Source organism: Typopeltis vanoorti, chromosome 7 (assembly GCF_054136105.1).
Source record: "Typopeltis vanoorti isolate ZY-2024b chromosome 7, IOZ_Tvanoo_1.0, whole genome shotgun sequence".
Taxonomy (NCBI): domain Eukaryota; kingdom Metazoa; phylum Arthropoda; class Arachnida; order Uropygi; family Thelyphonidae; genus Typopeltis; species Typopeltis vanoorti.
Window position 1 is genome coordinate 120620215 of NC_143555.1, and position 144179 is coordinate 120764393.

The 144179-nt window shown below is 34.6% G+C and overlaps 1 protein-coding gene across 3 annotated transcripts; it reads right to left on the minus strand.

Annotated features, from left to right (window-relative positions):
• Positions 1-4842: 4842 nt before the first annotated feature.
• Positions 4843-82286, minus strand: ssp6 (PDZ domain-containing short spindle 6). 3 transcript variants are annotated; one of them, XM_090396094.1, is made up of 6 exons: positions 81854-82286; positions 39269-39388; positions 24608-24710; positions 17957-18117; positions 11037-11103; positions 4843-6034 (listed from the first exon to the last, which is right to left on the minus strand). In XM_090396094.1, the coding sequence occupies exons 1-6, from the start codon at positions 81989-81991 to the stop codon at positions 5481-5483; spliced, it is 1143 nt and encodes a 380-aa protein (XP_090252220.1). In that variant the 5' UTR covers positions 81992-82286; the 3' UTR covers positions 4843-5480. The 3 variants fall into 3 exon arrangements, with proteins under 3 accessions (XP_090252220.1, XP_090252221.1, XP_090252222.1); XM_090396095.1 differs by lacking the exon at positions 81854-82286 and adding an exon at positions 80837-80905; XM_090396096.1 differs by lacking the exon at positions 81854-82286 and adding an exon at positions 65110-65159.
• Between the last annotated feature and the right edge of the window lie 61893 nt (positions 82287-144179).

Consider the following 144179-nt stretch of genomic DNA (forward strand, 5'->3'; position numbering starts at 1 on the left):
ACATGTTCAGCAATACAAGACCATAGTATTTACACAAATCTATTCATTCCAGAAATAGGAATGGACTAGAGACACCTTGACTTATGAGATCATTAAGGAATTTTTCAGATTCTTTTAAAATAAAAGATTAATATTATAATGACTTCATGGAACTGACACTATAGATAAAAAAAAAAGCAACAAAATTCCACAACAAACTGCAATTTATAACTACTTTAACAAATTAGTAAATAAATCAAATCTGCAAAAAATTAACAAAATTGTACAAAGTGTAAAACCAAGGCAATAACATTAACAAAATATGAAATTATGCAAATAGCAAAAGTAAAAACTTGTTCACACTGGCAAAGTATTTTTACGTCTTGCATGAAAACATTTTTCCATCACAATAAATTTATTATTTTAAATTATATCCGCCCCCCCCCCCTTCAACTACTGTGAAGTCTCAATAGAATGAGGCTGCAAGAAATACCAAAAAATTTTACTCTAACAAGTTCTCAACATAAATGAATAAAATACATGTTCGTTCTATGGAGGTGGGATTAAGTACTACAATTTATCACAAGCAAAATTATTAATTTGAATGAAATGCATTACAGACAGAAACTAGTTAGAATGCAAAATCATGCAGTTCATGTTAATCATTTAATAAAATAAAACCAGATAGGAACCTATTTCTTGATTTTAACCTCACATCAGTTACAAATAAGTCTATTCCTTCCCAACAAAATTTATCATTTTAACTATATAATCTTTTAGCTTTACATTACTTTATTACAAATTGCTGCCTTAGATACTTAATGGCACATCCCTTTACTAAAGAGACTGAGTTTTTATATCCCTTGTTTACTACGGCTTCCCATCACTAGATGCCCACAATGCTAAGGAATGTTGAAAGTACTGCAAGTGTGTGTGTAGCAAAAGAATACATACAATCATGCACACTGCTTCAGTGGCAGAATGAGTCATTTGAATTACACATCTTGCACTCCCGATCACCTTAAGTCAGTTGAATTACAACTTATCTTGTGTAAGTTTAATAGAATATCAAAAGTTTTGCATTTATTTTATAATCATTCTAACAGTTTACTGATCAATGAATAACTGATCATTTGTAGTACAAACTACAAGTGTTTTCTTTTCTTTTTTTATGGTAATAGTGATAATTACAATATAGCAGTTAATCCTATACCTGAGCTCACTATACTGAGATATCACTACATTTCCTGGAAGGTAAAATAAAAGGCCTAGACATTTCAAAATTATCATATTTATCTTCATCACAGTGAAACTTGTTTATGTCAGAACTTATTCAGCTGTATCAAGGCTAAAAAGGTATCCAAAGAGCCATCAAATTACATAACTAGATCTCACTAGCAAATACAGCAAACAATAACTTTAAACACTTTTTAGCTCTTTTTTTTTCTTCCCTAGCTCCAAAAATTTTAATCTAGCACCTAGCTCCAAATCTAGCTCCTTCAGAACTAGTTACAACTCTTTTTAGTTGTTTTTATAACTTACTGTTAAAGAAATTGTTTTAAAAGTTTTCCAGATGTTTGCATTCGATAAGGAATTATATTGTATGTTTGGTACGAGTATCGTACATGTTTCAAATGCATGATAACGTCAGGCAGTCACGTGGCCCAACAGTCTGTCATTTTAAAGTTAATAGCACCACTACAAGTTAGTCTTTGCATAGTGTGCTGGTTGGTAGTTATGATAGGAGTGGAAAGTTTTCAAAGACTGATCGTAATTCGTTGCTGTAAAGAATTGTATACCCTTCTTCAAAAATGAGCAAAGAGAAAAATAAAGCTTACAAGCAAAAATTTAGGAGGGAGTGGTTGCAAATGGGAATGTTTAGTAAATGGTTGTGTGAAGTTCCTGGTGACACTACAAAAGGCCACTGTAAGTTTTGCAGATGTGATATAGCTGCTAAATATTGTCAACTTGTAAAGCATAGCGAAACTAAGAAACATCTTGCTGGAGTTCGATATAAGGCTGTTCCTATTACAAATATGCTTGTGAAAAAGTCTGATGAGACCGCGAACTTTGAAGGTAGGTTAGCATTATTTCTTTGTTGTCACTATCAATCAACAGTTGCGATCATCTAGTAGATCTCTGCAAAAATATCATCCCAGACAGTCAAATTATGCCAAAGGTAAAAATGCACCGAACTAAGTGCTCTGCAATTGTAAAGAATATTCTAAGTGGCAATTTTGAAGAAGATATAATTGCAGACATTGGAGATGAAAATTTCAGCTTGCTAATAGATGAATCAAATGATATCACAGTGAATAAGATTTTAGGAATGGCCATCATTTATTATAGCAGGAAATTCAACAAAATTATGCATACATTTCTGAGCATGGTGGTTCTAGAAAAGTGTGACGCTAGTGGTATTGTGGCTGCATTGAAAAAAGAGCTCTTGACCAAGAAACTGGACATTAAAAATCTCATTGCAATCAGTACAGACAATGGCAGTGTTATGATTGGTGTCAATAATGGCATTTATGAACAACTGAAGGCATATATTCCCTCCTTAATTTTAATTAGATGTGTATGCCATTCATTACAACTGGCAATGTCTCACATTTGTGCAGAATCTCTCCCAAGAAAATTAGAATTTTTAGTTGCCGAAACGTATAAGTGGTTTTCACATTATTCTTCAAGACAAGCAGCATACAAAGAGTTGTATCAAACTATCAACGAAGATGATGCTCCTCTGAAAATTGTAAGCAGTTGTGCAACAAGGTGGCTCTCCACTGAACCTGCAATAGACAGAATTCTTAGCCAGTGGTTGGAATTAAAAACTCACTTCGAAGTCGTGAGTGTGACTGAGAAATGTTACAAAGCTCAAATTTTGTGGGAGATGTACAAAGATGAAAGGCATCTATTGTATCTTTTATTTTTGCATCCTGTTCTAGTTCAAGTTCAGCAAGTTAACAAAATTTTCGCATCTAACAGTGCAGATAAGATGAGATTATTTGAAGATCTTTCTCTTTTGATTCGCTATATTGCTAGTATGGTAGTGCTACCATCATCCACAGTCGACCTTCTAGTCAGAGATTGAGGACTATTTGGATCCAGGCCCAAATCTTGGTTATAGATTTGGAATAAAAATTTCAGAGTTGATGATACAAAAGAAAATAACGCAAAATGATGAGCGAAATCTTAGAAGTAGAGCAAGACAGTTTCTTCTTGGTCTCTTCAAACAGCTTAAGCAAAGGATGCCTGAAAACTTGAATATTTTAAGAATGATGTCTTCTTTTTCTGTTTGACAATATCCTAAAACATATAAAAGAACCTGCTACTCCCATCTTAGAAATAATGCTGAAAACAAAAAAAAGATGTTGCTTCTTCTGAATACCAGTACAGTACTATCCACTTAAATAAATGGAGAAATATAAAAAACACTGAGCTATTCTGGACTGAAGTATGAGAATATAAAGATGCATCTGGAATGAATCCATTTAAAGAAATTGCTCAGTGTGCAATAAATTTATTAATACTGTCAAATTCTAATGCGGAAATTGAACGAATTTTTAGTTCCATGAATGTAGTTAAAACTAAATTAAGAAACAAGATGGAATTGCCAATGCTGACAGCTATTTTGTCAGTCAAGTATGGCCTCAGGATTAACAACAATTGCTGTACAGACTATCATTTACCAGCATCTACACTGAGTAATATTGGAACGATAGCCACATATAATAAAGCTGAAAATCTAAGTGAAAATGTGGGTAAATTAAGTGCAGAAGACCACAAGGAAGATGTATTTAGCTACTTATATGCAAGTATATCACTTCAACTTGAATACAGTAAGTAACTTAAAGTATCAGCTACTACTTTTAGAATTTTAGCTTCAAATTTTTATATTTAACTCTTTTTTTTTTTTTTTTTTTTAAAGATTTAGCCGTTTTTCGTAATTTTCATTTGGCAACACTACTGCGTATGCTTGCCAACTACAAAACACTTAGGATTATTAATAAAAGCAAGGATTAGTACTTATTTGCTAGTGGAGTTTGCAACAAAATTTGTACATTCAATTCAATGGTTTACAAGAAATATATGTTTTAAAAAAAATGTTGATCCTTGAACCTGCAAGAATGCAAATCACCTGTGAGGCAAAACAAGGCACCAGGTCAAGTCAAGAAGAGAAAAAATTGAATAATTTAGAATCCTGCCAAAACAAGAATAAGGATTTTTTTTTTTTTCTAGTAGGCACAGTTAAACTATTCCAAAAAAAAAAAAAAAAAAAAAAAAAAAAGCTTTAAAAATGTCCGCAGAGATTTAGTTAGATATTCACACAAAAATATACGGTAAACAAATATTCTTTTTTTTATTTTGTTCTTTTTATATTCCAAATAACTACCATGTACATTAGAAAATCTTGCATGTGAAATGCAAACTTTTTTTTTTAAAGTGAGATATTGTTTAAACAAGTTTCACTATGTATATGTTTATATACACATCATTGTAATATTCTTCATTTTATATATAGATACCAAGTGAATAAGAAAAAGAGATTGTTATTGGATAAGATTATTAATATTTCTTTGAAAAATAAAGTTTTATGAAAATGGAACTTTTCATGCATGACATAAAAATTACAAAGTGCAAACGTGATTCTCCCCATCAAAGGTAAATTGTTTCTTTACGTGCTATACGAGACAAAATTAACTTAACATTTAGCATTCTTCTCTAAACTCTCAACAATTTCTATATCTATACATCTTTCTTCCCACCCCCCTCCCAACACATAATTTTTGTGCAAATAAATTATTACATTTTGATTAGTGATAAATATGTACTTTCACTTAAAATATGATACAATTCGGGCCATATAAATTGTGATCTCTTATTTGAACAACGCATTTTAAATGCCATAAAGACATCGGTTAATACCATTCTCTGAAAAGAATTATCCTAAAAATAATTAGAAATAAATAAAACTTTATGAACAATAAATATTCTAAATCAATGTACAGAAATAATCTAAATGTTAATAAATATTTCACACTTCTTAGAAGCAAAAGGAATTAACTATGCTACAAAAATGTCACATGTTATAAAGAAAAAGAAAGTTAATTGCACATTAATTAACATAGTTAACATACAAAAACAATCATTTAGAAAAGGTAGGCTGAATGGAAACAGCAGTTCAAATTTGATGCTAAAATGCAAAACTTCAGAAGGAAGAAAAATCTAGGTTCAACGTAACAGTCTGCTGTTCCAAACTTTAAAAAGATCTAGTTCAAAGCTGAAAGGCTACCTCTTGGCAATCTTAAAAACCAGTCAGTCAGTTAGTTCAAAAAGTTAATTGAGAAGGCTGTAGCTGTTGCTTTGGAAAACCAATTTCATAGAGAAAATATTGTTAATTGTTCTACAAAAGTCACTTGTTTCTATTAACTAATTACTAATGTAGTTAACAGAATTAGTAATATTCAAGAAAAATGCATTCAGGAACTTCCAAATAAAAACTACAATCGTGTGACTTCATCTTTATCTTCATTATCTTGTGCTGCATCTTCTATCTCTACTTCAGCATTTTCCGTCTTTCTTGTCATTACCGGAGACTGAATACGTGAACCCTGACTAGAAGATTCTGAGAAATCTGTGCTCTCTGAAAGACCTGTACTTGACTGAGACTCTAAACAATCCCAAGATCCCTTTGGTGTGCCTAACGTGCCACCTGGCATTGTGGGCCAAGGTCTTCGAATGGCTGCAGCAGCTTTAGGAAGTGTGGCAAACTGCTTGTGTGTGACTAAAGGTGAAGAATGAGGGGTTGTACCTTTAATACCAGGGTCCGAATGGATGGAACAGGTCATGAGGCTACCTTTGTCCCATGTTGCATTAAGGCATCCAGGCTGAAAGCTCAGGCAGCTAATAGTATCCTCAAAAGCACCTTCTGGAAGTGCTGACGTGTCAGAGCCAGTACAGCTATGTAAGCTGCAAGGGCTTGGAGGCACTACTGAATGTAGTCTGGCTACCATACAGGGACTTGAAGGAATTCGTGCTCCTCTTTCCTTCCAACCTAAAAAAAACCCAAGAATAAAAAACCATTTTCAACAAGTTGGTAAATTGAAGTTATGTTCTGGCATGCAAATTAGACAACTCTATGTTAATAATTTCTTTTTACATTTTTCTTAACACTTAAAAAAAAAAAAAAAAAAAAAAAGAAGCAAATATGAATGGATTCCTTAAAACTGAAGAAAAGAGGACCTTCTTTCATTCTCTTTCTCCCTGTCCTCTACACACATAAGCAATCTTTCATGCATTTGGAAGATTCATTCTTTTTGATACTAAAGGGAAAACCATAAATCTGGATGGCCTGAAAAGACAGTAATTTTCCAATATTGAGGGATTTGGTTTATAATGCTTCTAATATTTTTAAATGACGGCTTCACACATGTAAGAGAAAATTACATATAATTTATTATATATTTCACTCAACATGAGCTTCTTTCAGGAAGCAGGCAGAAATGGTAACAATATTTAAATTCTGAATACAAGTCATACAGCATGCATATAATATCATGTATCTCAGTCACAGCTGTACAGTGGAGGAAACACTATTAGAGTTCAGAGATGTGGGAATATGTGTATAATTAATTCATTTAAAAAAATTATAAACAATTAACAGATTACTTCCCAAAACTTAAATAGGCATACAGTCTGTCTGATTAAGATTACGACAGTGGTATAGAACTTCACACGATTCAAAAAATAGATGATCAAATTTGAACCTACTATAGTATAGTATCTTGGTATGGTTCCAATGAACTCTGTCTAGAGTCAGTGGCATGAGAAGCAAGGCCTGAACCTTCAGATTCCAGAAATATTATATAATCTTTTATTTTTACGGCTATTTTGCCTGCTTTCATTTAGGAGTGCCCCTTTTTTAATGTCATTGGCTTTTTACTCAAGAATTCTTAGGTCATTACAGATGTATTTTAGAGACAAATATATGTAGAATAATAGAGGAAGAAAATTCACACATACCTTTTTTGGATGTTGTTGGTTGTCTCTTTTCTGCAATGTACATACTTCTGCTGTTAAAAGTGAAGAGGGGTCCGGAAAAGTCTGCTTTTGAGAAGTTTCCTCCCATGAGCCGATGACGACACATGATCAAAATGGCTTGCGCCCCGTTAACCCTCTCCCGGGCTCCTTTTTCCCATAAATCTTCCCCCTTCCTCAAAAAAACAATTTCTATTTTCAGTCCCTTCTTCCATCTCTTCCCACCCTCCAAAAAAAGCGCCCTTAAAAAAATAACGTATATATATATTATATAAAAAAACCCGGATTTTTTGAAATGAATTCTCCCACATTGCCTCACCCCCCCCCTTTTTAACAGCTTAATAGCAGAAGTAAGCACATCGCAGAAAGAAGACAACCAACAACATCCAAAAAAAAAAAGGGATGTGCGAATTTTCTTCCTCTATTATTCTACATATATTTGTCTCTAAAATACAGCTGTAATGACCTAAGAATTCTTGAGTAAAAAGCCAATGACATTAAAAAAGGGACACCCCTAAACAAAAGCAGGCAAAATAGCCGTAAAAATAATACCTTTACATAATCTTGATGTTCTTTGATTCTAACAATAGCAGAACAGGGTATTTGAATGCATCAGGCAAAGATAGAAGTAATAATGTTCTTTTAGAAAAACTTGTGCTATAGTTATATTACTTATTTACATGAAAACACAAGGTATAGGTATGCTATTTTTGATTAGAAGAATTTGATTAGAATGAACTAGTCTACTGGCAGGCTCTTCCAGTCTCATTCAACCATAGAATGAAGTGTGAATGAGCGAAGCCACTTCTATGACTGACATTCATATTTGCATTATAAGTGAATAATTTTGGAGTATTATTCAGATATTTAAGGCCAGATATTTTGGTCTGAAACATACAAAACATTTTCAATGGGTGACATTCTACCTTGTAATCAACTGTCACTGCCACTGAAAATGGTCTAAGTTTCAGACCGAAATATCTGGCCTTCTAATCAAATAAATAGTATCACCTATGCCTTGTGTTTTCATGTAAATAAGTAATAGAAGTGATAATGTATCTTTGTTAGGCAGTAAGAAAGATGCCAACTTCCGGCTGGTTTGAAGTGGTATACAAATTATATCTGCAAAGTGTCCTTGTTCAGATGTTCCTTTATCCTTTTAACATCAGAGTGTAATATGAAAGAGGGATAATATATATTTTCTGTATCAAGGTCTGCTGTATCCATTAAGTGATAGAGTAAATTTTATTTTATTTAATTCTTCTAATAGAAGAGGCTCAGAAGAATAAACTGTGCATGCTCAATGTACACGACTACCTATTTTTTGTGAAGGATGATGTGTGTGGATATATCTGTGTGTAAAGGATGGCATCCTGTAAACAGAAAATTCAATACTACCAGCAGAGTTATGATGTATTAAAGTACCCAAAAAGGGGGAGACTGTTGTTAGATTTATGTTCAATACAGAACTTGATGTGAGCATATAAGGAGTTAATTTCATCTGGAAATTGAAGTATAATGCTTCTATTTACACAACCTAAGAACGATGCTGGTTTTGTTCTAAAGGGGAAAAATTTAAATAAAAGTGAAAAAAATAGATTAAAAAAAAATAAATAAAAGCAGAAAATTCCACACGAAGCAAGCATCATGTAGTGAACTTTTCACCGTTTTCTCGTGTGAACTAGTCTACTGGCAGGCTCTTCCAGTCTCATTCAACCATAGAATGAATCTGAAGTGTGAATGAGCGAAGCCACTTCTATGACTGTGATTCATATTTGCATTATAAGTGAATAATACTCTAAGTTTGGAGTAAACCTTACTGCATAAAGTGAAAGATTAAGATGAATAGAAGTGGCAGAAGTTTAAGTAAACAATTATGTAAAAAGAAGACATGCAAGTCCATAAGTTTGGAGGTATAAATGGAAGTTATAAAAAAAAGAATGGATGCTGAATTTCATTATTTTATTTATGTACATTAGTAACATACGTTTTCTATTTAATTTATTGATTTTTGTAGGATTAGAACATATCATTGGCTCCCATTATATAAGTATCTCTTATGCCTGTACTTCCAGGAACTTAACTCCTATAAACAGCTGTTCAACAACCAGACAACATAACTAACTTTTAAGGAAATTACAGGAGTAAAATTGATCACATCAATAAGGCAGAATTGTATTCAAGATATCAAAAGAACTTGATATTATTAATACTCAAGACTTTGCAGTTATATTGGTATTGTCATTTAAACAGAATGAGAGATGAAAGATAGCATTAACTAGATGGACTGTGCACTGGAGTGCTTTAGAACAGTGCTTCCCAAACTTATGGATGTCAAGGCCCCCTTTGGAAAAATGAAAATATTTAACGGCCCCATCAAAAATAAAAAAAAAATCGTAATAGAGACATATATTATAATATTTATTGTATTTATATTCAAGATTTTGTTTGTAATCTTTTTATCAATACCTTTGAAATGAAACTTATATGAATAAGCATATGTTTGTGTGTGATTTTTTCCATTAAAATCTAAGAACAAAAAAATCAGCTAATGCCTTTTTGTTCCGGTATAGGGAGTAGGCGAGGCAGTTCTTTTTTTTTTTTTTTTTTAGTCCTATCTAACTTTTGGAGACTGAGTGGGCAGTTCAATCTCCACTGGTAGCCAATCAGAGATAGCTGGCCCAAGGCTATCACTAATTAATCGGCACACAGTGAAGAAGACAGCTAGTATGTGCTGCCATCTGGTGGTCCTTAACCCTAACACCATATATTTAATGTCTGAAAATAGTGTGGGCCCAACGGCAGATTTTCTTGAGTTTCCGGGACAAAAAACCCGAGTTTCCAGGAGAACCGGTCAAGAAAAGGCTTAGAAAAATTCCTCTAGTCGGCGACTAGATTCGAACACCTTTCGTCGTGCGGTCAAGTGCTGTAGAGTGCAAACGCCACTTCTACCGAGCTACACAGGCTAATAACTAATAAAAATTAAATATGTTTCTTTTAAGATTAAAAAAAAATCTACTTAGTCTTAAAACATTTTAAATTTGTTTTCATTATTTCACAGCCCCCAAGGGGGCTGCAGCCCACAGTTTGGGAAGCGCTATTTTAGAAGACAGAAAAAATAAGAGCTGATTAAATCAGAGAGTTGACAAATAATTGGCCAGTTTGATTAGTAGAATGAAATAGAGACTGTGTTGAACTATCATAATAACTGGTACATCTGCAGTGGATATGCACCAAAAAATAATGCAATTATATATAACACACACATGGCCTAATTGCAGCTCTTTGCTTCTCGTATGCAGCTTCCTATCAACAGTCAATAGTATGAAGTTAATTCCTTTTAATATAAAACAAATCCATTTTCATTACATGAAACTGCAGTAAAACTTGATGACACTGTCTGCAATTTTTTTTTCTTTTTTTTTACTGCACGTGGCACCATGGTCTGTCGTGATCTATACAGTTCACTATTTCCACCAAAATTGCTGTCGGTTGGGTTATTTTACCTATGCATCATTTTGTGTGATTATGATTAACACTTTGAGTCCCAGTAGGTCTAGGACTCAAAGTGTTAATCAATTAATTTAATGCTTTATCTACTATCTCACTTCCTATTTTTAATTGCTTTTGTTTATCTTTTTAATATTATGGTGTTATTTTAGTTACTAATTCAAATTCTTTGTTATTTAATTTCAATAATTAATTCACTATTTAATTTAAAAAAAAATATCACACATAGTCAAACTGCAGTTTGCGATAATCCCCCCCCCCAAAAAAAAACTGACCGCTGAGTCTGAGATTCTTGTGTGTGGCCCATAGTGACACGAAGTTTGGCCACCTCAATATATAATAAATTATTGCCTGTCAATTGCCAGTTTTTTAATTAACTCAGAATTTGCAGAATAAAATTATCAATACTGGCCATCACAAAGTAAAGCTAAAGTGGAAGTATAATTAACTCAGTGTGAGAGGAATAGAAATTTTATTATGTTTAAACTCACAACAAAAACAATACTTACTCTGGATCAGTTTTCGTTCTTTTTCACAAAGCTGTTCAAATTCATATTTCTTTTCTTGTAATAATCTCTACATAATATGAAACATTAAACATTACTTTACTTTTAAATAAATAAATAAATTTATCAATTTAATAAACTATTCATTCAAAATTCTCTTGCACATAAAACTTTTCTGGTAGCCATTGGAACAATACGCTTCAACAAATAATTAACAACAGATATAAAACATTCATTCTTGTAATCTTACTTGCATTTAGTATTTTTATAACACCCCCCCCTCCCTATCTGGTTCTAAATCTTGATTATATCACAGGAAGTTGCTAACATCTCCCTACTTTGTGGAAGGAAAATGCTGCTATCTCTATATGAGACTGGCAACATTTTCTTCCCAAAGTAGAGTTGGTAAACTAATCAGAAGAACATGTGCAATTAGCAGATACATACTTTGCAGACAGGATTAACCAGCCTATAACAGCATTAGTTAGAATTCTATGAAGCCAAGTTGCTTGGCAGTCACAGGCCACTGAACTTAATATGCTGAGGAAGATGGGATTATTACCTACATATCAACAATTTTCTTTCAAAGTAATGTCATTTGTCAGGTCTCTTATATCCATTCAAATTTCAGTCTTCCCTAAGTCTTTTTTCACTGTTAATGCCATCTGATTACTCCCCCGATCTTCCTCAGAATTCTCATGTCTGTGATTTCTAGTTTTTGATCAACTGTTTTATTTCTAACCCAGCGCTCAGATCTATAAGTTAAAAAAAAAATTGTTTCAAATTGTCCTGTATAATGCAAGTATTGGTGCAATTGTAAGTTATTTATTTACATATAATTTGCCATTATCAATAAAATTTTACCATTTAAATGTTTCTTTGCTCTATAGATTATCTGTCAAGAATGCAATTATTGTTTTCCACAATCTTGCCATTTTTCATAGGTTTTGTCTTTTTTATTGTTGATTTCCATACTAAACTGTTATAGCACTTATTCAATTTAGTTAAAGAGCCTCGAAGGCATACAGCATTTATTAAGAGCATGAGACATCATAAGCATGAAATCAAGAGCTGAGGTTAATCTTTCCAGTTTTCATATTAGATTCAATGCTACTCTTATTTTTCAGTTTTCTAAAGCACTACAAACAGCATTCAACCCACTCAAATTTCAGTCTTCTCCTGTCTTTTTTTTCCCTGTTGATGCCATTTATTCACACCTCTCCACCTCTAAAACATTAACATGATAGGTAAAACTGAAATGTAGTGCACAATACAAAATAAAAAAAAAAAATATATGAGAATGTACAAGCAAATGTTTTTTTCTGGTTACAGTAACTTTAGATATGTAAACTTGTATCAGTAGTTTTAACTTCTAAACATATGGAAGCATTAAAAAACTAAATTAACTATGTAGTAATTTGCCTTTAATATTAAGATAAAGTGTTCAAAGAATGTCCGTGCAGTTAGCCTAGTGGCTTTGCAATTTGCAACCATATACCTAGAGAAGAAGTGTCGTAGGTTCGATTCCCGTCGACGATGTGAGGAGCTTAAGGATCTTCCTCAGCCATAGTCAAGTTAGCCGGTCTTGGGCATGGACAGCAGGATTTTTTCCACCAGTTTATCTGGGGGTTTTCATCCCACAAGCAGGCAAACCGGACCCGTGAACACACAGGCTACAGTCATAAAAAATACGGCAAGGAAGGCAATGGGAAACCACCTTGCATCATTATCTCCCTAGTAATCAGCTACAATCCTCTCTAAGAGAGGACGCCAGAGGATCAGATCAGTTCAAAGAATAATATATGAAACTGAAAATATAGAAGACTAACTGGATAAAATTTTTCAATATATACAGTGGAAAGCTTATACTTTGAGGTAATAAACCTCAAAGTATAAATGTGTTGAATAAAAAACTAGCATAAAAAAAAAATTAATGAGCGAACCCAGGTTATGTGAATAATGAATTAAAAGTAAAGTGTAGGAATGGCAGTAAAAATTACAATATAAAGGATATAAAAGGTAAAGCCTAAGAGATGCAAGATGGTATAAAATCAAGATTTCAAAATGAATGAAAAACTAAAATATACTAAAATATAAACAAATGCAAAATTTAAAAGTATTAATACAGAAGTGGATGGGTGGTGTAGGACTGCTGTTACTTTACAGGGTGAAGACCATTTTAGGTATGGCTGTCTTCAGAAATGTGGGAAAAAGTTTAGTGGCACTTCATATAGTATGAAGTAAGAAACTAAAAAACAAACTTCTCTCAAACAATTCCTCCAAAATTTTAAAATAACTCAAAAATCTTACAAAAAATTTCTATATTTACTTCAACTTCACTGAATAAACACCTCAATGATGTGCATATCATCATTTAGGTGTTCCATTTGTGCATATCAGGAGATCACCCAAATTTCATCTCTAATGAAACATCCTTTCCTCAGCCATTCACAACCTGGTATCCTTTGACACTACAATTCCACATGGGAAGATCTCCAAGACTTACTCCTCTTTCCATGGTCAGACTACTGTTTTTTTCAATCTCCAGATACTTGTGACCTTGTTACAGAAATTATACTTAATAGAATGAAGGCCTTCATTCCCCACTCTGTTCAAAATTAACTAGACTCTCTTTTTGACTCTGAAAGGGCTACATGTAGAAATCTTTCCACTTGTGCCTTCTGGTGCCTCACAAATGCTGCTGGACACAACTTTTATCTATCTGTGCTCCATTTCTTTCTCTCACCTAGATTGCACTATTCATATATCAACAAAAAAAGATAAAGCTGGCTACTTGGTACTATTCTTCTCATTCAACTCCTGCATAGATGACCAAGGTAAATCACCTCCTTCATTACCTGAAACACTGCACTGTATAACTGTTGTGGCATTCTGCCAGAAAGAGACGAAAAGAACCTTGAACAAAAAGGCTTCTAAATATACACTTCGTATCCATACTATTTCTATAATATTCAATTATTATATTGACTTCAATGGACACTTTGCATTCATGTAATTATGGACATATATACATGCCAAGGCCGGTAAGGTGGTTAATGACCTACTGCTCACCTCAATGCTCTCTAATGTGACAGAAAAGGTTAACAACTTCCTCAACATCTGGAATACTGTCAACTAATCAATGATTGCCAATATGGATTCTACCAATCAAGATCTACACAAATCTCCTCACCCACCCCTGGACACATGCCACATTGATCAAAATCCACCTACAGTTTTGCTCAGAACAAGCACTCCACCAATCCTACTCATATGGTATATACCTTGTAGTGCTCAAGCATTAACATCTGCAATAAGCATCCTAAACACTGATCTCTCAGCCCCATCTTTCAATGGGGAGGTGATAACCAACACTGAAGTACTTTGAAATGGTACTTCCAAAACATTTTTTTTTTTTTTTCTTGTGAGAAAAAAGGCCTTAATTCACTTCACCCATCTTTGTTAATGCTCAACTTGATGGCCAAGACGATGTCTTTTTGGACTGATTCTTACTCCTGACCTTTACTGGCATAATCACATCACTTCTGCAGCATCATAAGCATTTAAACTCAGCATCTTTTTTGCTCAAGAATTTCACCTGTCCAACTATTTACTCTGTAGTAATCTCAAATCTTCCCAACCTTGGAATACTACTGTCACATTTGCTAAGGGCAATGCACCAAAAAGTCTCTCTTTACCAGCCTGGTGTGAGGCCACTTCCCCGCTTATTGGAAGTGGCTTGAAAAAGTTCCATGTTTGGTCTCCAGAGAAGAGTTTCTGGACTAAGCAAAAAAAAAAATAAATAAATAAATAAAATAAAATAAAATAAAAAAAATAGAAAAAATCCTTAGCCTACCCAGTACGAAATGTACTATAGGTTTGCAAATAACTTTTCGTGGGTTCAGGATCAACATAAAAAAAAATTCTTGAAATGCTGACTTAGTGAACCTGCTACTCCCTTTTATCTTTCATTCCTCAGTTTTTCAGAACAACCTGGAAAAATGATATGGGTTCAATTTTGTCTCACAGAAAGGAATAACATGGAAGAAAGAGGGCAATAACTGCAAAGGAGGATGCATGTTTGATGAAAACAATTCTGATCTCCAAAATGAAAAATTTTTTGCAAAAGGATCTGGCTGATAATAGAACAAAAGTACACAATTCAACAATTTGGAGCAAAATACATTTACCAGCAAGAATATTTTTGTATTATTCTACACAGAAGGTCAAGATGGTTATTGAAGAAAACAGTGTTAAATGCTGATTTTCAAACAGTATTAAATGGCCAGGAAGTTCTACAGATCTAAATTCAATAGATTATTCTGATCTATAAACAGATGTTAGAAAGTTCTGAAGTTACTAACAGGAACACTATGATTTTTTTCTTTTCACAAATTCACGAACTGCTTCTTTTAAACTTCCTGTGTCCAAATATAACTTCTTATTTTGGCTTGATTCTTGTTTATCTTGTTCTCAAACTTCACTTTTTCTCTGATGATATTTTTACATTCAAGTCTACAGTTCATCACTTAAAGCTCCTTGACTCCGATTCTTTTTAACAATTGACAATTTTCCTTCAAATTAATCTGTTATCGGTCAAGACCCCCATGTTTTCATATCTAATATTTTGGTCTTCTAAGGCATTTCTTACTGTATTAATCCACCTAGATCTTGGTCTTCCTCCGAGTCTTTTTCCTGTCATCCTGGTAAAAACATTTGCTTTGCTAACCTATTCTCCCATTCTGTTTAAGTGATCATACCACCTGAGATTAGCTCTGCACACACATTCCTGAATGCTGACAAAATGTCAGTTTCCTACCTAAAATCCTCATTTAGTATGATTCTGCCAGTGATGCCATCTGTTCACTCCCTAATCTTTCTCAGAACTCTCATATCTGTGGTTGATAGTCTTTGATCAAATGCTTTATTTCTAACCCAGCTCTCAAATCCATAAGTCAAAATTGGTTTGAACACTGTCTTCTATATAGTTAGTTTAGTGTTTCACTAATTTCTCTTTTATTCCATATAAATTTATTCAGTTGACTTTCTGTAATGCCAGGTTTGTGCACACACAAACACGTACATACAAACATACATAAAGAAATTATATATATACATTTCTCCCCCTTTCTTTCCCCCCATGTTACGATGGAATTGAGAACTATGTAGTATGAAACTATTCATGATAGGAAAGTATTCTACACTTATTAAGAAGTAAACATGATAGACTGTGTACAGCAAGATCCTGCCTCACGACAGTTCATTTTACAATGATCTGCTCATATGATGATTTTCATTTTAGCAACATGGTATTGATGTGAATAACTGATGTGCAGTTTTCATGGACTCAGAGACTCAATTTGTTTATGACATCATCATTCATTGCATCTCTCAGTATTTTGGTGTGGATTATATACGGCTTATTACTGTTAATAAATGGCACATAAAAATCAAAGTAAGGATGCTGTTGCTTCCAATCAAAATAAGATGACTTTTAAATTTATTACATTAGATATGAAGATTTAAAGTATAATAACAATGGCGTATTCAAACTGAGATAGGTCACAGGCTAAATTTACTTCATACTGTTGTTACAGTGTTAAAGCCAAAATTTTGCTTCTCAAACAAACAAAATTTAAGTTTGCAAAAAATTATTCTAAATTTATTTGCATTAGTTATGGACATATGGCTGCTTAAAAATGTTATTAAATCATTACATGCATCTATTAGTGGTGGTGGAGAAGCCAGTGATTCACTACACAAAGGTGGTCTGGACTCTAATGTGTCATATGACCAGGGTATGCCAATACTTTTTTTTTTTTTGTTCGAGTACATTTTCTGTGTTTAATTTTTAGTCAGGTATTACATCAGCAATTGATTGTGTGAATAGTCCACACGAACAAGTGTTTGAAGAAAAGGTAAGAAAAAATATCAGACACCAAGATATAAAGTATGCTGATAACAGGAGTCTTTTTGAAGATAATAGTAACAATTAATCAATTCAGGATCTGACAAATACCAGACCAATTTAGAAAACAATTGTTGTTAGGAAACTAGTAATGAAACATTGTGTTGGACCATCATAATATATGAGTTTTCTCTCAGATATTATGTCTAGATATTTGAAAATAAAATGTTAGAAAACAAAAGCTGCTAGAAACAGTAATGATGAATAAGACCCCCCCCCCCCCAAAAAAAAGATCAGGAATTCTAAAGAAACATTTGTTTTCCATTTTTTCCCCTTCTAGTTTCAATTTTAGAAAAACACCTATTATATATTTGTAAAAATTCTTACATGACTCAAGATATTATTTTTAAATTGGAATAGCAAACTTAAAGCACAGTTAGTTATTCAAATATACATCTTATTAGTTTTGATTTGTAGGTTAGTTGCAACACACACTTACAAATCAAAACTTGTCAAATGAGGTTTGTACTCTGATAAATTATGCTTAAGTGATGGATAGTTGCTTACTCCAATCAATTTGTTTTTCTCCACAGTGCACTGTAACGGATGGTCAGATAGTTACAGAAGTATAATTTAATTTTGAGAAACTATTATTGAAATACTTAAGTTATACTGAACATTTACTGTTTCTTTAGAAAATTAGGCCAACTTTGCATACTTTGCTCTGTCCTTTTTTTTTTTTTTTTTTTATAAAGAAGCCATTCTAACCATTTAAATAAATTTCAGTTTTAAAACCTTTTATAAAACTTTTTATAAAGAAGCCATTCTAACCATTTAAATAAATTTCAGTTTTAAAACCTGAATTAAAACTAGTCCTACAACAGAATGCATATTTTGTTTTTGAATCTAGAATGACAGATGAACAACAGGAGAGCGAGAGAGAAAGATCTAGCAAAAGGACAAGTAAATGCAATAGTGATAACAAGAATAAGAAATAAATTTAATTATTTCTTACTTTTAACTGTAAATATTTCATGTGTAGCTCTACTTTGTGGACACAGTCTTCAAAGAGGACAACCATACGCATAGTCTTTTCACAGCTTTGGATGAAATTAACTAGAGTTTTGTGGTCAACTTTTTCCATATCATGGCCATTGATTGACAGAATTACATCACCTGTTAAAAGAGAGATTTGCTTGTAAATGAAATATTTGCTGAAGTCATATGGTTTAAATAGATAATCAAAACAAGAATGCTCCTTTAACTGTATGATATTAAGATTTCAATAATTTGTATAGATATATTCTGCTCTGATTTAATAAGTAACCCCCCCTTAAAAAAAAAAAGATGAATTTGCTAATTAAATATTCATACCTATGGTGGTCACCAAGGTACTAAAACAAAACACATTACAGAGCAAAATAAAACGGTGTATAATCAAATCTGATTTTGAAGTATGAATATTACAATTTTATTATTTTAAAATAAAATAACAAATAGACACGAAAAAAATATTTTTTTATGGTCATTGATTTAGGAATGTTTTCAAGTCTATTAGGCTTGTGTAAAGACATAAATTAAAAAAAATACAAAAATATATATAAAATTAATAAAAATTGAAAAAATCCCAGTCCACCTAGCATTCTACTATAATTTCACAACCTTTTGTGGGGTGGGAGTAAAAAAAAAAAAGGATATCATAAATTTGGTTTATAAATCTTTTATAATCTACTGATTGTCAAAAGGCAAGATTAACATTTTGTATAACACTGATTTATGTACAGTATAATGCTAATCCTGTGAGTTTACTGTACAAGGATGCATTCATATAGGCTTTAAGCTTCTCACAGTCAACTATCAACCTGGCCTTCTTGTGGCAAGATCTGTTTTCATCAAAGTAGCTCTGGAGAAATGAGCAAATATTCTTACTACAAAGACCTATTAGGTAGTGAACAATCATCATTGCCCAATAAAACAGTATTGTGCTTGATGGAGGTCTGAGAGTAATTAATGCATGTTTGGTCTTCAGAACAGGGAATCAATTCCATTCCATCTTCAATCTCCCCACTTTTCATGCAGCGAGGGATGTCTGTCAAGGGCATTCATGTGTAGAGGCTTAAGTGCTATGAGGACATCATGTTGGAGGCTTAATGGATTTTTTACAACACTCAAAAAGGATTAAAATAGAATTTAATACTTCCTATATTTCGTCCTAGTCACTAGGACATCTACGGGGATTACAAAAACAACTAATGTAACATGCACACAAATATCATACAATACTAAGCCCAACCACGTGGGTGACACTAAAGTCCTATCTAGGTGGAGCGCCCTCTAAGGGCAGTAGTAGATGGCCTGGAATGTAAGGTGGGACTTCTGGTGATGAGTGTTTCCCAAATCTTTGGAAGCTTAATGCAACCGTATTTATTAAGATTTGGTTGGTTTCTGAGAGCTGCTGCTGCTTCTAAGAAAAGTCTCTCTTTCTTGAATTTGCTGTGGTGGAGCATGGTGGTTTTCTTCCATGATACCCTGTCGGTGGTGTCCAAAACATGGTCAGAAAAGCCTGAATGACCATAGTTGTGTTTACAGATGTAAGACTTGTGTTCCTCCAGGTGGATGGATGCTGATCTGCCTGTCTGTCCAAAGTACGCCAGCTTACAGGAACAGGGTACTTTGTAAACTCCAGGCAGAGAGAGCTGATCTTTCGTAGAATGGATAAGGGTAGCAAGTTTGCAGTGGGGCTTATATGCTGTGTGTAGGTTGTACTTTTTTAGAATCTTGGCTATTTTTTCGGATGTGCCACAGATGTAGGGTATGGTGATGGCATTTTAAAAATCTTGTTGACGAGAAGGACTGGGAATGGGGGAGGAACTGATTATTTTTTTGATACTGTGATCGCTGTAGCCACTGGAGAGGAAAGTGCTGTGTATGTGGCGAGGGTGGTTCCACTGGAACAAAGATTGTGGGCTCTCTTGGTAAGAGTTTTAATAATGCCATATTGTTGAGAGGGGTGGTGGGGGGAGAGTTTGTGAATGTATATGCCTGTGTGTGTGTGGGTTTTCTGTATACAGTGAAGGCAAGTGTATCATTAGGCAGGTGTGTGACTAAGGTGTCTAGGAAGAGTAAACAATCGTTCTTTTCCTTTTCCATAGTAAACTGGATTCTTGGATGTAGGCTATTGAGATGACTGAGGAAGGAGTCTAATGTGTCTGGGCCATGAGGCCAAATAGAGAACACATCATCTACATATCTTAGCCAGATAGAAGGTTCGAGTGGGACTGAGTCTATGGCTCGTTTTTCGAAATCTTCCATATGGAAATTGGCAAGGGGGGGGGGAACACATGGCGGTTCCCTCCATATGCTTGTAGATTTTGTTCTTCCAAGAGAAATACCCAGAGGTAATGGCAAAAAAAAAAAAAGAGATCTGAGATGTCAGAAGGAAAAACGTTTTCTAAGAGAGATAAGGTGTCAGTTAAGGGCATATTGGTAAACAAAGAGGAGATATCAAAGCTTACCAATATGTCAAGCTTCCACATCCTTCATAATCTCCTGATCTTGCATCTTCAGATTACCACTTATTTTGAAGTTTACATTTCATTAATGAAAAACAATACAATACATTAGAGACACTGAAACTGAGCCTATGCAAATTCTTTTACCTCCAAACTTGAATTCTATAGAAATGGCATTATGAAGCTTTTACAACGTTGGAAGAATATTATTGATTCAAATGGACAATATATACTTGATTAAATTAGCAAGTGATTTATCTTTTATATCCTTTCAAAACTTAATGCTAAAAACGATTACTTTTGGGATGACCTGATATAAATAGCCTAGTCGTGAAGATACTTCATGTGCAAAGTTGGGTAAAAGGGATTAAAACAATAATATAATTTGTCAAGTATAATTTATCACTCATAGGGCTGACTTATACTTTTAGCCTTTCCTGGCATTTCCAAAATCTAGTTATTACAAAGTAAGCCAAATGGGTCAGTACTGCCATTCTTCAAAATTTTTCAAAAATGACACTCAAATGACTGTAGTGTCCCTGTAATCAGAATGAAAAACTGAATTTTGTAAACCTACAAAAGGAAGGGAAATGCTGTTGCCTGCTGTTAACCACTGAACATCTTAGAAGACAAAAATGTGAGACTGATCATGCTGGTCTAACACATCAAGCAAGATCATTTTAGAAGAAAATTGTGACAGGAAACCAGTATCCTCTGTATATATAGTTCAGTAACACAGTATATCTAGGAAAGAAATTTAAAAAAAAAAAGCGACAATTTTAAGAATAATAATATTAATAATATAATAATAATATTATAATAATAGTTTAACTCAGTGAAAATATGAACTAAAATAAGTAAAAACGTATGCATTTTATATTTTAAATGTTTCACAAAAATCTAATCAATAAAAAAAATATGGTATCTTTACCATGTCATCATCAAATTTCTGACATGTACCCTCAAGGGGTGTAGAAGATATTATGATAGTACTACATGAAAAACTTACATCATTACTAACTTCATGTCAACAATTTTTCTCCAAATCAATCTGTTATCTGTCAAGACTCCAACATTATCAGATGATCTTATATTTCTGTCTTCTAAGGCACTTTTTTTATTGTATCACTCTGCCTATATCTTGGTCTTCCTCTGCGTCTTTTTCCTGCAAAACCTGGATGATAACAATGCCAAGTTCTTTCTTAATGTCTTCATTTTTAATATGATATTGCCATTGATGCAATTGATATTGCCATTGATGCAATTTGTTCACACCCCTAATCTTTCTCAAAACTCTCATATCTGTGGTCTCTAGTCTCTGGTCAAGTGTTTTATTTCTAACCCAGCTCTCAGATCCATAAGTTAAAATTGGTTTGAACACTGTCTTGTATACACCTAATTTAGTGTTTTGACTAATTTCTCTTATTCTACATAAATTTATTCAGTTGACTTCCTACTATACTGGCTTTGTTGATTCTGTTGTCTATTTCCATATTTAATTACCATCTTCACCAAAAATTGTGCCTAAGTAGTTGAAATGTTTTACTTGTTCTATATTCTTCATTCACGATGCAGTTGATATTTTCAATGTTTCATTGTCTTTGTTTTGCTATTGCTGACTTTCATACCAAATTTCTTAAACAGTTATTCAATTTAGTCAGGGAATCTTGTATTGCATTTATTTAAAATTATAATACCATCCGCATAAAGCAAATAGCTGAGATTGACATTTCCAATTTTGATATCAGCTTTAATACCATTTTCCTTCATAATGTGAATCTATATAGATAATGAATAACAGAGGGGATCCTTCTCTGACACCAGATTTAACATCAAACCATCTTCCTGTACGTTCTTCAATTCTAAATGATGACTTACAACTCAAATAAAGAGTTAGTATTGCTTGATATAATGCTCCATTATGTCAATGGAGCTTGATGTAATGCTACATACAACTGTAGCACTTTGAACAGCTTCCTCTTGTCACCCTGTCATATGCCTTTTCCAGATCTACAAAACTTAAATAACAGATTTTTGTTATATTCCTATATTTTCTCAAACAATTTGTCTTAAAGTGAAAATCTGATCTTGAACCCAGCTTGTTGTTCTTCAAGCTTCCTTTGCACAATCCTTCTCAACTGTTTCTCAAGTATACTTACATAAATCTTACCAGGAACACTTAGTAGGGAAATAATTCTCACATTCAGTTTTATTTCCCTTTTTATGTATGGGTACTATGTGAGTTCTATTTCAATCAACTGGAATTCGTCTCTATGTATAGGCCTTCTGAACTATGCACTGCAGCCACTGCAAGACTTTTATACCACCATACTTGAACATTTCTGGTCGAATATCATCTACTCACACTGCCTTTCCACATTTCAGGATTATGATAACTTTTTCTACTTCAAGTATGGATGTGTATTCCTGATTGGATCCCTGGTCAGTGTTTTTTACCACTGTGCTGTCACTGCTTGTTTCATTTAGCAATTTTTCAAAGTAATTACTCTATACATCAAGGATATCTTTATCTCCAGTTTTCATGTCACCTTTATGATCTCTAATTCCTTCTACAGTACTCTTTCCTCCATTTCTGAGTTTTTTGAACGGCCTCCAGAATATTTTGCTAACTTCCTGACATTTATTTTCTATGTTCTTACCAAAGTCTTCCCATGACTTTTGTTTAGCTAGTTTTACACAGTGTTTAGCTTTCTTACATTTGTCCCTGTATTCTCTAAGAGCACAAACTGACTTATTTGCCAGGAACTTTCAATATGCTTTCTTCTTTTCCTTCACTGCTTTTTTAATTTCCTGTGTCCACCATGAAGCTCTGATTTTTGTATCCTTGTAAACAACCTCAACCACATGTCTTCCTGGCTGAATCAATCAATGTTTTCTTCAGGGCTTGCCACTGAATCTTCAAGGTTTGGTTCCTGTTCTCAAACTCTTTCATTTTTTTTTCTTTTCATTCTCAAGAGTAAATGGTAATCATTTCCCATTTCAAATCCTCTGTACACTGTAGAGTCCTGTACCAGTAAAAAAAACATCATATCAACAATAACATAGTCAATGAGACTTTTCTTATTTCTTGCATCTTCTCTCCATGTGAATTTTTGTGCATTTTTATGTTGAAACATTGTGTTAGTAATAAGTAGTCCATGTCCTGAGCAGAAATCAAACAGGTATTTGCCATTATTATTAGGTTTGCTTTTTTCTCCAAATATATCTGTATGTCTGACAATCATTTCCTACTCTGCTATTTAGATCACCAACAAGGACCAACTTTTCCTTTTTCATTGTGTCTTGCATTCTCTAAAGCCTCAAAAAATTCCTGTACCTGTACCTTAGTAGAAATTATCTGTGGGTTCACAAATAAGTCTCACTGACCAGTTTCCCATTCTGATATTTGCCCACATCACTCTGCTTGATAATGCCTGCCATTGAAGAAAATTAGCTTTGTATTTAGTGTTCAATACTATAGCTTGTCCTTTTCCCTGAATATAACATTTTGTATTTATTGCTCAGAAAGATCTTACCAGTTTTTTTTTTTTTTTTTTTGTTTGTTTGTTTCAGTCACTCCTATTATGTCGATCTGGTACTTATCCAATTCTTCTGCTAGTTACATCTGCCATTCAGGCTTCTTATGTTGATAGTACCGATCTTGAACTCTCGTGATATTGAGATCAGGATATTTGATATCGATATCGTGATATTGAGTTTCAGGATTTGTTCCAGTACCTGCTGTTCATCCTGGTTCCCTGGCAAAAACAACGGGGCCTTGTTTAACCGGACGATGCCCCAGCTGGCATGAAATTCTATCATGTTGTACCATCATTTTAAATTGTGGTTTAAGCCAATAAGAATACAGTTTAGTTGGCTAAATCCAAAATTGCCAGCCAATTCTTGTTTGTTCAGTAACCAGGTAGATACCTAACAGGGTGCACCACGAGAAGGTGAGGATTGGACATAAGGTCGGTTCTTTGCATTCCTTTAAAGGCTATCTACTTTAAATGTTATTTCAATTTTTTTTTTTTTTTTTTGATTAAGAGAGCACAATGCCTCATGAGAATTAGAGTGCATATTTATTTGAATATATCTGAGCAAGAAGATGGGAGAGTAAGAAACAATATAAACATAATACAATACAATCTCACCTGGTCTCATTCCTGCACGAAAAGCAGGCCCATCATATTCTACATAATCAACATAAGTAATTAGTTCAATCTCTCCATCTCTCTTGTGATGAATGCCATATGTCTGAAAATATTTAAAAATATGTCAACATTTTTAAAATTACAAACAGATAATAATGTTTAACATTAATCTAATATTTATATAATTTTTCCTCTGTGTATGTGTAGTGACACCAGATAATCATACCTACCAATTTAATATTGGTAGGTATGATTAACTGGTGAATGCAGCAAAACTACTGAACTAAAATCATGCTATGGTGATTTTTTTTTCTTTCCAGAATAGTTTATTTTCAATTCTATGAAAATTATTTATATATGTTTTTTCTGGTATTTTTGAGAGTGACTACAGTTCAAAATGAAAACATTATAAAATACATTTTTAACTGCACACAAAAAATTATTACACAACCATCATCATCAAATTCTTGACATATACCATCAGGGATATGTCAAGAATTTGATGATGATGGTTGTGTAATAATAGTATTCAGGATATTATAACAGTACTACATCAGAAAAAGTTACATCATTACTAACTTTCTATTGACAATTACTTCCAAAATAATGCAGTAAAATAACGTTAATTAAATGTCTGTCTGGGCCTTTGTAAAAATTTAATTATTTATCTTATCTACTTTAATTTGTATTTGAATATACTTTACTTGGCATATACTTTGTTGAACTTCTCTTAAGTTAAGACTATCAACTGCTTTGACATAAACTTCTCAAAGTTAATCCTACCGTGACCAGTTTCTGTCCCTCTGCCCTTGCTATTAAACAAATTTAGTGTTGTAAACTTATTTTAGGTATGCAGTTCCCTACTCTGATACAAATCAATTAGAAAATTAATTTTATTTTCGACTGCATCATCTAATTGAATAAATATTGTTTGAAAGTTAGGGTTAGAAAAAAATGGGAATTAATCACTAATTATACCCAAATTCTCTATTTGCAAGTCATGACTATTCGTATTTTAATGTGCCTGCAGGTTCGCTATTTTTTTGAAGATAGTGCATTAGCCAAAGAATAGGCCAGGTAGTTACAAAACAAAACATTTATTTTAAACTAGACAAGAGGTACAAAACACATGAGATATTGTGAAATTATCTCACTCAACCATTTTACAAACAGGGAATACAATTTATATAACCAAACTCACAATGCACACAATTACTGGGTTAACTCGTTAGACATAAACCATGCATATACTCACTCACTGATAAACAAGTTAACAAAATCCTTTCCTTAAAGACTGACTTGACAATTGCCAAACTACATACAATTTCTTAATAGCACTGTTCCCTATATTACAACTAAGAACACATTTGTTATTAGAATAAACAAGTCACCAAATAATCTTCTCACAAAACTTAGTGACTTAGTTACCGCCCATTTACAAACAATTTCTTGTAACCACATTCACAATTCTAGGATACACTTTCTTACCAATTACAAAAACTGTGCCTACTTACATTTCTACCATGAATAAAGAGTCCAAACAAATTACAGCATACTTCATCAGGTTCTTAGCGTCTTCTTTCTGGTTAACTTTCTTGCCGCTTGGACATCACAGGTGGTCTCTTGTAGAACTTTCCTCCAGCAGAAATTTCGATAGGGAATCTGCTGTAGTTACTGTGAGTCTTGCTCGTAACTGCTTCTCTCTCTATATCGGAAACTTACGGACCAGACGACACTGGTCACCGATTATCTCAAGTCTTAGACTACCTGTAGACTAAGACTTGAGAGCCATTGACGAGGGAAACTGCCTGCTGTAATCTGGAGACAAAGATTTTTTGGCACCCTCTAATGAATGCAGGAGTTTCTTTTAGGATAACAGTCTCCCAAATTTTTGGAAAAGCAATGCAACCATATTTGTTAAGGTTGGGAGAATTCTTCAAAGCCATTGCTGACTCAACAAATAATCTTTTCGATCTGTAATGACTCCTAAATAGCACATTTGTTTTCTTCCATCTAATCCTGTGCGAAGGATTGTCCAAAGCATGGTCTATCAGTCCTGACTTGCCATAGAAATAGTAGCGAATGTATTTTTCATGTTCTTCCAGGCAGATGTTAACTGATCTTCCTGTATGCCCATAAAAGGTCAAGTCACAGTCACAAGGAACTTCATACACTCCTGGGTGTGCTAAAGGGTGAAGTTTATCCTTAGGCAAGCGGATCAGAGTTGCTAGTTTGACATGATGTTTGAAAGTGGTGCGAAGGCCATGTTTCATCAATACTTTGGCTATCTTTTCTGATGTACCTCTGACATAGGGAATAGAAATGGTCATGTTGTGTTCTTGTGTATTAGGGGAGGGGAGTAATGAGACTATGCAGTATTTTATTTATTTTGTAGAGATTATAGCCATTGGTCAATAATCTCTACAAAATAGATAAATAGGTATGGCACAAATATTTGAGTTCTGTGGTCATTAGAGCTGATTGTTAGAACAAATGGCTCTGTGTGTAAGTGTTTTTAAAATGCCATGCTGTTAGACTGGACGATGATGTGATTGTTTATGTAGGTATCTTCTTGTGTGTGTGGTCTTTCTGTAAATGGAAAAAGATAGTGATCCATCTGCAAGGCGAGTGACTAATGTGTCAAGAAATGGTAAACAGTTATTCGATTCTTTTTCTACTGTGAAGTGGATTTTGGGGGTGTTGGCTGTTTAGGTAGGTGACAAATGCATCTAAAGTATCTTGTCCATGGGGCTAGATTGAAAACACATCATCTACATAGTGTAACCACACTAGTGGCTTGTATGCAGCTGTGGTAAGTACTTTGTTTTCAAAGTGTTCTATGTAAAAATTTGCTAAGGGGGGGGACCCATAGCAATACCATTAATCTGTTTGTAGATTTTTCCTCCTCACATGTAAAGTAACCTGCATTCGTAGTAAATTTAAATAATTCAAAAACATCTGCGGGAAATTTAGACTTGATTAAATTAAGAGTGTCTATAGGTGGTACATTGGTAAATAAAGAGGTGACATCAAAACTAACCATTATGTTTAAATTTTTTAGGGTAAGATTTTTAACTAGTGTTTTGAAATGAACTGAATTTTTTACAAAAGTAGAGGAGTTGCCAGTAAGGGGAGCAAGAGACTTGGCTAAATGCTGGGCCAGTTTATATGTGGGACTATCTATGCTATCGACTATTGGTTATTGGTGTAGGGGATATTAGTTTTGTGGATTTTTGATAATCCATAAATACGGGGTGGTTTAACATGAATTGGTTTTATTTTCTTGATGATTTCTTTGGGCCATGACGTCACTTTTTTCAGTAATTTTCGGACTTTTTTCCTTTGAGACATAGTGGGGTCTCGATGTATAATCTGATATGTGGAACCGTCACATAGGAGATCTTGCATTTTTTTGTTATAATCTTCTTGATTCATGATAACTGTTGCATTTCCTTTATCGGCTTTTGTAATAATAATATTTTTATTCTTATATAACTTTTTTAAGGCAGTTATTTGATTACATGGCATATTGCATTTTGGAGGTTTAGCCTTGTTTAGAATACTTGCTATATCTAGATAGATGTTATTGGCCATTGTCGGTGGAAGATCGTGGATGCCCTGTTATATTTTCATCATAATTTATAATTTAGGAATTTATTTGGGCATGACAGCAAAATTATGCCCTAGACTGAAACTGTTCTTGGCTTCTTCAGCGAGTGTTTCAAATGATAGGTTTACGACCACGTAATCCCGTTGAAGTTGTGGTCGGGACTTGGTATTTTGGCGCTGTTGTAGGAGTTCATATTTCTTCAGGTGTCTGCTTTTTACTTTTATAAATTCTTTTTTTGTTGCAACTTTGGAGATGTTGGATGCCCCGTTATACTTTCATCATAATTTCTAATTTAGGAATTTGTTTGGGAAACGCTGCTATATAGCATTATACATGTCTGTGTAATTTTTACACTTGGATAAAGGATTAAACCTCAATAAAGGTTGAAACCGGTCTGGGTAGTGAACCTTCCAATAATGAATAGCATTATACATGTCCACAAGGAGATGTGCTTTACATTATGGGATACTAAAGAAAGTGATGAGAACTCGGTCCACCTTTGCCACAAGTCGCCCTAGTCCTGAAGATACTTCAGGTGCAAACTTTGTTTGCTTACACTTGGATAAAGGATTAAACTAAATATATAATTTATAGTCTAACCAAGTGAAAAAAACTTCCAACAGTCTTCAAAATTATTCTACCATAACCAGTCTTCCTTTTATTTGCAACATACTGAAAAAAACACTCTGGAATTAATCTCGACTTGCTCAGCCAATTTCCACTTATATTCTGATTCTGCCTTCCTTATCATTAGTCACTCTTCTGGCCTCAACATACACTGCTCATCACCTTGCTGATCACCCCTCTCTTTATATTTCTTCCACAAACTTCTTTTCTCTTTTTGTAGCTTTTCAATGATAATACTCATCCATTTAATTCTTACCTAATCAATTCCCCTAACTATGAGTATATAGTCTACTATAACTTCTTTCAAACCCCCCCCCCCCCACTGACAATTTTCATGCATCACTAACATCCTCCTCTGTAGCTTCTCATTCTATCACACAACTTCAAGCAGTCTGCAGTCTCTAGGTGTGTCATAATTACCAGCTCCGTAACATATACTCCTTAAATGAAAATTTCATGTTTAGCCACCTCCCCTATCAAAAACCCATGACTGCTCTCACAAATTGGAGGCAATGTGACCAACATGCTCATAGACAAATCCTTTGATGCAATTGCAAGATCAAGTACTCTCAATCCCCATAGTACCTTCCATCACATTATGCCTCAGGCAATTATTCCATTCCTTCCATTCATGTAACCTTTCCTTCTTCCAATCTACATCCCCCTAGTTGATTACTTGCTCTCCACACGATGGGCTCATCTGCTAATATATACCATCCATATTATCTTTTACATTCCCTAGTCTTATAGCATCAACTAACTATCACTCACACACAAAAGCAGTACTGGAATAAAATGTGTTAAAACTTGTAATTCCAAGGAAAGATAATTAAAAAATCAGTACATTTTTTAAATTGTTTTGAAATGTATGTATGTAAAAAGAGGATTGCAGGATAATATGATAGTATCACATGATTAAGTTTACATTATTCTTCTTCGTTTCTCTTCCATCATCTATGTGGATGATGAGGCCAAATGAACTCTTTCCACTTCTGTCTGTCCCGTGAGAGTACAAAGAATTCTGTCCAGTTTGGTGTTGCTTGTTGTCATTTAGTTTTCAGGTCCTCTTTTATTTTGTCTATCCATTTAATTCTTGACCGTCCTTTGGATCTTTTACCTTCCATCGTTGTATTCAAGGCTTTAGGTGGTAGTCTTTTTGTTCCCATTCTGGTCACATGGCCAAACCATCGCAGTCTTCTTTCTTGGAGTTTGTCTATTATTGTTATTTCTTGTTTTAGTCGTTTCCTTATGTCTTCGTTTCTTAGTCGATCCAGCAGAGATACTGCAAGTAATCTTCTTAGTCAACCCATTTCAGTAACTAATAATTTTTTCTCTTCAACCTTTTTGATATTCCAGCATTCACTTCCATAGAGGAGTATTGGGAGGACCATTGTTTCATAGATTCTTACTTTTGTTACTTATGTGTTATATTATTATTAGCACTTCCTATCAACAATTTTCTTCCAAATTAACCAGTTTAATTGTGAGGACTCCAAGATATAGTACATTATGAGGCACTACTAATTTTCTCAATCCACTTTGTGATCTCTAGGTCTTTTCATGCTATTCTGGTGAACATATCCTTTTACATTTTAAGTGTTAATATGATTCTTCACTGATGAAAACTAGTCACTCCCCTAATTTTTTTCAAACTCTCATATCTGTGTCTTCTGTCTTTGATCAGCTGTTTTGTTTCTGTCTTATATAATGAGTTTTGGCTAATTTCTCTCATATTCCATATGGATCTATATTTAAACTTCCTACCATACCATATGAAACCATCCATAGCCACACCAGGTTTGTTTATTGTATAATTCATTTTTAAGTTTAATTTGCCATCTTCATTAAAAATTGTGTCTAAATAGTTGAAATGTTTTATAGTGAGAATGTATTAGGAATGCTGTTGATATTTTCCATATTCCCATCTTTTTCTATAGTTTCTTATTGTCTTATTATATATTTTCTATATATAATAAGACAATATTAGTCTATTTATTGCTGAATTTCAAACTGAACTTGTAGTAGTTATTCAATTAAGTTAAAAGGACACAAAGGCTTGTACTAGATTTATTTCCCATCAAGTTTAATGCCCCTATCTGTCATAATGATTCATATAGATGATAAATATAGGGGAGCTGGCACACCCTCGTCTTGTATCTGATTTACATTGAATGATTTTCTTCCCTCCTTCAGTTCTAACTGCACTTACAACATAAGTATATGTTGTTTTGTATAATAATCCATTTATACTACATAGCTGCAGCGTTTTGAACAGATTTTCTCATGACACCTTGGCACGTCTTTTCCAGATCTGCAAAACTCCAATACAGATCCTTTATATTCTCATAATTTCTTGACTATTTGGTCTTGAAATAAAAATTCCATCGCAACAACTCCTATATGGCCTGAACCTGGCTAATTCTTTGCAAGCCTCTTTCTCAAGTATGCTTGCATAAATCTTACCCTGAACACTTGGCAGGGAAATTCCTCTATGATTTTCACATTCAGTTTTATTTCCCTTTTATACAGATGAGTACCATAAGTGCTCAACTTTCACTGGAAGTTTGACTTTCTAACCAAGCCTTTGTGAATTATTCAGCGTAGCCACTTATAAAAAATTTTTATACCTCCATATTCAGGGTGTGAAAAATTTTGTGCTGGCTCACCAGTCAGGCAAACATCTTACTCCTCACATGTTAGCCTGGCTGTACTCTAGCATGATCACCTGAATAGATCATAGTCACAGTTTATTCCTGAATCTGGAATAAACATAAGCTTTTGTTAATGTTATGGTTACTTTTAACCCTGTAAAACTATCAGTGTTGAACCAAATAGTTAACAACTCATTTATTAATGTGTTTATCAGTCTGTAAAGAAAACATTGCATTCATTTTTTTTTTTTTTTTTTTTTTTTTTTATAAGTGATACAAGCCCATTTTTTATTTATGGATAATACCATTTTTCACTATGCTTTCATTCCTAACACTTATAATACATCTTGACACTTTTATGGGGGGGGGCAAACAATTTCTTCTATGCCATTATAAACAAATGTTGAAAAAGACTCTCCATAAAATAAAATCCTTAGCGCTACACTTTTTTTATTTTATGTGGTTACCACCCACAAAATGTTATTACTAAACATATAGTACATTTGTACTATGGGTAGGAAAAGAATCCCCCCCCATTTTTGTCAATTTTATATATACAGTCATACCCTGAAGTTACGTGGTAGGTGGGACCTACAAAAAGCGTGCAGGTCGAATTCGCGTAACTCGGGGTATAATTTTGCATGTAATTTATATATACAAACATACAAAATATTAGTTAATTGGGACCAAAGGTTTACAAAAATTCAATTTTTTTTTAAGAAATATAATCATAATTGTAGTTTTTGGTACATAAAAAAAAAGAAAGTTATTTCTATGTCGATCGTTTCATTCGTCTGACAGCATAATGTCTTTTTCTTGTGATGCAAAATTTCTTCATAGCAAGCCAATGATTTTTTTTTTATTCCTTGCCTTGTGGCTACAATTCGTTCCCCATTAGAATCTATGTCCTCCAAAATCTGTAAACCTTTCTTTTATGATTGTTCTTACTGTGGATTCGTGTAGACCGAACTTCTTTGCTAGCTCACAAATTTTCATTCCGCCTTCAAAATCCTTAATAATGTTGAGTTTTGTTTCCAAAGTCAATGTTTTTTTTTTTCTTGCTAGCTATATCAGAATCAGACTTGCTTCTTTTGGGCATCATTATTATTTTTTATCTGATAAAATTTGCATCAAGAACATAACATTAAACAATCGCACGGTTTGCAGACTATAAAAATTGTGTATGAATGAAGAACGCGCGAAACACGTCAGTGCTTGTTCACAGCATGTGCGACACTGACGAATGCAGCCGGCACCCGGAAACATACGACTAGTGGTGAAGCAGGACGGGAACACGTACATATAAGAAACCACGTAACTCCGGATTTGCGTAAGTCGGGGTATGACTATGTGTATATATATATATATATATATATATATATATATATATATATATATATATATATATTTGTAATTTTTACATGGTCTGGAAACCTTGTTCTAAAGACCAATCAGCCACTTCAGGCTTCCAATAAGTGGGATGGTAGTCTCACACTGAGTGATGAAATACATCTTCCACATAAAGACGATCACAAACACCCATGCTATAGTGGAATTCTAACCCACGACCTCCTGTTGGTCAGGGCCGGATTAAGACCCATAGAGGCCCTAAGCACTTAAAAGATTTTGGTGACCCATATATATGTAATTCAAAATATAAACAATAATAAACCATACAATAAATTTTTATTTTTCAAAATGAAACAAAACTTATAGTAAGATGGAAAATAATGTTTATTTTTGTATACTTCAAGTTTATTTAGATTTGAAAAGTTTTCCCCTACTTTTCTTAATTGCAGTCTTTGATCAGATCCTCAAAATTAATCTTACATAACACATCTGCTTCTATACTCAGTAGAGATAAGGCATTTGACCTGCCTTGTTGCATAGTTCTTCTGATGGGATTTTTAATATACTTCAACTGAGAAAATGTATGCTCAGCTGAGCAATTTGTGACCATTAATGTTAAAAATATACAAAAGACAATGTCTACATTTGGAAAGGCACACTCGATATTGTCTTCTACAATTATTTTATAAAGTTCAGCATAACTGAATCTTGTTTTTACATTTTTTGTTGCACTGAACTTATGGTGCACATGAGTGAAACTGCTGAAGCTCAACTGAGAAATTAGTGTTCAAGTCCTCTGGGTAAGAATCAATCAGCTTCTGACAACACTGAGAAGACCCTTCAATTTCAGTAGAAGATGAAGTCACTGAAGTAGCATTATGTGGCACATCACTTCGACAAGAAAATCTCTCTGATATTTCTTTGTATCTCTCTCTCCTCTTCTTAGTTTCAAGTTTGTCAACAATTGTGTAAAAGGTGGCAATACGAAATTTATCTCTGGTATTCACATATACTTCTGGAGCATCTCCGTCATTGGGTACCTTCTTTCTGATGTGTTTGTGAGTTTGAGCTGCCTTGTAATCAACATCTGGTAGCACTTCCTTTGTAGCTGCTTCATATCTTTCAAATTCATTTTGTGAAGTGCACAATTGATCAGCTAATGATCCATATAGATCTGCACGTTTTTAAGTTGATATCCTCATTCTGTAGAACTTGGCTTACTCTATGAAAATTTGCAAAATCTCATCCCAAAAATTTAACAAAAACGAATTCTAGCTCTTGCATCTTATTTGCAATATTATTTGCTTCTCTTCTAGTGTCCCCCTTTTGTGACTGGTCTTCTGCTATACAGTCTAATGCTTCTAAAATTTGAAAGAAAGATTTCAAAATTGCTGCTGTTGCCAAAGCATGTGCCTGCCATCTGGTATCAGAGAGGGATTTTAAGACATTTTCATTTCCATTACAACCTTTAAGAATTGTCCACTGGCTGGTTGAGGCTGGAAAAAAGGTATAGAGAAACCACACTGTAGAGAAGAAATTAACCGCCTCTTGACAGCAGTCAACAGCACTTCAGCCTATAATAAATTTAGTTTAATCCTTTATCCAAGTGTGTGCAAACAAAGTTTGCACCTGAAAGTATCTTCAGGACTAGGGTAAAGTGGTACAACACCGGGAAACTCCTTGCAAAGGTGGAGCAAGATACCAACACTCCTATCTCAGTATCTCCATTAAAGCAAAACACATCTCCTTGCAGATATGTATAATGTTATGCATTAAGGGAAGGGCCACTACCCAGACTAGTTTCAACCTTTATTGGGGTCTCTTCTGTGGGAGCCAGGCCCAAGTGAAGATACCAAGGCAGAAGCATTAGCAAGGTCATCTCCTCCTATAGGAGCTGCCAAACGGTGTCCCACCTTTTTATTAAATTACTCTCGATTTAGAGAAAGATGCTGAAAGCTTATTTTTCACTTGGTCAGACTATAATAAATTTAGTTTAATCCTTTATCCAAGTGTGTGCAAACAAAGTTTGCGCCTGAAAGTATCTTCAGGACTGGGGTAAAGTGGTACAAGACCAGGCAACTCCTTGTAAAGGTGGAGCAAGCTACCACTTTACCCCAGTCCTGAAGATACTTTCAGGCGCAAACTTTGTTTGCACACACTTGGATAGGGGATTAAACTAAATTTATTATAGTCTGACCAAGTGAAAAATAAAGCAGGCACATATATAGCAAACTTGTTTGTTTCTAAACTTTTTTGCTGCATCCCCTTATAATGCCCAGACATGTTAGCAGCATTGTCATAAGACTGATCCCTACATTTTGAAAAGCTTAGCTGACAAACTTTACGTAAGTACTACAACACCTGATTTGCCATTTTCTCACCAGTATGGCTTTTCATTTCCAGAAAAGTTAAAAAGCGTTCGATAGGCTGCCCATCTTTTAAGTACCTAAGTATAACACTTAACTGGTCGATATGTGACATATCTGGTGTTGAATAAACTGACATACTAAAATAACCAGAAGATTTTACTTCATCAACAATAAGCACGTGGACCTGTTGAGATATCAGTTGAATGAGTTCCTCATAGGTGGCTTTGGACAGATAAGAAGGATTTCCTTTGCCACAATTTCCATATTTCGCAATGTGACCTGCTAAAAATGGATCAAACTGACTTATGAGCTCAAACAGCCCTAAAAAGTTCCCATTTTGCAATGATCCAAATCTTTCTTCTGTTCCTCGAAAAACCAAGCCACGTTCAGCTAACATACGAATAACAGCTACGACACGCCTCAGGACATGTTCCCAGTAATCACACTCTTCCTGAATTTGTTTTTCCAACTGTTGTCCCACCCCTACACCTTTGTCTGTGAGTTAAGTATGTTAGCATAGAGTCTCGGTGAGTAGTGCTTTTTTCATGTTGATCAATTACAATAGTATTTCGCCAGTCACTGAACCCTTCTCTTGTAACATAATGTGAGAAATTTTAGGAGCCAACAGTTTACAAACACAATAAACTGATCCTGTTGATGGTGAATACAATAACCACTCTCTCTTGTATTCCTCACCATTGGCTTTTGTCCCAACAAAAAGCCCATGTGGCGTTGACAGTCACTGGGTCCACAAGCAGTCCAATAAGCCACGTCATCAGCAGAGAAATCAAGCCACAACCCCGGATCTTTTGCTATATTTACTTCATCTTTTGCAGACTGAATCATTTCAGCACCATCACCATGGCCCACTAAACTTTCATTTTCAGCAATTATTTCAACCTCAGAATGTTTTGTAAAGCAACTTGCATCAACATTTGCAGTAGAGATATCAAGAGAATTTACAGACAAAGTGAGGTCAGTAGTGAGACGTGCTAGATGAACCTGCTTGTGACACCTTGATGATTCCAACATCATCATATTTTGATTTTGAAGTGATCAAAGTGGTATTTGGGTCCACTTCTGATGACGGAGATTGGCTCTGATCAGGAATTAATATATAATGTTGTGGAACTTGTGTGAAGAAATCAGTCAGCTTTGCAGTCTTGGAATCTAATTCCAAAGTCTCCTCTTGTTTCTTTTTTGATAGTTTTTGCTTTTGTGCACCACTTAAATGAACATGTTTCATCTTGGTTCTTGGGATTTGTTAAATACAGAAATATAAAGATTATTTTGTTGAATATTAGGTGGCAATCAACACAGTTACACATATCACAGGCAAAATCATACGAACAATTTAATTTTCGGCTTACAGCTGAATCCTGTGCTTTTGTGCTTTAATTAACTCGTATTTTACCGCCTTTTACCAAAGGCACGTTTCTGAGACAACCACGTGATTTGTTTTATATTTGCTTCTGGAGCCTTTTATAAGACATAATTTATTAAAACAAGACCTAAAACAGACAGGAAAATAAAAAATAAAATGGTTACATTAATTATAAAAAATTACCTCATTTGACATAATGGTAGTGCCAGAAAGCATTGTGAAGCGATAATACGGTGTAAACGAACCGTCATGCACATGGTTAGAGTTTTATTAGGCCTTCTACACGTCATTATTTATTAAAACAAAGTAGGTAACAAGAAAAGATAAAAACAATGAAAAACTAATTAAAAGTTAATTTAAATTAAAGCAGAAATTCTGTGGTGCCCCCTTTCCATGATGCTCTAAGCACATGCTTATTTTGCTTAATGGTTAATCCAGCCTTGCTGTTGGTTGGAGAGCAGGTAAGCTAATCACTTAGCCAACCAGGTACCAGTCTGGTTAGTCAAGTACATAACTACATTAGTGTGTTTATCAATTCTGATTGGCTATGAAACATTGTTGGATGGACAGGGCCAGCAATGTTATATGATATGAAGGCAACTCAGAAAACTGAAAAACATTTAGGGAAAAATACATACTTCTCAACTTTCGAAGTTTTAATATCCATTATTAGTGGGTCAAATTCTCTATGTTCCATCCCTGGGTCAGAAATAAGTTAAATTACTACTGCCTGCTGCATATCTATTTTAGGTTGCCATACTGCAATTAACTGGTTACCCTGCAGTGTGACTGAGCTCTCTAAATAGAATGATGCATTCATATCATAATCCTCTCATTGGTCATATTCCATTATAAAACTGGATTTTAAGCAATTATTACTGATTTATGACAAAATCAATGATAATCAACAAAGCAGTTATTTGTAATGATAGCATTCCCCAATATAAGTAAGGTGAACATACATACAAACAACTATTTATAACATAAAACAGAATCAGCATTATGTAAATACAAAAAGAAAACAGAAATTTCGGTTTTAATTCTTCCTAAAAATTCTCACTCATCATGGATTAGAAGACGATAGCATTTTTCAATGCACTGTCTATTTCAGTATTTTTGCTCCAGCTGCCTTTCCACCCCTTTCTGACAGCTTTTTCAAATGATTTATATATACTCCTGATTGAATGTTCGACCAATGTTCTGTCACTGCTTATCTCATTTAATAGTTTTTCAAATGTAAATTACTTCAGACACTCAGAATATCTATCAGTTTTTATGTCACCTGTATCATTTCTGATTCCTTTTAAAGTACTCTTTCCTCTTTCTGTTCCCCCTCCACTGCCATTTAGAACATATTGCCACCTTTGTGATATTTACCTCCTTATATTCTTACCAAATTCACGAGTTTTCAACCATGAATCTCTTTTAGTCATGCACTTAAGGATCTTGAGTTAGAAAGGAATGAACAAACTTGGAGATCTCATAACAGAAAATGAGTCAGTGATCAGGAAAAAAAAAGCCAGAAAAGGAGTAATAATGTATACATATTCTTCTTTGGCGCTACAGCCCCATTTAGGGACCTTGACCTCCCATTTTTGGGTTTCATAACTCACTACGAGGTGGGGTCGTTATCCCCCACACTCGATCATGTGTAATTGTCTGTGAAGCATTGTGTTCGTAAGATCAGTTTCCCTGCTTTGTGGGAGGAAAAACCCCAGATAAACTGGGGAGAAAAACCCTGCAGTCCACGCCCAAGACTGGCTAACTTGGCTATGTCTGAGAAAGATCCTTACGCTCTTCACGTCAGTGACAGGAATAAAACGCAGGACACTCCTTTCCCAGGCATATGGCTGTGGAGAGCATAACCACTCGGCTAACTGCGTGGACGATGTATACATATATACCTGAAAATGCACTTATTCAAACTTAATGACTTATTCCAACATGCAGGTAAAACATGATCAATATTTTTTCACCTACAGTAACTAAGGCCAAGAATAATGTAACAAAGAAAGCAAAATTTAATAAAAGCATTAAATTTCAAGCAAGTAAAATAGTTAACTATGCTCTGAGGGTGCTGTCAAAGGTGGCCAGGTTTTTTTTTTTTTTTTTTTTTACATCCAATTTTGTTAAAATTAAGTATTTTGCAGAACATAAACAGAATCCCAAAATAACCTTTCACTTTGAAGTGGAGGATAACAGACAGTTGTGAGAGATTTGTATCCTATCTGCACAAGAAGTATTAGTACAGGAATATCTACAGAGTGATGACAGAATTTGAATACAGTATCAAACCTTTGTTTTTCTTAGATATATTAGTTTAACAAGTAATCTATTATATGGTATTTTGGTTTTCTCCAACTTACTTGGCCTTATGTATGTACCACATGGCATGAAAAGAACAGTAGGTAGGTAGGTAGATAGTATATATAGACTCAGGATTATTTCTTTGAAAATAATTTTCACATAAATACAGGTGTGACCATGCTGAAAAAAGCATTTGAAAAATATGAGTCCATATAATCTATATTATAATGTGGAAATCCAGCATCTGTGGAGTCACTGTGTAACTGCCTACATATAAAATCAGCCCTTGTTAAGCTATATTTTCAGATACAAGATAACTGGAAATTCAATTATTTATATGCAAGAGAAAGTTAGAAATCTTACTTGTAGAGTAAAACCAAAAGAACTATTCCTTCGTTCAACTATAATGGTTCGACGTCTACGATCTTCATCAGGTCTCGTCACTATCACTCTATCGTTTTTCACTCGCTCTAAAATCTGATGCTGAAAAATATTTAAAAGACAGAAGGGAAATAATGTAAATCCAAACTATTCCAAAGAATTCCACAATAATTAAAAGTAGTACCAATTAGAATAGGTTTGTTTTGTTTTAAATATTCTTAAGGGCTCTTAAAGGCTTAAGTTAAATAGCTAATAAAAAAAAATGAGACAAATCAAATGACCCATACTATAAGCTAATGTTATAAATATTTAATATAAAATTGAGATTAATACAATATACACAACACATGGTCTGAAGAAAATGAAAAATGTTATAAATATTTAATATAAAATTGAAACTAATACAATATACACAACACATGGTCTGAAGAAAATGAAAAATGTTATAAATATTTAATATAAAATTGAAACTAATACAATATACACAACACATGGTCTGAAGAAAATGAAAAATTTGAGTGATTTAAAAATAAAAAGTTACTAGACATGTTAAAAAGTAACGTCATCTAACAAGTATGGAGATATCACAACAAAGAAAAAACTAGAATTACAAAATGTTTTAATATCATCTTAAAAATCAATATTTAAGAAATAAGAATCAATAAAGCTCTTATAATAGTTGCTTCAAAATGTTTGCCTTCTATTCGGATACACATTTCAGTACATCTTAATAATATTTATATCGTTTTCTCTCCATTACTGGTTTAGTCAGTTTGAATGCAATCTGAAGCATCTATGAAGAATTCTCCAATGTACAATGTAGTGTAACCCAGCTATTAACCTTCTGCATGTATACTAATGCTTTTGTGATCACTTATGTAACAAACTAGTTTTAGGACACATAAAAATTAACATGATTTTATTTCTAATTCTCCTTACAAAGCTGTTCATAAAGGTGTAAATATAAATAGAAATAAACACTAAATCGCCCAACTGAGGAAAAATTCCTTTTCTCTTCTAACAATTCATTTGCTGGCCTGGTTGGCAGAAAGGTTAGCATACTCTAATCCTACCATGGACATGAATGTTTAGTAAATGCTTTTAGGTGCGAGATGAATTTTATCACCCTACATATTTGAAATGCCTGAGCAGGATTTCTGTATTATTTAACTTTCAAAACACCTATGGTACTAATGTATTATAGGCTAACACCCTTTTGTAGTTGGGATTAACATTTTTTTATTTTTTAAGCAAATAAAAATATTTTATGAAATTTGTATTTTTCTATATATAGTTAAATTTTATAGTCTGCTGAAATGAATTACATAGATGGAGAAGTCAGAACCATACGGTAACTTTCTTTTGTTTAAGTGATAGAGTGGTGATGATATTCATTGGGATTAATTTTCAAAATTTACCACTTGAAGGAAAAAAAAAAAGCTTTATTATGTTAAGTAAGATGAACTATTGCACTAGCTACAAATTTCTATGCTCACAAGTTATGACACTTCTACTAGTGAAAGATTATAATAATAATAAATTAAATGAAATTCAATAACATATTTCACAAAGAAACTTGTTTATAGAAAATGAAAAATTATAGTTTACTTAAAACAGATAGGAAATACTATTTGTTTCAATTACCAGCAATTGAAACAAATTCATATTTCAAGTTTGCACTGAATTGCTGTAATCTATTTGCCGTTTACTCCCCCACCTCCAAATTGTAATGAACATACTATTTCATTATAACAAGTTATGATAAAAAAAAAATGACAAATAATACAAGGTGAGAAATTCACTGGATAAAGGAGATGCATATACAGTGGTGTACTTGGATTCCTCAAAAGGTCTTTGATAGGCTGCCAAATGACAAGTTGGTAGCTAAATTGAAACAGATGGATTAGATAACAGACTAGTGAGTTAGATAGCTGATTAGCTGTCAGATAGCAAAAAGGAAATGGAGTTCATACATCTTCTACGAGATAATTACTTGAAACAGTGGTGCGAGAGTGTTGGACCTGATTATTGGTTCAGAGGTTATATGCATAAGTAAGGTGTCCTCGTTACCTCCAATTGGTGAAAACGGTCATGTGGTATTGACTTGGGAGGTTGCAAAATCTGTGGATTTTTCTGTTAAGAAGGGGTATATATGGAACTACAGGTTAGGCAATTATAATAAGCTTCGGAGTGAGCTTGCAGCCATCCCATGGCAGAACATATTGCAGGGGGAAAGATGTTAGCAGTGCATGGGATAAAATCAGCGGGTATCTGAGGAAAGCAATATCAGATCGTGTCCCCATGGTCAGAAAGTCAAACAAGGCAGGTGTTAGATGGATGAGCAGTAGTATCAAGCTTGATCTGCAAAAAAAGAAAATGTTATGGAGAATTTACAAGGAGAAAGGCGATCAGTACACCGATGAGCAGTACAAGGCTCAAGCTAGGAAGGTTACCAGCATAGTAAGAAAAGCTAAATCAGATTATGAGAAGACCTTAGCCAAAGAGATCAAGGGTAATCCCAAAGAGTTCTTCTGCTATGTAGCAAGTAAAAGGAAGAATGGCTTCGGAAGGATAACTTTAGTGGGTGCTGATGGCATTGAGGTGACAAAATCAGATGTAGTAGTCGAGTTACTGAGTGATCACTTTTCAAAAGTCTATCACCCAATATCTCTGTACCTGTAGCAATAACTAATGTGAGAATTGAAGCTAAGAAATCAGAGGTATTTAATACATTGCAAAATTTAAATGCAAACACTGCTGTAGGCTTAGATGGAATATCAGCTCGGGTGTTGCGTGAATGTGCAAATGAATTGTCAATCCCCCTTACTTGGATATTTAATTTAAGTTTGAACTCTGGTATGGTCCACAGGGAGTGGAAGTTAGGCAAAGTGGTTCCTTTGCATAAGGGTGGCTCTAAAACTGTGATAGTTAATTACAGACCAATCACCATCTCAGGAGTAGTGGTAAAAGTATTGGAAAAGTTGGTTAAAGACAAAATTCAAGAAAGGGGGATCAGGATATGATACTCTATAGAGGCCAACATGGTTTTGTTAAAAGGTAGATCCTGCCTTAGCAATCTATTAACTTTTCATAATAGAATGACATCTGAGTTGGACAAAGGAACTGGCTACACAGTGGTACTTCTGGATTTTGCTAAGGCTTTTGACAGGATACCCCATGGAACACTGTTACACAAATTGGAACAGATGGGAATGGATACTAAATTGGCGAGATGGATAGGAGAATGGCTCAGGGAGAGATACCAGAAGGTGGTGTATGGAGGAGCCGAGTCCAGGATGAGGCAGGTGACCAGTGGTGTGCCTCAGGGCTCTGTGCTTGGGCCATTGTTGTTTAATTTGTATATAAATGATATAGGAGATGGCTTACAGGGAGATATTCAGTTGTTTGCTGATGATACAAAGTTGGGTAGCACAATAAAAAATCAAGCTGATGTTGAAAGTTTGCAGGATGATTTAAATAAGCTGTTAGAATGGGCAAAAGATAATGGATGTCAGTTCAATGTGGAAAAGTGTAAAGTCATGCATTTTGGGATTAAAAGATTACCAGCTGTGTACTACATTGATGGAACAGTACTCTGAGAGATTGATGAGGCTAGGGACTTAGGGGTGTTGGTAGATAGGGAGATGAGGTTCGGAGGACACATTGCTAAGGTGTCCAAGATTGCACATAGGAGTACTTGGTTGTTGAGGAACACACTGACATCCAGAGATAAAGAGGTTATTATTCCCCTTTATAAAGCGTTGATACTTCCACATTTGGATTACTGTGCTCAGGTCTGGTCACCTGGATTCCTTGGAGATGAGGAGGCTGTGGAGAGGGTTCAGAGAAGAGTGACCAAGTTGGTGAGTGATGTAAAAAATGCTCCCTACATTGATAGATTGAGAGCTTGTGGATTGCAGAGGTTGGTTGATAGGCGGAGAAGAGGGGATATGATAGAAACATTTAAATTACTGAAAGGTTTTTAGAGGATTGATGCAGGGGAAATGTTTCAGCTGTGTGACAGTGATGGAAGAACAAAAGGTCATCCCTGGAAATTAAAGAAGAGTGTGGTTAACAAGGGTGTCAGAACAAGGTTTTTTGCCTGGAGGGTGGTGAATGAGTGGAATTCATTGCCTGACTTAGTTGTGAGCTCTTCGTCTGTAAATGAATTCAAGAAGAGATATGACATATTGTTTTGCTAGTTTGGGTCTCCCGCGATGAGTCTACTGACTCCATGGAGATACACGTAATAATAATAGGTATTGGAAGCAAAGAGGTTATGGTTCCCTTGTATTAAACTTTGAACAGGCCACATATGGACTACTGTGTGCAGATGTGGTTGCCTGCATTTCAAGGGGATGAGGACGTACCGGAGAGGGTACAGATCAAGATTTACTAAGCTAGTGTCAGGTGGAATGTCAGATATGAGGAGAGATCGATGGAATGCAACTTGCAGAGCATTGTGAACAGAAGAAGGTGAGGGGGATATGACTGAGAAACATAAGTTGGTGAGGGGGGGGTGTTATCAGATTAATGAAGTGGTGATTTATCATAGAATAGAGAGAGACAAGAGTAGAACAAGATACATCCCTGGATGCTATATAAGGAGGGTGTGAGCAAGGGAGTGAGAAGCAGTTTCTTTGAATGGAAAGTGACTGGTATATGGAATGCATTGCCTAAGAGTGTAGTGAGTATAGAAACTGAATGCATTTAAGGCATGGTTTGATGATCTTTTTTGAATGAGAGAGGGATCTCCCATAATGAGTCCTTTGAATCCATGGAGGTCAGATGTTAATCATAATAGATCTAGCAGTAATGTAGCTCGTGTTACAAATTGCAAGACAGGTTGATAAATGACAAAGTTAACATAAAATAATGTACTATAACGCATACAGACAAAAAATACTAGCTATGGTGGTGGGCAGTAAAATACATTAGAATGCCTAACGTATTTTAAATTTGCATTATTAATATGTTAAATTATAATATATGGATAACTAAGTTTATGCAGATATTTTTACATATGTTCCAACAATCCACATCAAACTGTCATACTCATGAAAAGGTGAATAAAACTATTTTTAAACCAATCACACAGACTGATGTAAGCTTTAGACAACACCAAACCTGTAAGTTCCATAATAATCATCATCTCTTCACTGTTATCTCATTTTCTCCTTAATATGCCAGACTCAATGTTCCTGTCACACCTGAGTAATCTGCTTTACATAAACCTAATTAAATGTTATGATAGTGCAGTTAATCCTACCTTCCTATAATCCTATTTTTATTGTGCAATGCCTAACAAATGCATGTTCCTACAGTGATTTGCAGGATGAGAAACCCTATCACCTCTATACAAGACTGACTCACTATTAGTTGAAATAACTATTATAAAGATTATATTATATATATATTATTATTATTATTATAAATCCTAGATAGGATTCAAACTTAGTTTCTTTTCTTTTTTTTTTTTTTTTTCTTCCAATCTAATACTAGCCCTAGCTATGGAGATATTTCTTTGTGACTGGCATCTTAGTTTTAAACAAGAGGTTTTCTTTGTTTGACCTTCACTAATTTTTTTAAAAAAATATAATGCTACATCTGTATTTTCTTAAAGTTAAAAAGATTTTGTTTAGAAAGTTATTTTTTATTAAATAGAAATATTCTCGTCATAACATTTCACCCTAACTGTTTGGAATTCATGTTATAACATTTCTGATGTATATTACTTTGCATTTATGTATGTAAAACTAATAAAAAATTGCCAGCGTGGTTGGCCGAGTGGTTAAGATGATGAAGGTAGTTGTGGATGGAAACTTGTAGAGAAGATGCCCTCCCTTGATGAGTCTTTGGACTCCCTGGAGGTGTTACATAATAAAAATAATTATTATTGAAGATTAAATTCCAAAACTATTGAATCACTAAGTCTCAGAACACAGTGATACCTTCTAATGTTGAGAATGTGTGTTCTGGTTATGTTTTATCAGTAATTATGGGGACAGACATATGGGAATGAAGAATAATCATTAGAAAAGAAATGGTAATTCGTGCTGATGGAAACGATTGAGTAGAAAATGACAGAAACAATGCAGGTCTGATTTTATGGTTTCCCTTATGGTGTAATATTTTGATATACAGTTTTGTTTTATTGCAATCAAAATACAGTTGCAAGAATTTTGTATCTTTGTAACTAATTAGATTCTTCCTATTGTGGAGTATCAGAATATGGATTTAGATGGTAGTGGTAAAATATATCAGAAATGTAACTGTTTGCTGAACAATCTATAATATACTTTGTGAATAAAATTGTGCAATTCTAGTAGACACAGCAAGCACTATGATCAGAAACTATATTCTTGCATAAGATACAAGGAAAAGAATATTATAAAAATGTTCATTAAAAATTACATTGACTTTAAAAATAAAACAAGATATTTTTATTTTGTTTTAGAAGATTAATATAGAAGGGAAGATGTGTTAAAGTACAGTAAAAGGAGACGATATTGCCAAAATCTTATATGCTAGGGAGTTCAACTACACTATTCTGCTTCCTAGAGTCCTGAAGCCGCTTCATGAAGTTTGTGATTGTCTGTGAAAATACTAGTGATGGTGGTCAAATATCCCAGATTATCAAACTTCCATTACTTTTTAACTTTTAAGGGTGGAATGTACAAAAACATTATTTAGTAGATTGATCCTAAAACACTACAAATACTGTTAAGTATTGTTATTTTTTTTCCAACCCATTTATGTTTATAGCAACATGAATCGATTTTGTGTAAATAAGTTATCACAGCCAACAACAGGAAGAGAAACCAGAAAAAGAATGAGGTATTTTTTCTATAATACGTTAAATAAGGATTAATGGAAAATGAGAAAAAAGGTAGTATGCTGTGAAAGAGGAAATGGTGAGAAAGAGACAAATTCTTTTCTCAAGTGTCATGTGTGCTGTCTTAAGGACTTTTGCATTAACTTGATATTAGTATTGTGTACGTATTTTACATGTAATAATTTTCTGTTCTAATTAAAGGAATAAATGTATGCTAAAATATAAAGTGTGCATCTTATCCATTTCTGTTTTAAGTGGTTTCCAGCACATGTACATAAAATGGAAATTATGAAATTAATATTCTGACTTGACAAAGAAAATGAAATGTGTACAAAGTACATAAATGAAAAGCAAATCAAGAACTACTGAAAATAATTTTTTAAACTATGAAGAAGAGAAACAAGCTGAAAATTTTTAAAATCACACCAAACTATTTTTGATATCAGTATACTGAGTCCATAACACACAGAACCTTCAATCCTGAAGTATATATGTCCAGTGATGATGTCAATGCATCATAATTTATGACTGGGAATTGCCTCAGAAGTAAGTCACAAGAATATGAGTGATTTTCAATAGATATGGAACTAAAAAGGTATATGAAATATTGCTTCACTTGAACACAGATTATTTACTGAAAGAGAAAATACTACATGGTACAATTCACTAAGAAATTGTTCAAAATAGCTGCCATAACACTTGTTTGATTAAGAGAAGTACACTTTTACAAAAACTGCAATGTCATTAGCAGATCCTGCAGCAATCAAGATTCATGAAGTAGTTCTCTACTGTATACTCATAAATCATGTTTTGTATATAACTGTATGTAGAAATCTAGCAGGATGAGATTTAATTCAGAATAATGAAATTGCTAATTCATTAATCGAGGATCTGCTCGTTAATGAGATATTCCTAGCAAACCGTTGAGGCACATCCAGCATACTGGTAATGCATTTCTGTGTTCACAGAGAAATATAGCATGTTTCAAATTAAAGTACCAATATTGAGAGAGAGAGAGACCCTCAAACTTGGTGGGTACTCTAACCAGATCACAGGGAAGTGATTTTGACAATAAAAAAAAATTAATTCAAAGATGACCAATGGAGAAAATATGGTGCTATGAGCTGGAGAAAATTACATCAATGTGAACTATATGGTATGCATTTGTAAAATGATTGATGTTCATTTTACCCATAACATCCTGCATTAACACAGCAGTGTTGATGCAAGATCAAGCACGTTCCCACATGGGATGTAGTAATCAAGTTGCTCATTTTCTATGAAATGGCCACTATGTTTACTAGACCTTAACTGTTGACTTTTGACTTTGGAGTTACCTCAAAAGCATGGTGTATTGGAACAAAGTCCTTGACCTGGCAAATTTGAAAGACAAAAATCATACATCATGTGTGAGACCTTTTGATGGCTCAATTGTTCTACTGTAGACCATGCTATATGGCAGTGTCAGCTATTGGTCCTGCACAAAGGCCTACACACCGGAAGTCATCTCCCCTGATCATCTGGACCTCCTTGAAAGCTCCTTACAGCATGTTAGCTCTATGTGATTTTTTTTTGTATCACATTATATGAAATGTGTGAAATACACATCATCAAATAACTTCATTTGTCATTAATTCTGAATAATTTTACAATCTTATACCATCTGGTTCACATTAATGTAATTTTTTTTCTACTCACAGTACCATATTTTTCCTAGTGATCATTTTGAGATTTTCTTTCTTTCTTTTTTTGTCAAAATCTCTTCCCCATGATCTGCTTAGGGTATCCCAAAGTGTGAGGGTATTTTGTCTACTGGTGCTCTCTACAGATTGATCTGAATAGGGATACTTTATTTGTATTCTTAAATACAAATAAAGTATTTGTATTTAAGACTACCTTTACTTGCCCTCTTTAAGAATACCTTGTATTCTTAAAGGGCAAGAAATTCTTTGAAAATTTAGCATAACATGCTAAATTTCCAAAGTGTTAACATCACCTGTCAGATGTGAAAAGATGTTTATTGATGCACAGCCAGTCCAATTGTTTAGTCATTAATAATACCACATTGCATGTTAACACGAAAACTTTTCTTTTCACTTTAGGCTTGTTGCATCTGCAACACTTCAATGTAAATAATCTATTTTTTTGGTTTGTTAATTGGTCCTTTCATTTTTAGTTTTCAATTCTTGACAATCAAGTTATTCTTTCTGAATCCATTCTACATGTGTTTATTCTATTCCATCTCTTCTTTGTTCCTTCATTTATGAGTTGTAATTCACATCTTTCATAACTTTTAATTTTTTATTCTATGAAATTTTGCTTTTATTAACTTTTTATCTTAATGTTTTTTTCACACGTGGTACTTATCTACTGCATTTTATGTTTCCATTCTTGTTTCACATGCATAAGTTAATAATAGCTGAACTACTGATTTATAGATTTTTACTTTTGTCATATCTTATCTTCTACATGGTCAAATTTAAATGTTGAGAGTTTATTTTTCACTTGGTATAATAAGTTTAGTTTAATCCTTTATCCAAGTGTGAGCAAACAAAGTTTGTGCCCGAATGTATCTTCAGGACTGGGGGTAAGGTAGTGCAACACCGGGAAACTCGTTGCAAAAGGTAGATCAAGCTAACATCACTCCTATCTCAGTATCTCCCATAATGCAAAACACATCTCCTTGCGGATATGTATAACGTTATGCATTAAGGGAAGGGCCACTACCCATACCGGTTTAGACCTTTATTGAGGGCTCTTCAGTGGGAGACAGGCCCAGAGTTAGAGATACGAGGCAGAAGCAATAGCGAGGTCATCTTTACCTATAGGAGTTGCCAAAAGGTGTGCCACCTTTTTATTAAATTACTTTCGATTTAGAGAAAGATGCTGAAAGCTTATTTTTCACTTGGTCAGACTATAATAAATTTAGTTTAATCCTTTATCCAAGTGTGAGCAAACAAAGTTTGCGCCTGAAAGTATCTTCAGGACTGGGGTAAGGTAGTGCAACACTGGGCAACTCGTTGCAAAGGTGGAGAAAGTTCTCATCACTCCTATCTCAGTATCTCCCATAATGCAAAGCACATCTCCTTGCGGATATGTATAACGTTATGCATTAAGGGAAGGGCCACTACCCATACCGGTTTCAACCTTTATTGAGGTCTCGTCAGTGGGAGCCATGCCCAGTAGTGGAGACACCAAGACAGAAGCAATGAGAGGTCATCCCAACCTATAGGAGTTGCCAAAGGGTGTACAACCTTATTATTAAATTACTCTAGATTCAGAGAAAGATGTTGAGAGTTTATTTTTCATTTGGTTAGACCATAATAAATTTAGTTTAATCCTTTATCCAAGTGTGAGCAAACAGAGTTTATGCCTGAAAGTATCTTCAGGACTGGGGTAAGGTAATACAATGATCAGTAAGGGAGTACCGGTTTCAACCTTTATTGAGGTCTCGTCAGTGGGAGCCATGCCCAGTAGTGGAGACACCAAGACAGAAGCAATGAGAGGTCATCCCAACCTATAGGAGTTGCCAAAGGGTGTACAACCTTATTATTAAATTACTCTAGATTCAGAGAAAGATGTTGAGAGTTTATTTTTCATTTGGTTAGACCATAATAAATTTAGTTTAATCCTTTATCCAAGTGTGAGCAAACAGAGTTTATGCCTGAAAGTATCTTCAGGACTGGGGTAAGGTAATACAATGATCAGTAAGGGAGTACAGTGATGAGATCTTTCTCCACCTTTGCAATGAGTTGCCCAACGTGTTGTACTACCTTACCCCAGTCCTGAAAATACTTTCAGGTGCAAACTTTGTTTGCTCACACTCGGATAAAGGATTAAACTAAACTTATTAGAAATTTAAATATCCCGATATTTTGTTAGCCTCCACGGATTGTTCTTTTATTTCACTCTGTGTTACTATTTTTCACTGTTACCGTGTTACCATTTTCACTGTTAACAGTTATTCTAGGCATTTAAATTACATTACTTGTTCGGAGATTTTTTTTCTATTCCAATTTACATCATGGTGTTCCTTTTCAAGGCAAAATAACTATAATATAGAAGATGGATGCTTCCTTACTGAAAACTGAGAAATTTGAGAGAGAGAGAGAGAGAGAGAGAGAGATGGAAATAATACGCATCTATAAAAAATTTCAGATATATTAGATAACGAAGGTTTGACAAAAACATGGGAAAATGAACCTCCCATTAGAGAAGAGGAAGAACTTGCTAAAAATATGAAAATTGGAAAACCATCAGGTAATGACAGAATTTATACTCAGATGACAAAAAACACGAGGAAGAGCAGAGATTATGCAATCAAATTTGGGCTACTAGCATCTTGCCAATGCACTGGGTGAAGACAATCTTTATAGCAATCCATAAAAATTAATAAAGCACCAGAAAATATAAAAACTATATAACAATACCATTAATCTCAAAAACAAGTAAAATCATTGGAAGACTAGATCACAGACACCTTATTGAGAAATCAAGAGAATTCAATAGCCCTACTTTATTGACTACACTAAAACCTTTGAGTAAAGTGGAAACTGATGTGAGAAATAATGTCAAAGTCTGGCTTTCCCCATCATCTTATCCAGTTAATAAGTCAACTTTACAACAATAACCAAACTGGAAGAAGTGATAACACATTATCAGATTGGTTATGTTTACAAAAAGGAATAAAGCAAGGATGTATACTACCTCCTGGACTCTTCAATCTCTATGATGAGGAAATCATGAAGAGATCTTCGGATGACTGGAATAGAGGCATATTGATAGGCAGCTCAAGAATTGATAACTTAAGACATGCTGATAACAGTACTAATAACAGAAAATAAAAAGCACATGATTGAACTCCTTGGAAGAACAAAATGAGATAGCTTGACATATGGACTCAAGATCAATATCAATAAAACAAAGTCAGTGATCAACAGAAATACTTCAGGACTGCTTACTAATTTAGATAAAGTTAATACGTTTATCTATCTGGACTCACTGCTCTCTGCCAATGGGAGTTATATGAAGGAAGTAAGAAGACAAATTTCCATGGAAAGATATCTTCAACTGGCAGAGAGCAAGTTATTAGTCGATCTCTGGCATGGGTAAGTGGGTTTTCCCCCCTCTGGAACAGTTTTTTTTGTCTCGTAAACTCAAGAAAATCGAAACATCTGACCTCCATAGAGTCAGAGACTCATTGTGGGAGGTACACACTATTGGACACAATGCTCATCCAACCGTGCTTTAAAATGATTCAATGTGTCTACATTCGCAACACACTTAGGAAATGCATTCCGCTCACGAACAACTCTCCATGCAAACAACCTGCGGCTCATACTCTCTTTATAGTTTCCAGCGATGGCCTCTTGTTCTACCTCCCTCTCCCATTTTATGAAAAATTTCTTCCATGTAAACCTGATAACAACCCCTGACTAAGCGTATATGTCTCAGTCATATACCCCTACCTTTTCCTCTTATTATGCCTGATCAATGATTAGGGATTATTTATTGCTGTTATTATTCAGTCCACACAGCACACAATGCCCAATAAAAGCAATATGTAAATATCATGTAAATCGCCATATCTATATATAATAGTTACATAAACTTAAGTTTATAATGCCTGCCTTATATTATTATTATTACGGGTATCTCCATGGAGTCAGTAGACTCATCGCGGGAGACCCAAGCTAGCAAAACAATATCTGTCATATCTCTTCTTGAATTCATTTACAGATGAAGAGCTCACAACAAAGTCAGGCAATGAATTCCACTCATTCACCACCCTCCAGGCAAAAAACCTTGTTCTGCTCAAGGAGCTATATAAGTTTGCCTAGAGGAGACTTTTATAAATTTTCATGGTGGGATTCAAATGCACAAGCTGTTGTTGGAGAGAGGGTATGCTATCACTTGGCCAGGCATGCATTACCTTCAATAATGATATAACAATCTTAATTAAACATTGTTACAGTCAGAAAACATGGAAGTTCAGCAGGAAGGCAGAGTTGAGAGAGGTAGTAAATTCAAAGCTATCTGATAAGATAAAAGCCAACAGGAAAAAAATATAGTTGTTGCTGAGAGAGATTGCAAAAGGGGATATGGATGGCATAATATTGATGACTTAGCTCAAGGGCACAGTACATTATTATGGAAGACTTCAACAATGGGAACAGGAGTGGAAGACAGAAAAGGTGGAACAGGGAGAGAAGTAAGAGAATTCATACAGTTACTGAGAAATAATTACCCAACACAAACTGTCATATAAGGGAACCTAGAGTTTGAGTTGGATCTGATGACAGCATCAGAATATATCCATAACCAAGGTAACTTTGCCTCTGGCTAAGGATTGTGATAATGCAATCTTCACCGAGTGGCAAAGCATGTGGAATTTTCTATCAAGGAGGAGTAAATGTGCAACTATGTAACTGGTTATTATAGCAAAATCTCAGGAGACAGCTTCAAGAACTGCTATGTTTTAGAAACTTCAAGGGAATGGTGTTAATTAAACTTTCCACTTAAGGAAAGCAGCAGTAACAGATTGTAATCCTAGGGTCAGGAGGATAATATATATACACGAGGGACGTCCAGAAAGTAAGTTCCGTTTTTAAATATTTTCAGTGCAGTGTTGCGATTGCAATGGTGCGCATGCACCATTGTGATCAACAAACCAGTGAAGTTTGTTGATTCCTTAGCAAACTGTTGCTGATATTTTCAGACATTCTCGTAGTGTGTACGCTTCTTGGTGTGCGTATATAATGTCTAAGAAAATCGAATAGCCTGCTGCATTTATCGGAAATTGTGTGCATGCTGGGTGCCGAAGTTGCAGAACAACACAAAGTGAATCGGCTGGGTTGGAATTTTTGACACATTACCATGAGGGTAATAAATTTAGTTTAATCCTTTATCCAAGTGTGTGCAAACAAAGTTTGCGCCTGAAAGTATCTTCAGGACTGGGATAAAGTGGTACAACACTGGGCAACTCCTTGCAAAGGTGGAACCTTGCTTCACCTTTGCAAGGAGTTGCAAAGTTGTACAATCCTGAAGATACTTTCAGGCACAAACTTTATTTGCACACACTTGGATAAAGGATTAAACTAAATTTATTATAGTCTGACCAAGTGAAAAATAAACTTTCAACATCTTTCTACCATGAGGATGGCGATGCTTTCCTGAGCAGACTTGTCACCGGGGACGAGACTTGGGTGTCGCATGCAACTCCAGAATCCAAACAACAGTCCATGGAGTGGAGGCACACCTCATCACCAGTCAAAACGAAATTGAAGATACTGGTTTCCACTCGGAAAATCATGTGCACTGTGTTTTGGGAGAGACGAGGAATTTTGCTGGTAGACTTCTTGGGTCAAGGCTCCACAATCAAAGTGAGTATGTACTGCCAAACCCTTAAGAAACTGTGTCGTGCGATCCAGAATAAATGACATGGTATGCTTACCAGGGGAGTTGTTTTGATTCATAATAACGCTTGCCTACACACAGCCGGCATAACACAACAACTTCTTGCCACCTTTGGCTGGGAACAATTTCATCATCTCCCAAATAGTCCTGACCTTGCACCAAGCGACTTTCACCTGTTCAAACATCTGAAATCTCTCCTTGGTGGCCAGCAATTTCAAGACAATGACGAGGTGAAAGAAGCAGTCAATACATGGTTTGTCTCAGAGGCAACAACCTTCTAAGACAAAGGTATAAAATTCTTGGTGCCCCCCATTATGATAAGTGCCTCAACAATGGCGGAAATTGTGTAGAAAAGTAGTGAAAGATGTCTACTTTAATTTCCAATAAAGTTTTTTTTTTGTAAATATATTTTTGTTTCTCTGACAGCCCATTGGAACTTACTTTCTGGATGTCCCTTGTATATATGTAAATTAACTCAAAGTTTATTCTTGTAGCCATATTCCTTTAAAGTTAAATAGTGCACAGCATTCATAGTAAAAATGTAAGAAATAAAAACAAATTTTAGAGGAAATTAATTTAATTATTCCTCAATATTTTGATCTCCACATTGATATCTTTTGGAGTATATTTATGCTAGATACATTGGATATCACTGCTATAATCACAGTAGTAAGCTACAGCATTCTACTTATGTTGTTAACCATTATAATAACTAGTGTGAAGGGAAAAAAAAGACAATTGCACCAACAAAAGACAGGAAACTGCAATGGTTAAAGAAAATAAAATGTCAAAATTGTAGGTTGACTCAAGTTCTATTTTGGTATGTCTCGTGAAATAAATCCTGCAAATGTACACTCATATTGAACATTTATATATGAATGTAAATTTTTATATATTTACATTATCATTTTAAGTAGATCATACTTTGGCATGGCCAAGACTTGGCCATGCCAAAATATGATGTATGTATGTATGATGACTATGCAATTAGAACAATTTTTCGTAGGAGGTAACAATATAAATTAAAGATAAGAAATTATATTCTTGGTTTAACAGTTTCGTCTATCTCAGAGGTAACAACAGCAATTAATGCTGATATAGATAAACAAGTTGAGAGTCCTCCTGATTAATAATGATGCCTCCGAAGTACCTCTTTTTTTATTTTAACTACTATCCATAAAAAGTTGACCTATAGTACATTAGTACCATGGATGGAGCAAGGATTTTTCTCCCATTTTTTTTTACATAGTCTGGAAACCATGCTCCAGAGACAAAACATGTAACATTTTCAAGCCACTTCAGGCCTTCAATAAGCAGAGCCTTGATGTAGCTGGGTGATGAAATTCATTTTCCACCTAAAGACAATCACAAACATCCATGCCCATAGTGGGATTTGAACTCGCAGCCTGCTGGGTGAAGAGCAGATATGTTAATCACTTAGCTAACCAAGCTGGCTGTTGAGAGAACAAGGGGACATTCACCCTTTAATTAGAAATGATGTGGATTTGATTCTCATTATGGCATGCTACTGTATAATTACTGAAATCAGGTGGGATCTGGTTGGAGATAGTAATGTCAGGAAACACAGCAGCAGAGAAAACAGAAGTATCAGTTCTTGAACCATCAGTATAGATGGGCAAGAAATCAGAGCAGGCTGCTCTGTGTGCATTAAACAATTGCAGGTAGACAGATGGAGTATGAGACTTCTGTAGTTGACAAAGTGAGAGGTTACAGGATGGAGTGCAAACCTGTCATGGAGGGATGCTGTATGTTTGGTGTAGGCAATGTTGTCAACATTAATGCCAACAGCTTGCACAGTCTCTTTAACACACACATACCAAAAGGACATGATAGTCTGATGGGCATGATATTGAGCTTCCCAGTATCATGTAAGGTGATCTGGAAGACTATCTTTAGGGCATAATTAAGAGACAACTGTTTCTGTCTAAGTGATAGAGCCAGTTCATTTGTTTCAACATAAAGACTTTGAAAAATATGTGTAAAAGGCACCAGTAGCTATCCATACATCTTGATGATGGATGGATCCAACCATTGCAGGTTATTCTACTTTGCAGAACCATAGACTTGAGACTCATAATCCAGCTTTGAATGTATAAGCACATGATAAAAGACAAAGCAATGAAGATTGATCTACACCCCAGTCAGTAGGGGATAGAGTGTGAAGGAGATTCAGTGCCCTCTTACACTCTCTTAGTTGACAAATGTGTGTAAGGAACATAGGTTTTTCTGTGAAAGATGAGTTCCCAAGAACTTGGCTTCTGTTGCTACTGGAATAACAGTTTGTCCCATTCTTAATTCAGGATCTGGGTGAAGAGTGAATTTGGCAGAAGTGTACACAGAGACACTTTCTGTTGAAAATACCCATTACTAAGAGCCCATAGAACACGATCAACTGCTTGCTGAAGTTGTCTTTCAATTACCCTTATGTTATGAAAGCGACAGTAAATTGTGAAGTCATCAACATATAGTGCATTATCTACAGTGGGAAGAAGCTGTTCAATAATTGAGTTAACTCTGATAGCAAACACTGTCACACTTAAGACAGAGCCTTGGGGAACACCCTGTTCTTAATAAGGCTGAGATAGCATACTTCCCAACAACAGGAAGGTGTTCTCTGAGAGAACACCTTCCTGTTGTTCGTTGCTTTCTATAGCAGAGAAGTCTGGCATTAACTATTTTCTCTAGCATCTTACAAAAACAGCTAGTCAGTGCAACAAGTTGATAATTATTTGCTTGTGATGGATCCCCATCACAGTGCTCAACATCGATCTACAATGTGTCCTAAACACTGATCTCAATCCCACCCTTTAGTGGAGCGATAACAACTTAACCATCTTCAATGATTCCAAAACACAGTTGTCTTTTTACTTGCAAAAAAGAACTTTACATCTTTTCTTACCTCCAATAATGCTCAAGAGACCAGATCTCTCTCTCCTTCCCTCTCTCTCTCATTTTATCTCTTCTAGGACTAACTCTTACCTCTAATCTTACCTGGAAAAATCACACTTCAGAGCATCTTCAGCTTCCAAAAAACTTGGAATTCTTTTTTTTACTTATGATGTTACTTTTCATCTATCATGAAATGAATACTACACCTAATGTGAGGACAGCGTTACAAGGTTGGAACACTGTTCTCCTCACATTTGATGTGGCATACATCTAAAACCTCCCTAAAAATTATTTATTTTTAGGCTCTTCAAGAAGAATATCAACAGATTACTTCGCTTTTGATCTCTGCCTGCACATGAAACTGATTTGCTTTTTTCTGATTTTTATTTTCCTTATATTACTCCCAATCATCAAAGGCTTGCAGCCTTTGTTGATTGCAAGTAATATAAGGAAAATAAAATCCTTCTGGTTATTTTCTTTCTGAGTTCTGCTGGCTACCTAATAATTTCCAAAGTTATTACTTCAAACATTCAAAATATTCTTATCTTCAGTTTTTAGATCACTGTTATGATCGATGATTCCTTTTATAGCACCATGTTCCATTTCCATGCTTTCTAAGTAATTTTAAAACACTGCCACCTTCATGATATTTATTTCCCCTCATTACTTCAAAAAATTTCCAGTTACTTTTGTTTAGCTACATTTTTGCATATAACTTAGCTTTCTCACCTTTTTCTCTATATTCTCAAAGAGCACATATTGACTTATTAGCTAGGAATTTTGACCCCCCCCCCTCCAAGAATAGCTAGCTTCTTTAATTTCCCATGTTTTTCATGGAGTTTTTATTTTTTTCTATCCTTTCACATACCACCACATGCTTCCCAGGCTGAGTCAATCAATCATATTCTTGAAATTTTGCCACAATCTAAAGTTTGGTTTCTCAAATTTTACAATGAGTGGTAAAATCATTCTTCAGTTTTCCTCAGTAATACTTAAGAAACAACTCTAAGAGTTCTTTGAATCTTTTCAAGGTAACAATCATTAAATCTTAAAAATGCTTTCTCTTACAAGATGACAAATGACAAGATATCAAGTGAAAAGGATGATATAAAAATCAAAACAGAAACTAATTAATTAAAAAAAAAATTAAATAAATACAGTTATCTTCTCCAATGATTGGGCAGAGATAAAGAAGAGAAGCTTGGATATACACTACATCTTCCTCTGAATTATTAATGATTAAAAGAAAAATAAATCTACTTATTCAGTAATGACTTGGATGGAAAGACCTAAATATGAATATAAAGAACCTGTATATGAGAGACCAGCTAAAGATGAAAGGGTTCCCCCCCAACCATGAGAAATTTGGGATTTTTCATCATGCAAGGCAAACTAGACAGAGAATATGTGCAATTGGCAGACATATCATATTAAGAAAAAAAAAAAGAGAATTGACTGCCTTATCATGGCATTGGTTAAATTTATGTAGTGTTAAGTTTCTTGGCTGTGAGAGGACACTGGAAAAAGTGTGCACATACCCTACCATTAAATAGTAGGGTATGTGCATAGGGTACATAGAATCAAAACTATTTCACTTCCCTTCTTAAGAAGGGTATTCACCTCTGTTTTTAGAGAACAGTAATATTAATGCCCCGAACTGCCACATAACATCTATGTTACATGATGAATAGCATTCTGTAGTAAAAATATTGTTTAATAATAGGGAAGGCAACTGGCTTAGATAGCATCTCTAGAATTTATACAAAATGAACCCCAAATGGGATTTAACAATTAACTAGTAAGTATAATGATAAAGGAACACTTTCAAGATTCTTTATGAGATAAAAAATAAATAGCTATTTTCAAACTGGTTTTGTTGGATTGTCTTTAATTATGGCTGAAGCAACTAATGCTACAAGACCAGTGCATTAAGTCTGTAAATTGCAAGTATTCTTCTGGTCAGACTGCCTTGCAAGATGGAAAACCTGAGTTTCCAGGAGATAAAAATTCACCTTCAGTTGAAAAGATATTAAAAAAAGATTCTTCACATCCCAGATGAGATTTGAACAGAGATTTTTAACCCAAGGGTATCACCGATGGTGAATGAGTTATGGCAACTCTCAAACATGAGAAATACCCCACTTCTCACTATAAGCTATCAACCCAATGCTTCATTAAGCACTTGTCTGAAATCTCTTGAAAGATTCTGCAAGATATCCATGGAACAGGCCAGACAGCTTTAATAGAGGTTTTCTAATCAGGTGCTGATTTTGACTACTTATACTGAAAATGGTTTTGATAAATGCCTAAAAACAAAATCATTTATGGATCCCCTGGAAACTTAACAATGTTTGGAGAGAGAAAGGATCTTACATTGAAATTCAAAAGGATCATCTCCTCTCCCTCTTGCAAATGCTAATCTTATATACTCCAGTGATTCCAAAAGGTAAATTTCATGCGATAAAAAATCTTCACAAGAATGTGTGCTAACTCCATTGCTTTATTTGATCTTTACACCCATAACATTCCCACAACTATCCTGATATATGCAATGACTAATTATATTCACTGCAAGTTTCAGAAAATATATCATTGATTTGAATGAAACTTAAATCTGCTTTCCACTTAAATAACAGCCAATCTAACTTCAAATTCCTGATATGTACCCCAAAAGGTGTATAGGATATTCTGATAATGCTACATGAAAAGTTACATTATTACTAACTATTGACTAATTTTCCTCCAAATTAACTTCTTAACTGTTAAGACTCCAATATTATCAGATCTTATATTTCTTTCTTCTAAGGCACTTCTTACTTATCAAACCACTCTTGCTCTAGGTCTTTTTTTCCTGCCACCCTGGCAAAGAATACCTTTTTTTTTTTTAATTAACCTTCCTTTTTCATTCTGTTTAACTGACCATATCAGCTGAGATTTGTCCTGCTGACACATTCTTAAATTCTAACAATATCAAGTTCTTTTATCATTTTTTTATATCCTTGTTTTTTTTTTTTTTGAATACTACCATTGTGATATCTATTCACCTAATTTTTCTCAGAACTCTCATATCTGTGGTCTTCAGTCTTTGATCAAGTATTTTATTTTTGACCCAGCTCTCAGATCAATACGTTTGAACACCATCTTGTATATAGCTAGTTTGATATTTTGATTAATTTCTTTTATTCTGTATACATTTATTCATTTGACTTCCTACCATATCAGCTTTGCTAATTCTGTTGTCAATTTCCATATTAATTTTCCATCTCTTAAACTTTGTGCCTAAATAGCTGAGATGTTTTATTTGTTCTATAAGTTATCCATTCAGGATGCAGTTGATGTTTTCAATGTTTCTTCTTATTTTCACAGTCTTTGTCTTTTCATTGCTAATTTTTGTACCAAATTTATTGTAGTAGTTAGTCAATTTAGTCAACGAATTCTGCAGACTTGCACTAGATTTGTTTAGGAGAATAACATCATCTGCATCAAGTACAGAGCTGAGATTAGCATCGGTAATCTAGCTAACCTCTTAAAATCAATTTCTGAAATAACATGACAGAGAAAGAGAACAGAATCCCAAAGTACAGTTATGACTGTTAAGTAATGAGATTGATTTTTTTAAAGGACAGTCCTTTGAATAAAAGTAACAAACAAGTTTATAGTTTTGACTGCTAGAGTGTGTTGTAATTGCAGGTGCAACTTTCGAGTTGGGCGATTCAGCAGTTTTCGTGTGCCAACTATTGAAGTAAGAGTGTGCGAGTGGAGTGTGTAAGAAGTTGCATCAGAACTGATGAAATTTTACTGTAAATTAGGAAAAACTGCTACAGAAGTGTACAAAGACCTAAAAAAAGTTTACGAGTTGACTATCTGAGCCGTGCATAGGTGTTCCACTGGTTTTTAATGTTTAAATAGGGGAGGGAGTCCCTGGAGGATGAACCACACTGTGGATAGCCAATTTCTGCCTGGACAAATGAAAATGTGGTGAAAGCTAGAAAAATTGTTGCTCATAACAGGCAATAACAACTAGGCTAATCGCTGTACAGCTTGGTGTCAGTAAGGAAATGGCCAGATTTAATCTTAGAAAGAGATTTGCACAAGAGGAAGATTTATTAGAGGTTTGTGCTGCATATGGTGACACATGAACAGAGAGTGAGAGAGCACCGAGTTGCATGTTGTCAAAATTTCATCTACGCAGTTGATCAAGATTGCGATGTGTTGCAAAGAATTGTCACCAGTGAAGAAAGTGTTTTCAGTTGGATCTGGAAACAAAATGCCAGAGCCTGGAATGGCATGGAACTTCTCCTTGGCAAAAGAAAGTCAGGTTGCAAAAATTGTGTCAAGACAATGTCATTATTTTTTTTCCAATGCTGCTAGAATTATCCACCATGAATTTGTTTCTGAGAGTACCACAGTGAACAATCAGTATTATTTAGGAGTAATGCAATGTATCTATCCCTGCATGCAATGTGTGCTGCCTGTAAAGCAGTTTCTGGCTTTGAAGTCTATTTGTGTGATTGGACCCCCCCCCCCCAATTCATCAGATTTGGCTCCTGCAGACTTTCTCCTCTTCCCAAAGATGAAGTGTGCCTTGGAAGAGGAATGCTTCAGCAACATTGAGGACATTCAGCATGGTGTGATCCAGACACTGAAGGAGGTTCCTGTTCACGGCTTCCACCATGCCTTCAAATACCTATACGACAGTTGTAAATATTGTATGGAGTTGGAGGGAGATTATTTTGAATCTGTAACTGACAATTCTAAATATGGCTCTTTGTTTTGATATAATAATTGTTTTCTCATTACTTAATGGGCATACTGTATATATTAGTGCTAAATTAAAAACCTGCAATAATTTTTCCAAGAACTAACATACTCTTCAAGGGGCTAGCATGCTACACAAGTTTTGGCAACAGCATATTCCATAGAAGGATACTGTGTTCTAAAATGGATTAAAAACATTCATGCCTCAGTAGTTGAGATTAATTTTAATCAAAATGCGAGTTCTATTTCTGAAGAAATAAGATCGACAGCAACTTACTGGCTTGAAATTCTTAGTAAATGTACTTCACCATGGAGGGAAAGGGACTTCAAGCAGTCTGTTCAAAATTTGTTTGAACAGGTTGCTCGAACCCATTTAACAAATCACTGTTCTCAATTATTTGTTCATACAAATAATTGAGAACAGTGATTATTGAGAACTGTTGGGAAAATGTCAGATGAGACCTCTGACTTAAATGATGGTTGCTACTCCTGGATGTTCTAATATAGTTATTTTACACTTAAGCAGATCAGGAAAGGGACATGGAAGTTTCAATGGATGCTCTATAAATGGAAATGATATACCTGTGGAAATTTAGCCCAGTGTTTCTCGACTGCAGCCCAGTACTGGGCCCTGGCATCAATTATACTGGGCCGGGAGTTCTGGAATTTGTCATTTCAGTTTTCTAAGCATTTTCCATGAATAAATATTTTATTCTGGGGAGAATAATATTCGTGAATGTATTGAAAAGCTCAGATCCAGAACACCTAAATAACATCTGTGTAGCAAATATCAGTGACTAAGCTGCGTATTTTTAAACATGGAAGCATTCATGAATTATCGTTCATTTTCACACATCGAAAATTTTCAACATTCAGGAAAGGGAATGCCACTGTTTATGACCAGTCATAAAAATTTCCTGCAAGCTGATTGCAACAATAGGCAATGTATCCTCTGTTCTCAAAACTGAACGAAATAACATCTGGGTTGCAAATGTTAGTGACCAATCAGCAAGGAAGTATAAAGAAAAGTTTTCAACTGAAATTGAAGATCAAGGTAGTCTGTATCCGATTCTCAAATCTAGTATTACTGAATACTTTCTTCGCAAGTTCATATTGCAGTAAGTGCTTGTTTCGAAACCGGAGTGCCGTGATTTTTTTTAAAGTAATAGGCCTATAGATTTAAATTTTACTATGAATAAGAGACAAGGAAATTTGTTTAATTTTGATGTTAAGAAATCTCGTATTCGTATTCAAGGTGTTTGTGATGCAACAAATAGCAATTCATCCACCTTAAGCCTACAGAGCGATCTCCAGGATGTATAAAAGGAGGTGAAAACTATAAGTACACAGGAGAAAAAGTCTGCATTCACTCGTAAGTACTTATAATATTATAAATTTTTGGTGATCAGAATGGGATATGTCAGCACATATCAGCAAAAATTAATTTAATGATGTTGGCCTGAGGAAACTGCAATATGCTACAAGATTTCATTAGTTCAATGACTGATACCTAATTTATATGTAATTTTATATTTTCACCATGCCACACCGTATACATAAGTGTACTAATACTCTTTATGTTTATGCCATAATTAATTATTAATACTTATGTTAGTTTAGTGTATGAACTTTAAAATTGGAAAGGTATTTATGAGTAAATTTGTTGGGCCCTCGTCTTATTAAAAAAAAAAGAATTTAAAGGCTGCGGTCCACAAAAGTTGAGAACCACTGATTTAGCTTAAACCATAAAATACAACATTAATGACTGCTCTCTATACTCGTCTTGGAAGTTAAATATATATATATATTTTTTTTTACTATTAAACCTGGATTCAGATAATCGATAAACTGACAGGAATTTTATTATTATTCAGGATCACCATGATTCACATAACCCATCATGGGAGATCACAGTGTATCATCCACTCCTTAACATCATTCACTGTCTGCACTTTCGCAAATGTTGTGATTTCCATGGTCCTACTACCCAGGACTATTTTTTGAAAACAGTAGGTGCCTTCTTTGCTAGCAAGAAAAGTTGAATAAAAGGATACCACATCCATATGTCAGTGACATTGTTAATAAAGGCACCAGTATGTCATACCATCCCAAAAAAAGCACTAGTCCTACTCACTCTGTTAAGTCATCACTTCCTTTTGATTTCTTGTTCTTTCCCTTTTACCAAATGAAAAATCTCCATAGTGTGAATCCAGTTAATACTTTTCAACAGCTAAAATGTTTTGAACCCTACCTACTTCTTTGACCTCCATCCACCAGACACTGCAGATTACATGACCTCAATTTAACCTTATAGCCAATGGTTCCTAATACTTGTTATCCAGTTTTGTGCCCTCTCCAAAAGTTATATCACCTTCTTCAAATCCTGGTGATCAAAATCTAAACATGGTAATCCATACTGTGGTCTGAAGAGGGATTTTATAGGAACTACCATTTCAGTTGGTCAATGTCCTTCTCAGTATTTTAGCAATCCTGCTATAGTTATCTTCACTACATTCACAATATATGTCCTAAACTTTAGTTGGTTTAATGCACCTAAAGGTGCATTAAACCAACAACTCATTCATTCATTCATCTTATTCAAATATTCCTGAAGAGCAAAACATCAGTATTATTAATAATAACCTTTCCTAGCTTCACATCATCTGCAAAAAAACTGAATATTTTCCTGCAATCTAGTGACAGTATCACTGACATAAATATTGAACAGTAAAAAATCCCAATACCAAGTCCTGTGGAACCTTACTTGTAATTACCATCCTTCTCCCTTAATATTTATTTATTATTATCCAGGCCTCCATGGAGTCAAAAGACTCATCGTGGGAGGTCCTTCCTAAGAAACACAAAGTCTGTCAAAACTCATCAAGGGAAAGTCTCCCCCCCCCCAAGAAACAGTCTATTATACCACTCCTTAAAACTCATTGACCGTTCTCACTCTCACCACTCCATCAGGCAATGCATTCCATGTTTCAACCACCTTCCATGCAAAGAAACCACTCCTCACCCATTTGCTCACGGTTTCCTTTCGAAACTTCCAAGGATGGCCTCTTGTCATTACTCCTTCCTGCTGTTCAACCAAGGGAAAGAACTCCCCAGTGTCAACCCTGCGTCCACCTTTCAACAGTTTAAAAGTCTCAGTCATATCACCTCTCCTTCTATCCACCAAACTCTGCAGTCCACATTCCTCAGCCGATACTCATAACTAACATTGTACAGTTCTGAAACCATCTTTGTTATCCGCCTTTGTACCATTTCCACAGTTAATTTATCCTCTTCAAATCCTGGGGAGACCAAATCTGAGAACAATAGTTTAAATGTGGTCTGATCAGAGTCTTATACAACGGAATGATAACCCTTTTATCTCTGCAGGTCAGTGTCCTTCTCATTATTGCAGCAATCCTCTGTGTTACCTTCACCACCTTTGCAATATGTCCCCTAAATTTCAGGTTTCTATCAATCATCAACTCCAGATCTCTTGTCTCCTCTACTTCCTCCAGTATAACTCCTCACAACTATGAACTATTAGCCAATTCCAATCTAATCTACCAACTTGATACGTAAACCCATATGCTGCAACTTAAATATCAAAATACATACACACACAATTCTACTTATCATTTCTGCTAAATAAATTAATAAACCACTTATATGCTACATAAAGATTAAGCCATGTAAAAAAAAAAAAAAAATTGCTGACTGAAGGTAACTGCTTAATGCACTGCTATATCGTACTGAATGGATAACAACAGAATAGATATGATCACAGTTATATAAAACTAAAGCTTCATCAGATATACTACTGTAGTAGTCTGTTATAATTTAGTGAATTATTCAACAGATACATAACATTTTGAACATTAATGAAATGAATACACTGACCACCCACCTTGTAAATCCCATGGTTCTCAAAACAGGTAAGAAACATAGTCACTAAAAACAACTAAATTTAAAATCTACAGCATAACTTGATGTACATTATTAATAGGATGAAGCTTGAAATACAACTTTTACTCAAAGTAATTTAACTTTCAATGTAAATGTTAAGAATGGTCATGCTTTCACTTACTGATGTGCTCTGAATCATGTCTCTCAAAACCAGTTATATCTACATATAAGGAAAGACAGGGGGAAAAAAAATGATGACCTTGGGGGAATTCCCCATGGACTTAGTTCACAAGACAAGCTCTTGCTAAATCTTATTCAGAATTTCTATTCAGTAACCAGTAATCCTGAAAAACTGGCACTTCAACAGCAGAAACAAACTGCAGTGCTAGATTAAATTTAAAACTGCCTAGCAATTGTAAAGAGTTAGTAAGTTTAGTGTCACATGTTATCATAATATAGCAGTCCAATATGAATTATAAGTATAAAATTTCCAAGATCATAATCTTATATTTATTATATCATGATACTTTCTTCAAAGTACATTATATACTACAGGAAAGTAAATAACAAATAAACACACACAGCTCCAGAAATACCACTTAAATCTCTGGTCACACACACACACACACACAAAAAAAAAAAAACTCGCTCATAATATGAATTATGGTAAAAGGTGATGTGTGTGTGTGTGTGTGTGTGTGTATAACCACTGTTTCAATTTCAGCAACCAAGAGAAAATTTCTAATAGAATTTAAAACAGCTAAATTCAAGTCATCTGCAATAATTTGTCAGATCTGGCATATCTCTCTTTAATTTTGGCCACTAGTTCATTTTTTCCCCTTGCTAATCAATTACTAGTCTTCAATGACAAGAATTTGTTAATTTCCCTTTCTCATCTATCAAAGTACAATGCAACTGAGTTTTGGAGAGTAATTATGTAAACAAATGTTTCTTCTGATTTTTATCTCTACATCTCATTATAATGAATGGGTTTCTTTTCATTTGAAATATCAGAAGCTTCTAGAAGAAAACTCGCTATTGGAGTCACTGATTAACTTTGCTAATTTTTGTTTAACAATATTGGGTAACCAACACAAATTTTTTACACTTCATGTCATTTTGATACTGTTCTACTACTGGGTTCTATAAGTTTTTGAAAACAATATATGGTTTACTGAATTGAGCTTTACAATACAGTGGTACTCTCCTAAGCACAGTGACATGTATAAGAAGAGCTCCTGATTGGGATAAGTTTTCTAGGAATAATTAAATATATATGCGTAATTTTTTGAGTAAGAAAGGCTGTAAACGGTGTGCGCTATCAGTTTTATCACTGTGGGGGATTTTGTTTGCAAAATTAATTACGAAATCGTTATTATTAGACTTAGTAACCTGCAAAAAATGGCAGTGGCATTGTCATTCCATGACTTTAATTTAGATTTCAGTCATTTCGTTAAGTGTGAGGTCTGTTATATGTATTCTTTCGATTACATAAATGATTTGTGGATATTTGGTGAGGATGAAAGGAGGGTGTGCGCGAAGTGTGACCCGAACAAGGAATTGATGAATGCAAATATGAAATTGATGACAGAAAGTGTTGGTAGCAAGATTGTCATGGGGGAAAGTGCACGTTTGAAAGAGAGGCAAAAAAATGTTAAAAAAATCAGCAAAAAAAGAAAAAGAGCGATTTAAAAACCGTAACAGATGTTAAAAGGGATGAAAGTGAGGTGAGAGTGGCAGAAGGAAACGAAATTGAGAGAACGAATGAAACTAAAAATGGCGTGACGCAGAAATCGAAAGTGAAAAAAATCAAAAGAATGGATGATAGCGAATGTTCGACACATGTTGGACTGAAAGAACAGAAACAAAGAAAGATGAATGAGTGTGAAAATGGGAAGAATGATAGCGAAAGTTGGACGCATGTTGAACCGAAAGTACGGAAACAAAGAAGGATGAATGAGAGTGAAAGTGAGAAGAGGTGGTTGAGAGTTAGAAAGATAGAGAGAATGTGTCACAAGATTCGGAAGTTGAATTGGATTGGATGAGGCAAGAAATGAAATGAGTGCGGAATGAAATTAAGAAAATTCAAGTAAAAACTATTAAAATAAATAATGATGGAATGAAAGAGTTAACGAAAGATGAGCGAGTGGCGTTGTATGGCGACTCCATTATTAAATGGTGTGCTGGAGGATAGAATGCACAAGGTATGTTTTCCAGGCGCTAAAATGAGTAGAGTGATTGAGGCATTGGATATGAGGCAGGAGCGAGCAAAAGAGTTAATAGTATTAATAGGTACGAATGATTTGAAAGAGGACAAAGAGTGTGTCAGAATGGATATCAGGAGGCTGCTTAGAAGGATAAAAGAGAATAATGTGACAGGAAGGGTAGTTAACATGTTGCCTAGGTATGACAGTGGTGAAATGAGGCGGAGAGCAAGGATTATGAATGATATGCTGGCTGAAATGTGTGAGGAGATAGGAGTACAGTTTGTTAATGTGTAGAATGAGTTTGAGGGATGAAGTGAGCTGTTATGGGAGCAATTGACTGCATTTGAGTGGTTATGGTGCGAGTCGTTTGGAGAGACTGCTGCTGGAAGGTAGAGAAGTGAATAGAGAGAATGAATCAGATCGAGTGGGAAGTGATGTGGAAGAGCGGGAGATTGAAGAGGTGGTTATGAATGGGGAAGTGAGTGGTATGAGTATAGAAAATGAGAGAATGGGTGTGCAAGAGGAGTAGGGAAACGGGAAGGCTCAGGGTGGACAGGGGTACATAGCATGAGAAAGGTGGATGCTCCAAGAGGTGAGCATGTGTAGGCAGGAAAGGAATGGGATGACCAGGGATCAAGAGGAAACAGCTGGAATTGAAAAGGGTTTTAAAATGAAGAAGCAGAAAGGGAAATGGCCCCAGTCGAGCATGGAGAGATCACATCGAGGGAGTGGTAGTATAAGTGGAACTAGCTGTAGATCCAGAAATGAGCTGTTGTGTTTGTATACAAATGCTAGAAGTATAAGAAACAAGGCAGATGAAATGGTTGCACTAATTGCGTCTGTTCACCCAAAGATTGTCGGAATAAGTGAGACATGGTTGGAAGAGGATGACATCCTGGCAGGAATAGAGATGGAAGGGTATGATGTGTTTCGTGAGGACAGAGGGGGTAAAAAGGGAGGGAAAGTGCTATTGATGATAGAGAAAGAGTTATGTCCATATAAAGTGGAGATGCAAGAGGGAAATAGTGCCAGTGGTTTTTGAGGCAGTATGGTATGAGATAGAGGTGAATGGAATCAAATACTTAGTGGGATGTTGTTATAGACCAGGTAATATGGATGGTGGTAATAATGAAATGTACAATCAAATTAGCCAAGTAAATAAGAAAAGGGTGATCATTATGGGTGATTTTAATTATGGCAATATAGACTGGAATGATGAGATAGCAACTGGAAGTAAAGAAAATGAGTTTCTTGAGTTTTTGAGGGATAACTACCTCAGACAATATGTAACAGAGGGCACATGAGGATTGAGGGTCTTGGATTTGGTCATCTCATCAGAGGATGTAATTGTAAATGAGGTGTCAAATCATCCACCAATTGGTGAGAGTGACCATGAGGTGATTACCTGGGTGGTTGCCAGCAGTGCGAGGATCTCTGTGAAAAAGGGTATATGTGGAACTACAAGGGGGGGGGGGGGGGTGATTATGAAGAGCTCAGGAGACAGCTTGCGGATGTAACGTGGAATGAAGAGTTAGCTCGAAAAGAGATCAATGCAGCTTGAGGGATTTTCAAAAACTGTTTAGTAGATGCAATGTCTAAATGTATTCCAAGGGTGAGAAGGTTAAATAAAGTGGGTGTGAGATGGATGAATAAAGAGATTAAGCATACGATACAGAGAAAAAGGGCATTGTGGAGGCAGCATAAGAGAAGTGGAAGTAACCAATTTCATGAGGTCTACAAAGACCAAGCAAGGAGGGTGACTTGGTTGGTGAGGGTAGCTAAAGAGAGGTATGAACAGCAGTTGGCTAATGAAGCCAAAAAGAATCCTAAGGAGTTCTTTCGATGTAGCCAGCAAAAGAAAGAATAATTATGGAAGGATGACATTGGAGAAAATGGTATAAAGACAGCTAATGCACAATGTGTGGTGGAGATACTTAATGAGCAGTTCATAAAGATCTTTCAATCTTGTGAATGTGACTTCATGGAGGGATTGAGAGCAGTTGATGATGGGGAGGAGAGACTGACTGTAGGTGAGCAAGAGGTGTATGGGGAGTTGAGTAAACTAGATGTTAATAAGGCTGTGGGACTTGATAATATATCACCACATATTCTGAAAGAATGTGCCAAGGAGTTGACATCTGCCTTGACATATTTTTTTAATATGAGTCTTGCACTCGGTCAAGTTCCTAAGGAGTGGAAGGAGGGCAAGATTGTGCCACTTCATAAAGGAGGTGATCAAACTCAAGCATCAAACTATAGGCCTATCTGTGTGTCAGGTGTTCTGGTTAAGTTGTTGGAGAAGCTTGTGAGAACTAGGATCCAGAGTTGGGTTGATAACAATGGTATTATCTTTGATGGACAGCATGGATTTACTAAATGGAGGTCATGTTTTAGTAATCTACTTATTACAATAAAGTGACTGCTTTCTTGGACAGAGGAAAAGGATACACAGTAATATACTTGGATTTCACAAAGGCTTTTGATAGAGTACCTCATGATAAGTTGACAGTCAAACTAGAGCAGATGGGGTTGGATATTAGATTGGTGCATTGGATTGGAGACTGGCTATCTGATAGGTATCAACAAGTTGTGTATGGGAGAGCGATATCCAGGAAAGTCACTAGTGGAGCGCCTCAGGGGTCTGTTTTAGGTCCATTGCTGTTTAACTTGTATATTAATGATATAGGTGAAGATTTGGATGGAGATATTCAGTTGTTTGCAGATGATGCAAAGTTGGGACGAACCATGAAGTGTAGTGAAGATGTTGTGGCCTTGCAGGAAGACTTGAATAGATTGAGCGATTGGGGATGCGAGTTCAATGTTGCAAAATGTAAGGTTTTTAAATTTGGAAAACAAAGAAGGGATGCAGAATTTATGCTTGGTGAGAATATATTGTTGGAGGTAGAGGAAATAAGAGATCTGAGGGTGATAGTGGATAAGGATCTAAAATTTAGGGCACACATAGCCAAAATTGTGAAGACAACACAAAGGCTTCTAGGAATGATGCAGAGGACACTGACGTGTAGAAGTAGGGAGATTCTTGTTCCGTTGTATAAGGCTTTGATTAGGCCACATATGGACTATTGTGCCCAGATTTGGTCACAGGGTTTTCAGAAGGATGAAGAGATGTTGGAAAGGGTCCAAAGGAGACTGACTAAGGTAGTTTCTGACCTCTGGAATGTCGAGTATGAGGAAAGATTGAGAAGATGTAATTTGCAGAGTCTGGTGAACAGGAGGAAGAGGGGAGATATGATAGAGACCTACAAGTTGGTAAGGGATTGTTATAGGATCAATGTTGGAGAAGTTTTACAGAGAATAGTGGGAGATCAGGGGAGAACCAGAGGTCATCCCTGGAAACTGTATAAAGAGGGTGTGAGTAGGGGAGTGAGAGGCAGGTTTTTTTCGTGCAGAGTTGTGAATGATTGGAATGCCTTGCCTGAGAATGTGGTGTCTGCAAAGAGTTTGAATGTGTTTAAAACACGGTATGATGAGCTGTGTGTTTGATAAAAAGACCTCCGAGATGAGTCTTTGTCTCCATGAGGTCTTGGGGTGGTAATGATAATAATAAGCTGTATTAAAAAGACACTTCAAGTGTTTAAACATCTTTCTTTGAAAAACTGTTAGAGGTGTATTTTTCTCACAGGCAATTTCTTGTCAAGTTTATGTCACAGCATTTTTTGTGAAAATTGAATGTCTCATGAAACCTAAATATCTCCACTTTAAAAAGGCCTCTAAAAGCTTTAGTAATCTAGAGTTTCGGTCAACAGTCCCAGTAGGGCTGTACTTACACTTTTCCTGAGAGGAGCCTCCCTCATTGTTTGAGGCCTTTAATTTTGCACTAATTTTTTGGGCCCAACAGCTAGAGACTCACACACACCTGTACATATGGCCCTGAGTCCCAGGATATTTTTATACAATACAGAATGGAGCATTACATTACAGAATTACAAATTTCAAGACTACAAAGACCTTCGTCTTTGTAGTCTTGAAAGCATGTTGATGATACAACATGAGAGAACTCTTTTCTCCAGTGTTGTTTAATATTTTCTGGCCTCTCACCTTTGCCATCAGTTTAGCACTTCACAAACCTAAAAAGTGTAGTTTGCATAATTTCCTGTCTATAATGAAAAATGAATTTATATAAAATTATACATAAAATTAATTTAATAGGAAAAACAAATATGTTTACATAAATAACAGAATACAGACAATAGAACCAGACTAACTTTTCAAGATGTCATGTCAGTAATGTGATCTGTTTCCAACTCTTCTTTGCAATATTTCTTTTTTGAAAAACCCGATTAAAAAATATTTTTATCAAGTATATAATTACATTAAGCTAATTCATGTTGTGTACTGTGAAAATAAGCTTACACCAATACGACATCACAACTGCATACCGACTTAGATATTGGAAGAATTGCAGCTGACAGTGAAACGAGTGAAAATTAATTGGTCTTGTTCAATTAATTTTGTTTAAGGGTATCTCTGATTTGTATAGGAACGGTGATGACTTTCAAGTTATGAGTCTGCAAAGACATTAACTTATTAAATTAAATATATAAGATATTTCTTTTTCTTCTCTTTATAGCACTTTTATCCTGCTTGGTGCAGGGTCTGCTATGATTATGCAACTGTGGGAAATCCCAACCGGGTTTTCGCAGAGTCTGGCATTAGTTCATGACCAGTTTGCCTGTTTCGGGAAACAAAAAAACCAAAGTTTCCAGGTGAAAAAAAAAAAAAAAAAAACCCTACCTCCATATGTGACCAGCTAACTCACCTTGAGTTTAATATGATCACATAAAGGTTCTTCACGTCTTGGATGGGAATCGAACCCAGGTCTTTCCAACCAAAGGGCTTCATCTATATTGACTCAGCTACAGAGGCTCAACATAAGATACTATCTCCTCATTGAAAATGAAACTTCTTTATTAGATCATTGGAGTTTTTTTTTTTTTTTTTAAACGCCAATACATTTTGGATGCATTTAGAAGGAGACTGAAAATTCCCTAGGCACTTTCTCTGATAACTCACCTGTGACAAGTGGATTTCTGGAGCTCTGCGTGTGTGTGTAATCCATTATTTGATGAGAAACATGCCTGATACTCAGGGTAGCATTTACCATAAGGCACATTTAGGTGCAAGTTGGGGCCTCACTCTTTATGGGCCACATTTTAAAACCTTATGTTTGAACAAACATTTGAAAATTTGCAAAAAAAAATCTTTTATATTGTCAGTAAAGTGAAAGAACATACAGTTGTCTTGTTCCGTTGCACTGATTTGAAGAATAAAAGACAGCAAATTTACTATTACTAAATAGATTCATTGCAAAGGCTAATCTCTGGTCATTTCTGGGTTGATTATTTTTGCACCTGTGAAATTCGTTTTTATTTTTGGGAAGAGACAAAAATAAATTGTGCAGCAAAAAAGGGTCAAACATCATAGGGCAGAAAAGGAAATTCCAAGTAACACAGTACATGTAAAGACAAGTGACACAAAGGCTGCTCCACCACAGTTGATCTGTTAATGGCTCTAAAATTGCCATTGAGGGATTAATGGTAGAGGGGATAATTGTATGATAAAAAGGTAGAATGCTGATGAAGTTTTGATCCATGAAAAATGCTGGGGTGGCTTCGCTATTTCATCCACCTCGGCCAGTAGGGAGGTTAAGTGTCATTCATATTCATGCGTAACAACTGATAATTTAGTTACCATTATTTGGCTAGTATTTGTAAAGCATATACAAGTGTATATACCTAATTATATACTTAAAGTAGTTGTCCCAGTTGGCAAGAATATGTTTTTCAATGAATTTATTATTCTTATTTTATTGTAACTCGTTTATTTTAACAAAACCAAGATACTGTTTCTATTTTAAGTCAAATAATAGTTTAATAAAGGGTTTTAATGACTGGAGAACTATAACACAAACCTTATGTGATCATGAGCATTCTACTGACAATACGAGCGATGTGGACATATCACAAAAGAAAAAATCAAGTTCTGTAAATAATCTAATTGATTCTGACTTGACAAAACAAATACAATCTGAAGAAAATTATTGGAGAGAGAGAGCATGTAAAAATAATAGCTACCATTAACTCTTAGTAAGGGAATACCGTGAGTAGACATAAATACAAAATTAATGACGGAAAATCTCACGTAAAAGATTTTTTTTTAATAGTATAATTTTTGCTTGTGTGTCACAGGCATCTTCAGTACATGTTAAGCTCAAATTAAACAATAACTGACAATTCCAAAAAGCGGCACCTAAGTAGCTAATGTAAGATAACTAAAAAGGTCAATAAAATTTCCTAAAAAAAAAAGGAAATTTGAGGAAATTTTGTTCACCTTTTTAGTTATCTTACACTAGCTACTTAGGTGGTGCTTTTTGGAATTGTCAGTTATTGTTTAGTTTAAGCTTAACATGTACTGAAGATGCCCGTGACACACAGGCGAAAATTATACTATTAAAAAAATCTGTTTATGTAACATTTTTCCGTCATTAATTTTGTATTTAGCTACCATTAAGTTACCGAGTAAACTAGGGCTAGCATTCAGAGGCAATAAAAATGATATTTTTTCTTGTGGAAATTATTTATCTTGTTTACCACTGGCATCGCGTGCCCATTTCGGTTGGGTGTGCTGTCGTGGCTTATGCAACCAGAGCTAAAAAATTCATGTCAGTTTGACTGTATGATTGCATTTTTATCGATGTATGAAAGTTTTAAGAGTGTATAACACGTCAGCACTCATTTTAATTAATCTAATGCAATTAATTGTATGAAACTATGAATACTTTAATTTATCAATTAATTCTATCCAAATCTGTGCAGATTGGGGGACAATGTGTTTGTTTCAATATACTGTATATTATTAGAAAACAATAATGAATGAGAATGCTATATTTGGTTGGTATATTTGAATTACTCAGTGTAAAATTTGGAAGAGGAGGACGAGGCTTATTACATACAATGTTTCCCATTGTAAATATGGCAAAAAAAAATTATAAATTCATCGAAAATTATATATTAAAAACTTGTCTATATTATATCTAAAAACTTGCCTACCTTGTCATTTCACACTTCATGCAAGTAAAACATATGGAACTCTGAAAACAAAAACTCATAACTGTCAATTGAATTGGTTGACACAATAACCAATCACAGCCTCTAGGTGCTATTGTCTCAGAGCTCACCCTGCCTTGCCTTCTGGCGATTTAAAACTACTAGAATGCAAAGAATTTGACCAGCTGTGCCATCTGCACATCTTTTCAAAGGGCTCAAAGGTGTATATATTATGAACGCACACCCGGGCTATTAACACGAATGTGATGCAATGTTTACGCGTAAAAAAAAGTGTTTTCTTCATGAAGAATTAGTATATTGTGTTTACTTTAGGAATCACGTGAAGTCTGGAAACAATTAGAAGAGTCTTTAAAGGGAAGAAATGCAAAAATATAATATTGGTGATGCTGCTATTCCGTGGATGAGTACCGCACACCTAGCACACCCTGAATATTTGCCCCTGGTGTTTACATTATTTAAGTGGATTTGATGATTTTTAAAACATCACATGAAAATGTACCAACTGTGGTTCTGGCAGATCAAATTATCTTTCTTACCACAGTTGTGATGAATTCATAGCATTAATAACTAATATAAAACAAGAGAAATATTAATATCAGAAATTAAGGAAGCTGCTTATTTTGCAATAATATTCTATTCAACAGCAGATGTTGTCCCTAATGACCAACTAGCTATTATATTTAGGTATGTTACCACAAATTCTGACATTAGAGAAACATTTATTGGATTCATCAGTATTACACAACATAATTCCTTATATTTAGAAAAGGTAGTATTAAAAAAATTAGAAGAATTATCTTTGGAGATAAAAATGTGGAGGGCAAAGCTATGGTGATGCTGCCAGTATGAAAGGTGTCTATACAGGTTTACAAGGCTAGGCTGAAAAAAAAAACAGCCCCTCTGCACATTATATACCATGCTCTAGTCATTCCTTAAATTTAACTGGCAACTATGCCGCTGAATCTTGTCCCAAAGCAGTGCAATATTTTTGTTTTATTCAAAATGTATATAATTACTTTTCATCTTCAACAAGATGGGGTATACTCCTTAAACATTTAGGAAAAAAATCTTTAACGGCTAAATGACTAAGTGAAACGAGGTGGTCCACAAGAGCTGATGCTATATTGGCTTTGAAACGTGGATATAAACAAATTAAAGAGGCATTACTTGAACTATCCATTTCTCCTCATGAAAAACCTATTTCTAAATTAGAGAGCTCATCGTTGGCTGAACATTTTGACAATTCAGAAACAGGAATTTTAACAGTTGTGTGGGACAAAATTTCACGAATAAATGCTACTACTAAATCTCTACAAGATCCTGATATGGATTTGTTGTTAGCTAATAATTTGTTACAGTCTTTGGTTGGTTTTATTTTAGATATAAGAAAATAGTTTGGTTGTGAATGAAGAAGTGAATTTATTAACAGATGAGACAAAATTTAAAGATGAGAAGGAAAGAGTGAAAAAACGAAAAAAAAAAAAAGTGCGGCAAAGTTTAACAATCTAACAATGAGATTATATTACATGGAAAAGAAAATTTCATTGTTGGTACTTTTAATGTCATTTGCGATAAGCTAATTTTGGAAATTAATGAAACAGCATAAAGCTATTTAGACATATTAGATATGTTTGATATTTTTTGAAGAAAGATATAGATAAAGACAAGTATTAACAAAATTTTACAAACTTATGGGACTGATGTTAACTCGGAAAAATTTATCGAAGTTAAGCAATTTTTAATAATGATACAGGAAGAAAATTCTTCAATTAAAAATATGTATAAATTTATAAACGATGGGTTAAGGTCTACTTTTCCAAATGCAGAAACAATTTTAATATTTGTGACGATGCCTACTTCAAATGAAAGTGCTAAACGCCCATTTTCAGTGTTGAAACGAATAAAAAATTATTTATGAAGCAACTTGCACCAAAATAAAAAGTGACCTGTCGTTATTACGCACTGAATCAGATGTAATGGACTCTATTAATTATGACATTACAGATATTTGCTAAGACCAAGGCCAGAAAAGGAATACTTTTAGTTATTAATTTTTTTAATTTAAATTTGAACTGATTTATTTTTATACTTTTTTTTTTTTTAAATGCAAATATATGTATACCAATGTGTGTTCTTTTTATTTTATTAAAATGAGTTATTATGGAAATGCTGACTTTTATTTTCAATAAACTACAAAAAAAAAAAAAAAAAAAATGAATTTGATTAACTGAAATAGACTTGTTCTTTTGAAGCCTCATAATGAGGTCGTGCTTAGGGCTTCCAAAAGTATAAATGTGGCCCTGCTGATACTACTGCCAAAACAATATTTTAATTCACGAAGTCTTTATTTCATGGATTACTAAAAGAATTTTGAATGGATACAAACTACCTTTTAATGGTTATCTTACACACAAAAAATACAACAGGCTATAAGATCTACAATAAGTACATGAATGCTGGAATCTTAGGAGAAAAGATACACATTTATTGGACCAAAACAGCAATCCTACTAACTTAGGCAAAATATATATAGGATTTGAACAAGCATGCTTATGAAAGTTGTATTATGTTAAAAGTTCCTTGTGTATTGTTTATTGTATTAATTGGAGAAAAGGTCCTTTTCTCCTGGGAAACTCAAGTTTTTCATCCCACATACAGGCAAATCGGCCATGAGAAATGCGATTTACAGACAAAATATTGTTGTGGGCAGTAGATGGCATTGTGTGTTTATGGTAGTAGTATAGTGTCATTATATAGTTGAAAGATTAAGTAGAGAAATCAGCAAGATGTGTAGTGGAGTAGCGTGCCCTTCCATGATGACTTGAACTCCTTGAAGGTGTTATATAATAATAATCATAAAGCAGGTTATTTTTGAAGTCGGTTTCATGTTATAGCAAAGCTATTTGATATGGTGCAAGCCATTCCAGTCACCAACTTTGTGACAATAACCTTTGATTTCTTCTAACTCTCCTAGTAATTTTCTCCAATGAAAGCAGAACATTAGTTTTTTTTTTTTTTTAAATAGACATGCAAGTTAAGGACTTTTTTTATTATTATTTTTTTTCAATGCAACCACATACTGTCTTCTCTTTCTGTCATAAAATGATTAGGAAATCGAAGAGAAACGAAATGTGTACATATCCAGTCAGCCCCTCCCTTTTTTGTTTAGTATTTAAAGTAAAATAATTTGTGTGCGTGTGTGTGTGTGTGTGTGTACACACACACACTGCAACTTTTTTTTTGCTTGACCAAACAGTAGAATGTGGTATATAAAAACACTGTTCTTATCAATATTATAATAATGCATATACAAACAAAAGTTTGCTCACAAAATTATATTTACCACTCTGCTTTTCACACAAGAGAGTTAACATCATTGCTACCAGTAGATCTAAGAATCCACTACATATATGGGCACATGCTGAAGAGGCAATAATGATGTTAACATGCCTTATTGAATCTTATTCTCAAGGATATTCAGATTCTTTTATAGGACTGCTGTTTTAATAATTTGCCTTACCCTAACAGTGAAACAACTGGATTGCTGCCTTTTATTACAGTGTATCTTAAACTACCCAAATGCATTTTATCATTTGAATAGTAACTCACTTAAATACCATCATCATCACATGTTCATGCACTCCCTAGGAGCATACAATTCACTTTAGGAACTTAAGGCAACTCACAGTAAAGTCACACCTGGTTTCAGTAAATAAAACATACGCTATCATGCATATTATTTAGTGCAACTCCATATGTCTTGGGAACAATATGGTTGAAAGCAAAATATTTTTTGTGTAAATAACATGACAGTTCTGAAAATGTACATTATTATTATTATTTTTCGGGCTACTCCAGGGAGTCCTTAGACTCATCGAGGGAGGCCCTAAACATCATGTCCACACAACTATATGCCATTCTCACAGTATCTATCACACCTTGCCTTGAACTCGCTCACTGTCATAGCACCCACAACAGACTCTGGCAGCTTATTCCACTCATTTACCACTCTAAAAGTAAAGAACCTAGCTCTAACAGCACTGCTAACCACACTCTTGCCCAGCCTCCCTAGTTCTCCCACCACCAGTCCTGATCTCAAAAATATCCTCTGAATTAATCTTATAGAATCCTTTTAGCAATTTGAATGTCTCAATCATATCTCCCCTTTTCCACCTATCAACTTCTGCAACCCACAAATCTTCAACCTGTTCTCATATGGTTCATTCCATAAACCTGCTATCATCTTAGTCACTCGCCTCTGGATCCTCTCCACTTCCTCCCCATCAAGAAGGAACCGAGGTGACCAAATCTGGACACAGTAGTCAAGATGAGGTCTTATCAAGGCTCGGTACAGAGGTACAATAACTTGCTTGTCTCTGCTCGTTAAGGTATTTTTCAACAACCAAGTGAGTTGATGAGCTGATTTAGCTACTTTCGCAACGTGCCCCCTAAACTTCGTCTCCCTATCCCCCAACACTCCCAAGTCCCTGGCCTCATCAATCTCTTGGAGTACAGTTCCACCCATGTGGTATACTGCTGCTAATCTTTTCACCCCAAAATGCATAACTTTACATTTTGTCACATTAAATTGACATCCATTCTCCTTAGCCCAGAACTCCAATCTATCTAAGTCATCCTGCAAGACTTTGACATCTTCTGCATTCACTATCGCCCTCCCCAACTTTGCATCATCAGCGAACAAATGAACTGTTCCACTTAGATCCTTCCCTATATCGTTAATAAACAGATTAAACATCAAATCTGAAGTTCCAGGAATGGAAAAATAACTCAGTAAAATTATACTTGACAGGAAATTATATTCTTGTTTTATTTTAATAATATGGTGATATACAATTTTCTATCTGTATGTGAAAAGAATAACTTCTGCATTGATTTAACTCTCAGCATCTCCACAGGTCTAGTTCCCAACCACAAGACCAAAAGGAGAAAACTACTTTGGGTAGTGACCCTTCTCATAACACAACAGCAACACACAGATGTTCAAAAGCAAGAATGCTGTGGATTATCAGAAGGACCATTATTAAAGTATATGCCACCCCTAGACAAGCACTATTTTGCTGCTCCTAAATTCAAAAATTATGTGAAATTAAAGAAAAAAAAACGTTATGGTTGGGATACAGTTTTGCTGTCTTCCAAACTTACCATTCCTAGGCACTGCTTTAGTTGTTTAGTGGGTTACTAGGAAAATCTGATGTGGGGTCATTTGGTTCCATATAAAAGCAGCCTAATAGTGAAGATACAACAAACTCAAAACTTTTGTTTGCTTATGTTTTGATGAAAGATTGAAAACAATATTATTTCTTGTCAAATATAATTCAGTTAACTATGTAACCAAATAATAAAAAAAAAAAAAACTCTCTACAAAAACAAAACAAGTAAATAAATAAATAACTGAAGAAAATTATTAAGCCCTGAGAGAGCTATTTTATATTCCATTATTTATCCATAAATCGTGGAATAAGAAAGTAAGTCGAATAATAAAGGCCCTAATCACTTAAAACAAAAGTATGAAACTAATGCTGAACAAAATTTATGAGATCACACACACACAATATATATGAAGCAATCCTTAAAAATTCAGATCCAGTATGATTCAAAATACATCCCACATATGCATCATTAACAGTATTAAGTAAATATTATCAAATTATGTGAACTCAAGCACTTACAGCAAAATTCTTAACTGCATATGTATTTCAATTTATGAAAATTGCTTTTACACTAAATAATTTATTATGCTTAAGTCCTTTATGAAGCATAACACAATTTCAAAATCTTCTGAAAGAATATTTCAAATTTTAATGCAATAATTTACTGCTAAAGAATATTAATAATAAATAAAAACCTTTGATATCTCTTCCTCTTCCACCATTTTCAAAATCTCTACTTGTGTTACTCCCATGTGATAAATCAAAGGTCATAAGAATATCATTAACACTTATCTTCCATTGATAAGAACCTTTCCAAATGCAATCGGATGAAAAAAAAAAGCCAGTTACTTTTAATGTGACAGTAAAAATGGTTTATATATGTATGGCTCATAAAATTAGTCTCTGGTTTAGTTAAATAAACTTTTTTTTTCATTGCATTAATCTGCTGTTTTAATTGCTTATTAGGCAAAGATGATCTACTAAAGAGATAAATTTCAGAAATATTAACCAAGATTAAGTAAACCAATTTCAGTTCCAGAAATATTTTCATATTCAAGTTTGCTAGAGGTTACATATGAATCTAATTTAAAACTTTTGTGCCTGCCACTGCCTCAAGTAGAGCATGATAAATAATAACAAAATATTGAAATTCTGTTGGATAGAGAATTGCTAATAATTATACATGTAATATCTTAATAAATTAAATTATTTTTAATTAAAAAAAATTAAAGCATTTTGGAACAACAATTAGAGTTAATAACCTGGATACAAGTGGGCAGAAGGCATCTGTTACAGATTGTTTTTAAGGTCATTTACCCACTCAAATTTTCTCCTGAGTGCCACTGATCTTCTGAGCTGGAAAGAAGCCAGAAAAAAAAAGAGGTGTGCAGAAAATGATTCAATGCTGTACTTCTTTGTTGGAGATGAGCCAATGAGAAAACAGGCATCATGTTAGCTGTTTTTTTTTCACATATTTATATGTAATTTCAGTTGGAACCATGATTTATATTCAAATTTTGTTGCATACAGTCTAACTTTTTTTTTTTCTTGTATCAATTTTGTTTACAGCTCCACCTGTTCCATTTTGTGATGATATTTAGCATTGTATGCTAAATGTTACTCCCCCCCCCTTAATTTAACTCTATGACAGAATAAGTTTTGCCCAGTCACAAAAGAATGATTGGAATAGTTAGCTTGCAAGGTTTATATAATTTTTTTTTTTGTAATTATTATTATTATTATTATTTTACAGGGGAACTTCCTCATATACTAGATAAGCGATTGCCTCACATCTCAAAGCATGTAATAGGTATGTATGCGAGGATGACTAATGTATGGTGCGCTCAAGTGACTTACAGGATCTTATATTCCAACATCCATCTAGGAAAGTTTAAAAATTATTTATCGTTCCTTCTAATTTAAATTTGCGAAAATGCCTCAAAATGACCTGATTTTTATTTCAGATGCAATTTCCTTATTTAAAATGGAATTATTTATTACGGTATATGGATAAAATATTCAATATTTTGAGTTATTTCGCTAATCGTTTTCACTAGTTTGCTACTTTAGTTTCAATTCATTATATATATATATAATGATTTTTTCTCATGAATGTATGAATGCATAATTACGAACAATATATCATGTATTACGTTTCGCTTCTTTGAACACTAGCCGGCTGTCGGCACTAAATGTTATTTTCACGTTAAATATTTATAAACATTAATGCATTCTTGAAATATTCCATACATGCAAATAGCAAACCATCACACACAAACCTGAGAAGCTTCCAAACTCGCGTTCTGAGGCTCTTGCGAATGGTGGAGGTAGTGATGGTGATGATGATGTCTACGATGGTGTTTTTTGGCATGTTTCTTTCCAGTTTTGGGGGACGCCATCCCACCACCCACGAACATGGCAGATGAGAATGGTGTACACTCACTATTCAAAAATTCACATCTTAAATGCACTTAAACCTATGCGCTTTCTTCATTTTACAAGGACAGCATGCTAAACAACCACGTCATGTTCATTACTATATAAAAATCGAGGGAATCAGCAACCCTAATTATGCTTATAGCCTTCGGTTTCTCGAACATGAGCTAAAAAAAAGTGATAACAGAAGCGAAAGTAAACCACATTTATTCTAATTAAAGACGTCATCTGATCTTCTAATTAAAAACGTTACACTCATTACTGCATAACGCATGAATTATTATTTATATTTATACAATATTCTCAACACGCTAAAAACGTAAAAAATAGATTCATTCATATTACGAAAGAAAGGCAACGCCGTAAGCACCCTCTATGGCAAAAAAGTGTTATTATTATTATTATTTTTTTACGCAAACGTTTTCGATGGTTTCTTCTGTTTTAATACAATATTTTGATGGTCTAAATTGAAATAAAATATAGCTCACGATTAACTTTCAATGAAAACTTGAGAGATGAAATCTCTGAGTTAGATTTATGGACAGCTGGACGTGAGTAGACAAGCGAAGTTTATTTCAATATCTGATTTTTTTTTTTTTTTTTAACGCGTTAATCTTCACTGATAAGAGAGTGAGAAACAAGAACGACAACCCCCTCCCCCCCTTCATGATGAGTTAATGTCATACTGGATGCCAAATCAGTATTTTTAAAGAAGTCGTGACTTTAGTTTCAGTATTAATATTATTTTCCAGGCTCAATGGAGTCACAAGAAAACATCACAGGGAACACATTTCTACAGGCCACAAATATATCCGACCTTCCTTTAAATACACTTTGCATTGGTGCAGTCACTATCAGTCAGGCAATGTATTTTTAATCATTAACCACCCTGCACGCCAAAAAATTCCCTCCAGTGCCTTATTTTCACATAATGCTTACACGTTTCCTGAGAAGACCACTAATTTTCCCATAATCTATTATCCTATACAATAATTCGCTTTAATACTGTATATCCGATCGGCTCCTCTCATCAAATTTTATGTCCTTCAGTTTTATCCATGTACTCAACATTCAACAGTCCAGAGACAGTCTTAGTCACTTGCCTCTCGACACTAATGTCTATCATCACCCAAACATCCAAGTGACAAATATATGGAGAAATCTAGATGTAGCTGATCAATGTCTTATACATGGCACTTTTATCCATTTTTAGGGATAATGGCAGCCATTTTCTGAGTAACCTTTCTAACTTTTTCAATGTGTCCTCTGAACTTCAAGTGTGTTGGTGGTTGCCATCCACCAAGACCCTGATCTTCTACATTTTCTATCTCCTGAAGTGAAACACTACCAATCAGAGCCGGTTTTATCATTAGGCGAACCTAGGCAATCGCCTGGGGGGGGGGGTTAAGACATCGGGGGCGCCAGATTTGCTACATAGTTCGAGGAAAATTACAACCTTCGAAAAAAAATTAGTAAAACTTTGATTAATAATAAAAAACTGAAATAAGTCAAGCCGTCCTTGTGCTCGCTGATGATCCTACATTATTTTCGACTTTCTCTATTTCTTTTGCTCCCCTGCTCTTTGTATACTTAATCTCAAGTGCGGAGATTTTTCCTCCTCCTGGCATCTGTTCCAAGGTGAACGGGGAATGATATTATTTTTATAAATATCTACATGTGTAGATGTAATGTGCTTCTGTGAGTATGACAAAATGCATACAGAGAGAGAGACAATGTATAGTGCACCGAAATTTTCTTTGCCCAGGGGCATCAGATAATCTCGGATCGGCCCTGCTACCAATACAATACACCGCATCCTCTTTTCCCCCCTGCTAAAAAGCAAAATTTGGCTAATACATTTAACAATATTGAATCGACAATCCCATCTTCACAAAGCATCAACCTATTCAAATTTTCTTTCAACAACATCACATCAGAAGCTCTCTGATATTACTCTAAGCATAAGACCATAAGCAATCAATTCAATATCTCCTCTTTCAAATATTGACCTATATAATCAATTTGGACTCCTTGGAGATGTCACGTATTTATACAATAAACAACAACTTCCCCAAACAGAATCCGTGGAACCATATGTCAGTTTCTTTTTTGAGACAACGCTCCTTCATACATACCTTGCAGGCTTCAGTCATCCAACCCTCCCTTTTATCCAGACTATCAATCGACCATCCCTCCCTCAATTTCAACAGTAGTTTGTAATGCAGTGTTCTATTCAACGCATTCACAAAATCTTGAGAAATTAATTTTTAAATATTTCCTTTTTCTAATACAGTGGTTACCTTATTATAAAACATGGCTAGGTTACTGTAACTTTACTTCCGCTTAACAAATCCATGCTGTCTTACGGAATGATTTTTCTTCTTCAATCTAATTTAGTATTTCTCTCTCTCTCTCTCTCTCTCTCTAATGAGTCTTACCAACACTTCACTACTGCTAATATGCACAGCAGCCTCTAGTTAGCCACCACTAACTCGAATGCTCTTTTATGTTCTGTAGTAGCAATATTTTTCTTTCCTTCCCTCTTTTGGGACCGTTCTTTTTGTTTCCAGTCTCCTAATGAACAATGATGTCTGTTCTTTTCCACATTTCCACACACAAAATGATATTCCATCCAATCCCACAGCCTTGATGACATCTTTACATCATGCATATTTAAAATTCCAAATAACTGACCTTATTAATTAACCTTATATAATTGACCATAATAACGGACATTACAAAGCCAGTTTCTTTTCTTACCTCTCAATTACATGCAATATTAGTCCTAATCTCCAACCTCCAACATAAAATAACTAACAATACTTATTGAACATTTTTACTATATTGTCTATTTCCATTTAAGTCAGTTTTCGAATGGGTTTTCATGCTTACCCATTCTTGCACTAGCCACTATAGAATTCCCTAGAATTTTGTCTTGCTGATTCAGTCAGCCTCATTTCCTGTGGAAATATTTAATTACGCTTGTTACTCTCTTTGGCTGTGTCTAATATTCTTCGTGCAATATTAGGTATCGGCCCCTTTATACGATCTCAATAGCATTCTTTCCCAGCTCTTGCATAACCTTCATAATTCATTCATTTCGCCCCTTCTTTTATACATCCACTTAACTCTAGGGATAAAGAGAATACTGAAATCCGAAAGTGATCTCGAACCAAGTTGTATGCGCTACGGATTCCTGTTTCTATTAATTCATTATATCATGAAAATTCACTAATCTGTTTTTTACGTTTATCATTGGGTCCTGCTATACAGGGTGGTTCAAAATTCCACTTACAAACTTTGAGGGGAGGTAGAGAACATCAATATCAACCATGACCGGAAACGCCACCCAAAAGTGATAGGTGGCGCTGTTCGCCAGCGTTCCAGGTGAGCAATTGGGGTTCCTCATTCAAGCTTTCGGCGTCGTACGAAGAACATGCGTCATTTTAGAATGACGTAGACATGAATCTCGTTTGCCATATTATATTTATCCAACTACTATTGAACTGTTCAGTTACGCCTAATAAAGTTTTTTACACTACTTACTGCCTTGTGTTATTTCTGTATCTTTGTGTCCCTGTTAGTACCTTCCGGTGGCGTTTCCTGTCATGCTTTCCTATGTGTTGATTTTGATGTTCTCTACCTCCCCTCAAAGTTTGTACGTGGAATTTTGAACCATCCTGTATATAGTAGTACCACACTATCAGTGAAGTCTATTCTTGACTTGTAACTTCTTATGTGAAAACTGCAGCTATCGTCGAATATTAGCATCATTGTAACTTTTATTATCACTATGCGAGATGTTATAATCAAACAAATCAAATTATCTCAGCAAATAAAGGAAACTCATTCTCCTTACTCACACATGACGTTACCCACCTGTCAAAACATTGAACCTAAAGTACATTGTCACTGGATCCACTAATTAAGTTACAGGCGCACAACAAAATCTCATGTTTAGTAGTAACAGCATGGATTTCTTTTGGAAATTTAATACTTTATATCCATTGTAAAAAATAAAAACAAAACTGTTCATTTGGTTTTGGCATAATCTTGGTATAATTATATCGATTACTAGTCCTTGATCCAATGAAGGATGAAAGGATGGAAACTGTCAATTTTTCTTAAATAAATTAGTTCGGGGTTAAACAACCTAGACGAATCTTCCTTTCAGGAATAAAAAACTATTTAAAAGATTTGTTTTTATTTATTCGAATTCCTTCACATTGCAAAATTTGACAGTATGGTAATTATGCCTCTCTAGGTCATTATACTTGAAAAGAATAGAGGTGTTTTGGAAAAAGTGTTTTACTTTTCATTAAAGTGAATTTCAGGGTTTTACTGTGATTGTCGTCGACAAACGACATTAATATTGATCTGCCAATATGAACGTTAATTAATATTGACAAAAATCAGTACACGATTTTGATCTATGCTAAGAGGAAGCTATTGATGCACCACTGCAACCTCTCCAAAATAATGAAGAAAGTCATCATCATTCGCCTTCTCGACTACCTTAAAGTCTACCATTTAATCAGTGATTACCAATTACCAGTAGAGATTCCATCAATTTAAATCAATGACCAACCTATTAGTCTACATCATCCATCCCCGGATGCGTGCAATGGAAAAGTTCGGAGACATATGCACTATCTCCTTGACATTTCCAGAACTTTATATTGCGTTTGGCATCGAGGCGTCATCATCAGTAAATTAACATCCTTTGCTCTGCTGGCACCCTATATAAGATATATGTAGGAGAAAGCTGGGTAACCAACTTTCTCCTACAAGTAAATGACCAACTTTAAATAATCTCCTGATGTTATCCACAGTTTCGCTAATAATAGTACTCCCAAGGCATCCTAAAACCCAAGCAATTCCTAAATATACTAAGTTTCAATAAACCACATAATTTATGAATGAAATTACGTGTTATTAATAAACCATACATGTTGTTGTTCATACATGATATTATGCTATAAATGTCTGAATTTTAAATTCCCATAGTATTGCATTTAATTTTCAATAGTGTTTTTGAATTCTATGTTCCCAAGTAGTGACTTTGCAAGTTTTAAAATCATATTTCCTACACAAGCTACAGTGTAGAGTTCTGCAACCTAATCATCCCTTTGTTTATAAAGAATAGGAGTAATATTGCTGCAAGACCTAATCAGATGGTCCAGCTCATTTTTATCTTAGCACAGTAGACATTTGATATCAGTACCGATATCAAATGTCTCCTCTGATTGTATTTATTTGTATGCTTATTCCTGAGTTTCCTTTCTATACCTTATAGAAAGGAAACACTCAGGCTATCGTCGAATATATATAGAAACAGTTCATGATTGGGATACGTTGAGAAGAAGGAAGATATCATCAGTGTTTGGAGAATACCTACAAAATTGTTCAGCATTCTTGTAGGTATAGAAACAACTCATGTCCTTTAAGTGGAAGGAGCTCAGTTAGAATCCCATCCACGAAGAGAACTTTTATCAGGGCTTTTCAACTGAAGGTAGGTTATCCTGTCTCATATGGTGATGGCAATATTTTTACTCCTAGATGTGTTTTCATCCAGAAAAAGGAAAAGATGCCAAAAGAATAAACACACTTTTCATCCATAGCAGACAATGCAAGAGGATTAAACGCTCCATCATAAGTGGTAATTAAGTTTTTAAGGTTCAAGGTATTTAACCGTGACAGTCTGTAGAGACTACTACAATAAGGAGGGTGATAATGAATTGCATAGCACAGAGATTTAAAGAAATAAATAAAAAAATCGAATTGTTGATGACATTGAGTGCTGTCTCAATCACTATGAGAGAGCGATGGAGACAAAAGATGAATATGATCGAATTAAGTAAAGAGAAACTTTAACCAAAGGAGATCAAAACGAGGAAATTTCATTTTGAGCCCTCGAAGGCATGGTATATCGGAGCAACATATGCAAAAATATGACCTTTAGGATGAACCAATAAAGACAGAAACAGTGAAAGTGAGAAAAGATTAAAATTCTGAATGCAGTTTCTATGATGAAAAATAACTACAGATAGTTTATAGTTAAGAATTAAGTGAATGTCCTTAACTAGAACTGCAACCAATGTACACGTGTTAAGTGGAGCTGTAGGTTTCCAGGAGGTTATTGATTTTTATGAAACTAATATATGTTCTTTTTATTTGATGTTCATAGTTTAAGTTAAAACGAGGAGTCAGGAAATATGTAGCAGTGGATTCCTTGTTATGCTGTGCACAAAAATAGTTTCACCCAACTCTACAAATATCCCTTTGCTAACTACAACAAACAGTGGAGGAAGATTATTTACTATCTGGAAATCTAAAGCGATATCATTATGTTTTGTCAAGTACTACCTAGTGGCAACTGGACGGGAGAATCGCTTTAAATCCCTCGTTGAAGCCGAGAAATATTAAATTACTCCATGATGTAACAATGAATGTATCACTCATGAAATATGAGTGAAAAACAGATTCCAAAACAAATTCCTGCCTTTGTTCTCTCATTTATTCTTAAAAGTCAAATTGGAATAAATGAGAAATTGTGGAAAAAAATATCCAATGTGGAATAAATGAAATAACGAAGGTCGGGATTTCTTTTGGAATTCAAACCTTGTTTCTAACTACAACAGGAAAGCCAGTCGTTATATTGCACATAAATGATGAAATTAATCTACCATTTGGGATTTGTGGTATTACAAAGTCTTGGCCTTTCCTGTGAAGTGTGGATGCAGCAACCATCATCATCATCATGCGTATAAAGGATTTAGGGCTAGCATTGGCTGTTCTGGCCTTAAAAGTCATGGTTGAATCGTTTAAAAGGACGTCCTGGTTTTCGTTTTCCTAATGGCTTGTACTTTAAGGCTTGTTTTGGTAATCTTTCTGTTTTCATTCTTTGAACGTGTTCAGTCCATTTATCTTTATATTTTTAAATTTTTTTCTATTACTGGTTCTTGGTTTAATTCTTTTATTATTTCTTCGTTTCTTTTGTGATCAAATAGGGTATACTTTGCAGTTTTTCTCATAAACTACATTTCTGCTGTTATTAATCTTTGTTTGGCTTTTTGTTTTATTTTCCAGATTTCGCTTCCATACAATAAGACTTTCCATACAAGAAAACCAGACTAAAAGTATTGTATACTTTTAGTCTGGTTTGTTTTTGAACTAGGTTTGGTTTAAACATAGAGTTAATTACACCAGTTATGTTTAAATATTTTGCAATTTTTACGTTTATATCTTTTTCATTTTCATATGTGATCATACATCCTAGGTAGTTAAATGAATTCACCTGTTCTAAGATCCTGTTATCTATTACTATTTTAGTTATTGCTGAATCTTGTCCTTTAAAGGCAATATTTTTTGATTTTTCTGTTGATATTATCATACCATAGCCTTTGGCTATCTCATTTAGATCTAAAATAGCTTTCTGTAAGTTATCTTCAGAATTTGTAATTATTATTTGGTCGTCGGCAAAGAGGAGAGTGCTTCAGTTCACTGTAGGAGAAAGTTTAATTCCTTGATGTAAATTTTTATTCCATTTTATTGTTATTTCATTTAAGTAAATATTAAAAGAGTCGCTGAGAGGGGACATCCCTGTCGGACTCCTTGGTTTATCTCTCTTGTATATGAGAGCTCGTGATTTAATCTTAATTGTATTTGATTATTTTCATATATACTTGTGATAGCTTTTAGGATATTATTTGGTATTTGTCTTTCTTTTAATATGTTAAATAATATGTTTATTTTAACTTTGTCAAATGCTTTTTCAAAGTCAATAAATGCAATATGTGTTTCTAAATTGTGTTCTCTTCTTTTCTCTATTATTAATTTTAGGCAAAAGTCTATTCATGATCGTCCTTTTCTAAATCCATTCTGTACTTTTAAAATAAAGTTTTCGGATATAAAGTATACTGATACCTCTATAGTTTTTAGGGTCATCTCTACTATCTTTTATAAAGATAGTAATCACCATTGATTTTATCCATTCTATTGAGGGGTTACCAGTTGACAGTTGAATAAATTTTATTTAAAAATAACAGGAGTCTTTCTTTGAATCTTGTTCCTGGATATTTATATAGTTCTGAACCTTGCTTATCTTCTCCAGGTGATTTCCCGTTTCTTGTTTCTTTCAGGCTGATTTCTAATTCTTCTTTAGTTATTTCCTTTTCATTTTCGTTAATTGTTTGCTAGTTGTCTTTTTTAAAATATTTGTCACTCCACAATTCTGTGTAGTAATTTAGAAATTCTTCTAATTTCAATTCGGTGTTTAATTTTATGTTTTCTTTAGTATCTGCATTTAAGTGTTTCAAAATCTTATATGCATTGGGTCTTATTTTATATAAATCATGTTCTAAATTAGAAACAATTTGTTCCATGATTCTCTATGTCTTTTTCTGACTTCTCTTTTAGCTATGGCACTTATTCTTTTATATTCTTTTCATCTTCTAATATTTTACTGCTTAACCATTTGTGATAGGCTTCTTTTTTCTTTTTGATTATTTCTTTGATTGTGTCGCCCCATATCTTCAGTTTTTTCCTTTTATTGAATTTTTTGGTCTTTCCTAAGCTTTCATTTGCTGCTGCATTTAGTATCGTTTTTATATTAAGTCATTCTATTTCTATTTCTTCATTTTGTTTTATTTTGTCTAGATATTGGTTAATTCTTTGTTCATATAGCCATTGTACATTTGTGTCATTCAATAGTCTAGTTTTATAAACAAATGTTTCAATTTTTCTGTCTGTTCTTGTTACTTGTAGCCATTTAGGTGACAATCTTAATTTCATTTTAACGAGGAAGTGGTCACTGCTTATTCCATATCCTCTGTGAACTTTAACATCTAGTGAAAATTTTGATGTCTTTCCATTTAATATAAAATAATCTAATATTGATTTCCATCCTCTTGCTGCCCAAGTATATTTAAAACAAAAAATAATCTCAGGTCCTTGAAAACAAAAAATAATTTTTGTTTTCAAGGACCTGAGATTCTTCTCGAAATTCTATAAACGAGAAAATATATGAAGCTGTAACTTCTGTATATGAATATTTCTTATTGCAACACTGAAAACAAAATTAATACTTAAATTAAAGGGATATTAAATCCCACATAGTTTTAAAACCGAATAAGAAACTCAAAGAGTGGAATCAGAGAGTTTCTTGCCGAATATAGTACACTATAAAGTATCGGCGACACTAGCGTTAGCCAATGCAAGTGATCCTAGTACGTAGTACAATACCAGGGCAGTTCGTTGCAAAGGTGGAGAAGTTCAGATCGCTATTCTTAGGTATTTTCCATAATGTAAAAACACATTTCCTAGGCAATGTATGCTGTTATTACATTATGGAGGGAGGTCACTACCCAGACCGGTTTCAGCCTTTTTTGAGGCTTCATCAGTGAGTAGCTAGACCTAATAATACCAAAGTGTATAGCGAAAAGAACTTATATACTCTGCGAACGAGTTATCCAAACGGGTGCAACCATGAAGCTTATTAGCTCTTTATATTTAAGTAAAATTAATAATTTTTTTTTTATCTTTTTCCCCTCTTACAACCATTTAGCATCATTCTTAAAGATTAGTTCCAAAGGAAAGGTGCCCCTTGTTTTATTTTATTATTATCATGATTATGCAAGAGAGAGAGAGAAAGAGAGAGAGAGAGAGAGAGAGAGAGAGAGAGAGAGAGAGAGAGAGAGAGAGAGAGAGAGAGAGATGTGACAATATATAGTAATTATTAGCTCTTGATTATTCTTCTCACAAATGAAGAGAAGTTGAAGTAAGCCTAATTTTCTTGGAATGTAAAAGAAAAATTTAGTGCTACAAGCATGAATCAATGATGATTAAATTAATTATGAAATAAATTCAGACATCTCATTGAAATATTATGCACCACTAAACTATGTAGCAGGGCAGGCGTACGATTCTGGATTTTAAATGAAATAATACGTTGTCCAAAGACTCTGTTACGTTTATTATGCCAGTGACGCTCAGTGGAATTGGCTCTTGCATCACCTGCCCCAGGCTGGCTGAAGGTAGACTTAAAGTTAAGTCTAGTCGCCAATTGGAGGAAGTTTTCCTAAGCACTGTATCCACTGCCCTAGGCCGTCCGAAAGTGGACATTGGTTTATATATATAGAATACTAGGGGGGATCCTCCCCCCCCGGCGACTACGACGCCCAATCCCCCGAGTTCCGGGCTGGTAAGGCGGTAAGCTGGTAAGACAAAAAACGTTTCCAATTTCGGCTTATCTTTTTATATACATAGAATATATATATATATATATATATATATAGGAAGTTTTTTACCTTGGGTATAATATATGTTAAAAAAAGCCAAGCAATTTTAAACCTGGTTTTACTCCATTTCCGAAGTAAGCAAACAGACAAATAAGTCAAGTTTGCGCCTGCACGTAGTGCACGTCTGGGTGACCCCGCACGTAGTGCAAGTCAGCGCAACTCGTGGTAAAGGTGGAATAAGCTCTGATCACTATTCTTAATATTTGCCCTTAATGAAAAGCCCATCTCCTTTAGGAGATGTATGATGTTATGCATTAAAGGCAAGGGGCCACTACCCAGATCAGTTTCGACCTCTTGTTTTGGTAAAATACTTATAAGCACTGTATTACTTAACCTTGGTATTTCTAAGCCTGGCTCCCACTGATGAGACCTCACTGAAAGTCGAAACCGGTCTGGGCAGTGGCCCCTTGCCTTTAATGCATAGCATCATACATCTCCTAAAGGAAATGGGCTTTGCATTAAGGGTAAATATTAAGAACAGCGATCAGAGCTTATTCCACCTTTACCACGAGTTGCCTAGACTTGTACTACTTTATGGGTCACTTACACTTGCATTACGTGCAGGCGCAAACTTGATTTATTTGTCTGTTTGCTTACTTGGGAAATGGAGTAAAACCAGGTTTAAAATAGCTTGGCATCTTTAACAGAATATATATATATATATATATAGAATGTAGATATAAACAGAATAACTTCCAGATGGATAGAAAAACAGGATAGAAACAAAATAACTTCCAGATGTGAGGCGTAGCAACTGATAGTGAGGGCTATCATAGATTACTTTAATAAGCAACTCATCCAACAATCATATCCTTGTTGATTAGTAAGAGAGTGTTTATGCATTTATGGAAAGCCTCATGGTGGCTCGATGTTAGAGTTACGTGCAAGTCTAGTCCTCGACTAGAGGAACTCTTTCTAAGCCTGTCTTCGACCGGTTCCCGAGTTAGTCGATCTCTTGTACTGACAAGCGGGTTTTTTCTCCCGGAATACTCGGGTTTTTCGTCCCGTAAACTCAAGAAAATCGACCGTAGTACCCGCATTATTTCAGACATTAACATATCCTGTTAGAGTTAGGTACCAAGAGATGGCAACACTTGTTTTCCGGTCTCTTCATCAGTGGCCGCCTATAATTAGTGATAGACATGGGCCAGCTATTTCTGATTGGCTACCGATGGAGATTGAACTTCCCACTCAGCTTCCAAAAACTAGATAGGGTACAAAGGCCTCGCCTACTCCATATAAAGGGATAAAAGGCGTTAGCTGATTTTTTATATACATTTTTATGGCAATTGTGAATATCCAAGAACTACTTCATAAAAGATTTGCTAGGATATTTTTCTGTTTTACAGAAAATCATGTCGTTATATATGGTAACAAGTAGACTAAGAGAATTCTTATGCATTCGTTATTTCAAGGGTTGAAAAAAAAAAAACTAATCTGATTTATAGATCGTGAGATTAATGCAAGTAAATGTAAGGAGTTAGCAGAAAAATATTTCTGATAGAAATATTCTTCTGCTAACACGACAGATTTCAGCTATCAGAACACGCCATAATCCGTCAGGGTGCAACATGTTCTTTTGTTAACATTCCTTGCAGAAAGTTATTAAACCCGTAATCATCTCTATATAATATGCTATGGATCACGATTTTCTTCCATCACTTTGTGGCCTTCATCATATTCTCCTAATTCAGATTACTTTAACTATCTCTAAGAGTTCATTTCATAAAATCCAATTAGCCAACTACTTTATTACTCCTCCTGTCATTGATATTATTTTTCCATGAGACTAACGTTTATAGCACAAGTCCGCTGTCCTCTAACTTGACTCCTCGAATCAGAAAGGGAAGACCCGGCATTCTCTTACCTATCCCTCCCAACACTGTGGATGTTTTCATAGCAAGTCCTTCCTCCAAACACAGTGCAGATGTTTTCTCTCCTCTTGGAAATTCATACCATAAATTTATCCGTTTCTACAGTTTCCTTCTCTACATATCGCTCTTTCTCCCAGTCATTGTATGGTTTCACGCTGGTGCCACTTAGGATGATCCTCAGGAAATTATACACTTCGTTTCGTTCTTAGATTATGTTTTTGCTCCTCTGATCAAAATATCTGATATGAACTAAAGACCGAAATGAACTTTGTTGGGATGAGGACTTCCATTCCCCAATCAACTGCAAACCTTCGATCTTTATCAACCCTTGCTTCTCAAAAATTGTGCCTCTCAGTCTAAGATAAAAATTCAGCCTTTATTCATTGGTTCAATTCAACAACTCCAGCTTCTTGATTAGCCTATATTACAGCCCAAAAAAACAAGAGTGAAATACATATCCAAAGCAGAGTTCGTAATGACCAAATGCGAAAAAGCTTGCTTCCTGTTCAAATGGTTAAGCCATTTGGTCACTCGTTAATTTTCTTGGAGGTAATTTCTTCCCTGCCTTGTTTCCATCTCTCTCTCTTTCTCTCTCTCCCTCTCTTACACACTTTCTCATAGATTGCTGTGTTTTAGCATTATGACTTTTTTTTTCGTATTCTATTTTTTCACAGATACTTTCGTGGAGATGCTCTCCAGAAATGGACATTTCCCACTTTTCACTAATCAGACAATAACTTCAGCCTAGGAATATGTGCAACCATGATGAGCGTCTGCATAAAGATCTATTTCAAACTTATTGAGCGATCTTCTCATCTTTTTCCATCGTTCCATTTGCCTTTGTTTCATTGGAACATTCTTTCTCCATGAATACCATCTCCAACTTTTCTAGAAAAAATATTAACAAATTAATAAAATTAGAGAGCCAAAAGGCTTCAATTCGGCGACGTAAAATTATATAAGTCAAGGGAATATTAAATCCAGCATTATTTCAAAGCCGAATGTAGAAACTATGAAAGTTTCATAAGGTAAGTTGACCAGAGACCTTACGGGAATACGTTCCTCGGCATTCACGAGTTGCTTTAGTATGGACTACATAGAAGTCATCGGAGTCGCCTAAGCGTCTGTATATTCGCTTTTTATTGGTCCATTTTGATAGGGTTTTGATAAGTGAAACTTTATCAAAATCCATCTATTTTTTGATTAAAGTAATCACATAATGTATCCATTATGTGATTCAAGTAGAGTGTATATAAAATAATTAGATCAAGAGAACCAGTTCATTGCACACTAGATTAATATCGGTTGTCTGTCTTTTATGATTTCAATGACTACTTTAAGCGAATGGCCGATCTATAAATGAAAGTATATTGAGTTATTGGCAAAATCTTTTTTATTTGATGAAACTAATATGAAGATTCAGAAATGATACCTACATACCCATGGCAACTGGGTATGTAGTTTCCATAGTAGTAACCAATTTACAATCTTAACAATTGAACATATTTTGTTGTCTTGAGTGTAATTATTCAACATAACTGATAACTGCATAATTGTTTTGCATTAACATTTAAAACAATTGTCATTCAACACAATTTTGTTGAACACTCAACTAAAAGGCACCTAAAATGTGGCGTCAATACTATGGACAAACTAGTCAACAAAAACTGATATGGATGTACACATTTATCCCATCCAATAAGAACATGCATCCAAAGAGTTTTTTTTTCATTTATCTTTAATGAAAATAGTTTCAATCCTCTCTGTTAACAACGCATACTTGTAGTAACTCTAAAATGCAGACGTAAAAAGAATTGAATGAAACCATTTAAAGTTCAATTTTTGATGCACCATTTACCTTGGCATGTATTTATAGGTATATACCATCAGAGAGTGTGTATGGGATATTATATATTGTAACACTGCAGTTGCCATGACAACTCTCATATATATGATTGGTAACAGTTATAATCTACGGTATAGAATTTCTGTACGATCCATCTGTGCCATGTTAAAATTATTTATTTTGATGAAATGGATTAATCTGAAATTTGGTGGGCAGATATACGGATTGAGAAAGGAAAGCCAAATTCTTTTATTTTCTACATTTCCATGGTCGATCTTCATCAGAATGTTAACAAGTTTTTCTGTCCATCAATGGTACTAATATAATATTCATTTGAAGAACCACCTTTGAATGAGATTTCCATAAAAAAGTATATTTCCAACTCAAGAAAATACCACATAACCTGACACCATTTCAGGCAGTATATTTTGTGTTAGGCTTAGGGACCATGAGTCGGCAATAGCTGTCTGTTGTACTCTCTTAACTGGATGTTGTTTAAAATCATCGATACTTTGAGCTAACTATTTCTGATTGAGAAAGATGATTGACTTTCCTCCAGACTCTAAAGTTAGATTAGGCTAAAACGTCTTCTTCCTTTTGGAGAATAAAAGGCGTTAGCTGATTTATATTTATTTTATTATGGTATTTCTACATGCACAAGCATAAACTACAATAAAAATTCATACAAGTCAGATACATTACCTTATACATAAGACTGCTTCAAAGATCACTTACATTCAATATCCCCACTGAAGACCAGTCAGTTTGTCTGTTTGAAGGAAGGAAAAATCCATGGTTTCCTGGAAATTCAACTGACGTGTACATATGAGATCAACGTTTTCAACTAATGATAAGTTAATGTCATAAAACGGATATCTTTCTCTCTTTAGCAACGAAATTCAAACCCAAGGAAGTGTGTAGTGTCCATCCGTTTTGTTAAACACCTGACTGCTATGCTGAAAACTGGCAGAGCAGAAATTTAGGTGTTATCGTTAGCACAAGCTCTTATGAAATGTTTCTAAAAAAATCCGCCAACATCATTTATGTTTCAAATAGATTATTAATGCCACTGCTAGAATCTCCCTCTCTCTCTCTCTCTCTCTCTCTCTTGCAATTCATCATCTGTAATTACTCATTTAGACATTATGACTTCTAGCAAACTATATCCGCTATGTCATCTGTCATGATATACATTTATGTATAAATCGAGAGTTCGTTTAACATTTTAAAGAATTTATATTATTTTATTCCTATATATATATATATATTTCAATATACACAGTAATTTTTTATTATCTCTTTCATTACTAGATGTCGCCACCATCGCATTGAAAATTACATATTATTTAATAAAAGTGATTATACCGTAGAAATTTTAAAATTTATGAAACAAATAGTTGTATCATTAAATATTATGTTATTATTACCAAAATGATCTTATATATATCTCAATAATCAGATTTATTAATAGACCTATTTCGTGTTGTATTTTCTGATGCTTATTTTTCACCCAGAAGAGGACGCCACTTGCCTACTGTGAATAATACGAATGCTACATGCATTATATAGCAAAACTAAACTACAAGCGTAATGATTTAAAATAACGATTAAATGATGCATATAGTATTAATATTTACTGACTTGATATTACACATATTAGGAAATGTGTAAGATAATCTTTATAGATTAATTTAATAACAACATTTGGTTTCTTTTAAATAAATCAATTAAGTAATTATTTACTTAATGCTCTGATTAGATGTGAATCATTCTGTTGGTACTGAATCATTTATATCAGATTCGTCATACCAGATTCGTCACTAGTGACCTTTTAGTGAAAAAAAGCTGCATGGGATGAGCTATTTTATTCAAGTCATGTAATATTATATATATATTTTTTGAAGTTTATGAAATTGCTTCATATTTTAACACAACACACATATCATTAATGCCACTGCCAGAATCTTTCTCTCTCTCTTATCACTATATATGTATACTGAGTGATCCAAAAGTAACAGAAAAAGTAAAAATTCAATAATTCGAAAAGTATAGACAGTAGAACGATGCCGTTTTAACAGAAATGCACAGAAAGACATGGTTTTTTTTTTAATAACGAAAAATTTTATTACCAGAATAGTTACATTTGCCACCGACAGGCGGCGCTTCAGTTGTATCAGTAGTTTGTACAGTGGCGCAGCACAGTTCGCAATGCAGCTCGGATTACAAATGTTCAATGTGACGGCCGTCATTCATGAGAATGGACGTCAGACGTGGCACGACACTCTGCACAGCATCGAAGAGGGTTTCAGCTGTAATTCCTGTCACATGATGGCGAATAGCTTCTTTCAACATGGTCAATGACGTCGGCCGACCTCTGTACACCTGTGACTTCAAGTAGTCCCATAACCAAAAGTCGCAAGGTGTAAGGTCTGGGGATCTTGGTGGCCAGTCTTGTGGGAAAGAGCGACTGAGGACACAGTCATCGCCAAATGTCGATCGCAACAGGTGTTGGACAGGGCCTGTGATGTGCGCTTGCCTCTCTTGCAAGGAGGGGAATGATGCTGTCTCTTAAAAGAGCTGCATAATGCTCGCCTGTGACAGAAACAGTTCGAAATGTACCGCTGTGGACTTCCTCAAAGAAAAAGGGGCCTGTAATTAATGACGCAGTGAACCCACATCATGCTGTCACCTTTGGCTGATGCAAAGGGGTTTCCATAATCGCGTGTGGGTTCTCTCTCGCCCAGATGCAGCAGTGTGCGCATTTACACTTCCATTAAGCGAAAAGTGCGCCTCGTCAGTCCACAGGACATTTGACAGCCAGTCTGCATTGTTTTCCATGTGTGTTGAAAAGCCCAATTTGCAAATTCACGACGTCTCTCGAAATTGGTTGGTTTCAGTTCCTGTACGTGTCGGATTTTGTAAGGATACCTCTTGAGGATGATCCTGAGTGATCGCCACATAGTCCAGTACGAAATGCCAGTTCGTCTTGAAATTTCACGCGCACTGCATTCCCCATGTGCGGAAGCTGCCGATTGTGTGTCGCTCTCGTGCACAACTGCAATAATTTTTTTGGGTCTCCCGCTTCTTTCACGTGCTTCCAAATTGCCAGTGTCCTCAAACCTTTTCATCATAGCTATCAGTGAGGAACAAGACATCGGTCCCTTTCCATTTCTAATACCCCGCATCGAACGATAGGTGAGCAAAGCCACACTTGCACATTCGGAGTTCTGATAATACAGCTTAACTAAAAAGTGCTTCATCTCGTAACGATAACATGCCTCACCTTGGCAGAACGTTTAACTTCAGTAATAAACGTTAAATGCTGAAAGTTTAACTTCAGTATTCACTACATCTGAAATTGACGTACCTCACGGTTTAAACAGTGACAGGCAGCAGCTCCGGGACCGCTACAACGCCACCTGTCGGTGACAAATGTAACTATTCTGGCAATAAAATTTTTCGTTATTAAATAAAATCCCATGTCTTTCTGTGCATTTCTGTGAAAACCGCATCGTGCACTGTCTATAGTTTTCGAATTATTGAATTTTTACTTTTTCTGTGACTTTTGGATCACCGGTACACACACACACACACACACACACACACACACACACACACACACACACACACACACACACACACACACACACACACACACACACACACACACACACACACAGTAACGAACAAATTAATCCGAACACTTACATTTTAAAGAAAAATTTGAATTTCGCAAGAAAATAATTACAAAAATTAAACTCTAACTTTAGTAATAATTTAAATGTTCTCCTCTGTTCCTAATAAGTTCATTAATTCGCTTAGACATTGACTCTACCAACGTAGAACACATTTTCTTATTCCTGCATCTCGAAACCATACTTTTATAATGCATTGTATTAAGTTATTATCCTTTGTATCACAAATTATTTTCCCAAGTTTCTTTTTCACTATGGTCAACAAAATTTTCTGTTGGATTAATGTCAAGAAAGTTATCTGGCCACTGAAGCAAATTAGATGTGATTTTTGAGGAACTCTTTCCCTTTTTATTTTTTTGAAATGTGGCACGGCTCGAGATACTGTTGGAAGACGAGTTCTTTGCCTTTCTGGATCTTTGGGACCATTCTTTTCTCCAATATTTTTATGTATTGGTCACTTTTCATCATACCGTCAACAGATTTAAGTGATCCTAGACCGTCATGTGTGTAAAAGAACTCCAGAACATCTTTTTAGCTTGGTGTTTAGGAGCATGTTGAAGGTGGGAGAAGTCTTTTCGGCGCTGATTTACGAACATAGGGGTACACACTCTCCTTGGACAAAGAAATGGCTTTCATCTCAGAATATGACCTTCTACCACTTCTCAACAGTCCACTTTTGCCCACTAGAGCCTTTTTTTTCTGCATAGACTTCGTCAACAGTTGTTTCTTTTTTTGGTCTGTGGGCAGTCTTCCCTGCTTCCAACAATCTTCGACGCGATCTTGAGTAAGTGTAGTTTTCCTTTTTCATCCAAATTTTCCTTTCTGTCAGGAGAAAAGTTACTTGGCTCCCTAAACCTCTTTAAAATCTCATTAATAGTATCCAAACCAACACCACATTTATTATCACTTCGTATTTGAGTCATAGATGTGTGCTGAGAAAGAGTGCATAATTTTGAATGCTTTCTTGGAGATGTATCCATTTTAGAGCTACAACACTGTGAATGTCAACTTGTGTACAATATTAAAAATGCGCAGCACTGTTAAAGCAGATTCAACCAAAATGATTGCGAATTGAAAGAAACTCAATCCAAAACCTTGAAGAAAATTCGGTTTGACCTAATTTTCCAACTGAAATGAAGTTTCTGAATATATGATAGATTTGAGAGTATATTGTATTTAGGTGGTGATAATGATTTTCTCCGATCGGTGGGATCGACTTCACCCTGCTTATTGAAGAGCTGAAGTAGCTGGAAAAAAAAATCGACGATGTTTATTCTGTGGAATAGGGTGCCTAGATTATTACTCTTAGCCCCCCCACTCCCATCCACACGTGCTAATGTGTTATAGGATACAGCCTTTTCCTTTCGTGACTGATATTTAAAAAGAAAAAAATATATATAACTTCAGAACATTGCTTTGAAACCGAAGAAGAAAAAACAGGAAATTTCAGAGCTTTGTTGTGTAATATTTAAAGGGAAATGAATTTGAAATTAATACGTAGTAGGAACTGTCAATTCCAGGAAAGGCTTTTCTTCACAGTTAGTTAAGGCGAAAAAAGGCGAATGCATTTATTTATTATTTATTTCTGAAGAAAAGTAGAGCTTGCACCTGAAAATATTATCCTGCTTAAAAATTCAACGTATCTTTATCTGCTTACAGCTTCGCGAATGCAGAGTCAGTATACATATTAATCATGACGTGGTTGCTAAAATATCAAAACTATAAAACAACCTAGGTAGCAGAATTCTCATATTCTGAGAGAAGTAGGAAGGCTTTGGCATTAGGGTAGCTGTCAAGGGCTCCGGTGTCATAAGATAGTTTGTCAATTCTCGAAACCGTCACTCTTTTATAAGGCGCTTAGCTAGGAATTTGACAAGAGCGCTAAAATACTAGCTACGCCGCCTGCTCGCATCTTTCGCGATTTTTCCGTATATTGGAAAGATCTCGGTTTGATGGAATCTATGAGTTTATTAGTTGAAGACGGGAAAAGATTCCGTTAGTTTGAAAAGAATGGAGCGCTAGACCCCAGTCAAAAGGGTACAAAATCAAAATAAATAAATAAATACAAAAAACAAAATAAATCAAAAATATCCAAAAGTATTAGTGCAAGCATAATCTCGTTACCAAACATTTGGTGAGAACGAATACGTAATTGGAATAATATAGGACCGGATTAAAAAAACAAAACAAATGGATCGATTTTGTCGCTAATGGCTTGGATACAGTAATCCCCACAATTTAAATTTTACAATTAAGAAGGATTAATAATAATAATAATAATAATAATAATAATAATAATAATAATAATAATAATAATAATAATCTCTCCAGAACTCCACTTATTAAGAGTAACTTCTTTGACAGCCGCAAGATGGCGCTAAACCCCCTATTGACATCGGCAGAAATCATTTGAAATGTTTTTTTTTTTTTTTTTTAATGGAATAAAGTTTCGTTTTGTTTGCAACATTCCGCTGATAGTTAGGTAGCGTGTTTCACCATCATTATTTCCTCTTCTGTAGCGAACTCGACCACTCCCTGTAGACGCCCGTACTGCCATCTAAAGAATGCACTCATTATTCGTGCTGTCACACAACGTATTAGTGAACGGAAGTGACGTACATTTCTCTCTTCCTCTTGACTTTCCATCTGCAAAAGAAAGGAGAATTTAATTAAATTCTAAATTATCGTAATTAAAGCGTGAATTCTAGAACATTGAAAACTGTTTTAACTTGTGTGTGTAATTACTTCGTTGCAAACGATTCTCGGTGGAAGGTTTTGAACTTATTTCGCATGTTGGGGATGGAGTCCATTAGGAAACGATGTTGGAAAATAATAATAATAATAATAATAATAATAATAATAATAATAATAATAATAATAATAATGGGAACATACAAACGTGAATGATGACACCCATCAGATTCTGGTTGGTGTCATCAATAGGATTTCTCTTGATAGATTACTTCCTTATACTAACAAATATATAGGTTCACAAAAGTCAAAAAGCAACAGAATACTTTGGCATTAAAAGGCGATACTTCAATAACTGATAAATCAAGTAAGAATTGGCAATCAAACAATCATTTATCTGACGCAGATAAGATCGGCAATAACGAAGACATCACTACTGTTTGTCTTTCGTAGCCCAGTATGGGTGTTTCCTTGAACAAATAAGATAACAAACAAAGAGATTGTATGATTAGTTTTCAAGTTGCATCAAGAAATAGTTAAATTAAAACACGATTAAATTGAATATGATTATTCTTTTACATGAAACTGAAAGACTGCTTCCTAGATGTTTAACAGTCAGAATGATCAATCAATTAATAGCAGCTAGCAAGAATTTTTCTTATTAAAGTAACTATTGTTTAAATTTTATATATGAAACATTGAGGATGCAAAAAGGCGACTTTTAAAAAGATATCTGAAGGCCGAAATCCGGGAAAATATCTATTTTTTGGAGAATTAAAAAATTTGCTCTTACAAAGTATAAACTGAAATAATTTTGAATGAGATGTTTTCTTTCTTTAAGATAAAGGCATTCACATATATATTCTAGGTTTTCTACTTAGAGGTAGTTCTCTAGAGATTTGATATAAAGAAGTCCAGCGTTTCCTTCAAGGTCGAAAAAAATAAAGTGATAGAAATACTGTTTTCTGAATTGTTTGCAATATTTTTAATTTTTGAAAATATTAACTTCTTTTCACTTCATTGAGGACAAGTTTTTAAAAATGAAGTTAAAAAATCAATGGAATTAGATAACTAGGGAGTTTAAACTCTTTCTTTTATAAAAAGAAGCAAGTAATATTACCTGTGCAGGCCTGTGCAGCTCAGTGGAAGTGGCGTTTGCATCCTCTGCACCAGACCGCATGAAGAATTAATAAGATTAATAAGCCTAAGCCTTTCTTTGAGCGGTTCCAGAGTTAGTCGATCTCTGGCACGGGCAAGCGGTTTTTTCTCTTGGAAACTCGGGTTTTTTATCCCATAAACTCAAGAAACTCGACTGCAGAACCTACATCATTTCAGACATCCTGTTACGGTTAGGTACCAAGAGATGGCAGCACTTGTTTGCCGGTCTCTTCATTGGTGGCTGCCTATAATTAGTGACAGACATGGGTTAGCTATCTCTGATTGGCTACCAGTGGAGATTGAATTGCGCACTCAGTCTCCAAAAGCTAGATAGCGTTTAAAGGCCTCGCCTACTTCCTATAAGAGAATGAAAAAAATAATATTACTTATTATTATATAAGTAATATTACTATTAATTTTTTTAAAAAAAAGAATGAAAATCTTTTGGTGGTTTCGTCAATAGAAAGATTGTTATATCTTCAGAGTAGAACACTCACCATAGCTCAATCGGTAAGGACAAATGCCCTTTGGAAATACTTGAGTTCAAAATCTCATCTAGGAAAAGAAGAACTTTTGTAAGGGTTGTTCAACTGTGGGTCAGTTGCTCAGTCTCATACGGTGGTCGATGGTTTTGCATCAATGAAATTCGATTTTTTTTATCCCACCAAACAGGAATAATGGAAAGAAAAACACACACAACTGATAGCCACAATACACTGAACTCATATCATAACCTCACTTGTTTTGGCGGTAATTCAGACGACCACAAGAAAAGAGTCAAACCAATAGCACCCTAACAGTACTGAAGAATATACTACTCGCCTGAGTCCGCATCAGAAACGATAAACTATAGCTACATTTACGACAACTTCTTTGTTTCGTATGTTTTTCCGCATATCATAGCTATGCACTTCTTATACCGTTTTGGACCTGTCTAGGATAGCTCCAGAAGGAGGAGGGGATAACGACTCAATCCAACCATCAAGAAAGATAATGCTTCGAGATGGCATCAGGCATCGCGAAACATTATCTTCCGATGCATTACTGTAGGAAGTTTGCAACAAGGATGTTTACTTAGTAGATGGGGCTAACATACACTATCTGATTAAAAATATCCGTCTGGATATTTTTAATCAGATGTCAGCAGTAATTCCCTTCCATTCTTTCAGAAAACCATTAGTGAGGTTGGTCAATGATGTCGAGTGATTCGGTGTAGCTTGCAGTCAGCGTTCTTGGATTTCCATCCTATTGAACATCTCACAGGTGTTCGATGGGGTTGAAATCCAAGGCTCTGTGAAGGCCAATGAAGTTCAAAAACACCCATCCCAACCAAATTAAATAAAATTGGTGCACAGAATTGTCTAGAATGCCATCCTAGGCAATTGCATTAGCTCAACCTTAGTTTCAGTGACGGAGTTTCTGAAACTAGGGGAGTGGTGAGCGGCCTGAACTGTGAAAAACAGACCCCACCTGTGATGCCTTATCTACCAAATTTCACAGTTGATGCAACACATTCGGCAGGTAGCGTTTCTTTTGGTCCACCAACCTACACTTGTCCGTCGGAATGCCATATGATGAAACGTCATTCATCACTCCAGAGAACATGTTTGTTACTGCTCCAAAGTCCAATGAATGCAAGCTTCATCCCACTCTACTAGACGCTTGATTGTACATGCTAATATTAGGCATTGCACGGCAATGGAAACTCAAGTTCTTCAGCTCCTTCGAATAGCTGTGGTGCTCGGGTTTGCAGAGGCATTACAGAACTCGGGAGAGAGTGTTTCAACCGAGGACAGGCGAATCTTTCACGCCACGCGCTTCAGAACTTGGTGGTCCCATTCTGTGATTTTTGAGACTACCAGGTTGCGATTGTGCTGTTGTTTCTACAAGGCTGTTCCACATCCCAATAGCAGCGTTTATAGTTGATCAGAGAAGCTGCAGCAGGACAGAAATTTCCAGAGATGAATCGTTGCAAAGGTGATATCCTATGACAGCACCACGTCAAAAGTCATTGAGCTCTTCAGTAGAGTCCATTTTACTGTTAATGTTTGTCTATGAAGATTGCAAGACTTCATTCTTCCTTTTATATCCGTATGCACCATGGCAGTGATGCATTAGTCATATCCACTATTATCGGGATACCGGAATATTTTTGATCTGATAGTATGGGTTCTTCTCAGTCTATATTTATAAAATCAATAAAGGTTCTACATAATCCACTCTTCGTCGTCGCCAGTTATGTTCTTTTTAACCTATGTTTTGTAAATGAGAAGATAACAAGAATAAGACAATGGCCATCATCTAGCGTCATATTCCTAAACAATTTATTACTTTGTGGTTTTCTTCGGGTTGCTGAAAAAAAAAACGACTTCTTTTATGAGATTTTCACCAATGAAAGGTTAACAACCTTTCATTGATGAAACTGGACTAAGGATTTTTTTTGTAGTTTTTACATAGGAAATCCTCTAGAGATTAAATAAGGAACTTTTGCAAGCCACTTCAAGTCTCCAATAAGAGGGAAAGTGGTCTCATACTGGGTGATGAAATTCTTGCACCAAAAGACGGTCTTAAATATGAATGCCCATAACCAGCAGCCTGTTAGTTGGATAACATATACGTTTAACTACTTTGCCCTCAACTTGCGGTTCAAGCGTTGGATATACTACTATATCCAACGCTTGAACGTTATATCAATTCAAGCACCGTTTAACTTCGGTGGAGGAACCTGTTATAAAACTTTTGAATGATCTACAAGATTGCTGAAAGGATCACTAGTAAGCCGAAACACTCCTGACCTGAATTACCCCAAACTCATCGTTGGCAAGCTCAAACTTGTCACTGCGTTACTCACCAAGGAAATTTTAAATCACCTTAACAAGCACTCTTTCGATAAACGTAATCGAAGCATGTTTCAGGCATTTATATATTCCATTTTCGTCTAGTTTTCTTATTGGCGCATTTAAATCTATGCAAATTTCTTCAAAAATGTTGAAGTTATTAAAAATATTTTTAACATGTTCATTGCCAATCACGCGATATCGCGCGATGCGAGTTCTCACCAGACGGCCGATCACGCGTTATCTCGTGGACGTCGCTAACTAAATAAAAAAAATAAAAAAAATTTGGCCACCACACGAAATTCCAATTTTCAGCTTGGCAATGAAAGTGCTAAAGATGTTAAGAATTTATAAAAATCAAGCGGTATTAAATCCAGCATTATTTCAAAGCCGAATACAGAAACTATAAAAGTTTCCTATGAAATTTGACCAGAGAGCTTACGGTAATACACTCGCTGGAATTTACGATTTACCCTAGCCGGACCTTATAGGAGACATATGACAGCATCCGTATATTCGCCTCCTATTGGTTCATTTTGATGAGGTTTCACTGGCCTGACAGCTGTTTCAATCTGGTTGGTTTTCGTCAGAGACCAGGCAGAAACCTCAAGAGAGCAAAACTCTCAGTACTAAGAAACTTATTTAGATTGTTATATGTTTTCGTATTAAATATATGCTTTTATTTCGGTAATAATATATTGATCATTATCATCACATTGATCATTATATCATCACATTTACACAAAAGTTTGAAGGATTCAAAAGTTATTACAAGCAGGATACATGGAGACACTCAATCAAATATTAATGATCTGAGAAGACAATTATGGTCATAATATAGGCAAAAATGAAAACAAACATTGAAAAATAAACATAACATATACGACTGGGTTTTGGTAATTAGAAACCGTCTGGCTAAAATATATTTACAAATCACAAATACATTCTCTAATGCCTTTTATTCTACCAAGAAATAGGTGTAACTTCTTTAGCCTTCTAACGTTTGGAAATCGATAGGCAGCCGGTTTTTACTTAGCTGAGCTGAGGGCTATGACAGTTTCATGACTTGCAGTGAGAATTTACTACAGCCAGCTTCTATCATCCTGTCTTTCTAAACCCTAGTTGATATTGATGTCTGAAATAGTGTATGTTGTACGGTCGATTTTTCTGCACTGCGGGATTAAAAAACAAAGTTGTCAGAGGGAGAGTACTTGATGAGTCAAAAATCGACTGTATGCTTAGAAACAACATTCGATGTAGCTCTTTATTAAAATATCGAATAAAAAAAAGTCAACTTCTATTTCTAAGAACCAAAGTAGAATTTATTAATATATTCATATAAACTATTTCTTCACGCTCATCACAAATACTTCTGTGCAGCTACTATTAGTTGAATTCATTCTTTGGCGCCATTTTTAATTTTAATAAGTCCAGGTGAAACGCTTTTCTCTTATTTTTGATAAAAAAATCGTATTATAATTTATTACTAATATATACTTATTAATGTGTGAAAGTATAATATTTGAATGTGTTTACGATGTTGTATTTACTGTATATGTTATTCGTGCGAGCGTTGATAATATAACCTCTCTCTCTCTCTCTCTTATATATATATATATGACTACTACTATTAACTTGGAGGTTGGATATGTTCATTTTAATATAAACTGACTAAAAATCAATTTGTTATAATTCTTTTTATAAACTTTTTATAAAATTCTAATTATAAACCTGTTTTTTATTCCATTTCCCAAGTAAGCAAACAGACAAATAAGTGAAGTTTGCGCATGCACGTAATGCAAGTCTAAGTGACCCGTAAAGTAATACAAGTCGAGGCAACTCGTGGTAAATTCGGAATAAGCTCTGATCACTATTCTTAATATTCACCTTTAATGCAAAGCCCATCTCCTTGAGGAGATGTATGATGCTATGCATTAAAGGCAGGGGCCCACTACCCAGACCGGTTTCGACCTTTATTGAGGTCTCATCAGTGGGAGGTAGACCCAAACGTGGAGATACTAAGGCAGAAGCAATAGGAGAGGTCATATTTACCTATAGGAGTTGCCAACAGGTGTACCACCTTATTATTGAATTACTCTGGGTTTAGAGAAAGATGTTGGAAGTTTATTTTTCAATCTACTAAAGTAATAACTACTAATATCCATAAATTTATGGTTATTAGTAGTAAGATTCCAGTCTATCTGGTTTGATGCTCTTCAGGTTTAAATTTAAATTTCTTCATAATTTTTGTCAGTTTTGTCAATTTTGGTGATAGATAACTTACGTACGGCAATTGAATGCGAGCAATAGGATTGGAGTTATCTTCTTGCTAAAAGAAATTTAACATTAGAGCTTACTTCACTACTCTACCAAAACTTCGTTCTTCCCTAAGTCAACCCAAGCCAAAACATAACCAAGTTCAGTTCCCAGGAGTTTATAAACTCATCTGCAGTTGCGGAAAACCATATTATGGGCAAACCGATAAGTCGGTCTCACTACGTCTCGAAGAACATCAACGTGATATCTCTTACACCAGAACCGATGCAAGCGCCCTCTCCAGTCATGTCCTTTTCTCTGCCAACTCTAATTTAGAAGAGCATCAACACCAGATAGACTGGAATCTTACTACTAATATCCATAAATGCGCTGACGCATCTTAGAATAAAAAGAAATAGTTCTGGACCCCTCACACATGAACAGCAATTTAAGTTATAGTTTACCTGACTCACACAGCTCAGTTATTCAGTTCTGGCGCTCTCGAGATAGTTCCCACTCACTAACGCCTCACGCTAGACCTGCCAAGCGGACGCCAGTTCAAATTTGACTGTTGTTATTCCTAACGTTTTTATGAGAAGTCCATGACAATAGCTTTATCTTGCTATTTTCCAGTTTGTGATAATTTGTACACCTGAAGAAGTCGGCATTCCGAAGAAACTAGTTGTGCTTTAATTAAAGTTTTTATCTTACCTAATCTCGGTGTTCTTAGTCAGTAAAATTATGATTTAACACACACACACACACACACACACACACACACACACACACACACACACACACACACACACACACACACACACACACACACATATATATATATATATATATATACACAGTAAAACCCCTTTTTTACACTTTTCAGGGGACTGATGGAAAAAAGTGTAAATAGCAGGAAATGTAAAAAAAAAAAACATTTAAAAAAAAGGCTAAAAAATGACTTGCTGCTAGTATGTGAGTCTACATACTTGATTACAAAATTTAATAACTGAAAACAAATTAATTTAGAATTACTTACATTTATCTATTTAAAAAAAATCTTTAAATGTTGATTGTTTTGGCTTTTCGTTTTTTTTTTTTTTTTTTTTTTTTTTTTTGACATAGCGCCAGATTATTTGCATTGAGTTCAATGCTTGACCTGTTTTCTACTATCGTGTTCAAAGTGGACACGGAGAGTCCAAGATCTTTTGCTAAATGCACACGTGTTTCGGCATGCCAATCTGCACGTCGCAAGCCATCTTTTCTTCTACCGAAATACATTTCTTTTTTTTTTCTCCATGTTACTAACATGGATAATCCACCACCGCAACATGAAAGCAACTTTCAGACGCTAAATTACGTAACAGAAATTCTGCAATATCAATTCGTACTGTGATTGAAAAATCACGGTACCGCTCATCACTACATTACTGCTTCAAGCGTGCAAGTCACCGTGATGGGAGAAACGAAACTTACAGCTGAAAGCAACGCCATCTGGGAACAGAAATGCGCATATTTCCGCAGAAATCGATTTGAAAATCAGTATTTCCACCCGAGAAAAAAACGCAAATCACGGGAAATAACGTCCACATCAAGTTGTTAATGGCGGGAAAACAATATATCGTAAGAATAGGCCTTACGACGGGACCAACGGAAAATGACGTATGGCAGGAAAACGTAAATTGCGGGAACGTAAAAACGGGATTTTACTGTATATATATATATATATATATATATATATATATATATATATATATATATATATATATATATATATATATATATATATATATATATATATACCAGCTCTTCTGCTGGTAAACTAAAAATATCGATATATAGAAAACCCACACATACCAACAGATATCTGCACAGTCAATCTCATCATTTCCCTCCTCATAAGCTTGGAATAATTTCCACCTTGGGACATAGAGCCCGTTCTCTTCTTGATGATCCAAATGAACTGCTTACAGAAATAAACCATCTGAAAACTTCTTTCGAAGTTAATGGATATTCCAAGAAAATCATTAACAAATTCCTTCTTAATCCTCCCAGACATCACTCAGAAGAAACAAATAGATTCAAAAGCAATATATCTATTCCTTACATAAGTACTGTTTCACATAAATTAGCAAAAGTTCTAAAAAAATACAATATCAGAACCTTGTTCACTCCACTTCCAAAGATCCGTTCCTTAATTAGCCACCCAAAACCTTGTCATCATCAACTCAAATACCCTGGCGTATATAAAATATTATGTGACTGCGATATTCCTTATTTCGGGCAGACAGACAAATCTGTCGAAATGCGTATGGAAGAACACATGAGAGACATTACTTACAAGAGACAGCGAGCAAGTGCATTATCAAGTCATATCCTCTTCTCGGCTAATCCTAATGATAATAACCAAAGTCACAAAGTCTGCTGGGAAAAATCTACAAACATCTTCCGTTGCAGTGACGAAATAGAGAGAAAAATTGTGGAATCGAGAGAAATCATCTTCAATCCTGTTCATCTAAATAACAACTTAAGCTACAACCTCCCGGATAGTCATTCAGCTGTAATCATGTACTGGCGTTCACGTGATGCAGCAAGCACGCACTCTCCCAACAATGCAACAAATGAAAGAACAGCTTCAAATACAACTACAACGTTGTAATGCTAATTATGTATAAAGACTGTCTATGATGTTCATAGTCTTTTAACCCTCAATGTTTAGTGTTTTTTCTTTTATAATGTCACCTGAAGAAGGCTGTTACAGGCCGAAACTAGTAGTGTGTTTATATTAAAACCTTTTTAATTAAATCTCGGTTCTAGTCATTCAATATTTTTCATAAAACTATGTATGTTAACCGAGTCAATGATCATTCTGTCATATATATATATATATATATATATATATATACAGTAAAAACGGGGTTTTACTGTGTATATATATATATATATATATATATTACTTTTTTAAAGTAAGGTTTCCAATCTTCGTGTGTGCCTTGATTAATTACTCTTGATCACAAAAAGATAAAGATTTCTTTTTCCTGAGAACTAATAATAACAAGAGAAAACCAAAGGTGTAGTGCAAAATTAAATAGGAGGCAGCAAAAATTTTTAGCAGAAAGCTACAATTTAAACTCTTAGTACTGTACGTGTTGGCATGGTAACTGATTGCGTTAAAATCCGTTCTGGTTTTAGCTACATACAAGCGGGAAGCTACAACGTGATTAACTTATCGTTAGAACTTATCGTTAACCTTAATTGCCCTATAACGCCCAAAATTAGCGAAAGCGCTCTATGCCACGTTTAACTAAAATCCAATCATTCACAAAATGTTATTTCGTAAAAGATGGACAAATCAATGATAATAGATATGTGGGATTAAATATCTGATATTGATCGATGAGTCCAACTGCTAATAAAAACTGTTAATTGATCCATATCAATTAACAGTTATTATTATTATTATTATTATTATTATTATTATTATCAGGGCCTATGGTTTCAAACCTTTCATGGCGTTACCATTTAAACAAACAGTAAATCTCTAAAAATACATATGCACATATAAAAATTCATTTTATCCTACATCGTCTGCCAAAGCTTGGAAATTCTCAAATTATCAGATGGCGCGCGCACTCCAATAAGTGCGCGCCATCTAGTGAATAAAAATAACCATCAAAGAAAACATTAAACTAAATATTATCGATTTCAAGTAACTGCATATTACGCTTGCGTTTTTATCACTTCTTTTTAATTTTAACTCAGTCTGCCGGAGTAATAAATATCAGTGTGCAATCTAAATCTAATTGCCTGAAGGTGTAGTAGATATCGCTGCTCATTTTTAAAACGAAAACGTGTTGCCATGAATTTTACATATGTAAATAAGAAAAATATTGTTGGCTTAAATTATTATTTAAATTGGTTTATTTGATTTTACACTACAATATGCGAATACATTATTTTCAAGTTCGCCATGTGAATTAAATATTCAAAATTTCCTTCTGAGCATTGTGTTTATATTCCACATATTGTTTGAATGAAATATTAAGATCTATAATTAAACATAAATTATCTCTACATATATAAATACTAAATAAATATTTATTTATTTGCGTATATAAATAATAAATGTATTTATTATTTACCGTATATTATTTTATTATTGATTTATTATATTTATTTATAATCATTATTTATTATTTATATTATATTATTATTCATTTATTATATTTATTTATAATCATATCGTTTATTATTTATTTTATTAAGCTACATATATAAATATGAAATAATATCTTTTGTGTAAATTATAATTATTATTTAAATTAGTTTATTTGATTTACGCTCTACGAGCATAATTAGAATATGAAAAAAAATTTTTTTTTTTCAAGTTTGCTATGTGAATTAAATCTTCAAAAGTCCTTTTTGAACATTGTGTTTATATTTCAAATATTATTTGAGAGGAATATTACGATATACAATTAAATGTAAATTATTTCGTAGGAAATGTTCCGATGACTTGAATGTCTTGCTTTTTTTTTCGTTCGTTAAGGAGGATTGAAGGGTAGTTTCGCATTAAACTTTTATTGGACCAATGGCATTTTTCTACTGTCCGCTACCAAATCATCGGCACCAAAAGCTTTTCTTTTTGCTGCAAATGGTGTTTCCACAAACCATCAAATACAGGTTTGTATACGTCATTTTCCAACACGAATAATGATCTGGTGAATTATCGAGGGACATTTTCTTACTTTTATAATGCTTTTACGACTAGAGGAGACATAAAAAGAATCGTGTGCTCCATGCTATAGTAATGCATGAAGTATCTCAAAAATGCTACTCACAAAAACATCGCTGTTCGGCTATTGCAACCTGATCACAATACCAGCACTGAGAATAGCAAATAGCAAAAACGTTCTTTAAAAAAATAACGAAGGTACCATTCCAGCTGCATTCCGAGGCTTAGAATTTTTATGGAGATAGCGTTGGTTGATAGAAATATCTAATGGATCTACTGGAGCCATTCCAGTCCCACTTTAGATAGGAAAGCGGGATAGTCATGCGCTATGTCTATTCGGAGAATGAAACGAAACGGTCCATGACAACTTCAAAGCAATTATGCCCTAACGACCTAAAAGCAGAGATTGCAATTAGGTATGCCCGCTAATGGTACATAGGTAGCCATTACTACTCATCCAACGGTAGTTAATGTGCGGTTGATATTGTTTCAGTAATCTAAACAATACTGTTAATCTCATAAAAAATGTACAATGCATGTTTTCTAGTAGTTGCTTTTTTAATCCCATCTTTTCGATTAAAATCTCGTATCAAGAAATTAAATCGAATCCATGGGGATGTCTCACTCATTGCTTACTTTTATCCCATTCTCCATTATATATATAGTTTTTTAGGGGGATGGGAAATGGGTTTCGACTCATACTTATATTCTTGATAAGGTTTCTAAAAGGAATTGAAACCCTCTACGTCAGATTTCAAGAACAATGCAATGAGTAGTATACCCAAAGCCATGAACACAACCCAAATATCACTAATATATTCTATCTTTCTGTGTCATTTGCACACAATTCTGTCACAGAAAGGATATACACATTAAATGGATAAGAAATTGTTATAAGAATCTGGAGGATAAATGCTATTATACAAAGACAAAATGAAACAATAGCGAATTTCTCTCTCTCTCTCTCTCTCAAAAATAAAACTTCAGAAAGAAACAAACTGTTGGTTATGCAAGAAAATTATCTTCTATGTGAAGAAGAAATATTAAAGAGAAAAAGAAAGAAACTTCTAGCGATTATTCCAATAGATTTTTCATTCCAAATGATGGCATAGAAAAAAGCCCCAACTCATCAGCTCATTTTTGAATCCTCTTTAGGGAAAATGAAAAAGAAGAAACGAAATGTAAAGCTCTACAAACTAAAACAGCAACATCCACTAGATTAAAGACTGCTTCGTAGATAGAATCACTTTTGGAGACTGATTGGCAGTTGTTAGCCGTTCTCTACTGCTCATCCACCCAGTGGTACTGCCGAGCTAATAAAAAAAAAGCCACAAATGCTAGAAGATGAAAAGGTAAAGAGAGAACTTCACAGCCTTTGTTCCTTCAAGTCAGGACTATACTCTTTCTAGAAAATTTGTTTATCTCTTAAAGCCAACTAGAGCTTTTTTCCTAACTGATCGTTCAAAAAAGGTTGAGTTACATAGTCTTAATCACGATAAAAAAGTTTTTTTTTTTTTAAATTCCTTAAAATGTTTCTTTTTCCTCCCCCAAAAAAGCAAATTATTCAGAGAATACATGAAAACACTGACTTCGAAAATACAAATTGAATACACTGAGGTCTCATGGTATTAATGCTTTCGAAGATTATTCTGTGTAAATGAATAAGTGTGCCCAAAGACCAACACAAAACCAAATTAAAAAAAAAAAAAAAAAAACTGAGCACACATCTTGGAGATGGTCCTGCTCACTTAGTCCACTGTGCAAATACAATGTATTTGCACAGTGGACTAAGTGAGCAGAACCATTGCTTACGATGGTGTTTAACATGAATGTACAGTCATCTCCATCTAAATTCATGAAAATGCATTTAGATTCTATACATTCCATGCAAGAAAATGGAATGTATAGAAAATGGAGATTCTATACATATCCCACATATGCACAATGCTTACAATTTCAGTCAGAATCTTCTTATTTCCAAGGTAGAAATATGAATCTGTGTCTGGGTATCCGGAGAGTTAATCGAAAAGGCAATTAATCGAATGAACAATTCATCGAAGGACAATTTGTTGAAAAAAACAATTCAACGAAAATTTTATATTTTCGATAATGTTATGACCAAAGTGATCCACTTAGAACAAAAACTGAACCCTGCAGAGTGAGATAGCAATGATACTTGAATAGGGAATAAATGTAGAACAATATGGTTTCTTATAGTCTTTCTTGTCCGATAACTGTTTCATGTCTGTTCATTGGATTGATTTGCCTGTTTCCGGGAGGAAAAGCCATCTCCGTATTATGCCTGCTAACTTACCTTTAGCTGAACAGGACTGATAAAAATTATCCGCGTGGTAAATGGGATTCAGACTACCCAGGTCTTTCTAACAAAACGGCTTCGTTTATATCCACTGAACTACGCAGACTCCATTATTATTATTATTATTATTATTGCCAGCAGTAATATGCGACTTCAATACAGCAATTATTATGGGATGAATTTTACTCAGATTCGCTATTTGAAACTTTTACAAGAAAATATCGAACCGTTCCAGTTTTCAGTTCAGCTATATTCGGGGCGACAAAGAAATCACGTGTCCAAATTATGTACTGTATTACAAAACCTCTCTGACTTAGCGGAATTAGTAGAAGTTGTCAGTACAAGAAGCAGTCTGCATGGTTCAGTTTTTTGTTCTAAATGGATCCCTTTTATCATAACATTATCGAAAATTTACAATTTTCGGTGAATTGCTTTTTCGATGAATTGCGTTTTCGACGAATTGTCGTTCGATGAATTGCCTTTTCGATGAATTTTCATGGAACCAGTTATCTGAATTGATGACGTTGCCGGTCTAGATAGACATAAGCCTACTGGTAGAAGGCCAAAACAATAATAATAATAATATAATTAGTATATTATATTAATATATAGATTAAGCTGTAATATTTGGTTTCTCCTTAACATCAGTACTCGTTTGGATATCATATCCTAACTTACCTCCCGACTTATCTCAGTTGAAAGGAAATATAAATCAAGATGAATCCTCTTAAGATAATGCATAATAAGTCTCTCTCTCTCTCTCTCTCTCTCTCTCTCTCTCTCTCTCTCTCTCTCAAACCGCACTGTATCGGTAAGCTACATCAATTTCCATTTACTAAAAATTACAACAACAAAAACAAACAAAAAAAAAAATGCGGATGTTAAGAAGGTGATTTAATTAGAACCAAAAATGGGAAATGACATCGACCATAGGTCAAATGTTGCCAGGCCATTAGTTCATATTTGTCCCCATTACTTTCGGCGTCTCTTCCGCAACCTCGGGGAACATCTTTGGCGGTAAACCATCAACAGAAAGATAGTCGGTATCTTTGACATTTGCAGCCACTCTCGTTGTTTCATTTCCATCCCCGAGGCTTTGATCTGTCCCGTTGTTCCCTCACACGAAACGTTTATCAAAGCCATGAATCACCGCCTGCCAGCAGCTTGTCCGATATCCCAGCGATGCTCTCATAACACTCCGCTTGCTTTCATCATGGGAATGTCAACACTGCTTATCTCTGTCTGTCTCCCCCAAATTATTTTTCTTGTTTGTAATTATCTCCAGGTGGTTACTCTGGTAAAGTTACTAGAAGTTCTTATAAACTTGTGCACTTTTTGTTTTTCTAGCTTAAAAATTTCATTATTTTATTATAGACGTGTTCTAATTTCTTGTCTTATAATTTGCATAATTAAAGAAATGGATGATATTTCTGCTTGAAAGTCAGCGAGGGAGACTTGTCTTTCTTCATTATACAAAGAAAATGCTATAAATACAATAACGAATATCCAATATAGAACGAAATAGTCATAAAGAAATTGGTGGACTTTGTACAAGAAATTCAACCTTTTTTTTTAATATTCTTTAATTAATTAATTTATTTAAGTACGTGTTTTTCTTCTTAAAAATGCGCGTGAAAGAAAGCAACAGGTTATTGTTCATTTCATTATGATGAGAACCTCATACTGTACATTATAAAGCAGTACTTTTAATGCAATTTTGAGCCTTAGAATTGTAAGCTTTTTTTTTTTTTTTTTAATAACAACACTTTAATAACAACAACCGTGCACACAAACCTCTATTTTGGTGACTCATATTGATCGCATTTACATATTTGTCACTAAATATTGATTAAACTGCAACATGACACTCACATGCCAGTAGCGAAGTTTTTATATAAGACAACAGAAAAAAATAATCGAACATGATATTAAAGAAAGGACCATACTTTTCTGTCAATCGGGTGGGCTCTATCCAATTCGTCTATCTGCATATTTTAGGGAAGAACCACATTTCGCTTCCGTACGAGACCGACCAGTTCATTTCACAGTGTCTCGACGCCATTCCGGTTGTTAATGTGCTGGTAACACCGAGTCCAATATTACACTCTATCCACACCAAAATTATCGGAACTCTTTTTAGAGTACTCGTCATATCAAGGAGTACGCGTACTTTTTACATCGAATAACTGTGAATAAAATCTATTTATTCACCTCAAAATTTCTTTTACAGTGAATTCGAAGAATTCTTAGGGATAATGTTAAATAAATATCGAAGTAAAGTTTAGGTTAACCGAGGCAACTCATAGCAAGGGTGAAACAAGCTACTGTTGTATTGTACTGTTACTTTCGCTTATCATATTTGAATTATGTTATATTTCGTTTTTATTTTTTTAAGGAGTAACGTGACCGTAACTGCTTTATTTATTTCAGTTTTTCCTTACATTGTTAATAAAATTTCATATATTATTTCTCTTTACCAAATACGTGGATGGTATCTCTTGTTTGTGGTGAATAATTGATCGAAACAAGGTTTTAACTTTCCATTTCAGTCGATAGAAAAAAATAAAATATTGACTTTAATAGGATTACATCTCTATTATCACATATCCAACACATGGGTCGAAGAAGAAAATTTTTCTATACAGTCACATTATGAATTTTTTTTTTTTTTATTTATTTAAATGTTAGGAAAGAAAATCGAGTCTTGCTTATAGAAAAACCAATAGCAAAGAAAAGCTGCACATTTAGCGTCCAGAAAACCGTTTACTTCAACACCAAAGAGGAAGAAACAGCCACTTTATATTCAAGAATGAAACACACACACACACACACACACACACACATACACACAATCGTTAAATAGTAGTGTCATTTTTCAAAGTATCGAGCGTGAGACCTGTTATTAAAATGGCATTTGCGCGCAGTCCAAATACGTGAAGCCTCTTCTTTCTCCTACTTCCCCATTTTATCTTTCCCAACCATCTGACACATCCATACGGGCAAGAGAAATATATAAAACAACGTCCATCCAAGCCACCTTTGTAAAACTATCGATTTAACACTTTTACACACAAACACGTTTTCTACATCCCCTGTTCAGGTTGGCGTATTTGAGACTACATTTTCCGAAAGATTAACGCCAAAAAGAAAGAAAGAAAGAAAGAAAGAAAAAAGAAAATCACTTACTTGGCATACTAAAAGAAATTCCTGGAAGCAAAATTCTTAATTCAATCAAAATAAAAGGAATGCTTCTTCTTTTTTTTTTTAATTAGATAGCGAAATCTCTACCAGGCAGAGATTTTACTAGCTAATAAACACAAATGTTTGAATTTTTTAAGTGTGTTATGTCATGAATGCAAGAGCCCCCCCCAGTCTCGATATAGACAATGCCCTTTGGTTTGAATCTCATCTAGGATGCCAAAAACCTATATCAGGATGGACTTTTCAACTTAAGGTGAGTCAGCAGATCTCATACGGTAGTGGTAAGTTTTCCCATCCGGAAACTCGTTTTTCATCCCGCAAACAGGCAAACCGGTCCGGTGAACACGTATCTATAGACATAAAATATTTACTTTTGGAGGGGGGGGGTAGGGATGAAGAAGAGGAATGGCAAGCCGTCTGCATTAAATGGCTAAAACTCCTAATCAGAGGACTCAATCCATCTCGGACGGATGAAAAATGGATGGATTTATGAATGTATCATATCGTCAATAATAAGTATTTCGAGCCGAGGCTTTTTTAGGAGATCTGTATGGGAAATATAATTCGCACGATGGCTGCATTTTTTGAGTTGTTAATGCCACCAATCTATTATAACATGCCTCTGATGCAGCTATAAACCTAGAGCCGGTTTTAAATGCAAATTTATCTTTATTTATTCACTGTTGTTTTCAGCTTACCTGGTTTAAATGTAGTTATCCAAATTTCAGTTGATATACTACGCGTAGAGATCCACAAAACCAAATAATAGACACGTTCATTGTTGTGGACCACACACACAGCACAATAATGAAGGATGCAAAGTTAGGTTTACCGAGAGGTTTGCATCTTATCCACTGCACCACATTACAAATTGGACTTTGCATTATTATGTTGATGTTATTTAAAAAAAGGTTTTTCATTCTTTTTTTTTTTTTTACAAAAGATTAAATATTTTTCTGAGATTAGGAGCTCATTAAAGAATTTTCTTTCTTTTTCGTTAATGTTAGTTTATTCACTTCATTTTTTGTTTCATTTTTTTTTTTTTGACCTTTCGTATACACTTGGCTTTAAAACCTCTCCGATTTTATTGGTCTTTTATTAACGGCGTTTCCGTCAAGCGAACGCACAACAATCTATTTTTTTTCCCTCCCTCTAACAACTTAGCCACCTCGGTAATGAAGTAAACCTCCTCGTGCGATGACATCACAGCTCGCATTTCCTTATTTGCAATAAGTTCATGCCGAAGGCGAGTTTTTTAACTGTACGTAGTTGTCTGGCCTCCAATGCTCTTTCTCTCTCTCTCTCTCTCTCTCTCTCTCGTGTGTTGCTTGTTAGAGTCCAACGAAGGCCACTTGTTCCACAACAGAGTTGTGCGAAGTTATTTACGCATTAAATCGATACAAAACGGTAAAGTTGTTTCCAACATTTCTTGATGAAATGAAAATTGTTCACCTCATATATCTTTTCAATGATGAAAAAGTCCACATCAATCGAATCTAAAAATAAGCAGAAAAAAAAAAAAAAAAAAAAATTCCAAAAATGATTTTCTTACATCTCTGGTGAATTATTATATTACGAAAATGGCTTACTCCGAGCGAAGTAAAAAATAAATAAATAAATAATAAAAATAAAAATAAAAACTTTTCCAATAATCAACAAAGCGGAGATATTTCTCGCGAGAATTTTAGTTGATTTCTCAAAGTGGCAGAGAGTGATACACTGGGTTGTCAAAAATACAAGGTACACTTCAGAAAAACGCATTATGATGTAAATAAAGGTTACGACGGTAATGATGTAAATATCGATCTAGAAAGAAACGAATCTAAAAATTAAACAAACATTTTTAAAAAACAAAAGCATTTAAAAAAAAAGCACAGTCTACTTAGTCCTTCCCGTCTATGGTACTACAGAGAGCTTCCACTTCTTTGGATCAGTTGGCTTGGTACCATGTCTGCTTAGGTCTTTCGTTGCGTCTTTTCCTCTGCGGTCTTAATCTAATAATACCCCATCATGCGCGAAAGCTAATAAATGAAAATTCCAGAAGTTTTACGAGCCATTTTCCTGTCTGATGATATCGTCCATCATTATAATAAACAGTAAACATGGCTATTAAAAAATAAAGTAATAAAACAAAAACAGCCACCATTTTCCTTTGTAGATTTCAAGCTGATGTGACGTCATCATTCCATGTTTCCATCACAACGAAAGGTTCAACTTTCATACTTAGTTCACATTTATGTCACTACAGAATATCGTCAATATTTAGTCTGTTTTATTCAGTTGTTTCCTTTTTTTTTTCTTCTTTTTCCTGATTAGAATTAAACAATATTGTCATTAATTACGTAGTAGTTGAACACTGAACCTATATAGATGGATACGGCATTACATCTTACTGAGACAGTGATTAATTCCGCTTTTGTGTACCACGTGACAGAGAAGTCAATGTATATATCTCAGTAGACTAAGAGAGATATTAAGTTTCCATGACAACAATACATTTTGCTTGCGTATATTAAGTGACAACAATAATAAAAAAAGAGAGCTATCTGAAGAGCTGTGATTTTTATTGAAAATAAATCTCGAAATTGTTCTGATAATATTTAATGATAATCCCTCGTTGACAGATATATCCAACTAATTACGGTATGTTTTTTTTTTTTCCCTTTTTCAAAGACAATAAATACTATGTTCATATTTTAAAAATCAAACGTCGATTCATTAAAACAAATTTTATTAGAATCCGGAAAAAAAAAGTCAATGATTGATCATTATGGGATTGATCACATACTGCAATTGAATTAAGTCGCCAGTTCTAGTTTAATTTTGTTGACGTAAGTAATCAATCTAAAGGCACTGTTTTCTACTCGAGCAAACTCGATAAAAATGGGAGGGGGGGGTGAAAATAATTAATTGTTCCAAGACGTAGTGGGTGATGAGAAATGAACTTTTTGAAGTTAGTAAGATTCCTTATGGCTAGGAAAGAATTTCTTAGAAAGTTGGGAGTGGAATTTTGAAGCTAAATGACCTCGTCAAAGCTGTATGTCGCCTGATACGTCAAATATATAAAAAACGCAAGGTTTGGCGCCACATAATACTTAAAAACAGCTCACCGTGAGAATAATATGTGATGTGCAAATCGTTACCAAGACAAATGCGTTTTGTTATAAAAGAGAAATTCATTCCAGAAGTAAAGGAAAAATAATATCAAAGATCGAAACTGTTGGATAGAAATTAGAGTGAACGCAGGGATTATATTAGGCGTATGCGTTTATCATACAATATAGCTTACGAGATCTAGTGGAGTTTTTGCTTTCACACCATTTTATTATATATAGAGAGCGACATTTAGTGGATTTTTTACGAAATATCATTTAATTATACAGTTATATTGTAGTTGTATATTTTATTGCTTACGGCTAGCGACATCTAGTGGAGATCTTGCTTTCCCATCATTTTATTATTTATAGAGCGACATCTAGTGGATTTTTTACGAAACATAATTTAATTATACAGTTATGTAGCTACTTCATAGTTATATATTTCATTGTCTGCGACTAGCGACATCTAGTGAAATTTTTGAGCAATATATAAAAACTCGACTTTTTTTTAACCCTCCGATCTTTTATTTATTTTAGTCTCGTTCTATCGTGTCCCTGAATAGCTAAACAAAGAATATAAATCTAGCAATGTTTACATTTTCGGATAGATCTTTTCAGCTCTGTAGATACTACAGAACATCACAATGACAAATTATCAATACAAGCAATCATTGCTTTAAAAGAGAAGAGAATGCTAGCGAAGAACAAGTGTCGAGAAATGTGCAAATTGATTGATGAAAAAAAAGAAAAGAAAATTAAAGAATATCTGGACCATCAAGAGTGAGGTGGGGAGATGAGAGACGACTTGAGGAGATCGCACAAGCGGAAAGATAAATTTAAAAAGAGATAGAAAGAAGTAAGAGTTTTTTTTATTGGAAATAAATTGAGATAATAAACTTAAAGATAATTCCTTATCTCGAGGGGGACTAACTTTGTATTGTATATGTTAGTCATGTTTTCCTGTTATGTTCAACTACCTGTTCTCTCTATCTCTCCCTCTGTCTGTTTTTGGACTATTTTGTTTGCAAGTCTCGTCAGAAATGATAACAACACATTCATTGGTTTAAATTGGTTAAGATCAAACAACATGGCATCAGTATTTCGACATTTATCTGTTTTCAAATATGATTTCAATTGATTGTCGTTGTTAGAATCAAAACTATTTAAACTACTAACCTTATCCTATGCTTACGATTTCTTATAGTAAGATAGATGTTCCGGATATATTTAAAAGTAACTCTGATGCAATATGTTTTAAGTGATTTTAGAAAAATAAATAAAACAGATAGCTCATCTAATATCAAAGTATTCAATTTGAGAGCTTTCCAGTCCACTTAAGAAAGAGATAAAAAAAAAGTACGTCAACCAACATGCGCTTTTCACGGTAATCAATACAAGCAATCATTGCTTTAAACAAGAGAAGAGAATGCTAGCGAAGAACAAGTGTTGAGAAATGTGCAAATTGATTGATGAAAAAAAAGAAAAGAAAATTAAAGAATATCTGGACCATCAAGAGTGAGGTGGGGGAGATGAGAGACGACTTGAGGAGATCGCACAAGCGGAAAGATAAATTTAAAAAGAGATAGAAAGAAGTAAGAGTTTTTTTTGATTGGAAATAAATTGAGATATCGTAAAGATGCAAACAAGTCTGAAAGGAAGAGAGAGAGAGAGAGAGAGAATTGATGTGTATACTACCGCGTCAAAAGTAAGTATCTGATTCGCACTATTTATAATACAAAATTCAAAGGAATCGACTTTGTTTACATGCCTGAAATATTTTCGCATTTTCATTGCCAATCAGAATTAAAATGACAGAAGCGCACTCAAAATTAATCAGAAGTAGAGAAATCATAAATATTTGAACATTAACAACACCCTTATTTGATTTTCTTACTGTAAATAAATAATAATCTATTATGGCAACCGCATTTCTGTATTCCTTCTTCAAATTTGTATTTCTTCAGTCTTTATTCGATATTGACAATCATCCCATATATTTCAGACAGTTGAATTGGAGGCTCCGTGCATGTTGTATCTTTAAGGGTTAAAATGTTGTCCAGAAACCAGTTTTGTTTTAGTTTTTGGAATATTTAGGCTGATAAAATTTTAATTGTCATAATTTGTTTAAATTGATGTAAGCAAATTTCATTGGTAAAAGATGTTTGGTATTTGTCTAGGGCAGGGTATTTGGATTAAGTAAAAATAAATTAAAAAAATATAAAATCCTTACCTCAACCCGAATACTATAGATGTGTGTATATATATATATATATATATATATATATATATATATTTTTTTTTTTTTTTTTTTTTTTTTTTCTGTGAACGTAGACACGAAAAAATACAATTTATGTTTACTGGTCTATTCTAACAAAATTCAATTACATATCGTTTTTATTTATTTATTTTCTTTTTTTACTTTAACCGTCTTTTACCAATTTCCGTTATAATTAAGCAACTGGGAGGTTTCGCATAAATACTGCACTGATCAAGTTTCTACCCATAAAATTAAAGTTCCAATTACGAACTGTACCCTAATTTTACAAAATAAATTATTGGAGCCGTGAGGCTAATGGACGTCAAAATATGGTATTTCTCTTATGATGAATTATTGTCATGATTAATAAAACTTTCCCTACATTTAACGTTACAAAGCTGTTTGGGAATTACGTTGATGGCTTCAATTGTAGTCAAGGTAGTGACGTAAATGTGAACTGTTAATTTAATTACCGAGAGGTTGCATTTAATGCACTTCAGGATGCAAGTCAGTCGTAATATGTAATTGAATATGGGACTTCAGTCGAGAGAGAGATTGAACTGAAATTATTCTTATTTTATTCTATGAAAAAAAAAGACAGAAACTTTGCCCACTGGATACATTATTATGTTTTTTTATATACAAATAATAAAATGGTGTATCACCGTATAATTAAATAATTTAATTATATTATTAATAATATTAATATTATTAATAATATTTAATAAATTTTATTAAATATTATTAATAATATTTAATAAATTTTATTAAATATTATTAATAATATTTAATAAAATATTATTAATAATATTTAATAAAATATTATTAATAATAATTTTGTGAGTTCAAGTCTCTAATCATTGGCCTTTTGAGTATAAAGTGGCGCTGGGATTCAGCAGAGAGAAAAGAGAGCAAGATAAAAGATAGAGGTAGATAGTGTTAGAGAGAGTTATATGGTTGGTGGCCTACACCATCTCTTTAGGAACCGTTTTTTGCCTAAAAGGTACTTCTCCTGCTTCAATAACCGAGGGAGATGGGCGGAGAAGCAATTCCTAATTCAACGATGAATTCTCTCTTCCTCAGTGAGGAGATTTTTTTTTACGTACCTTCCGTATGTGACGTTTTATTGATGAGAAAAATAAGGTATTTTTCTCATCAATAGTACCACCTCAGAGAAAGTGGGAAACGGGATTAAGCCATTCAGTCAGCCTTTTCCAAATGCGCTGCACCGGTAGATGAGGTGCCCTACAGTTTCGATTGCATGGCATACTTCGCAAAAGGTCAGGGACGATATTCTGATTTTACTAGTTTCATCGGAAGATCAGGCGTTTCACAACCAAAGACGTCAAACAATTTCCAGTACAGCTGCTTTGGGCAAAGATGAAGCACCCGAACTCCATCTGTTACAAATCTTTTTAGAATTTTGCATATTGTAAAATACCACTCTGGAACTATCTCCGCACATGGTCCAGCGTGGCCAGTGGTCCCGAAACAGGGTAAGAAATATCCAATGAAGCATTTAATTAGATTGCGAGATGTGTGATTTGATGCCAATGCTTTCTGTAACCTTTGAACAGTGTTAATGAAATAGGAATATTTCAAGATCGGTAGGGCAAACCCTCCTTGGGTGTGTGTGTGTATGGAGGTATGACTCCAGGCTGGTGAAGCATAGGTGAGTATTGGACGAACCATCAGTTTGTATATGAGAAGTTTGATTCTGGTGCTCAGCTTACTGTTTCTGTTAATTAGCGGATAGAGCTGGGCTATGGATTTTGATGTGTTTGCACAGAGAGTCTTGATATGGGAGCTGAAAGTCAGTTTTCTGTCCAGTATTACACCAAGATATTTGATCTCAGTTTTCCAGGGAATTTTAGTGTTGAAAAGGAGGATATCTTCTTTAGGAAGCAGTGATCTTCTAGAGAATAGGACGGCTACACTCTTCAGGGGATTCACTTGGAGTCGCCATTTGGAGAAATATTGTTCGGTTAGCAGTAGGTTTTCTTGCAGTTTCTTGATGGCTAGGTGAGGCTTTAAAGATCTGGACAATATCGCTGTATCATCAGCGTACAGGGCTTTAATTGAAGATAATGGGTTGTGCGGTATGTCATACAAGTATAAGGAGAATAGGATTGGTGCTAGTAAATATCCTTGTGGAACTTCAGACAAGATGCGTTTTTGTGTCGAGACTACCCCACACATCCTGATATGCATGCGCCTATCGTAGAGGTATGCTTTATAAGATGAATGATTCCAATTGGTACACCAGATGATATCAGTTTGCAAACCATAATGCTAAACCTTGTCAAATGCACTGGCTATGTCAAGGAAAACAGTCCCAGTGCATTGACGCCAGTTAAAACCCGCGATAATGTGTTCCACTAATCTGTATATTTGTTGCACGGTGCTATGCGATTATCGGAAGCCAAACTGCTCCTCGGGCAGGATATTTAGTCGGAGTACTGAATCTTGGAGTCTGGTAAGAATTACCTTCTCGGCAATTTTGCCGAGATTTGAGATGAGACTGATTGGTCTGTAATTTTGAGGCAATCTGGGATCTTTTCCAGGTTTATGGATCGGTATTATGTCCGCCAGTAGGAAGGAAAATGTTTGCAGTGAAGGATGGAGTTAATTATAGTTGTCAGATGGACAATAGTTCTACGTGGTAGAAGCTTTATTACTTTGTTAGAGATACCGTCGGGTCCAGGAGCCTTTTTGTTCTTGAACTTCTTAATAATAGCATATATTTCAACAGGTTAGGTGGGTGCAATTTGAGTGGAATACGTGAGAGCAGAATTGAGTGAATATCTGACGTTACGGTGGATCTTGTATATATGGTTAAAATCGAGGTGATCGTATACAGGTTTACATTGTTTTTTCAAGGTGATTTGCTATTGCTTCAGCTTTATCAGCATCAGTGTGGATGAGACCTGAATCTGTTTAGAGGGGGGGGGGAAGAGGTTTATTTCTGTTTTTAATCTTTCGGATGAGATTCCATATGAAGTGGTTATCAGTAGAGATGGAGGTCAGTTTTTCTTCCCAGAGTTGAGTTCTATGGGCTGCGAGGGCATCTCTCACTGCAGAGTTGAACCTGTTCAAGATCCGTTTATCTTGCGGCGCCCTGGTGTTGTGGTATCTTTTTCGTGCCTTATTTGTTTCTCTAATCAGATTCATAATATCTTCTGGCAAGTGGCTGGATTTGCAGATAATTGCAGGGGTAGAAACTGCTGCACAGGCTGCTTTAATCTGTTCTGTTAGATTTTTAACAGCTATTTCAATTTCCTCTTTTGATTTAATGATGGGAACAGGACCAATATATTTTGGAGGTACCTTGGAGAGCCTTTCCCAAGGAATGAATGAGTGAGGGAGGGGGGGGAGATAATTTTTCAAGGTTTCCCAATTTTAACCGTATTGGGTTATGGTCTGATGACAGATCGTTAATCCTCATTAAATTGTATTGGAGTCTGATGTGCTGCAATATGGCTATGGCCAACACATCAGCCCGACCATAAGTGTTGTGATGGGTGGGGTCAGCAGGATCTATTACATGAAGGTTGTTGAAACAAGCACAGGTTTGTAGTATCTGTACATTTTTGTTGGTGGAACGGCTATTCCAGGTTGAATGCTTGGCATTTAAAATCACCTGCCACAATGATAGGCTCTCCGGTATCGAATAAGGCGTTCAAATCCGAGAACCGTAATGATTTTTGTGAAGGATGATATGCTGCGAAGATTTTTAATTTTGCCGACAGAACTCGTGAGAATCTCAATGCCAGTGACCTCGAGGTTGGTGGTAGGAGGGATGTTTATGGAGTGATGAGAGATGAACTTTTTAATGAAAATTGCCGTGCCTCCTTCTCTGTAGGATAGTCTATCAGCTCTGTACTGTTGGTATCCACAAATTTTGGGATTGTCTGAAGGTCTTAGGTGCGTCTGGCTGATGTCTTTGGACGAAATTTTGAAGTTCTAAAATCTTACTCCTCAGGCCGTTCGCGTTCCACGCAATGATCTCTAGAGATTCTAGTTTTAATTTGTTACTGTTCATTAGTGAGCGCTGAAATAATGGCTTGTGTGTCCTTTAGAAATCTGTTAGTAGAACTTTGTGAAGGGTTGGATCTGCTAAAATCCAACAGCATATTTGCGAGAGAAGAGGTAATGATAGCTGTCAGATTTGTGTGTGGTGTTGTCTGTTCACGGGATGACTGTTTAGGACGAGTGACATCCGCATATGTCCTAGATTGTTGTTGCGGAGTTACTCTTTTGGGAACCTCTGGCTTCGTCTGAAGGGCGTCTGACCTTTTATATTGAACTTCAGGAAACTGTGAAGTAGTCTCTCACATAGGTGTGCTGAGTGAGGAAGGAAATGTTTCTGCTTCTGATTTTCTATTTCTTGGATTGTGAGCGCATCCTTTGTAATTGGCAGTGTGAGGACCGCTACAATTCGCACATTTATCCGGGATAGATTTTGGTTTAGTGCATGTATTTGTTGGGTGGGCGACCATCCCACATTTTAGACACCTGAATTCAGCGCTACACATCTTCTGGGCATGGCCAAATCTTTGACATCTGTGGCACTTCCCTGTTGAAGCTCTTTTTCTTAGTGGTTTTATAGTAATTTTTAGTCCAAACAAAGATATCAGATCATATATGTGCTTATAAGCTTGGCTGATCTCAATTAGAACCAGTGGCATTGGAGTCTTGTCTTTTCTGGTCATTCTACTGACCTTAACGGGTGGTAGGTTTTGGTGGTGGAGATCCGCAGCCACTTCTTTTATGAATACGTCTTCCGAGACACCTCAGAAATAAACCTTGAGGTTTATTTCTGATCCCAGTGAAAAGGTGTGATACTGTATACCTTTGGCATCCAATTCACCAGTCAACCTTCGATAATCCATCACTAAGCAGGGCTGTATTTTGATATCTTCTGCGACATTCTTTGCTTGACTATATGAAATCTTTAAATTGGACATCATAGTCTTTAGGGAGATCCATTTTTTCTTTTCTCGCAGAATAATCGGAGGTATCTTTTCCCTTCAGGAGGTAGGAGAGTCCGGGTCAGGACCGCTTTGGGTAGTTCAGAGGGTGCAGTTTTGCGTTTTTTGCGAGCGCGAACCTCCTGATAATCGCTGTGATCTGCAATGCAATTGTCATCAGCAGTTGTTTCTATTTCGCTGGTGCTATTTTGATGGATACTGGGAAGAAATTCAGACAGTTGAGGGTTATCTGAATCAACCTATTCTATTGATGAATTACGACTTTACCTGGCCATTTAGTGTGCAGTAGATTGCCTACATGCTTCAAGATAGCCAGAAGTTCTTTGAAATTTAGTTCTTCATATCGTGCCTCCATTATTGGCCCCAAAGTCTGTTCTGTGGGGAAGGACATGCCTTGCACTTTTCACGATAGCAAATAGACAGTTGCTTATGATTACAAGATATGAAACAATTGCGATACTAGCGGCAGTAGCCTAGCGTATCGCCCTTGTAATTTCAATTGACTTACCTGAATAAACCACTATGGAAAAATAAAGTGTCTGTTTATGGTAGCAAGCAATTAACTACTATTACTAATGAATAAGCATAAATCGCTAAAAAACATATCATCAATCAAATTCACAGTTCGCCATCAATAATACACGAAACCATAACACGCGAGCCGCCATCACGAAAACATTCTTACAAACATCATACGCGCCAAACAAATTCGAAATCATGGTCCAAGTCCTTATAAGGACTGGCTTAAAGGGGCGAAGCAAGAATGCTTTTCATCTTCCCCGTTATCTGTAGAGGACAGTGTAGGGAGAAGGTGTTATTGAGCTATTAAAGCTCTGATCATGGCAGGAGGGGTAACAGCAATAGCAGCCTCAGTTAGAACTTCATTGGCTACAGCATTGCCATCCATTACCCTCCAAGGGTATTAATCACCGCATCTCACAGTCGATTAACATTCTCCATCATACTTATAATAGATTATTAATGGTGTGACTCAAGGAATAGCATGAATATAAGATTTTAAAAAAAATTTCTAAAAAATAATTACATTCTTAAATTTAAGCAGTAACCTTATTTTATAATAAAATATTTTCTTATGTTTACAAGTTTTATTTACAAAAAAGTGCATTATTGACTAGCATTATTGAAAACATGTTTTCACTTCTCAATTAATGATATACATACATATATAATCGTTATTATTATAATTAAACAAATAATAAAATAAATTATTAAATGAAAAAAATAATAAAAATCCATAAAAGTATAATTAAATGAATGATTAAATATTAATTACATTATTATATTATGATGTAATATTATAATTAATATTTTCATTTAATTTTATAATAATATATACATTATTATAAAATTATTTATAAAAATGATCCCAGTAATAAATGATCGATTTAAAAAAAAATAATTTATACAAAAAAACAGAGATCACGTCTTCATTCAGGATAGAAATATCAACATTCGCAATTACTTTTCTTCCAGCATTTTTTTCCCCTTTTTTTAATGGCTTCAAAGAACAAACTAACGAAAAGGAGGACGCCACTAGTGGTATGTTTTCATGTCGAATGGGGAAAATCTATAAGATGCGTTCATTCATCAGCAGAGAAGCATTTGGAAGAGATCCAGCAGACGCCATTTCACTGTTCCTCGTGACTTGTAGGAATGTAGGCGAATTGATCACGCAAAGAAAGAAAAAAGCTATACATTGTTCTATATCATTCCTAGATAAAGGTTTTTTTATATTCTTTCCCTGAATTTTCTCCTTTATATCACCATTAATACTGAGCATTACAGAAAGAGAGATAGATAGAGCGCTAAAAGTTAGATATCGCTAATTGCATAGTTTACACCCTATTATTATTATTATTATATTTTAAGCTTTAATATTTTAGCTACTAAATTGTTGTTTGGTTTACCTTTATTTAACATTACTGTCGTGAAATTATTCGTCATACGATTTGATACGTTCTGTAGGGGGGGGAAGTAATAAATATTATTTAAATTAAGGATTTATAGTATTCCAACGTAGGAATATTAATGTAATCAGGGGTCCCTTTAAATATGTTTTGCTCATATCAACTCGGCTTCCAAATTTGCATCCAATATTATTATTATCACTTGACACCTCCAAGGACTCATCGAGGGAGAACACCTACTCTACAACTCTCCGTCTCCATCAGTCCACCAGCCGCAACTGCCTTCCTCATCTACAACAACGCCATCTACCGCCGGCCACCACTAGTATTTTCACAGACAATCACCACCATCCATGCCCAAGGCGGGATTCGAGCCCGCAGCCTTTTGGCTAGAGAGCGGATACGCTAACCACTCGGCCAACGAGGCTGGCAATCTGTCCGTTGTATCTGCCATCTATTTGATTCTTTGTTTTTATGCAAAGTGGAAATATTTCTATCTTCTTTTCCTATTAAGGAGCAATTTGCATTGTTTGACACATTCACTTAAAAGTGAGACAATTTGGGCCGAATCTAGAGAAGAATGGAGTACCATGGTAATGCTCACTGAAGGACTTTGGGATGAATTTCAGATTATAACAAACTGTTAAAATTATGTGATTTATGACTGAAATGGAGAAAAGAACTCAGGGATGTTTTAAAAGATGTAAAGAAACTGAAACAAAGTGCAAAAAATTTGAAGAGGAAGAAAAACTTTATGAACAGAATAATATAAACTGACGTACTGTTGTTGGTGTATGAATGGTGGTTGGTGAGCTATCGTAAGGCAACTTTAGCGACTTCTGAATCTAATAATAAACCATTTCTCTTCACTGGAGCCTCTGCAGATTCTCGGTTTCAAATAACGATGTGTTCTTGTATGAAAAATAATTTACCACGTATGAAAAATACGTGTTAAATTTTTTTGCCCTTGTTCTGTTACAAAAATATTTGACAAACGGCATCATTTTTTTTCCATTCAATCTGTGGCTATGATAGCTTGCCGTAAATGAATTTAATATAAATAAATCTTAACGCATTTTATTCCCACAAGGGGATCATGCGAGGCTCTTTTAGTTCTAACTAATTTTTGCAAAGATTGACGGGCAGCCAGTCTCTGTGCTTAGCCTTCACTGATAGCTGACCTAAGGCTACCACTACTGCCACAGGCATTAGGAGAAAGAGTACAGCAGACAGCTGATCTCATCATGTGGTCCCAAATCCTACTATATTACTGTGTGAATTCTAGGTTGATTTTCTTGCGCTGCTGAATTAAAAACAAACGTTTCGGCAAGAAAAAAACATACTTGCTTAAGGCAAAGGTCAACTAAGTTGGAAACTGGCAGAAGAAAAGTTCGATTTTCGTCGGCGACTAGAATCGAACTTATCTTTCTCCTGGCGGTCTAACACTATGGAGACAAACATTATTTCCACATGGCTACACCGTCATTAGCTAAAAGTAAAATTTTGGCCTTGAGGTTTTAAGACTAAACTCGTTTCTTTTAATTAACCCAAGAAGGAACCTTCCATAATCAGTTATGTGAGGTATAATCTTTAACTTCCATTTTTTTACTATTAGAAGGATTATACATCCATGTATAATCCTTTTAGAAGGATTATCCAACCATTCGTGGATGATGCTTAACGAGTGACACTATTGTTTATCAACTGGATTTCGAACTAATTTATTCAAATCTTCAAACTCTTCAGATGCGCTTACGAACACCCACTTAAATAAAAGCTACGGACTTTGAATTCGTAGTTCTTTATTGCATTAAGAATAATTTTTCCAATTTGGTTTTTAAACTGAGCAGCTTTGTGCTCAAATGGCATGCTACGTATTAAGTTAATATGAAATATGTTTAGCATGCAACCGGTAGGTCACCATGAAAGTAATAAATATAAGAACAAAGAATGGTACTACTGCCTTTTCGAAAAGACCTTCAGATCAGAGAGAGAGAGAGAGAGAGAGAGAGAGAGAGAGAGAGAGAGAGAGAGAGTTTCCTTAACACTTGCACAAAGGCAGATACTATTGGTCGTTAGATTTTGGATGGACTAGAAGTTAATCGAGCGGTTTCTTCTTTATTTTTTGAATGGGATTGAGGTGAGACAATAGATCGATAATTGCATATAAACGTGTCTCCATTTTAGGGAAGAGTTTGGATATTGGCCAATCTCCAAGATACAGCAGCAGCAAGCACTAATGGAAGAGGAGTGTAAGATATAAGCTGAAGATTGGATTATAAGAAAAAATGTAAGGTCCCTCGGAGAAAGAATATGTATTATTTCCAAGTTGTTCGATTTCACAATTCTCTCTCTTTCTCTCTCTCTCTCTCTCTCTCTCTCTCTCTCTTGAAGAACATTCTTAGCTCGATATCGGAGATGCTGATCGACTAGAAATGATGTGGATTCAAATCCTGCCAAGGCTGCGAAAATCTTAGGACTTTTTCATTTAAAAGTGAGTCAGCCTATCTCATATTAAGGAGGCTCCCTATTTTTTCAGGAAACCCGATTTTTTCGTGCAACAAATAAAGAAACAGATCGCGAATGCAATTAACAGACATAATAAATTGGTCTCATAACCTTAGTAACTTGGATCGTAACTCCAAAGAACACATTTACTTTGAGATTCCAGTATACTTTTGGTATGTTGTAGGAGGGCCCTTTGGCTGTACAGCGTGGGGAAGCAGTAATGAGCAAATGACACAATCAATGGTTTTCGCTATCAGGACTTCCATTTGGACATCCGTTTTTCACATTTGATCTCTTTGGGAGTCAGATTTAGATTCGTTGGCAAACAATTGCAGAATTAGCCTAACTACCTATCTTAAAGGAGAGTTAAAATACTGAAAAAACTTGCTTTAGAGAACTAGTTACACACGCACAAACGCACACGCACACAATGAGATTAATCCCACAAATATGAACTTAATTTTTAACTGAGGTTTTTTAATAACCGAGAACCATAATTTCTTGTCGATTACATTGAATATGTATGATGCTTCCAATGTAGGTAATTATCGACAGCAGCTCCCTCTATGAAATGAAATTTTTTTTTTACATCAGGAGTATTTAGCATGCGAGATATTTATCTATGGACGTTACGCATACTAAAATATCGTCTTTTGACGTTGGTGCAGTTCTCTACGAACTATGATACCAACTTTCATCTGTTCAGCAATAGATTGATCGCCTTTCCATCACTTCATCACTACATAATTTAGAATTCTAGCCATCAGCTTCAGTGAAGGTAGTGAATAAATTATATCTCATCAAAAGCATTGGTATGAAGGGCTCGTTCTTATAGATGTCCACAACCATAAGCATCACAAAACTTAGGGTGGAGAACACATGCAAATTTGCAATGAGAGGATCCGCTATCTCATTTAAATAAAGTGCAATGAAGTGATTCTAGATGAAAAGCAGGGAACATACACCAAAAGTTTTGACCAGAAGTTAGTTTTGGTTTCCATGGTTACCGCAAACCAATCAAATTCCTTACCAAAGTTTAGAAAAAAAAATAGCGTAAGTTAAGAGTGCGTGTTCTCTCTCTCTCTCTCTCTCTCTCTCACACACACACACACACACACGCACATACACATCGCCACAAATATCCTCTTTGACGATATGATAAACGAACCTACACGTTTGCTATCTCAAGAGACAGTTTAGCCAGCGGAATTCCGGCCAAAGGAACGACAATCGTTAGCTATATATATGTCCCGAGAGAGCTGTGACATCACTTTAAGTTTTTTTTTTCTTTGACAGGTTAAAGATGATCTAACGTAGTTTTTCTATGCATCTCTTGGTAAGATTGTATAAAGTATCAGAAAAAAAAATAGAACCATAAAATCCATAAAAGCCAATTTAATAAAAACGTTAATGTGCGATACGAGCCTAGCGTTAGAGAAAAAAGATTCTCCTTAAACCAATAATCTCCTCTACAATCACTTTCATCCTACTTTAACAATATATTTAACCACCTGCATTATTCATTATCACCATCTACAGCCCTTTCACGTAATCGTCCAATATTTTAATTATTTATTTTGTATTTAGTAACGTAGATCCATCATTAATTGAAGAGATATCAATACAACATCGTGATTAATTCCCTTGTGCTTAGATTGCATTTATCTCCTTGTAGTTTACATAATTCTTCATACTACTCTATCCACATTCGCTTTATCTTTCTTCTCTCTTACACAAGTGTCTTCTTTTACGTGTTTCAAGTTCTGTTTCAAAGTTGTGGGTTTGGCTGATTGCCAAATGTTCTGTGTATCTTGTTTTCTGTGTCAAATGAGAAAGGCATCGCTTCTGCGTTGACGACTTGAATGCCAATTTACTCTTGAGGATTACTACCCTATTTGTATTCAGAATAGTTTCTATAAGTTACTGTGATCTTGTAAGATTGAGAGAGAGAGAGAGAGAGGGAGGATGTTTTTCGATTCCAATCAGAATTATCAGAGCTTCTTCTTTCCATTCCTATTCTAAAGTCTGATGTAGGTGATTTGTGCGTTTGATTTGCAACAAACAAAGCAGTTTGTTCGTGTTTTTATAGTGTGTCGTGTGTGAATGGATTGTTATTACAAGCGAATGTTATCTCGCTATCAGACGAAAATTGGAAAGAAAAAACGACAAAGTCAACTAAAGAATTCCATTACTTCGATTGTATATTTTCTACAGAGATCACCGAATAATGTTACACATATGATTATTGTTAGCAATAACTTTTTCCCCCTCCAAATAATGTTCAATGGAACGATTTTATGTATGCAGTTGCCCAGCAGATTTTAGACAGCAAAACATTGTTTGCAAAAAGCTAAATTTATCCTTTGCAAGCGATATTATAGAATTTTAAAAAATGCATTATACGCTAGGACCACGTTAGGTTATCATACCGTAGGCTAGATAAAAGAGTCTAAACATCGAACTTTATGAAGCCATTACAGTACTCTAACCTCTGATAATTAGGGTAGTGGTCTCACACCGGATAATAAAAATCATTCATCACCTAAAGGCATTCGCAAACATTTGTTTCCAGATATATTTATTTTTAACATGCAAGCAAGTTAGTGATTGACAATCACCTTGTTATGCCCGTGTATCTTTATGGACATTTCTTGAATCATGGCAGTCTACTCTAGCGAGTAGAGGAACTGTTCTAGGCATTTTTTAGGCAGTCCCTGAGATAGCCAATTTCTCGCCCATGCAATTAGGATTTCCCACCCGCCAACGAAACTCTGGTTTTTAACTCTGGGCTTTAAGAAAAAAATGACCGTAGAACATATAATATTTTTCGGATAACAGTTACAGTATTATTAGGGATTTTAATCAGAACATTGTAGAGTTTGTTATACTCTCGCCCCACTGAGTCAAAAATCATCGATAGCTTCTACTAGTAACGAGTGAGGGAGGAAACCGACTGCCTACTGATTTCCAAAAATAAGCTAAAGCCGTAGAAATCTTCGCCCACTCCTTTGGAGGATAAAAAAAAAGCCTTAGACAATTTATTTTTTGGATTAAAATCGTATTCTGTTTATTCAGCACATGTTTGATTTTTTTAATATTTCAATGATTTTAATCATTTTTAAGATTAAAAAATATATTAAATTATCACGTTCATGACAATTTAATATAAAACGATCTAAGATGTCAAATTAAAAATTCAACATCTTAGATGGTTTATTTAGCTCAGTTACGAGAAAGTCATGACATTTGCTCTTTTGTTCTGAAACACCTGGGTTCAAATCCCGTCTGTTACATGAAGAAAATATTTATTTGGGCTTTTAAATTGTACGTGAAGCAGCGGTCGGTCTCATACGGAGGGGGACAGAACTTTTTCGCGAAAGTTCGGCACTTTTTCAACCATAAGACAGAGAAAGTGGCCAGAAAAACACACGACAGATATAATACACTGACCTCACGGTCTTATCAAGTTAAATATTTGACTTTTTGAGGTCGCCATTCTAGAAGGAACCTCCTCTTTTCTTTCTCTTAGCAGTCTCCTTAGGGCGTTTATGGCCAGTATGTATTCTACTGGAAGGACTTGAGATACATCGTTGAGTTAACCAGTCTCGTATGGAGGCAGAAGTCTTCTTCTCTGAAACTCGTTTTAATTCTTACCAATGGCCTATTTGCACTATAATTAAACCCATATATAAACGCATCATACAAGTAAGTATCATTCATCACAACAAAATAGAACGTTAAAATCTTCCGTATTATATTCAGCATCATAATCATAGAATGACAACATTCTCTACTAAAAGGATGTAAATATGAGAGGTAGGCAGAAGATAATTCGTATGACTCGAATTGCTTCCTATCAATAAATATGCATTTTTTATTTATTCGTTTTTCTATTTTATGGCGTTAAAATTCACAACGTGTAACTAGATTAACACAGACAAACACGCAGTAGCCAAGATCCAATGAGTACTCTATAATCAAAAGATCTAGGTCAAGATAATTACTTCTATGAACAACTCTGGCTGTTGGATGCAGATGCAAATGGTTACACTTTTGGAGTATTAAATAAACAGCGAAATTATTATAATCGAGTTAAGTTTCTTTCGTTTAAAGTGTCGCCGATAAAAAGATGTTAAATTATTGAAAACATTAGCCTAACTGATCGTAGCAGTGTACAGACACACAAGCAAATCTTGCAGTATTTGTTGGACCTCGAATACAACTGTAAAAAACACCCAATTCATTTTATTGAATTAAATCTTAAAAATGCACTCTTTCCTCATCTTTTTCATCTTTTGGATTATTATTATTATTATTATAATTATTATTATTAGCTTTCCACTAGGAGAATTTACGAATATACGTAATTAATACCAAATGTATTCAAGATAGGTAAGTTTTATGTTTTTATTAGTAACTAAAATAGAAATATTTTAAAGATTCGGTTTTATCCTGATATCTAAAATATTCGGATTTTTCAAACTCACATACGTAAATAACTTCAAGATTCCTATTTTATTTTATTTTTTCTTGTGCTGCCATCTCATGTTAAAAATCTAAAGCTATTGTAATTATAGGTAAGCCTGTAATTTTGAACGAGGAACACATTCAAAATTAAGCTGTGGTTGATGCAAAGTGTAAATTTGCATAATCGACAAACAAACAGATTATCCCTCCTACATAGTTGATGATGAGTTTTTGATGAAATTCGATATAGGGCACACGAACAAAGTCAAATCAGTTTTAGCCCAGAATGTGCAGATAGATAAACTTCATATTTAACGGCTTTGTTAGCTTTTTCATTTAGCAAGACAAGAGTAAGTCATTACAACCTATTAAGGTATCCCCCGCTATGATTTACCCCTTAAGGTTCTAATTAGCTCCTCACGGCATTTTTTCTTTTTATTTATGTACTCTTTTCGCTTGTATGGATCCATTGAAGTATTAATTGTGTTTAGAATACCACTTGAGGTTCTGCTGATTAACATGGTGAACGGTTGATTTATTCTACAGCACTTAGTAATTTTGATTTCTTTAGAATAATTCACAATAAATTACGTACTTATAAATTAAAGTATTTACAATTCTATTTATAGTACTTTTTCTTTATAGATTTTGCTTTCCAATTCTTGAATGATCAAATATTAAACGTTTTCTAAACTAAACATTTATCTGTGTACAGGTATGGTCGTAAATCTATATTTTCAATTACGATAGCATGCGGTTAGCAATTTTTGCTTTTCTCCTACAGACCCATAAAATGTCTATCAATAAACTTTTATTACATCCCTTACTTTTAATTTATTATTATTTTTTTTTTTTCAAATTTCGCTTTTAGTTATGAAGAAAAAAAAAACATTTGGAGAAGTGCAATTTCCGTTACTAAAGAAACAAGAGAATGTTTAATAGATGGAGACGCATCTTTTATGAAAGAGAATGACTTCAATTTCCATATGAAAAACATTACTTGCGTTGAGAAGAAATATTACAAAGGTTGACAACAAACTCCGCACTGAAATGTTTCACAGTAACAGCAAACTCAGTGGAATAATTTTTTTTTCGAGTTTATTTTTTCTTTTATAAATTTCTCCAAAAGCATTTTAAAATAGGAAGATACGGAACGAATACAAAGAAAATAAAAATGCTTAGGCACTATTTAAATTGGTAAAATTGGTTATAAAACCAAACAGATGTCCAGCTGACAAAAAATAATCTCCTGCTGATTAAGAAACGAGAATCTCTATGGAGGAGGAACAACTGTAATTTATATTCCGATCCTCTATTAGTCAAATAAACGTAAGAAGATTTCTTCAAAGAAATTTTAATGCTGGTTGTTTAAAGGGTTTCTGTATACTTTCTTGAGTATATAGACATGTCTGCTCTTGTGTTGATGACACATTTCTTCATTATTATTAATAAAGTGTCATTTGACTATTATTATTATTATTATTATTATTATTATTATTATTATTATTATTATTATTATTATTATTATTATTATTATTGTTGTTGTTGTTGTTGTTGTTGTTGTTGTTCCAAGATTTTAATCTGTCCATTACTGTGCTAATTTCTAACCTTGCATTTTATCTTTAGTGCAGTAATGTGTGATATAAAGAAGACAAATGAATCTCATCGCTGAACATTAAGTCATTTCTTTAAATTGTAATGCATGTTATATTAATAGTCGCAATCACTTCAGTTAATATTGTTTACTTATAAGATAGAAAGAAAGCAAATATTTATTCTCTCCCTCATGAGTTTAATATATGCACCCTTGTTTTATATTATATACCAATTTCTTTATTTGTTAATTATTTTTTAATTACTTTAATATTTCCATCCATTCTACATGATCAATGATACGATAGCTTAGCAAATAAATAATCGAATTAGCAAATAAATTTTATATATTTGAAAAAAAAAAACAAATATATAAAACTCAAATTGTTGTTGATGTGGTGGTTTTTTAGAATTTACGGCCAAAACAACTAAGGTTATTTAGTCATTATATTCGTTCATTGTATGGGTTCCAAGGCTGGTTTGACTGTTCTGCGGGAAATTTTAAATATTTTAAATGATAAACTCTGTCCTACCGCCTTATGCAATTGACTGAAGTCTTCCTCAGTTGAAAAAAAAAAAAAATTCTTATCATCTTAGATGACTGTCACATTTTTTTTTTTTTTTATATTCAGTGAAGAGCAAATGTAACTATGTCCTAGAGAACTGGCTACGAAAGCACTGACTCTCCTCTCTTCCGATTTAAGTGCCCAATTTTATGACGTTCAAGTGGTACCTATAAAATGTATCTTGTTATCTTGTTAAGTCTCGCTCTGGAATAAATTCAGTACCATAAGGATCAAATCTCTGTTATGTTTTACAAGTTTATTATTATTTCTTTCAGTAACTTTCATTTCTTATGCTCGAATTTAAATTATATAATCCACTAAGAGTGATTTTCTTATTCAGACAATAGTAAGAAGAAATTAAAAACATGTGCTTAAATCGAACTAGTTTAAATGCGCCGTAACTTGTACATGATTTTGTTGTAGTACTGACAAACAAGTGTGACAACAGAAGCTTCATAGCCCCTGTAAAAGACGATTCTCTGCATGCCTCACTCGCTGTTAGAAGAAGATGCATCCTTAAGCGCTTCAATCAACAAATATGTGGTTATCTGCTAAGTGAAAAGCTCAAATGAAATCATTTAAAGCCACACATTTCTTACTGCTCTATTAATCACAGTTGATATTTAGCTAGCGTATTATAACATATATAATATATAACAAACTATTATAATAAAATGATATACAACAAATTGATTCGTGCGTATCAATAAGGAGCGTCATTGCCCCTGTAAAAGATGATTCACTGCATATCTAATTCGCGGTTAGGAGAGGATGCATCCTTAAGGGTTTCAATCAACAAATATGATGAGGTAGAAATCTCATTTAGTCGGTCTTATTTCACACTATTTTGATAAGAGTAATTTTTCTACATTCTGTTAAATGTATTTGGTTTATTTATTTGGCATTTATTATTTAAAATGCAATTTGGGTGTTATTCCATAAAATTGTCTTCTGTTGTTTACGAAAAACTCTACAATCGGTTAGTTCTTCGTAGATGGTCTTTACCTTTCAGAATTTCTTTAAGTGTATAAAAATACACGATTTTTCTTCTTCCTTCTAACAAACTCCGAGTAAAAATCAGGCGTAATTCCAATAGAATACTTCAAACGTTTCACATGTTACTGTAGACGCGAACTAATTTGCATTATTAAAAAAATAATAATAAATTAAAACACACGATAGAACCTTGTACACATCTCTTATAGATGACTCGGTTTAGAGCACATATAGAAACAATTTAAACGGACAAAATAGCTTATATAATTCATTAAATAAAAATTAAGAGTACTCACCTGTCATTTATTACTTTATTACTCATACTTTCCTTCAATCCAAATCAATTCTGTAATTTCAATCACTTCTATTTTCACTTGATTATAACAATACAAATCTTCATCAATTTTTCTGCATTACAGAGCAGTTAGTTTAATCCTTAAATAGTTATAAATTGAAAGGAGAGAGACTCTGTCAGACATCCGATCGATGATTATCTCTGTTGAGTGCGTTACACGAACCGTTCAATCAAGGATGCTGACAACATCCTGAAATCGATTTTTCTCTCATAGTTTTACGGTACGACCGTTCAGAGCTTAAATAATAAATAGTTGAAAAATTTTAATCTGACTTGGTAAAATCCACCTTCACCATCTAGATATCTCCTGGCAGTTCATTCTTCTTGACTGCCATTTATCTACTGTAGTCTCTGTGGCTTCAGTAAAATGGCCATCATCTCTTTTCATTGACAGATGAAACTGTAAAATGCGCAGGTTATTTTTTTTTCTTTCGATTCAATACAAACTGGGTTCAAATCCCGTTTATAAATAGGTGAAATTTAAGGAGGTTTCAGCTGAAGGTGAATTGACTGGTCTCACATGGATATGGCAGAGTTTTCTTCCAGGAATTCGGGTTTTCCATCCTACTAAACCAGCAGAAAATAATTTAGCATCCAACCTTACCTAACTCTCATCTTCTGTTTCAGAGAGACAGCATAAGCATATTCTACATGTTAACAAGCTCAGAACATAATCGCCACTGTACGTTCTTTTAGAGTCTCTACCTTTTTTTTTTCCTTAACGAAGTCTTTACAGTCAATATTGACAATAGGTTTTGATTGGAAAGATCAGGAATAATCTCTCTAAGAAGCGAACAGCTTTTATAATGGTTTTTCAGTTGAAGATGTATCAATAAGTTATGAAGCTAGCGTATTATTCTTTCAATTGCGTACTTCTTCTGGTGGTTTTTGTCTGTTTTTCTGAAGAAACACCATCCGAGCTTAAGGGAAGGAAATTCTGTTCATCTCTGTATGAGGCCGGCCTACTTACCTTCAGATGAAATATACATTTCAGAAGATCAATATGAATCCATCTTAGCTATGGCCATCAATAACCGTTGTTCTTCATACGAAATAACAGACATTAGAGATTGCATGTTCTCCCTGAGAACAGTTGAATCCCTATGTACTTCTGCCTGTAAGGAAGTTTATGAAAAATTTACGAATAACCATTTATTTAATTTTGTTTTGTTTAAATAGGATGTCTTTTTACTTAGATAACACAAGAAATTGCACGAAAGAATATAGTCTAAGACAAAATACAGATGGAAACATAAAAAAAAAGAAACAAAATTGATAAATTTTGGGATGAATAATTCATACACAATGATGAACCATTATGCATGAGTTCCCATGGTGACGTCATTCGTTCCAGAATTTATTCTATAGATAAGGCAGAGTAGCACTGCACATTTCATCTCTAAAATATTTTATCTTAATTGAGTTTGGTTCAAAGTATTCATTTTAAATACAAAAATCATTTCCCATGTAGCCCGTAAGAGACATTGTATTGTATTTGTATATTTATGGTAGCAATGTACGCATGCTGTTACTATGGAGACAAATATATGACGATAAAGTTTCGAATTACTAACTGTAGGTTTCTGTTGACTTTTATTCGTGTGTTTAAACAAATAGTATTTTCCCCAAGCTTGCTATTTGCAATTTCCGTGAATAACATGATGAAGAACATCTTTATTCTTCGGCACTTTTTTTTTAATTCTAAGACAGAATTCACGAGTTGTGCTTTTAGATCTTTCAGAGCTTTGATGATTTAATGTGAAGCCTGCTAGATTTTTCATAATACGGTATAGCTATCCTTCTCAAAATATTTGTAAGTTGTATAACCCTGCATATGTCTCCACACAATATAGAAAAGGACTCCTTAAATTATTTTACATTGATGTAGATCTAGTATGAAAAATTTAGACAAAACACAGATCCTAATTATTGAAAAAGACAGTTCTTTTAAAAAATGTTTTTCTTTTTTTAAAAAAAAAAAAAAAATACATACCTCGTCCTATGTTCCCCATTAACCTCTGCATCATCTTTAAAACATTTTTGCAATCTGTGAGCAACTATCCTATCTTTCTGAAATTAGTCCTGTAAACTAATGATATCGACAATGCTTATCTTCTTCATGATCTGAATGCCTTCTAACTTCTAATAGGCCTTCTGCCTGTAGCACCCTTAAGTGGATATCCTTGCTTATTCCATCTATCTCTGAACAAATATAAAAGAAAAACTGGGAGCAATGCAGTGAATCCTGCCATTTCCAAAAGATTTCATCATATATGACAGATTTTCTAAGCCCATCGTATAGAATGGATATCCGGTATCTTGTGGCTCTCTGACTAACAAAATTTTAACAATACTTCGACTGACGATGGCACGTCCCATTTATTTTCCTCATTTGATAAATGGGGAAGCCTCCAAGTATTCACAGCCGTAATATCTCAATGCTTTAAATGCATCGCAATGCAAAAAGAACCCAATGATAAACTCTGATATAACCAAAACGTCGTC

Bases quoted from the DNA above. Each gene is read 5' to 3' on its own strand.
- ssp6 (XM_090396094.1), bottom strand. From the start codon at position 81,991: ATGTTCGTGGGTGGTGGGATGGCGTCCCCCAAAACTGGAAAGAAACAT. The intron at 11,104-17,956 runs GTAAGAAATAAT...CATATTATGTAG, and splicing joins TGAAATATTTACAGTTAAAA to AGATTATTACAAGAAAAGAA. The intron at 6,035-11,036 runs GTAAGTATTGTT...GGTTTTTTTTAG, and splicing joins AGAACGAAAACTGATCCAGA to GTTGGAAGGAAAGAGGAGCA.